Source organism: Haemorhous mexicanus, chromosome 4 (assembly GCF_027477595.1).
Source record: "Haemorhous mexicanus isolate bHaeMex1 chromosome 4, bHaeMex1.pri, whole genome shotgun sequence".
Lineage (NCBI taxonomy): Eukaryota > Metazoa > Chordata > Aves > Passeriformes > Fringillidae > Haemorhous > Haemorhous mexicanus.
In genome coordinates this window covers 54,340,857-54,462,752 of record NC_082344.1, presented here as the reverse complement: position 1 = coordinate 54,462,752, position 121,896 = coordinate 54,340,857, and the positions used below count along the sequence as shown (strand labels likewise).

The 121,896-nt window shown below is 38.7% G+C and overlaps 3 protein-coding genes across 7 annotated transcripts; 1 reads left to right on the top strand and 2 right to left on the bottom strand.

Annotated features, from left to right (window-relative positions):
- Positions 1-514: 514 nt before the first annotated feature.
- On the bottom strand, positions 515-14,732 carry UGDH (UDP-glucose 6-dehydrogenase). The gene is made up of 12 exons (XM_059844971.1): positions 14,574-14,732; positions 13,828-13,996; positions 11,461-11,562; positions 9,917-10,117; positions 9,636-9,833; positions 9,003-9,150; positions 7,586-7,680; positions 6,790-6,920; positions 5,969-6,102; positions 4,781-4,872; positions 4,583-4,693; positions 515-1,788 (listed from the first exon to the last, which is right to left on the bottom strand). The coding sequence occupies exons 2-12, from the start codon at positions 13,987-13,989 to the stop codon at positions 1,678-1,680; spliced, it is 1,485 nt and encodes a 494-aa protein (XP_059700954.1). The 5' UTR covers positions 13,990-13,996; positions 14,574-14,732; the 3' UTR covers positions 515-1,677.
- Positions 14,733-21,086: 6,354 nt separating this feature from the next.
- On the bottom strand, positions 21,087-59,242 carry SMIM14 (small integral membrane protein 14). 3 transcript variants are annotated; one of them, XM_059844968.1, is made up of 5 exons: positions 59,095-59,242; positions 43,957-44,067; positions 32,288-32,336; positions 24,768-24,916; positions 21,087-24,222 (listed from the first exon to the last, which is right to left on the bottom strand). In XM_059844968.1, the coding sequence occupies exons 2-5, from the start codon at positions 44,029-44,031 to the stop codon at positions 24,190-24,192; spliced, it is 306 nt and encodes a 101-aa protein (XP_059700951.1). In that variant the 5' UTR covers positions 44,032-44,067; positions 59,095-59,242; the 3' UTR covers positions 21,087-24,189. The 3 variants fall into 3 exon arrangements, with proteins under 3 accessions (XP_059700951.1, XP_059700952.1, XP_059700953.1); XM_059844969.1 differs by lacking the exon at positions 59,095-59,242 and adding an exon at positions 58,882-59,018; XM_059844970.1 differs by lacking the exon at positions 59,095-59,242 and adding an exon at positions 58,964-58,987.
- Positions 59,243-74,776: 15,534 nt separating this feature from the next.
- Positions 74,777-114,241, top strand: UBE2K (ubiquitin conjugating enzyme E2 K). 3 transcript variants are annotated; one of them, XM_059844965.1, is made up of 7 exons: positions 74,777-75,026; positions 92,237-92,330; positions 97,505-97,563; positions 100,057-100,139; positions 108,973-109,072; positions 112,398-112,526; positions 112,890-114,241. In XM_059844965.1, the coding sequence occupies exons 1-7, from the start codon at positions 74,964-74,966 to the stop codon at positions 112,962-112,964; spliced, it is 603 nt and encodes a 200-aa protein (XP_059700948.1). In that variant the 5' UTR covers positions 74,777-74,963; the 3' UTR covers positions 112,965-114,241. The 3 variants fall into 3 exon arrangements, with proteins under 3 accessions (XP_059700948.1, XP_059700950.1, XP_059700947.1); XM_059844964.1 differs by lacking the exon at positions 74,777-75,026 and adding an exon at positions 87,997-88,196; XM_059844967.1 differs by lacking the exon at positions 92,237-92,330 and having other exon boundaries at positions 74,798-75,026.
- The last annotated feature ends 7,655 nt before the right edge of the window (positions 114,242-121,896 follow it).

The window sequence follows — 121,896 nt, the reverse complement described above, 5'->3', positions numbered from 1 at the left end:
GACATGTGAAAAATCTCGCAGGACAAAAAGCCTCAGGCATATTTGCCCAAAGTGCCAGATGATTGCTGCAGAGTAAGTCCTTGTGTGGAAGCCATTAACATGCAGAACCTGGAAGCATCTGGTTCAAGGACACAGCTATTTCAGTCAGATAACAGTGTCCTGTATTGCTTATCCAAATTGTTATAGAAGTTCCCTCAATCTCCAAGTAACTGTCCTAAAGCTTAAACCGTATCTACATTTCTGTAGGTAAGCAGTTACAGTAATAGCACTCATTACCAAGACTCCGATCTTACCTCCAGTTTAACTACTGATACACCATGTTTGAAGGCACACCAGTCAAACAATTCAGAAGGTATTATTTGACCAGTTGCAGGATAATTCTCTACTATCCCAACACTCTATTATTCAACTAAGATGTCTATATCTTCTAGTCTGAAACCTGTTCATGGTGATCCTTCTCTACCTTCCCCTCCATTTCAAAACCCCATGCAACAAGCCAAACACTGACAAACACTGTCATCTCAAGGATTTTAATAGCACTGGCCAATTGAGAATAATAAAAACACGTAGAAACAAAGTAACAGTAAAGGCAAAAATATCAAGAGAACATTGGAAGTATTCATTCCTGCTAATCAAATGAGGTAGGAAGCTGATTTATGGGGCTGAATTTATTTTTAATAATTTCTTCACAGCAGAGAATAATTTTTTGCAGATTCATTAAAAAGACTGCTTTCAGATGGAGTATGTCATGAAGGAAAAAGATAACTATCAGGTAACATTAAAGCCAATATCTGTTTTCTACTTGGGCTGACATTAAATTAAGGTAATTCTCCTTAAATGCAATGTTCAAACAAGGAGAATGCTCCTCTGCTGAAGACAGGTTGTGTCACTGTAACTTAGGGAATACTTGCCCCAGGAATCTGATTAAATAAAAAAATATGTGGTTGCACATGGAATGTAGGCAAGACAACCAAAGAATGAAAACTGAAGATGTGCCAGTGGATCAGTCTGTAACTGCTGTCCACTGGCACTAATTACATGACTGATGTCTGCAGAACTGCATGGTCTCCCAAAAGATGCAGTTTAGACTGCACCAGTGTCAGTGGGTCCCAACCAGGACTGGGGCATTATTTCTGAAGTCAGTTCTACCTTAGGGCTGGACCTAAACCCTACCAATTTACTTAGAAATGATCTTTTGACTTCAATGCCAGTTAGAGCACGCATTTAACCAGGCAAAGAATCACCCCAAAAGAAAAAAAACTGGTGAGACCAATGTTCCAGTCCATAGATCACAGTTTATATAGACTGATTACAGTCTATAACTGGACTAAGGTAAAATGGTATTCTTTTTTTTTTTCTTTCATATAATTTGAAATATTTAAAGTGCTGTTTAGGAACATTTCTGGAAGCAGAAACCTGCAGTTTGAAGTTTGAAGGTAACTTTTCACTTAAAAGATGATTCATTATTAAAAACAGGTGTGTACCATCTTCAGTAACCAAAAAAAATTGCTATAAAAATAGAGATTTGAAAATAGACTGAATTCACATGTACCAGGTACAATTTCTAGTGTAAAACTGGTTTAGTTTATGAAAAATATATTTCCTTAAAAAAGGCATAGGCTTACAGTATTATCATTAGGAAGATCAAAAAAGTTCCTTCAGTATATCTATTATACATTATACTCTAGGCTTTTTGACAGGTGGATCCTGCAGGCTGAATTTAGGAATTTCACATGAAGAAGCAAAAGGAATTCTTTTGGCTGACACCTTCTTCCCAATTGTTTCAATCTGAAAAAGAAAACACATTTAACAAGTCAATGTAGCAAGCTAGCAATCATGTCAACCTATGAGGAATCTACAAAGAACACATTTTATGAGCATTAGAATAAAACAAGCCACAGAGCACAGTGTGCCCAAGGACAGTTTCTGTGACTGGAGTTGCAAAGAGTTTGTTAAAAACCAAAAACAACTAACCAGCTTTTACAGGTGCCTGCTTTACCTACTTAAAGCTGCATCTTGACAATCTGAACATTAATCTATCTCACCTTCCACAGGACAACAAATACAAATACCATAAAATGTTTCAGAGTATTCATAAAATGGGGCTTCAGACTCCTTTTCCTAAAAATTTATAGTAAGTTAGCCCAGAAAAAGCTTTTTCCCTCCATAATGCAGTAGGCTGTTTTTGAAGCAACACAACTCTGAAAGGCTAAAGGCAGCCAACACAACAAGTGAAAGCCTGTTACACAGCCAACACACTCAAGCCAGGTATGGCAAAATTCAAAGAGCAAGGCAAATTCCTCTAATTTCTAGGTCAGACTAATGTGAATCACTAAGGACAGAGCTTATAGAAGACAAAACACCACCTAGGTAAGACAGTTCAGACACTCAGTAAATAAGCAGAACTGTAGCTTTCCCTTTAAGTAATGCAGGTCAAATGCAAATCTCCAAAAGACAAAATACTTCAACTATTCTATTTTAACAAAATTTTGATGAATATATTCTAGGCAGACATCTGAGTTAATGCTGAAGAGCATTGTTTAAACAGTCAAGAGGTACACTGGTATGTACCAATGTATATGGTACATACGTATGGTATATATGTACCACATTTGCCTTTAACAGCTTCAACTGCCTGGATAAATGGATTTATATAAGCTTATTCACAAACTGTGCACATACTTGTAGCTTAAACATGGAAAAGAATATCCAGAGAGAAATCCTACAGCCATTGTAAGAATAAGCACAGTACTCAGGAGTACAGGGAATGTAAGGTGACTGAAACATGCAGCTGATCTGGCCTGCAGCTTTTGTTCTTATGCTGTCTGACTGAGATGCTTCCATCAGATTATTCTGGGATTTGGTGATTTCAGTATTAGTCAAATTCCATCTATGGAATGGAAGCTGAAAGTACTTCAAGCCCTTCAATCAAGGCTTACTCTGCTTTCCCTGCTTGAGACCTAAGCAGGCTTTTTTTCTCAAATCAGGAATTACTCTGCCTAGAATCAGAGCTTTCCATTCATATTTCCTGAATGAAGCTTTAACTGTGGAAACAGGTTATAATTGAAATGGTAGGTGTGTCTAAAGTTATTTAAATGCTAGTTTGAGAAAAAAATTTAAAACTACTCAAATTCATAGGTTTGGATTGTATACAATGGAATTGCTATTAGCACCAGGCTGTCTAATGCAACAGCTTTTAATAAGGGAAGTTTAAAGATGAGGGCCCTAAAAACTTAAATTTTGGGATTCTCTGTTTAAGACAAAATCCTTTTTATTATTTTATGCAGAAAATATAGGTCAATTGTTAAATGCATTTGCAATGATATTGTGGATGAAAAATCTGGATAACTAATTGCATTCTGGATGGGAAACTCACAAATTAGTTAAAAATTCAACTAGAATTTCATAGAAGAAACACAAAAGTACAGTCACTGATCTATAAAGTCTAAGCCATAGAAGACTTCAGAAGACAAATTCCTAAGAGAAATATCACACAGATTAGAATTTGATCTAGAATTTGCTATTAGCTTAGCAAAACACTTAGCTAAAAAGTTAAGCTTCTGGGTCCTCCCTCTGGTATAAACAAACACTATTGTTTGGATCTTCTGGCTGATCTTAATCAAACACAAAGAACTAAAAGGACTAATCAGTCATCTCCTCCAGTCCCTCATGTAATTCTTGAGCCTTTCACTGACTATCTTCAGATACATCTTTACATTCACTGCTTTCACCTCCAATATCAGCCAGCTTTGTTTTACAGACCTCAGGGAGAAGAGTCCAAAACTTCCCTTAATAGTTTGTTCAAGTGAAGATCTCACTGGCTGATAAACATTTATTACCTGCTTTGTATCTTGTTCAGTGTTCAAGTCTCATGTCTCCAGTAAACCTGCTTATGCCTTTTGTGAGGAGCAAAAATGGTACTTACAGCTTACATTTACTTCTGCAGGAAGTGTGTGTGAGGAGCAAAAATGGTACTTACAGCTTACATTTACTTCTGCAGGAAGTGTGTTTTGCTATCCTGTTACTGTCAATTTCAAAAGCTCTTTTTTTTTTTTGTGATATTAAAATAAGATTCTAAGTAGGGGCTATGGCATAGACTGTAACATACAAATTCAGCCCTTCTGCAAAGGCTGAAGATCTGGAAGAAACAGTGCAGGGGCTGGTTTTGGAGCCAAATATCATGCCAGAATAAATTTAGGCACGAGATTTAGCAGTTTTTCACATTTATCTCCTAACTGTCCATTATTTCCCTGCTGCAAAGAAGGGCAGAGCAGCATTCAGATGTTAGATTTATGGTTGCACCTCATGATCTCAGATGTCTTTTCCAACCTGAACGATTCTAAGGCAGGCTTATAACTGTGGAAAGTTGATGGCATAGCCTCAACTTTAAAAGCACATCAGTCTGTGCAAGTAGTAACATAGTAGAGGAAGACAGTACTAATGAACACTTAAGAACAAACAGGTTTACATTTACATCCTCACCTCTAGAGCTTTTTTCCCTTTGCTACTCAAGTCACTGAAGAAGGAGAGCAATAGGGAAGAGAGCAGAAAGCAACATAAGAAATATCACCCAGATGATTACCTGGAAGCCAATGACTTGTAGCTCGTTGTGAAGATCATCCAGAACTCTCCTACCATCAAAGATAAATGCAGGCTTGAGCATTTTCTTATGAATACGTTCATAATCCAACTCCTGTAAAGAGCAATTAAAGCAGATTTAATAAATAAGTAGCATAACACTCTCTTTTTTCCTTTAGTTTAAATTAAAGATAGCATTTACCTTAAACATGTCCCATTCAGTGCAAATCACAAGGGCATGAGCTCCATCACAGGCTTCATAGGGATCTTTACTGATAGTGACCAAGCGAGACACTGTAACAGAAGGAAAATAGTTTAATTCTGCAGGTCTTTAGCATCAGTCTGGCACATTTCTGGCAAATGAGTCTCCTTCCTTGTCCCACACAAACAAGTGGTTTCAAGTCACTCACCTAGAGGTATTTTCTACCAAGATACTAAGTATTTTGATTTTACTTATTTAAATGAAAGCAGGTCATACCTGGCATCTGAGCAGTCAGAGCACTTAAATGTTTGAAGTCAAGCATTCAATTTTGATGTAAAGAGTCAAGCAAATCTCTAGAATTTGAAGGTACTATGGAGTGCTCAAATGTCAACTCTTACAAAGGTCATGGTCTGTACAACAGTAGCACATCAGTTTCTATTTTACACTCAGTTCACACTAAAGAGACACACGTGGCTCCCCAGGGGCTGCCTGAGCAGCTGCCTAGAAGAATGCCTCCCCTTTCCCTCTAAATTCAAGGGCATGTCTAATAATGAACACTCTTCATTCTTCATCACAGCTCAAGTTGCTCCATTCTCTTCACCTCTAAAAGCCTCAACTATTTTCCCCATCTATCAGCTCCATTCCCCCTCTCCAAAAAGAGAGATCTAAAACAACCAAGGTCCCAAATACCCCTTACGTCTGTAATAGGTGATTATTTTAAAGGCTTCTTGAGTGTAAGGGAACAAAGTAATTTGGAAGTGATATGAGGGAAGGGAGAATGCTCAGTAAAACATTCTGGAATCACATCTTTATTTCTATTTTAGACATGTGAGCAAGAACTAAGATAAAACTTGGGGGACAAAGGAACTGTCAAAACTAGTCTGTCCTGGACATTCTTCTTTCTCTTCAGTTTAATTATTCAGAGATAAAATTCTAGGCATCTATTCAAATGAGTGTTTACTGGAAGAAAATTATACAGTAGTTGAAAATTAGCATTTATCTACAAAAGCTACAGGGAAAGGAAGAAGAATGAGAGTAATCCTCTGAGCTATACAATCATTTAGTAAGTGTAACCAACAGCACAATGATGTCATGCTGAAAATGAATTTATAATAATATTTATACAGACCTGTGTATATTGAGAATAGGGTGGGAAGAGGGGAATAAACTTTATATGAGAATTCTTACCTTGGTTATCTTCTGAGACACCCAGATGTGAGAGATCAAAGATGATTTGTTCCTTAGGTACTTTAGGGTCATAGATATGCAGCTTTGCTCCTTCATCCATTAAATACTTGCTAATGTAGATACTGGATGACTCTCTAGGGAAGAGAATGAATCAGTTAAAGAACCAGCTGGTGTGTTCCAAGTAATGAAATTCTCAACTATCATGATATGCGATGCCAGAGTTTTTATATAATTTTTACATTAAATATCTTAGAGGCAGCCATGCCAGCAGGAAACCTGTAATCTTGATGGACACCAAGGAGAATAAATGAAAAGGTTTGCATCTCTTTTGCTGAACTGTCCAAGAAAGATGAGTCTGATGACTCCTGGTGACCAAAATTATAAAGGCCTAGAGTTTACAAGCTTCCCCCACAAAATGCAGTTGAAGAGTTGCATCAAGTTTGACCTTTAGAGGAGAACAGAATTAACCACTTCAGGAAATCAAGCCAAAACTTTATTTTACAAAGCAACTTAGAAGCAGCTGCAAAAGTGTTTGCATTCTTTTCTGTAGAGAATGGAAAGAGTCTGTCAAAATCTATCATCTTTGCTTGTGCAAGTTAATAAGGACTAGAATTATCTGCAACTTCAGCATGATTCAGGTCTGCTGTAGAGGTCAAGAATCAGTTCTCACCCATTTAAGGAAGACTAATCCTTGTTACAAACCAATGCAGTCACAAGAAATAAAGGGTCCCATATCCAGTCATTAATTCAGTTCAGTGGTGGGCATTAGCTGGGGGGCAGGTGACAGCTGTAGGGAGTCCATGCTGGTGACCTGAGCTTACCTTGTGTCCCCAGTATCCTTTTTGAAAGCAAACCCTAAAATAGCAATCTTCTTGTCAGTGACAGTATTAAACAAGCTGTCAATAATGCGGGAAGCAAATCTTCTTCTCTGATAATCATTCATGTCTATTACCTGAAATTACACAAGCCATGATGGTACAGAGAGGTGCCATTTTAAACTATAAACAGATTCTATTAACAATCAAGCTGAACCACCCACACATAAATTTAATAGAGGTTTAAAAGAGAAGGCTAAGCATTTTTACTCAGTATCATTAGCAGCCCAAAGATAAATTTAGTTAATGTATTAAATTCTGAGATAAATCCTATTTAATGAGCGAATACTAATGTACATATATACATTCCTAACATTAAATGAGAGAACAACAGCAACCATGTTTATTTTGAAAAACAGCAAGATCTACTGAGTTCTTTCAGAACTGTAATAGCAGACCCTGAGGAAAAGATTGAGTTCTGAATTCAAAGTGGACTGACACTAGCTGCAAAAGAAAGACAGAGACACATGCTTGTACTTCACATCTGCTACTGCTGCTAGACAGCTTCACAATCCATTTGGTCCAATCCATTTAATCCACCCCAAAAAAGCTGAAGCACCCACAAGTATCAAATGTCAATGTTAGGCCAAGGGCCCTGAAATGTAAAGGTGATCAGCACTAAGGTATCTGCTCCTTGAAGCTGAAACAAAGTGTGTGTGGACAATGCTTTAAATTTCAGTGCCTGAAAGCTGAGTGCTGAAGAAACACCACCCTTTGAAAAAAATTGGTGAAGAACTTGTACCTGCTGCCAGTAGCGAGCTACCTCAGGTAAATTCAGTGCCTCACAGAGGTACACTAAATTCAAGACATCCTTCTGAAAACAGCTACCTCCAAACCCTGAAAGAGAAAACAGTTATTTTACAAGTGACTAAGGTACCCATCCTAGCCAATCTGTGGAAACAAGTAGTTTTTGGCAATCACTGACATAGTCAGCATTGTAATTTTTCCCAGTATTTCACTGCTAGCAAATGAAAAATTTTAATCTCTTAAAATCCAACTCCTGGACCTACTTAGTCAGCCACAGAAGGCTTAATTATGCTTCAGGTTCCACTGAAATCAGTGGAAGTTTTAACACAGAAACCTGACCTGTATGAGAAAAAGCAACTACAGGCTATTATTAAAAGTAGGTAGACAAGCTCCTGGGCCTGTTCTCCCCCCACCTCAAGACTTGGACTAATATTCTTCAAAAGAGTGTGTTAGGATTAGGTTCCTTCCTCTTGCATCTCCATATGGATATCTAATCACTGCCAAGAATGAAAGATCACCACAGCTGACCAAGGAAGATCTGAGACAGAGAGATCCTTGAAACCAGAACTTTGTTCAGCAAGCAGAGTCCCAGAAACAACACACTGTAGAAGGAGTTATAACAACCTAGTAGCAATTTTTGGTAATGCATCTATTTCTCACTCTTGTATAGACTCTAAGATAGGTTATATATAATAAGGTTATTTTAAAGTCACACTTTCTAGCATGAAACCATACAGAGAGGCTTTAGTCTTGTTCTGAATGTGAAAGTTTGATGCACCAATCACCACTTGATCACATTTTACTCTCTCATAAATCTAATCCAGAAATGACTGTCTATGGCATTTAGTGCCATGGCCCAGTTGACAAGGTGGTGATTGGTCAAAGGTTGGACTCAATCTTGGAGGCCTTTTCCAACTTTTGATCCTATGAATTCATCCTACAAATTAGAAGCTGTCATCACACATTCTGAGCTAGAGGTATTCTCTTCCCCCTCAGGCCACTGGCAGCAACTCCCAAACAAAACTGCAGCAGCTGCAATTGGAAAGACATCTTAGAGAGCACTGTTGGGGCAGTGATGCTTCAGAAAAATTAAGTCACAGCTTTTCTTTCCAGTGTCACAGGCAGGGTAAACCACACACTCTGAACTCTCCAGTTTCAGGCTGCTGGGTCTGGAGCAACCAGAGTTCTACATATTTTACCAGAAAATTTATTTATACCAGTATTCTACAGTAATATTTTCATACATTAAGCACTTCTAATGCTGTAGAAAATTTTACAGAATCAGAGTACTTATTTCAAAACACTACTATTATACTATATATATATACACACACATATATAATAATATATTATATTGCACTGTTAAGCAGAAGCCCAGTGGGGAAAAAGAAAAGAAGATTTTTTTCACTTACCAACACTGGCTTTGAGAAATTTATTTCCAATTCTTTGGTCTGTTCCAATAGCTCTTGCTACTTCTTCAACATCTGCTCCTGTAGCTTCACACAGAGCACTGATTGAGTTAATGCTGCTGATTCTTTGGGCAAGGAAAGCGTTAGCTGCCTGCAAATAAAAAGTATAGTAAAGAACTTCATTTTTCCAGAAACCAAGATGTCCACAGACCAAAGGGAGTTGCTACTGGAAGGATTACTTTAGTATCTATGCAACTCCACTGACATACAAAAGGGTAACCTAATGAGTTTAATATATAGATGCCAGTTAACAGGATTTAAGCAGAACAAGATAATGCTTAACTTGCAGAGTTTGAACCATTTTATGATGGTAATCAGTTGCTGCAGCACTGGAGGCTTGCTCTTACTAATAACTAAGAGCAATAAAAGTGGGAAAATACTTCACAGAAAGCCAGAATCATCCATTAACTAGGTCAGCTGACCAGAAAAGATCAATATCCTTTGACATATGCATTGGGTCCTCCCAACCTCACCCGTCTTTCCTAGCTGCATCACTCAGTGTCACCAAAATTCTGCTTCTGAGCTTTGTCTCACACCCCTTGCTCATTGCAGACCACAGCAGGGAGCAACACTAACCAGTTTAGAAAGTTCTGATGACCATGTATTGGTTGTGATGATCTTTTCTTTGGGCACCCAGTGCTCATAAACAGCACACAGAGCACGGACAGCTTTCTGTCCTTCTGGAGAGTCATCCCCACCGATGAGCACTCGGTCCGGGTTCTTCAGGTCCTTGATGGCCGTTCCTTCGGCAAGGAACTCTGGGTTAGACAGCACCTACACCCACAGCAGAAAAACAACAAGTAAAAGCCAAAAGCAACAGCCAGGCTTTAAATACACAACTCAAAGATTATGTTTACCTGCAAATCCAAGTTAGGCTTAGTATTAGCATCAAATATTCGTCGAATGCTCTCCGCAGCACGTACTGGAACTGTGCTTTTCTCAGTGACAATTTTATAGCCATTTGAATTCTGTACAATTCTTCTAGCACAAGCTTCAATGTATTTCAGATCAGCTGCTCGGCCTTTTCCCATTCCATAGGTCTTTGTTGGTGTATTAACCTAATTACAAATACGTGAAAAGGGAAGAAATGCTACAGGTCAGGACCTCTTGCGTTAAGAGGCAAGGTGAAATTGCTAAGACCGATGGACATTCTCCTTCTCAGAGGAAGGAAAATGCTTCTACCTCACAATTATTGTGGTTACCACATCAGATGAAGAGGTATTAGCTGTCTCAATTACACATTTTGTTTCCCACAGAAAGCTCACTGGTCTCTGTTTAAATAGGATTCAAACAACACCAATTCATAGCAGTTCTGCAGGCTTTGGTGAAACAATCCTTATTCTGGAAACACCAGTAATTTCTACATGATTTTGTCCAGCCACTTTTTGTTACCTATAAAACACTAGGAGTGCAAAGACTCATGTAAGAATCTTGCAACCAGTGAGACAACTACAGCTTAAACTCTGCAATGAAACCTAAGGTTAGGACTGATGAAAATTAATATACTGATGTACACAGAAAAGGCAACATGAGGGAAAACACGTAGTTTAGATTAAGACAGAGGGTCCTTTTCATTACCATTGGAAAGAAGAAATGGCAACATGTAAAACACAACAGCTTGTTTTGAACCAAGGACAGGTGGCAATATATGGGCTGTATTAGTGGCTGTCATCCAACCACACAGCATTCATTTGAGACTTACTGCATGAAGGAAAATACTGTCAGAAAGGGAGCTCCAAACTACAGTGCCCTAACAAAGAGGAGATCTCAAGAAAAAACAACTTTAACAAAAAACTTAACTGTGGCCTACCAAGGCAAACAGTAATCAGTTCTTTTGGATTCTGCATTAGTAACAACCTCTAGATTACAAAAGGTTAATCTTGGACTAAATCCTCTTTCTAGTGGTGTGAATAGCTTTGAAACATTAAAGCCATCCCTGCTTCCATTAATACACTATTTTGAAAAGATCCTAGAAATAGATCATCTTTGTAAGCAAATAACCAGCATACAATTTTGCATATCTGTCTAGGAATATTATCATTGTTATCAAGATCCCACAGGTTTCACCAGTACACTACAATGACAGAGCTGCACTACATTCTGCTCTGACTCCATACACCTAATCAAATTAGACATCAACATTACCATTTTGACTTAGAACCTGTTCATTTTTTAAAAGTGCTACTGGCTATAAGAAAAACAAATAAAAAGCTTACTTAACACTTTTCCAGCACTACACAGAAAGACAAGGAGAAATCTGTGACACAATGACACGACATTGCTAACTGAATCTATATGACAAAACACAGGCAACTTCCTAAAAGAAAAGCAACATAATGATTTGATAAGAAAGGAAAAAAAAAAAAAAAAGATGAACACAACCACCTTCTCCTAAACTTACAGAAATAAATACAAGATCAGCTTCTCTAATGGCATCATCAATACTGGTGGAAAAGAAGAGGTTTTTTCCTCGACAGGATTCTACTACTTCTTGTAACCCTGGCTGAAAAAGAAGCAGAAAAAAAACCAGTTAAGATTAATGCAGTTAGAAGAACAGCAGACTCTATGACCAAACAGAATATAATTTCAGACACAGAAAGATTTTCCTTTTTTCCCCCCTGTCAGTGCAGCATGTTTTCAGCCTGGCAGACATAAAGCTTCTGAAAATTATTTACACAGTAAAAAAAGTTAAACACTTTCTTATTCAAAAGACTTACAATGCTGCCCTGAAACTTTCAGCCACACTGAATCGCTTATTTGCACAGCCAAATTTTAGCTTTCTGTTATTCCCATGCTCAGTTCTACTACCACGAGAAGCAATTTAAGAAATACCTGTAGTGATGTTAAGTAGATTCAAGAAGTCTTACAATATTCCCTAGCCTTTAAACAAAAGAGGTGGTCCCAATTGTCCTTTTCCCTCTCCTGTCCATGATCCCCTCAATATCAGATCTAAAACTGCTTCAGCACAAGATAACACCCCACAAAGTCTTCCACCAAGTAAGCAAGCCCAGATCCAGTGAAAGATAGGCAGCAGAGACACACAGGAAATCAAGACCATTCCATTTAGCAACCACCCCTCTTTGGGCCAGATTAAACTTATCCTGGCACCACTCCTACAGTGTGGGTGAATCACAACAGTCATAATATGATGAAATTCTTTCCAGAGGCACATACAGCCCTGTAACACTTTCCCCTCTCTTAACACCTCCACTCAGACAAGAGAGGCTGGAGGTCACATATAAATGAGCAATCCTCTGTATAGATTTTTAAGAATGGTCTTAAAAAAATTTAACCAAGATATTTTGTTTGAATAGTCAGTCATGCACTTTCACGTGGCAATCATATCTCCAACTCGAGACACTTATCATGACATTACCTACTTAAGTAAACGCCAGAAAAGCCAAGGTTCACTGGATGGAGAGAAGAAAGCAAGCAGAAAAGCCTTCTTATGCAAGACATTTTCACTGCCTCATTTTATATCAAATACCACTTAGAAGAAAACAAAGGTCAGAAGAGGCAAAATAACATCCTACAATCCATTGAATATTCCAACTACCGTTCTTACAATTGGATGTAAATAGAAAGGCAGTCCACTAGACAATTTCTGACACTGAAAAAATCCAACCCAAAAAAACCCCACAAAAACCTCACTGTGCAATGACTCAATTTTACAACTGTCTGAACTAACTCTTGGCAGTTTTTGTACATTCTTTGTAAGCAAAGGACACCATTCCAGGAAACAGATGTTACAAGTTTGGGGTGGGGTTTTTTTAAAAAAAAACCTGCCAAGGCAAATCTAAGTGTTAAGAGAAAACAAAACACTTGCTTTCAAAAACTATATTCATGCCTCACCTACTAATCTAAACATAACACAGTTTCCTTTGAATTTATAGGACAAAGAAGGTCTATTCATCTTGACTTAGTCACAGTATAGCTCTGGTTTTTAGAGGGAAGAAGACTTCTTACAGCAAAAGAGCAACTGTTAGTACCAGTAAGTTCCCTTGTCTTTGGGAGACGAGTGAAGATAAATTTTCACTGCTGTTAAAGAACTCAAATCTATAAAAACTGTATTTCATGAAAGAATAAAGGAAAGGAAAAGAGGCCTATTCTTTTATGATGAAAAAGAGTGGAAAAAACCAAATGCTAAGAGACACAAAATAGAAAAAAGCTTTACATGTCTTCAAATTAAAGTAATTCTGTAATGAAGGAGTGACAGTGTGGTACATTTATTTGTCCTAGTCTTCTTAGGCCTGATTGAAGATTCATGGTACAACTGAATCAGAAACATGACTGTCCCAATCTTTCCACATAGTTAAAGTTGGGCAGCACAGATTGGATTTTGGCAGTATTTAGAATGCAAATAAAGCTTACAGCTCAGTATTAACACATTTATGCTGTGCTACAACCCAGCAGAGAGTATCTGTAATTGAGCAAGAGGACTGTGTTATGACCAAATCAGGTCCCAAAAGAAAGTCATCATGCTTTAGCACAATTCACTATATATATATATATATATATAATTATTTTTTCCTTATTAGGCCCTTCATATAACCATTAATACATATCTGCATCAGCTGCATTAAGTTATTTCAGAAACCTGGTTTAATGAGCAGTAGGGACAAGCAGGTGTTCCAGAATACTCTTTTTGAAGGACATCACTGACATGCAAAGCTTGACAAGCTTCAGAAATAGCCTATAGGATATGCCATGTAGTAATAAGCAAGCAAAGGCAACACTAGCTGGAATAAGAGACAACAGTGATGTTTACCTCGTAGATTGGGAGTGTGTCTGAATTCCAGGCATTGATTCTGGCCTCATTGACATCCACAACAGTAACTTTGATACTGGGGCACATTTGTGCAATAACACTACAGGTTGGCCCACCAACATAACCAGCACCAATGCAGCAAATCTTCTTAATCTCAAACATGATTGCTCTAGGAAGAGGAGAGGGAAACAGAAAATCCGGAGTTAAAAATTAAAATACGGGCCAACAATTCAAGGAAAACAAAGAGCATCAGTGATTTCAGATTTTATTATGCTGCGGCCCACGGGAGCGTTTTCTTACGCCTAATCTCTTGAAATGAACTGCTGCTCCTTCCTCCAAGCCGCGAAGGTTTTGGAGCCTGCCCCTCTCAGGAGCGCCAGCACACACAGACCACCAAAGAAGCGTTTCTGCGGTCGCTTTGAGTCAGGACACCCCGATCACCACCCTGGGGCCCAGGAACTGCTGATGCCGCGGCAGTCCCGGGTTCGAGCAGCGCCCGCCGCTGCAGACAGCGCTCGGCGGGCCCAGGCTGCGGCTCCGGCCGCGCCCTGCCCCTGGAGCCCCTCGGCCGGCAAAGGGAGGCCGCAGCTCCCGCCACCTCCCCGGAGAAGGGCGCGGGCCGAGCCGGCCGCGCTCCCCCTGGGCCGGGCCGACGCCGCGGACTCCATCCCCGGCCCCGCGGCGGGAAGGGCCCCCGGGGCGGCCGCGGAGGGACTCGCGGCCGGGACCGCAGCACGGACACTTACCGCGGGCAGGCAGGCGCGGTCCGGCCCCGGCGCCACGGATCGAGCGGGAGCGCTGCGGCGGGGATGCTCGGAGAGGATGCGCGCCGAGCTCAACGCGACGCTCTGCTGCGAAGGGAGCGGCAGCGGCGGCCGCTATTTAAAGGGCTGCGGCGAGCCCGGGGCGGCTGCTTCATGGCGAGAACGCCGAGCGGAGCCGTCCCGCCTCCTCCTTCCCCCGGGGGCGGAGAACGGCGCCGGCCCGCCCGCCCGCGCTCCCCGCCCGCCCGCGCTCCCCGCCCGCCGCGGGGCCGGCGAATGGCCGCGGGACAGCGCGGGCAGGCCCGGCCCGGCTGAGGGGCCGCAGGGCCCCCGGGCACGGCTGGGAGCTGCGGGGCTGGGGCTCTGAACTGCTCCTGTCTTCTGCCTCAGGGTGTTTTTGTAAGAGAACTTAATTGTGGTGGTTGAATAATTTTTTGTCCTTCAGCTATGGTTACTGAGAAGTAAAGAAGGCGGTGTTCATTCTAGTGTACCGTAGCACCGCCTCAACAAAGTGAAGGGAAACGTGGATAGGTTACAGTAAAGTTCAGTGTTTAAAGTTTAAACTTTTAAAGTCCATTGGTGACTTGCCCAGAAAAAGGGAATAAAACGCGTTTGCACTCTTGTGACCTGGGCACTCCCAGGGACCTCTTGCCTAACAGTATTAAAGGTCTGAGATACTGTTCTTGCCTTTAAACATGGTATGGTGTTAATATACTACATGTGACTTTGGGAGCAGAAAGATTGTGAGAAACCTGATATCTTTTCTTCTCCAGTGCATTTAAGCTCACACTGCCTCTCCTAGAAGCTGGGTGTGGGATTTTGCTCCATCTGCATTTTGACTTAGACTTTAAGCAGATTACAATTTCAATGTTAAGTGTTGCCAGTCTAGGTGGATAATACGTGCGTGTTCTTATCAAAGTGACTGAAGAATTGCCTTGTTCTTACGTGGCATTTTCATCCATAGCTCTTAAAATATATTTTAAAAAGTTGAATTATTATTTCTGTTTTATCCCATTACTACTTTGGAGGATCTGGTCCTTCCCTAGAGGAATCTCTACCTATTTGAGTACATACTGTAATCCCAGGTCCTTTAGAAATGCCTGTAAAATATGTGTGTTTCTACTGAAAGAGCCTACTGAGGTTTGCAGTCAGTGCAGGATCCTGGCACATTCAGCATGGTTAGTCAATGAACCGCCTGGCAAAGGCACAGAGTTCACTGTGTTTATTCTGAAGTAAAAACAAGTCATACCTTTTCCCATTGCTTACTGGCACAGATGTCTCAGTTTTAAACACATCTAGGTTTTGGGTTTTTCTTTTTGTGTTGTTGTTGTTGTTGTTGTTTTTGTTTTTTCCCCAGAGAAACCTAAGCAAAGCAAATAGAAACTCAGTGAGTGACTCAGAAATCAGTCTCACCTAGACCATCCTCTTAGAACCTCCATCTATCTCCTTAGGTCTCAGAATAGCCATGAATGCATACATTTGAACTGCAAGAATGTTATCTGGTCCCTCTGTACCAGCCACAGCCAAAACCACCTCAGGTCCTTTGAGTGGCCTGCTGAGGGCTTTGGTAAGTGTGCTTTGTGCATGCCTGGCACACAAGGAGTGGATTTCCTAGAAACACGCAGGGTACAAGGCCAGGTGTGTGTGAGAAGGACATCCCTCTGCCTGCTGGTGTATGTGTGGGTAGTTAGTAGCTCGCTAGAGTCAGCTAATACCTCCCAATTACTGAGTTTGCTAAGAAGGAGGGCAAGAGCTTCAGAGCCTTCCTTGGCTGGGGGGGTTCAGGCATACTTACCTAAGGAGAGGGCTGTGTCCTGAGGTTTATAAAGAAACACATGGATCTAACACTCCACCTGCATCTATGCTACTTGCCAAGGAGCTTCAAAAGGGATATTTTTTTTGTATCTGGTAATCATGGCCCTTTCCATGGAGGAGAAAGGTCTGGGTTGTTGTCTCTTATTTGAGAGCTGTTTCCAATGTCTGAAGAGCAGGCAATGGACCCCAGTCCCTTTTCTCGAAGTAAAGGACCTTCACTAATAGACAGTCACACCCCTGCCTGATCCTGCATTTCCTCTTGCAAACAGCACAAATTAACCTGAAAGGCTGGACTGCATGATCTTGGAGGGCTTTCCCAGGCTAAATGATTCTGTGAAAGGATGAAGAGGGCTGCTTTTGTTTCCCTATGGCCTGCATTCTGGTGGTAAGGGCACTGCGGGCAGATTAAAAAATGCACGGCTCAAAGGCATTGCAAATAAATGGTGTGAAGTTTGGGTCTCCCCTCTTCTTATAGAAAAAAATGTGAGTTATTGGATGGGATCTTCTTGGTTTTTCCATTGAGGCAGAGCCATCATTTACCAGGATGTAGAATTCTTTGCAACAGCATGCAAGGCAAGAAAGGTTATGTAAGGCTGCTGCAAAGCAGATGAGGCTGGTTCACTGCTGGCCATTTTTTAAAATAAAAGTTGTGAATTCTGCTCTGTTTTTTTGAAGGCTCAGTGTAGACTGTGAATACTTTTGCAGTGCATGATAAGTAAACTAAGTAACAGGCGGAAAGGGATTTCAGGTGTATTTTTTTCTTTAGCATTGGCAATTAACTAGGTCAGGTGAATCCCTCTTCCAGCATACTGGCGAGTGGGTTTGAGGCCTTTCCAGAAACCACTGAGGGAAGAGTGATCTGAATTCCAAAGGTGGGTGGAGGGGCCACTTTTCACCTCCCATGTACAAGCTGTTCCATTATGCAAGGGAAAAATAATGATTTCTGAAGGATTTGGGGGATGAGGGGAAGGAGAGGGAAGACAAAGAGCCAGCGAGTTCATGACTGCATAATCTCCTGGCTGGCATCCTGATGCTGGAGGTGGGAGGAAAAGCCAGCAAAGAACCATTGATAATAAAGACTTGAAACCTGTCTGGTTATTGTTTAATGTCAGACTGATTGCCAACCAGATTTAGCTGATCATTAACTAAGGGCAGGTGAGTTTGTGTAATCTGTTTCTGACATTAACATCTGACACAGATTCAACAGCCACCATTGTCTGTCAAGCCTTTCTTTAACTTTTGACAAAGCACGACTGGGAGGCAACCACACCTGTAACTGGTAAATCCGAGGTGCTCGGCAACAGTCCCAGGCTGAGGCACAAAAGTGCCCTGAAGACCAGTTGGATCAGTATTGAATCCATGCCTTCTATTTTATAATGTGAAGAGGAAGGAGGGAGATGCAGCTAAAGAGATTAATCAGGACATATGGGACTGGACATGCGTGTTGAAAAGGCTCCAACAGCTGCACAAAGCAGCCATACACCGTTTTTGAACACAGGCACACGAGAATCTGAGCACTGCATGTGCTCAGAGCCAACATTGTCTTGCTACAAGAGATATTTTGTGCCTGTGCCTACTTACACTCTCTCCTCATCTCCACCTCTCTGGTTCACCAGAACTATGACATTGCTGAAAAACCTGACAATTTGCCTAAACATCTTATGATTAATCTAATACAGTATTTTCTTTGTTGGTGACAACCAGCCCCTCAAACTGCAATTACTGCCAAAATGTGTTGCAAAGTGCAGTGAACTTCTGGTCAGGTTCAACATGCCTGTTTGCATATGGCTTGGAACATCTGGACAACAACCTCAACAGGTCTCATGTACAATATTGCCGTGTAAATAAAACCCCAAAGCCATGCAGAATTAAAACTTTGGAAAGCTGGAGGAAGGGCACTCTGAGAACTCTAATGAAAATATCTTGTCAAACCCCATTCTTTAAGTAACTGCACAACATTTGTCTCCCAGTACATAACCTTCCTCTAATTACATTATTTAAAGCTCTCAATATACAATTATTCACACTTCCTTCCAGGCATGATTACGTTCGGTGGCCTCTCTGTTGTTTTCTAAGTGCCTCTTTTTTTTCATTCTCTTCTGATGTTTTTCTGGAAACCATACACTTCATGCCAGACATCAAAGCTGCTCCTGCAGAAGCAGTGCTGTGGGCAGCAGCTTTGCTTTTCTGAACATGGGGTACCACCAGGAGAGCCATTTCAGGCTAACAGCCATCTCACCAGAACAGTCAGGAAACATTAAATGCTGAAACTAATGCAACATAGGAGCAGCTGGAGAAGGCACTGCTTTTCATCACTGCCCCACTGGAGAGAAATAGTCCTGCAGCATCCCTTCTTTAAAGGGTTTTACTCAGCTGAGCTGTCCCATTGCCATAACAGTTGTTTGCATAAAATAAGGTGAAGATTTGATCTACCCTCACAGTATAGTGAAAAGCTAATTTGGCTTAATCTCTTCCCCTTACATAGTGAAGCCCAACACAATACAAGAGGGGGGAGTGCCAGAGGCAAGACGCATTTGTAATTCAAATTGCAAGCTAATATTTGATGAAGGGAAGAATGATTATTTGGATTTTCTATTTCAAACAAGACTGCATGAAATCACTAAGAGAGTTGAAGAAACCCAATTTTTATTCATCATGACAAGAAAGCAGATTTTGACACATTACCTGCAGTGTTTGGTGTAGCCAGTCCTGTGGAGGCTTCTTTGGGTTGTTTTCTTGCTAATCATTTTCATTTCATCATTTATCATTTCAAGTTCTGCCCTAAACTGAACACCTTTTTCAAAATTTGCTTTTTATATTGAACCAATGCCTGTGACATTCTGAATGTTGTACAGTGGTGGGGTTTCTCACTGGTCTGCTAAAGGAAACATATTTTCTCATCTCCAGATTTTAAGGACAGTTTTTGCAGCAGAACAAATTAATTTTAAACCAGTTATAAGTCTGAAAACTACATAGTCACAAAAATTATTCCTCTGTTTCATCATTTATAGCTTGGAAGAGTAACAACAAAACCTATAAATGCAAAGGACTGTTTTCTTAAACCTTGTTACATGTGCTCTTTGATTATAAATTACTGCTTTTTTTTTCAGTAAGTATTTTAAAGTAACACTTTCCAAAAAGGCAAGAAGAGTGAAACCTGTATATAGGGTGAATTAATACATATTGCCAAATATTGAAGCACATTTGTTTCAGACACCCCCTCTGGCCAGTGCTCTGACCTGCAGATGTTAAAAAGGTAGTGTGGAAGCCAGATTCTTCTAGCTATTATATTTAACTAAAAAGTGTCTGCTATGGGAGTTGGCAATTTTGATACAAGTCTTCAGTTACTTTTCTTATATGAAAAATAAAATCTTCAGCTGATGTTGCCTGGAAGTTGGTAAGAGTTGTGTTGTTTTACAAGTGAGGATGTGGTTCAGCATGGAATATTCTGCTTCTTCCCCCACACCAAGGTGCAGATCTCTGCAGTGAATAGCACTGTAGGCCACTGGCTGGTACTGGAGAAATAAAGAAAAGGAGAAAAGGATGCAAGTAGTCAATTTTTGCAAGGAATTCACCTAATGGGGTATTTTGCTGCAATGATTTGGTGTATTTTCCCCAAACATCCTAAATAGGGTAATTTTTTTTCAGGCTGTGGGGCAGAGTAATTTCAAATTACTGGTGATCTTGAACAGCTAGGCCTTGTACAGACCTATTCAACAATGTAAATTTAGATTTGTGGCAATTTTCTTTCGGCATCACTTTTCCATATAGGCATCTGCATCCTTGGCAAACGTTTTAGCAAGTTTACTTAAAAGTTTAGCTTTAGTTTCAGGGGTTATTTATAATATCATATTTGAGTAAAAGGGTAAATTTTGATGAGCAGACATTATTGATATTTGTGTAAGATCTTGTACTGTTTAGATTGACTCAAATGCCTAAAACATTTGTTACTTGTTGTTGTTGTTGTTATTATATTATTCTGATTTTGTTTCTGATTCTCTGGTATTTATTGCCACTATCTCTGGATAGCTATACATTATTTTAAACCCTAATGCTCCCCTGGTTCTCCTTTTCTTCCTCAGATTAGCACAGGAATCTTTAACGAGGGATCTGAGTTGCTGTTGAGGCAGTTCTCAGAATTTTGTGCTCTGCTTCCAGAGAAGAGTGCTGCACTTCATGGGAACAGTGAGGAAGCAGCAGGTCTCTACTGCTCCTACGCACTGCCTTGGAGCCATTGCAGCACCTTCCTTCCTCAAAGCAGCTCTGGGTCCAACACTGCCAAGATCTAGAGCTGGAAAACAGATTGCAATCCCAAAGTAGTAGGATTTGATCTAAAACAAAGTAACGCAATCAGCATATTTGTCATTACTTTTCTTCCTGTATTATTTCTAACTTCCTAGGTTGCATAACTACTTCAAAGAGCAAAAGGCAGAGGTATCCATGTTAGTCATCAAAGTATCTTAAACCTTGGAAACTGCTTTTTATTTGTTCTGACTTGCTTGAGATACATACAGTAGACAAGCGTCCATTAGAAAGGTTAAAATTTATGTTTTAGAAGTTACACAGGTGACACACTACTTTTACGGACTCTTATTTTTAGATGATTTCAAATTACCTTAGAAATTGATAGGTTGGTACATCCCTATATCTTATATAAAAACTGAAAGACAAAGACAAAAGTTTACTAATGATTGCTATTTATTTTGTTAAGTCAATAAAAAGTGCATAGTACAAGCCCTTTATCCCAATCCAAGTACTCAGTAAAAGTTACTAGGAAACTGCAAATGGCACAGACGATTTTTTGTTTGGCATAATTCAGATATTTTAAACCACCGATTTACATTAAGTGTATGACATCTTCACTCTTCCTTTTTCAATCATTAATATTACAAGGCTAAGTGATCTGCAGACAGTGCATGAATACATATGATTTCTCATTTCAGAGTATAGTAATTGTGTTAAGCAGACTCTAAAAATACTATTGTTTTAACAAAGTTAAGGTATAATTGTAAATTTCCCTCCATATTTTCCAAGCTGCTTCAACTTGCACCTCTGACTAACCAAGCTTAAAACCATCATTACAGAACTGATCATACCCTGGAGCTTTGCATACCACTAATCTCTTCCCAAAATTTACCATAAACATCTGTAACCATGATACAATTATTTAATCACAAATTACACCACTAAAGGCCAGATTTCTGCCACCCTTACTAAAGCTGCTACTAGTACATTATCTCAGAGTAGTTCCACAAACTTGAGTGCAACTACATGATGAGTAAGGCACTATTTAACACAAATAAGAGTGGCAAAATACAGTCTTATGGTTACTTACTTTTATTTTAATTAAGAGTGCTGATCTGAATTTTATATCTTGGAGAGAGTATCTGAATTTAAAAGCCATACATTTTGATGTGGGATAGTGGCCTAGCTCTTTAGTAAAACATTTTACAATAAAATATTTCCAATGTTCTTTTTCTTTTACATAGAAAATTTAAAATAGCAATTTACATGAGGAAAGCATACATGTATAAAATCACTGGGACAATTAGAGGAATTTCAAGGAAAGACATTTCATTTAAAGGTAAACCACAACATTCCTCTGAACAAAAAGTTCATTTGCCAAGACTCTTAGAGATGGGTGCATGTCGTAAGTTTTATAAATACATAAACAGACATTTAAGTGAGACTGATCCTCAGAAGTGAGGAGCATCTCCTGTAAATCTCACCAACTCCCAACAGGATAAGGAGTAGTGCTCTGAATAGAAGCCTGTTTCAGTTGGCTTTTTAATCAACCAGAAGCTTGTTTTATGCCTCCAATAGTGAAGAATTCTGGCCAAAAATTCTTGGAGAAAAAAGGTCAGTGTGGGAGATTATATAGGTTTCCTTGTGGGTTCAACAAAATGATGCTGTATTATTTATTCTGAACAGCATCCCAAACAAATGTACACGGAAGGCAAAAAGTAAGCACTGGCAGAGTGCTTGTCCCAGTGACATCTTTACACAGTGTTTGTGGCCTGTACATTATTAGACACAATGGGACAAATTCTCTCAGCTTCTTTCCTGCAGTTTCATTGCTTTACATGGCACTGCACTGATGTCACTGAGATCATCTGGCCCAATCTTCTTCTTTTTTCTTTCTTTTTTTTTTTTTAAACATGCTCCTGTGCTTGGGAGCACAGTATTCCATAGAAATTCAAAGGTCAATTACATCAAATTACAGAAGCCCTTCTTCAGGTCTACACTGTACCTTTACAAGGAGGCTTAGCTGGCTCACCCTTTACCCTGAAGAGCAAAACCCTGCATCTGTCAACCATGGGATCTGATGTGAGATTTTTGTTAGAGCCTGTTAATACAAACCTTTTTGAAATTTAACAGTTAGTTCCTTCAGCTCCATAACTAAAGTTTTCATGAAATAAAGGTTTGTAGAGTAAGGCTTAGAATTCCCATATGTCTGTTCTACTGACCTTTAAGGAAAGAAGTTTTATGTTGGTAACATAAAAATGTTCTTTACATTATTCTGATCACTTTTTCAAATTGAACAAGAAAAATATACAGTGTTGCTTTTCTGTACATCATTAAAATGTTCTTAAATTAATGTACATAAAAAAAGTCATTCCCATTTGCCATGATGGGAGATGTGCACAGGTGTGTGCACAGCCACACATACACACACTTAAACATACCACACATACACACATTTATTAGAGGGAAGAGACATGCCGTATGTAGTCACCTGCAAGTTTGTTATTCTACAATTACAACTAGTAGATAAAGATGAAATGTTAAGAATTGCTGATAACACACAGGTGAAAAAACCTGAATAATCCAGTACATGTTGTATACCAAAAGTTGGTAACCATGATAACTTCTTGGTATGATTTCATCCTGTCCAATATCTATTACATCATGGCTAAAAACTTGTTAAGGTACCAATTATGAAAAGACTATGCCAGGACAGAAAATTCTACCAAGTTCTTCTTACTAAATTTCTCTTTTGATAAAGTCTGTAAGTAAACACGCCTGGGCTTAGAGTATGTTTTTTCACAACATCTTGAATAAGACATAAAATTTATTAATGAAAATGGCTGAATTAACTTTTTTGGGGGTATAATCTTTTGTGTAAAGTTCCCAATATATAGATCAAAACTTTGACAGTGGCAATTGTCATGTTCATTTACATGTGCCCACACACAGTATAATTCTAGTGGACAATCCATGCTTTTGCCAGCAACCCTGAAAACTGTGTTAGTGGTCCAAAGACCAGAATAAAAGCTGCTCTGAAACCAGGGCAAATATAAAACAATTTCTATTTTTCAGCACATAACTAAGTACTTCCAACTATAATATAACTCTCAAAAGCATACTGGAGAAGAAATATAAATTAATCTGGTGAAAGGTCAGTAACCTTCCATTCTTATAGGTGAACTGGAATTTTCTTTTTCTTTCAATGCATATCAGAAATCACATCAAAGAAATTAGGATCACTGTAACAGAAAGAGATTAAGTGGAATGTCCACAGTAACAACCAAAAAACCCCTGCAATGCCTTACCATTATTCAAATTACAATCTTATAGGAATTGTAATAATATACAAAGCAAAAATTAACTTTAAATTGAAGTCGCTAAAAGCAGTTCATGAAGATTACTGCTGAGTGATAACTCTGCTCTATATAAATGAGAAAAGAAAACCATATTGAGTGGGGGTTAGGAGTAATCTGGTCACTTCGTTCATTTGGTCGTGCAAGGTTTTAGCTGCTGAACTTTTCCAATACTGAATGCTCTAGTCCACTGGTGGTGCTGGTGGTTCTTGTCCCTTGGGAGAAGAAAGGAGGAAAGGGAAAAAAAAAAAGGCAGGTACAGAATTAGACACAGTGTTTCACAGAGGACAATACAGCAGGAGAAGAACTCAGAAGCGTTACATTGTATTTTCTTTCATGGTTTTACAATATCTCTTAATATAATTAGAGAAGATGAGATCATAAAACTATACTTTTTCCCTGTATTAACTGAGATTTTTCCATGATTCCACATCTCGGACAAAGATCACCCTTATCCAAGTATCATGCTGTAATTTTGTTCACTGACTTCTCTTAAAGCTGTGCTTGACCCCTTTCACCTAAGAAGGCAGGAGGCAGTTTCATCGAGGCACAGACAGTGTCCAGAGGACACTGCACCTGCTCCATCCCACACTTAGCCTTCACGATTCCTTTCACTTTGGTCTAACTCGTTTTAATTTTTAATGGGGTTCCAGGAAAATAAAGTGAAAAAAATGGGAAAAAAATTACTTTGAGACAGTGTGTATTAAACCAAAATAGATTTAAGCTATCACAGAATCTCCCTGCTTGAAGATGCACTTACATTGTGTTGGCTGGTTGGCTTTCCGACTGTATTTGATCCTCTTAGGTTACTAGGTCTCAGTAAGAACAAAACAAGTGCAATCACCACCCAGGCCATCATTATCATGGCAAAGCTGATGCCATTGTCACTGGAGGAGTTTGGTCCTGGCACTACAGACAAGGAAAAGTGAAGTTATAACCGAGTAACATCAGAGTTCTTTTCCCCAAGTGAAACCAAAAATGCAATCTCAGGAAAAAATCCCTGAAATATTTTTTAATAGAGTGTTCTGATTAGTACCTCATTTTGGCTTTGAGACAGTAATACTGTATTTTATCACATTTCTTACCCATCTGAAAAGAGAATAATCTATTTCATAATATTTCACTGGTACTCTTAGAATTATCATGAATATTTTTTAATTCATATTAGCTCCTAGTAACTGGAGATGTTACACACGCTCTTCACATTTAAGAAATTAAATTTGATGCAGAATATATTCATGTAGGAAAAGCCCCATATGTATGTTGGTCTTTGTTTTTTTTTGCCTCAAACAAATAAAACATTAAGACTAAACTGATGAAAGGTTAGGCTCCATTGTTAGGCCCCACACAGAGAACATGCTAATTTTCAGCAAGAAAGGAGCAAATTAATGGTAATCAATTTCTTGAATCTACTCTTAAGTTATTTACTGAGATTTCGTGTGATGATGTTTCAGTGTCAATATGCCAGATCTCCATGACTGATCATCCAGGTCATGTGGTATTTCTGCTAGTAATGTATCTGGCAGGAGGTGAAAAAATGCTGCCGAGATACATTCCAAAGTGAAGCCCAGGAACACAATATAAAAATTTTACACCAAATTTCTATTCAGAATACCTGAAACATCAACACATGGAAATAAATTTAAGTAAATACCTTCAGGCTGGAAATGGCTGGTTGATCTGTTTAGATCAAGAACCTCTTGCAAATACCTGCACATTTTAAAACAACTTTTCTCCTCTAAAACATAACTTCAAGTAATCAAATAGTAACTAATCTTGTCAGCTGAAGTGTAAACCCATGTATAGATAATTACCTATGGTACTCACATTAATCAATTTATTATAGTATCTGAAGGCCTAACATCTTCATTAATGATCTAGATGATCAACCGATACTGAGCAATTAATTCAAAGCTATAATGAATAACCTTCAGAAAGAGAAGAGCTATTCTATTTGATTACTCTAGATGAACATTTTAACATCCAGAACACTCCATAGAGATACTTGTATCTGTCATATTTTCAAGTTGTCTTATGTGGATCACCTGATTATGGAGTCAAGTCTGGATTCAGTATTGGTTGGATTGTTCTTATTTAACGTTTACTTGATAACTTATACCCTGCTGGAATAATTTCCTTGAAGGTTAATGATGATACCACAGAATCACCCTCATAACTGTCATCCTGGGTAGCATTGCTAACAGAGGCTCTTCCATGGAAAGGGTTTGTTCATAACACAGCAGAGGGGCCCTGCAGGGAAGCTTACAGCTATGTCATTCTCCACACTGCTGCTCTGGGAATAAGGCTTCATGAGCTGGGGCTGTTGGACTGATGTTCTTTACTCACATCACATGCACTCAAAAATGTCAAAGAAGAAAAAAACCCATGCATTATAGAAGTTCATCCTTTTCACAGCACAAACACCACCATTATGAGCAAATATGAGCAAATGAAACTGCTTTTGCCTTTTAAATGTCCAAAATATACACATTTCAAAACTCAAGATGTTGCTAATGTAGAGGAATTTTATTATTAGAATTATATGCAATTACAAGTGAGAATTCTTTTGAAAATCTGATTGAATAAAGGGCTTTGTATATGGAGGAGATGGCATAGTGCACAGAATATAAATAAGAAAGCTACGGCCTTTAATTTACTACACTCTTACACAATTGATTTTGAAAGCATATGGAATTGTGAAGGTAAGAGTTTAGACCTTCAGTTTTGTTGACCAAAATGTTATTATTATTATCAGCAGCATATATCAATATTTTAAATTTTGGAAAATCTTTATATATGCAGTCCAGGAGACTAGCATATAATTTGGCATGAAAAGAAAAAATGCTTTATTTTGGGCCTTCCAGACAACATTAATAGCCACTCTGAGACTACCTGCAGCAACAAGTAAGAAGGCCTTAGGTACCTGCTTTGGCAAGTATTTCTGGTAGAAGACTGAAAATTCAGATGACTTGTTAGGATTCCCCATACAATGCAGAGAAATGGATTAGTCCAACTGCCTTCTGGAATTTTGGCTGAACATTGGTGCACTTAGGGTCTGTGGTGGTTAACCAAAAGTTGGGGTAAGCAAATGATGCCAGATCAGGCCCTGCTACAGGTCAGAGAAGGGAGCAGAGGGGACCACAGAGGGAAACCACAGGCGTTCATTGCAAGTCACAGTTTTTTCCAGCCTGTGCTGCAATACAGTTCAGATGGAACCAAACGTGCTGAAACATGTTCTGAACTAAGTTAAGCAAGACAATAGCTGATCTAACTGGCCCTGTACTACCTACTCAAGGCATGCCAGACACTAAAACAGACACAACAATGTTTACACTTTCCAAGGAACTGTTAAACCCACATCTCTCACAAATGACTGTGTGCTTTAATGAGGATGTGAGATATTTCAGAATATGTTACTTTAATCTCTTACAGGGAAGAGGATAAGCAAAATTTCACATAGTTGGGGTTGAATCCACTTTTCAAAGCTTTGCATCACAAATCAAGAGAACAGACAGGAAGCTATTTCAGCTACTGGAAGCAGTTATATGTAGGAGACAACAATCTTGCTACAAAGACCTCCATCCCTGAGATCACAAAATAATCAGATAAAACCAGCTTATGGATAAAAGAACAGTTGAGTGAAGGTGAAACCAAGCAGGATGGAATATATGGTGATGGGCAGGAAAAAAAAAATCTTCTTTTTAAGATTTCACAGTCACAGTTCCTTTATCTGTAACTGATATTTTTTGCAAGTAATTTAGAAGTGATGTTTTGATTCCTTGAAGAATAAAGGTTATCCTCTAAGAGCACCTGTGAATGGTATTTTCTAATATTTTCAGATGGATAGAAGATTGTCCTGGTCTGAGATGAATGTTTCCTTTCACCACCCATTTTGATGGATGGATCTGGTTATTAATCTCCATTGTTCCAGACACACCAACTAGTACAGAATTTAACAGCACATATTCCCATGTCACTGAGAGACATGACACACAGTCTCTAACCTACCTTTCCATGCAACACTGAACCCAGCCCAACGTCTTTATTTTCAGAGTATTTGGTCCCCTGGGTTTGGCATACATATATATCCTCACACTTCTGAATGATGCCTGTGAGCAGTTCTGGCCCTGTGGATTTTTTTTTCTTCTTTTTTTTTTCTCTTTTACAGCATGGCTGAATTATCTCTCTGCAGGAAAAAGCTTTATGAGGAGCTGGTCTGAGATTGTGGGATTAACTCCCATGGGAGTTAGTGACTATGGTGAACCCTATCTGTGGCTCCATGTACAAGATACAGTTTTTGGACTTGCTTTTTCCTACAGAAGTAGAGACTAGGCCACACAAACTAGTCTTCTCCCAGAAAGAAACGGGAAGTAGAAAAAAAAATCCTTTGTGACAGATGTTTGCAGATTCATTTGAGGTTCTAGAAGGCAGTAAAAGCTATTAAAATTATGAGAGTTTTTAATGATTAAAGGTCAACCAATTCCTGATTATGCAACAGAAATCTCAAGAATACAATATTAAAACTACTAAGTGCCCATGTAAAACACCCTTACATGACCTTAGTGCTCTTAAAATGCAGTTTTTCCTTCAGAGTGAGGCTGCACTCTAAAGAAAGGAGAAATTTCATTTGTTTTACTGTAAAAGTGTATTCCATGTGGTGCTTTTTGTCTGCCCTCTCATGGTAGAAATATCTTCTTTTGGAGTACAAACAGATTGACCCTGGTAAAAGCTGTTAAACATCTGCATGCAGGAAGGCAAAAGCATGGTCTCTGACTTATGTCTTCTTTTCATGGTGCTTTAAGCCTTGCTTCTTATGTGAAGGAAAGGCATAAAACTGTATGAAGAGAGGTATTTAGAAATTAATCATCAGGGAAGACAAAGAGCCCATGGGACCTTCAGGAGATAATGCCTGCAAGCTGACACTTTCAAAGGCAGGGATAAGGAACCCAAAGAAAGCCAAGATGGACTTGAGCAGCAGAGGAAGAGAGAAGGGAATTCCCAGAAAAGGGAGGGAAGAGTTGGCAGACATTTCAAGCTGTTAGGTTAGGCTGCTGTGACTGCCCTAGATGAATACAAATCAAGATGAATCACATATACGTATTCATTTGAAATAGCATAAAAATTTGGAAGTAGAGTAGACAACGTTTGAGACAGTCATCTCTGACCACATTACAACGTAGCAGAGCACTGAGAATAGTGCTGGAAATATGAATGTGGTAAATTGAGGTGTCAACGTCTGGGAATTGCTAGAACAGGAAAAACTCCGGCAGTAGCCCCTCATTTCCTTTGACAGGGAAGGCTGACTGTGAAGGGCCATGAGCCATCAGAGCAGATCAGTCCCAGCTGGGATCCTCCCTAGGCTGGATGAATCGCTGATGTTGCAACTGCCACACGTCAGAGAAGTGCCATGCTCCACTTGCTTTAGACAGAATTCAGAAAGGAATTACCGCTCTTATTCCTCATTTCAAGGGAAACTCTAAGATCTTCTGATTTGCTGAGCATTAACAATGCCAACAGAATATTAAATGTGCTGCCTCTTCAAAACTTACAGCCTTTTCTTTTCTGCAAGGCACCCATTGAAATTGAGGGAACAGTCATCAGACTCTGACACATGCTTTAATGCACAGCCGACACTCTGATGGAGAACCAGCAGATGAACAGCCATCGAGCAGAGGGCCCAAATGCTTGTTGAAGTGGTGCTCATATCTTCCTATACCTAAATCCAAAAGCACTGGTCCTGACCCTGGCAGGAAACTCTGCAGGGGAGTCACTATGACATAATGGTGCCAACAAATGCAAGTAAGAATTTATAGATAATAACACAAAAAAGGGAATGAGGGAAACCTGGTACTACTGTTTTGATATGGCTCTAAAAAAACAAACAAAAAAAAGAACCTAAATCAAGGGTTGGAAAAACAAAGCATGCTCAGAAGAATCAACAGAGGGTGTTTCTGAAAATTTCCAGCTGGTAGCAGCAGCACAACACATGATGCTGCTGTGACATTGGCTGAACCCCGGCCCTGACGTCTCCCAAAACAAAACCACATAAATCTCATCAGTTATTCCACAACCTTGCAACTTAAGAATCTGTGTATGACAACACTCCCAGCTGTGCTTCCAGAAGGAAGACCAAATTCTGGGAATGAGCGAGTTGGTGAGAGTGAAACAAACTTGTTCATAGCAAGATTCTGAAACGAGGAATCAAAGGCAACAAGTTCCAGGAAGTGGAGCTGTGGGACCTAGGGAAGAGGAGACCCACCTCAGAAGTAAGCTCATCACTTTATAGCTCATAAAAACAGGATGAAGCAATGGACAGAAGACTGGCCCAGAGTTATTTTAATATGTTTCTGAAAACCTCTGTAGAAGCTCCTCCAGGCTCAATCTGTTTATTTTTGCCTTTGACTCTCAGGATCTTACAGATTGCCACAAGCACAGCATCACAAAAGCATCACAGAACAATATGACAAATATGCAGGCTGTGTCAGTGCATCAGCAGAAAAATACCTTTGCTAGAACTAAATTTAAGCAATATAATAACATAGGAAAAGATTTACTCTGTAATTTTTGCTTTGGTTTTTGAAACAAACCACTGGTTTGGAACAATTGCTGCCAAATTGCTTGCATCTGCACAGTTATTGCAAGAATCTCAGAATGGAAAGCAATTTGTTGCAAACCATTCAAATCTCCACTGTACTATAGCTTGGTAACATTAAAGCTATCCCACAGGCTTTGTGGCCACACATATCAGAAGTTACTCATTTATACAGTCCTTAAAAGCTTCATAAATACTAATGATCCAAGACTCCCAAGTCATGAGTGAGAATGACCTACCATTGCTTGGTTTTGACCGTGGACAAAAGCTCAGAAAGCTCCACACCTTGTCTGTGCCTCCTAATATAGAAAATACTCTGTCTCCCATCATCTGCCTCTTTCCCTCTCCTACATGCCTGTGATTAAAAAAACTACATAGAAGTCTAAGGTGTGGGAGACTAAAAAGTCTGCCCTTGGACAGGTGCATTTGGAAGACACAGACAGTGGATGGCAGACACAGACAGTGAAACTTAACAAAGTCCACAGAGAAAGAGTAAGCCAGCAGCACTGTACAGCACATGTGCACCGCACCATCTTTTCCTCGGGGTTATGTGGGACAGCTCCGTTTTCCCCCTTCAGCCCAGCTTGGCACTGAATCTGGGATTGTTTCACACTGGCAGAGCCCAGTGCAAGTCTGAGCTGCATGGCCATCTCTAAACAGGTTTTACAGGGGAGTGAGGAGGGAGGAACATGAGGGTCAATGAAGCCATGCACTCCCTCCAAGATGCTGGAAACCTTGCCTGCACTGGTCCCTAGACCTATAAAAGATACAGGCACCAGCAGCTCTTGCTTACAAGAACACTGCTCAGGTGCTTGCTGCTCCCTCAAGGCATTACAGCAGTCCTGATGCAAGCTGAGTGAGTTCACACACTCAACTGGAAAAGTGATATAGGAAAAACAGACCCACTTCACTTTTATTTACAAACATTTGACAGCATTCCCTCTAGCTCACGGAAAGTGTCTCTGGGAGGGTCTCAATGCCTTAGGGCATGCTTACATTACTGCAAAACCTCCACACAGCTATGCTTCATTGTCAATTCTGGTAATGTTTGGCTGACCTAGTACCATTCACTGTTAGGGAGAGGTTTTTTGATGCATTTCACAGCAAACTCCAAGGAAGTGTTCACATCAGTCCTCTGCTCCATTAACTACACAGGCGCCAAATCAACAGAGATGCAGACATGGTGGATGTCAGCTTATGAGTCAGAGCCTCCTCCTCCTCACAGTGGAGTAGGGGGGTCACAGTACTGACAGTTCATCACCCAGCCCCAGCTGTAAACACGTGTGTGTGTGTCTGTGCTCAGTATCTAGTCTTCATTGGTTAGGCTGCTCTGAATCCAAGGAGGACAAATAAAGCACTTGGCCAATTTTCCCCTCTCATTCCCCAAATCATCCTATTTGGAGGCTAAAAATAAGATTCAGTAATGCTTGGGGCCTGATTGATGGTTATGCTGGTTTATTGATACTTCCAGGATTCTCATTAATGCTGCTTCTAATGTACAAATGTTCATCACAGGTTCTCAGAAATTACCTCCCCAGCATATCATTTTTATTACTGTAGTATTTGATTTATTGTAATATGTTCCTATAACATTAAATCAACCACTGCATTTTAAAGTACAGTCAGACTGTGTTTTAATTACTGCTGTTCATTTGACTTCCCTGAGCCTGATATAAACAATTACTCACATTCCTGAAGGCATTCTGTGTCTGTGCAGTACGACTGGGATTGTCTCAGCTGAAACAGAGAAAAAGAAAAGCATGACACTTAACAATAAGTCTTGGTCAACTTTTACTGAAATCAGGATTTAATATATTGTCAGAGTAAAGTCAAGAATAACTGATCCTTTACTGGATCACACTTGGCTTATGGTTTGTGAAGAATCCCAGGTATGGAGATAGTTTCTGAACACTATTTACATACTACATTTAAATCACCTGATTACAGTGTGATTGCTTCCAATTCAGCCATTGACTACCTTTCAAAATTCAAGGAAATCTGTAGTGATATAGGAGCTATTATATACAGACATACTCTCTACACCTGCTCATTATAAATCCCAAAAATATCTGTTCTTACTATTATTTAGATCAAATAACATTTGAATAATCTGTGATTACGTCACAATAAATGATCAGACTGTGATAATGTGATAATGGTTATGCACAAAGAAGCTGAATTAATATTTCACATTTAAACTTAGTACTTACTATTCCCACCCACCCCGACCTTTTTTTTTTTAAAGCAGGTTTTAATATGTATTTTACTGGTTTTTCTCTTTACTGACAGGCAAAATTTAAAACATTTTTAGTGACTTTAATGACTATTTGATTTACAGACTAGGTAAGCTTGCCTACTGCAAGAAAAGTCAACACTGGCTAACCTGCAAATCAGTAGAGCTATTTTACAGATGACAGAGCCAAAAAAGGAAGACAAATATCACACTCTTTATTCGGATCAGAGATGTTAAATGGATGGGATTTAATGTGCAGCACTATGGAAATAGATTCTATACTCTGCTTAGGTAAACTACATAGATTATTAGTAAAAGTTTTTAAAAGTACGGAATTGTTACACTGCCTTGGTTAGAAATGACATTTGATTTTTCACAGGTTTTATGATACAGCTGTGTCACTAATCCCAACACTTTTTGTCACAACAGGCTAATCTGTTTATTACCAGTGTAAATATACAAATGTTAAAAAGAGACAAAAAGATGGTGCTCTTTATGTAAGAAATACATGAATTATTTCCACAAAACCCATTTCCTCTTGCATTGGCATAACTGATTTAATGTATGTAGTAATATTATGCAAAACACATCAAGGAAACAGATGAAGAACTGAAAAAGGAAGACATCTAAGAAAGCATAAGCTCCTGCTTTTATCATAAAGATTGTCAATGACTGACAATTTGAAAAAGGAAACAAAGTAACTGGAGATTGATCACATTAATTCTTTCATTAATATATTAAGATCGACTAGCAAATTTACTGAGACTACAAAGAAGTATCTTAGGAAGGAATTTGGAAGGCTGGATTTAACCTTTCAGCTATTTCTATAGTTAAAAACAGCATTGAGGGAAATTCAGGCAGAATACTTCTCTTTCTTACTAAAGGAAAAGATCTATCAAACTATGCATATTTCCTGCCGTTCTAATATAAAAGCTCATTTTATTTTAAAGCTTTGGAAGTAATTTACAATTAGCAATAGTACCCATTTGAAATATTTGAAAGATTACTGAACTGGGAAAATTGGATATTTCTATACACATATTTTAAAGAGCTCAGCAACATAATTATCTTCTGTTTGTATAAGAGTTTAATTCTGAGAGGGGTTTAATTTATAATCCCTACTTAAAACACTGTTTACAGATATTCAACACAGAAGGATGACCAGAATTAAAATGGATAACAGATACATGATCAGAAACATTGTACAAGCATCTCGTTATCCCCCTCTGTCCCCACTATGGCAAGTCCTCATACAGTTTATCTAGTTTTCCTAGATACAGAACACTGCCTGAGGGTGTTCTAGCCACAGCATCAGTTACCTCCCATTCTAAGTGTCACACTCTGTCCAACTTTTTTAAAGCTCTAGGATGGCTCTCTGAGCCATCTGTAACAAATCTGTTTTTAACAGCTCAGCGAGAGGCTGCATATTGTCACTGTGGGATGAAACACAGCAGATCATGAAAAACAGGCAGCAGTAAAAAGAGGTTTTTCTTAATTCACTCAGGTCAACAAGCCCCTTACTGTGTAACCCAATATGAATCTGATTCCTTGTGGTCACTCATTTAGTCAAAAGACAAGAAACTATTCTGGCACACGTATAAAATGCTTATGTAAATTGAATGGCTGGGAAAGGTAATGCCTTTCGCTGAAAGAAGGATGTTCCTTCTCCCAATTAGCTCTCTTTTGACAAGGACACCCTTTAAGGAACACAGCAACTGTTGGGAAAAACTCAATGTGCAACATTTCAGTAGCAAGGCAATTGAAAACAGAGCAATTATCAGGCACTGGAAATAAACAGTCCTTTGTATTAAGATTTTTCTAATCTGATGTGGAAGGGAACTTTGGATGAAAGTTTGTGGAATAATGGTAAAAAGCTGAACCAGACTTCACCTGTTCTCAACAAAGCCCTCAAAAAGACTTCAAATACACTCAATGTTTTTCAGACTGGGAACACTACAGAGCTGACGAGAACAAATTGAACAGAGAAGTAATTCTTCAAATACATTAGCTCCTAGATACTTAAAAACAATATTATTAACAATGATTTTGATTTTATTAATACTTCAGAGACCCTTGTGTGGCTGAAAAGTGTGAATTTAGTGAAAGATTAATAGCTGACTGTCTGATCTAACATCTACTAAAGTCAGCAACAGTCTTTTCATCTTTTTCCATATATTCTAAAATAGTCCCTTAAGAAGAACACAAAAATTAGGCAAGTGAAACATAAGGGCATATTCAACAAAAAAAGAGAGTGAAAATGTTATAAAACAAAATATTTATACTATTAATAAAAAGGATTATATCTGAATTTTAACATTGTCTGTGCAGTTTGCCATTCAAATATAATAAATGGCTTTGTGCACATGAGCATAACAATGAATTACTTTGTTTTTTACTGTCCAAAATGAAGTAAACACAAATTGTAAATAGCATGAAAGCTAGAAGAGAGCTAAAAAGAATAAAAAATGTACAGTTTTAGTACAGTACACACTTGGAAAATTAAAGTAAAAATATTAATTACAAATGTATATTATTTAAAATACAACTGTGAACTTTCATTTCCTCTAAGTATATTAAAAGTCTTGAATTGCCTAAGTTAAAGTAATTTAAACTAATAATCCCCAAACCACAAGAACTCTTGTCAATAGGAATATTTGGTTTCTATGAAACCCCTGATAAGTTCCTGGAAGAGGCAGCAGTGGCAGAATCACAGCAAATCAGTACACATATTGTGAATCTAACTCAACACAATACCAAGAAAAAAGAAGAAACCAAGTTACTACCAGTGGTAAGAGAAAAGGGCTCTTCCTCACTCATTCCCCATGACACTCAAATTTTGCATTGCAAAAACAAAAAGGATATATTTCAAACGGCTCCTAGCTCCACTTTGAAACTGCTCCTCTGTTTTCCTTCTCCAAAATATACAGCTTTTAGCTCCAGTTCACCCTAATACAAGAGTGTTTAGATCCTGCTCCTTTGAGAGAAGGACAGTTTTAACATGCCATCTTGTGGATCAACAGCATCCACCCAACAAGCACACCTGAAACCTGTGTCTTGCTGCTCCTCTTTCAGCAGATGCCATGTTATGGCAGGAGTCTGCACAGCATTTAGTAATGAGAGCCTCCACTTTTTACAATCCCCAGATGTGGACAAAATGTGAACAGCCACAGTAAAGGGATTGCTGTTGGCCTCTGAAAACTCTTTTGGGAAGTCACCATATTAAATGAAGTTTGCTTTGGTTTTTTTTTCAAGTGCACACAAACATGCCACTGTGTGGTGAAAACAGGGTGTGAACTTTCACTGCATTTTAGCTGCTCCACAAAATCCCTGAAGTCCAAGTGAAATAGTAAGCCCAGTTAAAACAGCTTCATCTAGCTAAACAGAGAACTTTTTTTTTCCACCACAGGGACCTCAGCCACTATGACAATTTCAGTCTTCCTTGAAAGAAGTTACGCTGCTTTGCATTGCTCATCACAGATACCGGCTACAGAGAACGAAATGCACACTTTGTCTACCTATATAGTAAATAGTTCTTGCTTCAATTCCTCTGCTTCCTCTTCAGAGGAGTTTAGTGAAACTCTTCAGGTGAATTTTCAGAGTTTGCTATGCCAGAGTTCAACAGTCTCACAATCTCTGGGACTGATCCTGCAATCTCTGCTCAGACAATTTTTTTTTTTTAATTAAAGTCAATAGCATATACCTGAAAAGAGATTGAGGGTTTCTATCCAGTGGGAACTCTTTTTCTTGAGAGTTAAATGTAATATTTAAGAGTTAAAGAAAAAAAGGACAGAGCATACAAATATGAGGAAGATACCAATGATCAGAGAGCTCACTAGTTTATCAGGAGAAATAGCAGCACAATCCCTGTCCAAAAGCAATTTCAACTTCAGAAATGGTGTACTAAAGAGGTAATGAAACAAGAGCAAGAGGACTCACGGCAGAAACAAAGTGCAACCATCAATGCAGTCTAGTGTGAATGGGAGATGAGAGGAAAGTATATTATTAGTATTCTATTTATGTAGGGATAAAATAACTATATTTTAGAATAACTTTTGAGTCCACTCAAAGCAGAAATAAGTCCTCAAAAAAGACAGAAATGAAAAATTAATAAGTTCATGAGACAGGTCAGGGAAAGATGACAGGTCTGTCATCTCCATACAAGAAATGCTGATGGATGAAAGCCCAGAGAAATGTGTGACAGAAATAGATGGAACAGGTACAAATATAAGAGAGCAAAAATAGATAATGGTGGGAATGAAAAGAATAGTTAAGTAGGAATGCAAATAACTAAATTGATACGGTCACTTATTCCATGAATACAAGTAAATTTAAAATGGAATTGTAAAGACTGTTGATAGAAAATTTTACATGATAATGAGGGCAAAGTATCATCCCTTGTGAAAATACTTTTTTGCTATTTAGACCAGCTGGAAGCTCTGCTTTTGCTCTCCAACAATGCCAGAAGATGAGAACACAATGGCATACTCCTGATTGCAATCTCATGCTTCTTGGTAATGAAATCATTGTTAAAGCTTTGTTGGCAGCCACGTCTGTTCTCTCCAAACTACATAAATGATCTAGTAAACAACATGATAAATAAATTGCTATGGTAGGATATGCCAGCCCTGAATACAAGCCAGGCTGCAAATTGAATTGCAGCATTATCTATAAGAGTTCAAATTTAAAGATGCAAAAAATGACACCTACATGCATTAGTCTGCTACAAGCTGGCAAAGAGAAATAAGAGGAAAAGAATGGCATATGAATGGAATTTAATTGTCTCTTAAACTATACTAGCTTCTCTTAGAGGAACAAACAAGGAAAAAGTGAACACTACATTCCCCACTTCTTCATTTTCTATGAGTTGATGCAGAATTTGAATAAATTATCGTTCATACAAGGACAGAATAACAGTATGAAATAAAAATATAGAGCCTGGTCCTGTGAGGTGGCAAGTAATTTTCTCTCCAATTACAAGTGAGAGAGAAGGATGGTTGCTACATTTCAAAATAATATTCCTAGATTACAAACCAACTTTTAAGACCCAGAATCATGACCCAGTAATGACAGGAGGAGAACATTAATTTTCATATTGAAAGAGATGACATTTTATGGAGAAAGACACATCAGAAGTCCCAGGGACCACTACAATCAGGAGCCCTGATCTGGACATGAACACATTCTTCTCCTAATTTTTTTCATTTGTTCTAGGATTGCTGTTTCACCTTGCTGTCATATAGATCTTCTTTGTACACACTTCCTTCACTTTCCCACAATTGCCTGACTTACTGGTACTTAATTTGATAATTTTTCTGACCTATGATATCAACAACACCCTCCTTTTACTGAATGCAAAGCAGAATGAATGGCAGTGAAATGATGATGAAACAGTGATGATCAGGACCATTACAAGGAGCTCACAGCATCTCTGACTGTGTGAAATACTAGACAACAAAAACACGAGCCAGAATATTAAACAGAGGCATCTTAAAATGTGCACAAACAACATACATATCTCCCCAGAGGACATTTGAAAACTTACATCTAAAATGTAAAACCAAAATACGTATAGGATTTTTGACCAAGCAGTTGAGTATCTTCTCCAAAATGATGCATATTAGCAAAAGAAAAGTGTACTCCCACACAGACAGCCCTGAGGAAAAGGCTTAGAACTCAGAGTTCCAAAGGATACAAACTACAGCTTGCGCTAAGTGTTGATTACATGAGGCCTGAGAGAAAAAGCACAATTTTCTCCTTTTTCCTTGAAAGAGATGGCCATAACACATCTCTGGTCATCAGAGTACAGCCATTCACAGTACAGGTTAGATCTATTAATTATTTCTGGAATATCAAGCTGAAAGAATTTACAGTCCATGATTTTTACACTGCTTGCAATACACTATGCATACCTTGAGATGATCATGAGGAGTGACTGAGATTTTTCCTTTTTTTTCCCAAATATATATTGGTTAAGAAGGCACACCTTCAAGCATACTACAAAGCTCAGGAATGGGAAATGTAAAGAATGACAGACATGTTCAGAAAGTCCTGATTCCTAACCCCTTAGAGACTCAAATGGATACCACTTTTCACAGCTTTTTTCTTTTCTAATATGTTTAGAAAATAGTCTCAATTTACACTGTTTGAAGTATAATTAGATTCTAGGTTATGACATGCATTGGCAGTACACCTTCATATTTAAAGGACATTTTAAATTATAAAAATGTATTTGGTATAGCTCTGGTGTGCTTTCAGTAAAAGTCCCCATCAGTAGGGAAAGCCACTTTTGATATTTAAGTTGGGCTTAGCTGTGCTAACATCCTGAGAGCTTTTCAACCATTTGCAGCACATATCTATTTTAGTCATCTGTGTTTATTTTGTGCTGTTTACACAAAGTCTCCTTTAGCCAAGATTTGTGGCTGGATACTATCTCAGACTATGCCAGTTTGAAAATGTAAGACTCTAAAATGGCCTGGTCAAGAGAATTATGTGGAAACTCAACTGACAAAAGAGTTTTTGAACCAATTATGTTCAAATAGTTTGAGAATTTGCAACTTTTTCTATAAAAATCTACTGACAAATCAAAATACAAGAGAGATTAAAATAATTATTTGCTCTGTATCCCTTGAAGTTTTGATATAGCAACATAACTAAGTTACGTTAAGACCATTACTTTGCAATTAGCTACTGTAGGACAAAACACAAGGTTGTAATCCTCACAGTGGTTTGTAAGCAGAACTGTTGGCAGTTTATCAAAATGGGTCATTTTACCTTATAGAATTAGGAATATTTTGGGTTAAAAAACATACCTCTCATTTTTGTAAAAACTAGTATGAGAGAAATCTGAAGCCACTTTTTGTTAATCAAATAATACTGTACCAGAAGGAGACAGAAAAAGGATGTTTACTTGACACAAAGTCATGTGTGTTACTTGCTTGGACATTTCTGGCCACTCTAAGTAGTCATAAGCAGGTTTCAGTCTTATGGAAGATGCTCTATGTAGGATTATTCCTCACCACTACATAAATTGTGTTTTCAGTCCAGTTTTCAAACTTGAACTGACCCTTGGGCCAAGATCAGCCACGCCTACTCAGAGAGCATCAATAGCCGGAGGAGTAACATAAGGGAATCAGATTTTTGTAATACAAAGTAAGTGAAAAAAGGGGAAATAAAAGGTTTAAATACAACATCATTCTCATCTAGCAATCTGCTGTCTTTTGCCAAAACTAAGACAGGAACCATTTCCTCTGGATACAAAGAATGTCCCTCACCATGATTCTTTCAAACAACCATCCCCTTGTCTGACAGATTCTCCCCAATAAAACAACTTGCTGTCATTTGTTAGTCCTAATTCTTGAACTTTGGCTCCTGTGGTCAAAATAAGTTTTGCAGGGGGAGGAGACTGAACCAGAGATAAAGTCATGCAAGCTAACAAACCTGTCATTGTCTTTTGACAATTCTTGTGCATCTGCAGAGGATGGAAAATCTTGTGATATTTTTCTTCTCTGCTTACTTCCTCTTATGGAAGTTCCCAATTAACTGCTATATCCAGAGAGTAAATAGTGAACCCAACATACAATAGCCAAATTGTTATTATGCAACACTACCAAATCATAACAGATGGTGCCATGGGTATTACATACTAGAAATGATATTTTTGAAGTCACAGCCAAAAATTTTAGATTTTTAGTGTTTCCTAGGAATTTTTGGAGATCATAATATCTGCTTATTAGTTACAATGGCCATACTACAGAAACTTACATGTGTGAGTTTTGACAGCAAGAACCCTGAAAAATTCACTTCAGGAAAAAGATAGAACATTCAACATAAAATAATTCAATGCCACTTAAGCACGTATATAAACATTGTAAGAACTTTGTATATGAACAACTCTGCGTTAATCTAATAAGCAGCAAAATATCTTTTAAAATATTATGCATATTAGAGATACACAGTTCACTGACTATAAAACCTTCACGGTATTATGAATTAAGAAGGAAAAAACCCAACAAAACAAAGCCCTGCTTAGTCAAGGAAACTAAAAGACAGATAAATAACCAAGCCACATAACTAAGAGGTGGACTTTTTAATAGCTTTCTTGTTTGTAATTTTCTGTGGTGTTGCTAACAACAGAGAGCAGGAAGAGTTTAAATGACAACAGCTTTTGTTTCTTCATTATATAAGCATTAATTGTACTATGAGAAGAACTGAAGTCTGCATTTCAAATAGAGATTTAAACTACATGCTATATAAAACCTCCAAAGCAATGTATTCAACCACAAATTAAACTCTGAATGCCACATACATTTTATAAGAGTGTTGAAGTAAATATACCAATTAAACTAGAAGTTAAAATTATCATATTGGAAATTAAAACAAGAACTTCAGGTTCTAGGGGCAGACTTCTTGACCTCCTTTGGATTTTGGAATAGCAGTGTCATTCAACTCTCCTGTATAGTTAATGCTAACAAATCCTGTGTATCTGAGTAAGCTAACTCTACACATAATAGTCAAAACTGAATATACTATAATTACTTTATTAGCAGGAGCCTTAATTCTTATCAGTGTTGGTTTAGATAGGTATAAACAAATTAGTCTGTAAAAATAAGTTTACTTAAACAGAAATTTAAAGCATCTATAATCAGTCATGGGGGTTTTGCACAATGTCATTACTGGACTGAAAGACCCTAAAAGTAACATTTTCACACTTGGTAATCTCCTATAATTACATTATAATTCTGTTAAATTTGATTCTTTTAAATCTCATCCCTGAACTTCTGCATTTACAATGCTCAGTCTGGAGACAATTGCAAACACCCTGTTATACAATTTGCTCCAAAATCCCGTCGAGTACTGCCAGCTTTAACACCATTCAAACGTACTCTGGTGTGTTTTATACCTACCTAGGTTAAAAAGAATCAACAATTAAATATACATAGGGAACCATTCTGGGTACACAGCATGTTTGGATATCTTTTTCTCACCCAGACTCTGAACAAATCACTTAGCTTTGTTTATCAAAATGATTTTGAAGTTAGGGTTTCGAGGATCCAAATTTTAGAGGTGGTGTGTGCCCAGTCTCCATTGAGAATTGTGGGGTTCAGCAATTTTGAGAACCAACGTTCACAGCACAGGTTCTTTTTAGCACAAATAGTAAAACTTCTGTTTGCTTATGTCATGTAAGACTGAGTGACAAAACAGCAGCTTAGGCAAACTCTTACTGAAGCATAAAAGTTACAGAGGCAAAAATGGCTTAGCAAGTCTCCTGCTGAGATCATACAACAGGTTATTTGAGGACAGTCTGGCTGCTGACTGAGACTTCTGAGACTTTTCTAGATTCTGCTAAATTATCCTAGCTAGTGATTTGGTCTTATAAATATTTAGGAGCATCTGCTTTGCTTTTTAGAGAGATGAAAACTGGAATTTCCCTTTACTCCTCACAGTTCCAAGTGCTAATTGGTACGATCTTTTTGGAAGGTGGATACTGAGCAATAAACTCCGTTCTTGCAACTACACAGAACACTGTCAGACTGCTCTTGGTGACTGCCCAAGAGCATGCACCTATTATGTGCTCTGTTCACATTCATAACACAAGAACTAGTGTTCTTCCAAATGATCCATTTTTACCCACCTCATACTGCCTGGAGCAGCCCAGGAACAAAACCTCACACACATTTCTGGCATTTCTTCTAGCTTTGGACACAGCTCACTTACATTGTTCATAACTAGAATCCTCCAGCCACAACAAACAGAACTGGCTGACCAGTGCAATTGCCTGTCAGTATCTTCTAGCAAAAACCAAAAACATTAAAAAATACTGAATTTTTTAATTCAGGGGGTGAAAGTTCTGAACTGTCCTAGTTTAGATTTGCATCTGACAAGGCTGAGGAAAAGGGGCAGCAAACATGCACCCTTCTTTCTTCCTCCCAACTTTTGAACTTGGTTCTGAAGTTCTCACGACTTCAGCCAGTGCTCAGAAGCCTCAAGGTTCAGAATCAATTGTGGGATGTGGCACAAACATCACGTAGAGGACAAAAAGAAAATCATTCTTGGGAAAGAACATAGAAGATTTTAAATATGTGCCTCTAACTGGGAAGCATTAGCTAGGATGGCTAGGCCTGATGTAAAAGCTCCACAGAAAGGACAACTATTCTCTACAGAAGCCTCAATTTTCTGCACCTAGGCTTCTGTAGAGAATAGTTGTCTGCAAAACCATACTTAAGAAAGGTGTCAGCAGCACCTTTCCAAAATACTGTTAAGAAACCTCTTGAAGAAGAGCCTGATCCTAGAGAGAATCTTCTTCACACTAACTGCCTTGAACAGTCGATGTACTCAGTAACTTAAAATTATATTAATTTAGGCCCTAAGAAAGACAATGTGATAAAAACAAATATATGAAAATCAATTAGGGGAGTACATCAAACAAAGTTGATGTATACTGTAATCTTAAAAAGAATTTACCAAATAGAGTTGTAATCAAATTCACCTAATTGCTCACAGTTCATAATTGTTAATGTTATTTTAAAAGTATATATACTTTTACTTAGAAAAAAAAAAGCACTTTGTAGATTATTTTTCAATAGACATTGAACTTTGTTCAATACAGAAACAAAGAAACACAGCTATTTTACAGGTTACAGCTACAGCAATGTACATAACTTGCTCAAAGTTGCTCAACCTATCAATGACATGGCAAGAAACAGAACTCAAAACTCAGTCTCACTGAGTTCTCAACTTCAGAAGTTCTAAGAGAGCAGTTTTAAAAATTTAGACATCATTATCTTGCCACATGAGTACGTGCAACTTCATATGTGTGTAACTATCTTGACCACAAAAACTTTGCTGGGTAATGTCCTTGATTTTATGCAGACTGAAAAAAAGCATATAAAAGAAACATTTCAAGAGAAACAGTGACAGTGCTGTCAAAATGCAGCTCTGGGAAAGAAACAAAAAGCTATAATTTGGATTGACTCTTCAGAAGCTCATCAGAAAGTTGGATACACAGATTCTAACTGCATGTGCTACTGAATAAGCAGAATCAAAAGCACCAGTAATTTCAAATCTGCAAGAGCTGAAGTAATGTCTGGATAACCACCCTTCCAAATATCCTCATGTTATCCTTACCAGATTAATCAGTCTTCTCATTGCATGTTCATGTGAGCAAATGCATTCACAGGGATCAAATCCACCTTCTGCCATGGCTCTCTGGATAAACCTGAACTTGTCTGTGAACACCTAAGAGAAGTAAGAATAAAAGGACAATGAACTCTTTTTCAACTGACCTTATTTTCCAGAGACTCACACATCAAGTTTCAGTTCATTTAATGCCAGGGTGAAAAAGCAAAACAAAGCAGGGTAATCCTATTATTCTTTTGGCAGTATGAATGAAGAAGTCGGGTATGTGCAGTTACATTTTGATGTAGCTAAAAACACTGTCTCACACAAATTTTTTTTGCAAGACTGTGTTTCTCCCTTGAGTTTTCTCACATACCAAAATGAAATACATCCTAACAAACAAGAAGCACAAAGACTAAATTCTTGTCTCTCATCTGCACAGTGGGACTCTTAAGTGTACATATACAAACTGAAAGGTCAGGGGAACTTGTACTCCTAAACTCTAATAAACTGCTGGCATTTTCCCTCCAGATCAATGTACAGGAAAATAATCTAAAACTCAGTAAGTTTTTTGCTAAAGGAAATAGTCATCTTTGTTGTATATTGAAAGCAAGTAGCAAGGGTACAAAAGTGAATGTACTTGGAAACACTTTAAAAATGGAGTTATGCACACTAATTTTAGATCAAAGAAGTAGGTTAATCACAGCAGCAATACAGAATGTTCAAAGAAGCTGTAATGGACATGGTAGGAAATCAATTCTAGATTATTCATCTGCTAAAACCACTTATACCAGACATGTCAGGTGTGTTCAAATGTATGTTTACTATTTACCAATAACTTTTCAGTGATTTAATTGAGGGTCAAACCGTGCAGCAGACTGCGAGGCATTTCTACTTTTGGGATTGATTTCTCTCAAATGAAGACTCAGGATATATTAGGTAGTTCTGCAAAACTAAACTTAAGAAATATTTTTCACTTGCCATCATAAAGCTGTATTCAGAATGTGTTAAATGTTGCAAGCACTCAAGCTCTGATGTGACACAACTGGCAAGCTTGCAAAAAAGACAAACACAGCAGTGCAGAGCAGATGCAACCTCTCAATTCCTAAAACAATTACTTTATTAAGGTACTAGCCATTTGATAAGGGTGTGCTGAATCAACAGACGTGTTCTGCAGTCATTGCCTATAAAAACTTACAGCCTCAATCACACATGAGCATTTTAATGTTTCAGTGTCACTAGAAGGAAGAGGAATAACCTATATGTCTGTAAGACATCTTCATTCAACAGAATATAATACTGCTACAGTTCTACCCTCCTGGGGGGAGAAAAAAGCAAATATACATTTCAGAAGTCCTTCCTTTGTTAATGCCTACTATTCTTCTGAATAAATCTTTACCGTGCTGGAGAGAGCCAGAGAGTAAAAGAAACTGAGAGATATCTGTCTTAATTATGAAGTTTGAACATCAATGCCCTTAATCTGTTAGGATCTCCACTTTTTAAAATGAAAACTGAAAAAGTAAAAAAAAGTTGAAGCAACGGAGGAAATTTTTTTTGCCTCTAAGAAAGCATACTCTGGCTATGTAGTAAGAAGATGACTGAGAGATGACTTGATTATGTAGCACTCAAGTACCTTTGAAAAGAAAACCAGGCCCCAGTATGGAATTTTTCAATGAAGAGATAATCAAGAACCAGTAATTGGAAGCTGTAATAAACCAGATTGAAAAGCAAGGCATACATTTTTGCCATCACAGTAACTGATCGGTGCCACACACTGCCCAAGAAGCAGTGGATTTCCCACTACTCACTGCATTCAAGTATGCTTCAGTAAAATACAGGTTACTGAGTAAAGTACAGAAGCACCCAAGTTCAGATATAATGGCCTCCAATACATAGAAGATCAGATGATCTAATAACTCTTTTTAAGAATTTTTGTAAGGCTACCACACTAACTTTCAGGAAATTATTCTAGAACCACATGATACCAATAGAAGAAATTCTTTAACTACACAGTCTCCCTGAATAACATACCACACGAAGCAGAGGAGCATTTCTAAAACAATCTTAGGATAAGGAACAGATAAAAGCACTGATTACTAAACAGTGAAAAATAGCTTATCTGGATATAATGCTGACATCCACAAGAAGGTATTTGAACAAGCAAAGTTGCAAAAAAGTATTTAATTGTAATTTGAAATAATTTAGGGGTTAGTAACACATAATAATGTCACAGAAATTAACAGACAAGTGTTTATCTTATAGAGGACTGCACAAAAACCAAACACCAAGTAAGAGTCACCCCTGATAAAACCAGGCTAACATTCTCTACAAAGCATATAGGAGAAAAAAAAATAAGAGAATAAATGGGAAAAGTCAATCTGTCATACAACATCATCAATTTAAGTGGAGGTGAACTAAAAGGAATTTACCCCAAGGTACCTGTACATGACAAATTACCTCAAGGAGCTAAAGAAAGCACAAGACACATCACCAAGTAAAATGCTATCCAAGCTTTGAACAAAAGATCTCGTAAAGCTTTCCCACCTTCACATGATGCAGAAACAAATCATCCTTTCTTCCCTCCAAGCCTATAACAAACTCTTTCATTGGCAAAGAACCAAAGATTGACCATATATTTTGGGAACAGCACTGGATTTTTCCCCAAAAAAAAGATGCTAAAATTGGGTTCATTTAATATGCTTAAAATCCCGGTAAATAATTCGCCTTTATGCAATTATTTTTTGATGGAACTGAAGAAAACTGAGATTTTATACATGTCTGCACAATTTCAAAGAAGATAGAAACAATCTATACTATGATTTTCACTAGAAAAATGACACTCTTATGTCTATTTCTCTTTAAAATATTCTTGAATTAACTGTTATTTGTAACACACCTCAAATGCATAAAGTACCAAGCTCTGTACCAATCAGATCTTAAGCTTTATTTGCATTTTGTGGCCCTGTCTAGGATTAAGAGACTAGTATTTTTATACACCACAAAGCAGGATTTCTTGGCTCCTTAGGCAGGCTGTTTGTATCAAAATCCTGTTCCAGAATTGCAGCGAGCTTCCTGCCTGCCTCCCGGTACTTGCAATTGTCTGATCTCACGTCAGTAGCTAACTTGTTCTGCTCAGCTCTGACCTCTTTGCTGTGAGTCACACAAGCTCTCCACCTTTTGCAAATACAGTCGTTCTACACACAATCTACCATAGAAAATGGGAGTATGTGCTCTATTCTTTCCCTCCTAACTTAGAGAAAGAAATAAATGCTTGTAGCTTTCCTTTACTTATTTTTTCCAGTATGTTTTTCTGTTTAGCATCACCTGGTTTCCCTTGGAATTGACAGAGCTGGTTTATATCGGCTGGTAGGATCACAGCAATTGGTAAGGCTGTGATGTCAAATACCTGCAAGTCCTCTGTCAGTGTTTTTTACGCAAGTCAAAATTACCATATTTTGGATTGGCCATATTACTGCTAGCACAGCATTTAAATCACATCATTTACGAACAGCTGGAAGACATGGTCAGTAAATATGCCAAAGCTTTCTATGATAACAATTGAGAAGATATCTATTATGGCCTCCAGACTAGCAAACAGATAGAGAGCATATTAAATGAGAAAATCAGTAAACACAAACAAATATGATGTACCATCAGAGAGTCAATATGACCATTCCAGTGTAAAGAGGCCCACAGAGGTAATCATAAACAGAACTGCTGAAATTAAAATACTGTGGTCGGAGTTTGAATTACTACAATTCAGGAGTAAAATGGAGGATGGTCTCTGATGATTTAAGTCAGAAATAAAAGCCCCCCACTACTTTTTGACTTGAGTATCTATTTGAAATTGCAGCCAGTGAAGCCATATGGAAAATATTTCTAGTCTCTCATGATTTAAAAAACAGCATTCTCAGTTATAGTAACTATTGTAAATTATTTCTTTTATTATCTTCCCCACTCCCAGCCCTACAGCTGGGTGTTATATTTTATACATCCTACTATCAAACCCACAATTTTTATGGCTACAATCTGGCTTGGGGGGGGTTGTCCCTAGAGACTGTTCTGTATTTTGAATTATTGCAATGACTATACATTATTTCCCAATTCTGCAACACCACTCCTGAGTAAATAGCATGCAGCTGGTGAGCTCTTGGAGACAGAAATTATACTCTGCCTTGCTCCACTGTAATAATTACAAAACTGGATTCCTTTCTATTGTGAGGGCAAACAAGAATGTTCGTGCATTTTCCATGTGCTAGATGCCCTCCAATGTGATTCTAATACAATGCTGATTAGCAAGATGGTCAAAGGTACACACTGGTCTTCTCTACTCCTTGGTATAAAAGACTGTGTAAAAGTATTTATCACTCCAGTATTTGAAGAAACACTCACTTTATATGATACATAAATCAGAGCAACTACAGATTTATCACGGACTAAACCAGGCATCTTCAGCATCAAAACATTAAGCTCATCAACTCTTTTCTTTCCTGGATCCAGGCACTTAAAATGTAGACTATCACAAATATGATAAATACAATGGCTGAAGATTCCCCTGCTAAGAACTGTTTTCACTGTGTTGCTACTTTCCTGAAGACTGAAGGCAAGAAAGCCTTGGGAGCAAAAATACCTCATAGCACAGCAGGCAAGTAACATAATATTGCCACATTTACTTTAAAGAGAAACAAAATCCTATTCAGATTCTTGCTACTGTTTTTCAGCCAACTGCAATAACTTGGAACACAACCGTCAAATACCTCAAAGAAGCCATCAAGTTCATTTTACTTCTGAGTTCAGTTTGGGAGAAGTGTGGCAGAACAAATGAAAATATGTATCAAACTTAAAATAAAATTAGAGAAAAAATCCCAAATTAACTGCTCTGCCTCTTGCAGGCATTCTGAAAAATTATAAATGGCTAAAATAGCAAAAGCCGTACACAGAGCATGAATGATTCACTGGCCCAAAGATAAAATGCTCATTTTTATCTTACTCAGTCAGAAAGCCTCTCTCTTGTACTCATCCATTATCTACTAAAGTATACAGGTTTCCTTAAAAATTATGTATTCCCTTGCCTTTTCACCTGTATCTAAGCCTACTAGTATCCATGCCTTCTCACAATACCTGACTCTTTTTGCAATTCTTCTATTCACAGCATGCTCCAACTTTGGTTCTTTTGTATAATCTTTTCCACCTCCAAATATTTTCTTCTAGAATCTAAAACATCCTGTACATTGGCCCGATATAACATAAAGTAACACCCTTGCATTCCTGCACATCAAATCCTGTCCCAGAGAAACTACCAGGCACTGGGACTGTGTGACCATAGTACCCATTAACTCAGGGAGTGAAAATTTGCTTCAAGCAGGAAGAGACTGGTGTGATAAGTTCCTCCTAAAACTCCTGATCCCTGCTTTTGTAGGAATCTCTTCTCCTCTCCTTGGCCATTCTGCCCCCCTAGGTACTGTGAGCACTCAAGGGGTAACTGGGACCCCAGCTGACTTGTTACTGGACATTTCAAAATGCCTCTGGGCACAACTGGTTGCTCCAAAATCCGTGTCTAATCCTGCCTCTTCTAGGGAGTGGACCCACTGAACCCTGCCTAGTCATACAGAGCCCAATTCAGCATCTGTTAGTTGTACAGTAAAATAACAGATAAAGGAATATGCAGTAGGGCAACATTGTTTACTAGTGACCAACCAAGTGAAGCCAAAATATTCCAAAACAGTGAATCCCAGAGTAACTCAGAATTTTCTGTATTTGTTATATAATGCATTTTCCTGTTGATTACCATCTTTTGTAGTATTTGTACTTAATGCACATCCCACGCTCCCACAGAATCCTGAGTGTTTTGTTACTCTTCTGATGAACTACCTACATTCAAATCACTAGCCTATCATTTAACTTCCCATTATTTCAGTTGTACAGCTAAACTTCCTAAGTAAGACAGGGCAGGGGATTTTATCCACTGATTTCTGCATCATGTGTTTCTTCAGACTAGATTGCAGCACAGAGGGGGAAAACAATAGGCATGGATTTTGGGGTTTTCTCGTTAATGTGTACATAGGACTGGCTGATTTCAACAGCACATAGCTTTGTAAAATTTCTAGTTCAATTGCTACTACCAGAAATGCAACACATTTCCACTTTTGCCTTGTTCCTCCTCGATACACCAGAGCAGTATCGAGGAGGAACAAGGCAAAAGTGGTAGCAGAGCCATTAAAAAAAGCAAAGGAAAGCAAACTAAACAAAACTACAGGACAGTGTAAGGAAACAAAAGCATTCATAGTTGAATAGGAAAGAAACTTCCCAAAAGGAACTATGAGAATAGAGAGAAAACTAAAGAGAAAAATAAGCAATACTTTGAAATAAAGAAATGCTATTTTGTTTGAAGTTAACGGGGGCATGCTTCTAAGGCAATAGAATCCACAATAAAGACAAAGACACCACACTAAATCAAAAAGCAATCCAGAAGCCAAGGGCCTGGCATAAGTAACCAGTGGAGGTGGTCTTCATTTTTTATAAAAAAGTTTTGAATTGTTGGGGTTATAAAATTAGCAAAAATAAGCTTGAAGTTTTCTAGGAAAACTTCCTTTACAAAGCAACTTCCTCTGTTCAAACAAGTCTAAAAATAACTTCTGCAAAGAAGAATCTTGTATACAAATTGATACTAATTAAAACATTGCAAGGATCTCTTCTCGTCTATTACTGTAATTTAGATAGTTTGAGTAAATATTCCCTCATAGAACTAAAGCCTGAAACATGGTAACATTATATTTGGCTTTTTTATAACGCTGATTTTTAATCCCTTTCATTAATAACCCAAAAGAAGCTCTCTCTCATCTCTTTCACACTTACAGCTGCATTCTGTTTTTACTTTAACAAATACTATGACTCTCATCAGATTTAGTGCACCAGGATCTAGTAGCTCTGCATGACCACAGATCTCTAGAGAACTATTGAAGAGCTTTTTCTACCAGGCCTCCTCCTGGGCATAAAACTGAATTTTCAGGACAAAAAAAAACCAAAAACAACCAACAAAACAAAACAACTGGCTAACTAGGCAGCAAAAGCAAACCAGCCGGATATGGATGTGGGTCCTGCCAGAAGGAGAGCTGCCACAGTAAAGCATGGCTCCAATTACAGCTTTCTTCAACTAAGTGTCCCAGCTCAGATCACCCATTTAGTTTTTCTAGGGAAAAGAGCTGCAATGATTTTTTGATGGCTAATTCCAAAGTGGGTTCCTAGACACAGCAACACTTTCCCAGTATAAAGCAACCATCTCCACTCTCCTTATAATTCCAGGGGGTGGGGGGAGAGCAGCTGGTTTTGTACTTGAAAGCATCAGCATGTCTCCCTGGACTTCCAGCTGTAGCCTAATGAATTGGCAAGTATTTTTTTACAACTTTTCTCAGGATAATTAACAAGATGCAAGATGAGCTCTTCAATGCAGATTCAGCTAAGCCAGTTCCCTTTCTCAAGGAAAAGTCAGGGCTTACCCATACACACAGATGGAGGCAACTGGTGGAGTTCTTGTTGGATTCAACCAAGCTGACTGACACTGGTCAAGTAGGAGCTCAAGGCCCCAGTAGGAGCTCCAGAAGAGAAATGCTCACCCAGCCACATCCTGCTCAAGGCATACTAGTTGGGTAACTTTGCTACTGTCCCACAAATCACCTCGTAAGTAAACAATGAATTTGTTTTCCAGTGTCACTCATCTGGTGTTTCTTAAAGATGCAAACATAATACAAAACAACTTCTTAAAAATAGGACAAAGCCAAAGAAACTAATAAATGCTGAGCCAGCCACTGAAGGATACTACAGTGACATCTGAAATCAGGGAAGGAGCTTTTGAGCAGGGACAGACTTGAAGCTGAGAAGTAACTGGTAAAAGTCTGAGGTATTTTCCTGGTGGTCTTACAGAACTACTAGAGCACTGATACATCCCTTGTCTTCACTGTGTGACCACCACAATATCCTGAGCATTGCCGGGTTGCTAACATTTTCTCCCTGAAGTGGACATTTGGAGTTGCTCTGTGTGGGGCAGAATATTCTTCTGAGCCCATCTGCCAACAACAGTGCTAGCACCTAGAGCAGTGAAGCAGGAATCAGAGCATAAAAACTTCAACTACTTAAAATTATGGTCAAAGCCATTTCATAGCCAAGCATCACCACCCTTCTCAAACTGAAGTATGTGAAAAAGTTCACACCCCTTCAAAGAGTGGCAGATTCGAATAAGAACTGGCAGGAAGCTTACTATTTTTGGGCTGGGCTAACCAAGGTTACAGCTATGCTGAGGTGCATCAGTTCAACACAGAATGGCATATCAGGGAAATTCAGATTATACAGATGCTTCTTTCATCATAGTTAAGTCTGGTCAGTGTCAAGTACAACTCTCAGAGGACAAGAACCCACTCACTGAAACTCCTCACTGTTCCTGTACTGTTTGCCACTTTCTCTTTCATGGTCAGACCCCAGTCTGTCAGGACAAAGATTTCAGGCTTTAAAGGCAATAAGGTGGATGTCAGTGACCAAAACTGAACTCCCTAAGGGAGCTAAATAAGATCTACCAAGATTAAAAAAAGCTATTTACTTATTCCCATGCAGGTGGCTCAACATTTCCTCTGGGCAACACTTGAAAAGCAGCTAATTATGCACATACAGCCATGGACTAAAAACGCAGTCCAGCTATTTTAGAATTCATTTACTGATACTTGATACAGAATGTTATTACCAAACTCCAGCTGTCAGCTTTGGTCATCCTTTTGTTAAAACGATGACATTTTTCTGAAAGAAAGCTCTCAGAATATGAAAGCCAATTAAGAGAAGATGTCAGTGACACAGAGTATTGTCCAAAAATAATACCCTCTTTCTGCTAAGTAAATGCTTCAGCTTCTTCTAGTATAGGAGACAGACAGTGGTCTAGGACAACAAAGTTATTCCTATTGTGCTGAGTAACTAATAACTGGCTATTAATAATTTAATTTCACATGTTAATGCAAAAAGGTGAGCTATCCTCTGTAAAATTACTAACACGTATTTCAACCAGTTTACAGAGCAAACTGGGAGCTCTCTACTGTGGTCTTCAGTAAGGCAAGAACTCTCACTGACTTTCATGCTCCTTCCACTTCAATACTAAGTAGAAAACCTGGGCATATTAGCTCACTCTCCTGCCTTTGGTTAGTGCCACCAGCATTACAGACTGCCTCACTGCTTGCTGACATTCCTCCTCCCATTCCCAAACAAGTGCCAATCTCTCAAATTCAGCACTCTGGCAGCTGTATGAATGATGCACTGCTGCAGGAAGAAACCCATATTAATCCTGAAAACCCTGCTGGCAGCACTTCTGCACCAGCCCTGTGAGGACAACCATGCTGTGCCACGCCAAGCAGGGCCAAAGGCTTGTGCTGCTTTGGAAGGCCAGATTCTGAACAAATGGCTACACAGGGAAGAGGAGCACACCTTCCAGGGGATAGACAGCAGCTGCACAGGAAGAGGAGCACACCTTCCAGGGGATAGACAGCAGCTGCACAGGAAGAGGAGCACATCTACCAGGGGAGAGGCAGCAGCTACACAGAGAAGAGGAGCACACCTTCCAGAGGATAGGCAGCAGCTGCACAGGGAAGAGGAGCATACCTTCCAGGGGATAGGCAGCAGCTGCACAGGGAAGAGCAGCATACCTTCCAGGGGATAGACCTGTTTTTGCAGGGAAGCAAGAATAAATAGTACCCTTGCAGATGGAAAACTGCAGAGGTGAGGATCTCATACTAGCCACCCATGGAAGCAGAACAGGGAACCAGATTTTGCTGTTTATTACCCCACCTGAGAGATGCTTTGGGTTTAACTTTTGGGCTTCATAGTGCAAAAATAAAAATTTACTTTTAAAAGTATTAAAAAAGTATGCTTCCATAAGAAACTATATAACCTATTGTGCTGGTTTTGGCCGTTGAAACACGACTTTGCTCAGTCTGTAAAAGAAACAGGTTACGCTGAGACACACCAGAGCTAACCACGAGTAGCCAGGCAGTTACTGCAGCTCGGGTGGCCAGCAGTAATTCAGTATTTCAAATTATGCTTTTTTAAGAGTTCATCATTCAGAAATTTTTAGACATTTTGCCTCTTTGTAAAATTAAACATGAAAAAAGTCTCTAATTCACTCCTTTACAAAAAATAATTTCAAAATAAATGAAAATGAAACTTTTCCCACCATATTGAGGCAGCAAATGTAGCCCTAAACTATGAGCTATGAAGCTTTTTTATACTAGTATATTAAGGGTACAATTGTTTGCATTAAAAAACACCTTACTAAATACTTAAAACTATAAAAATACACTATTCCATAATGTCCCTCTGATCACATACAAACACAAATTATACTGAAATTCTTTGGAATACTTTCATTATCTTTTTCTCCAGGGATGACATATGTTTCTAATAACTTGCCACTGAGCAAACAGATTTAACAGGGTAGCAGCATGCTGAGAAAGATAGCAGGATTTTCAATTTTCAGATGAAAGAAGCTCTATTCCCTGGCAGCCCTACTCCTAACCCCTTTAGGCCAGATCAAATTTTATCTGAAGCTAGCTGGTGCCTGTCTTCAACTTCAATGGAAGTTGAATCAGTTGGGGTTTTTTTTACATACCTGCAGTCAACAATCTGAAGCTTATCAATTAGAATTTTTTAAATCAGTATTTATACCAGAGGGAATCCATAGCAATTAACAGGATTTCTGGACTTGGTTATTTACATATATTTAGCTAACAGATGACCCAGTTTTTACCAGAGAATATCATCCATCTAACTCAACAGACTCACAGACTAGTTTATATTATCAAAAGTGTTATGCAAATTACACAACACTCCCCTGCACCTACTAGCAACAGATTTTTAAATCCATTATATTAATTTGCACAACGAAAATCTACAGTTCTGTTTCACAAGACCAGGATTAATTTGCAACACACATCTTACCTTTTGCTCTACCATTTTCATACAGAAAATAATGTATTTTTCATTTTTAGACACTTTTGTTCTACATAATAATTTGAAGCTAAACCATCTGACAATCTCCATGGCTCAAAAATGTCTCTTTTATACAAGAAATACAATAATATAATAAGAATATTTCTACATTTCACAGAGCTTTCTGATAAAATGTTTACCTAGTATTTTCAAATACAGATTCTTAATTATGGGTCACATCTGATCAGACTCATATAGATACCAGGGTGAGGAACCTCTAACAACACTGTAATCACTTGCACTGGAATCCTTGTTAAAGTAAGGTTGCTCACACCAGGAAGCTTTCTTTCACACTTGATTTAGTTCAACTGCTTGAAGAGCTAACCCAAACTTTTCTTCACACCTTCATGTAATTTCATTCAGACAGCTGTTATTTTCCCTAAATAACTTTTTAATGTGTGAAAAAAACATAAATTATTTTATCAAGTGTTCTAAAAATATTTCCCTGCTAAAAATAAAGATTTTATGATTAACTAACAGGAAATATATGAACATACAAACAAAAAAGACCAAAGCTCTAATACTAGAGGTCTGTATTTGACAAAGATTCAACAAATAAAGTAAATGAGCATTGCAGCTACTTATATAATGTAAATGGTTGCTGCTACATTTTTGTCCAGCTTTTCTGGTTTTTTTCCTGATTAAAATCTTTTCTTTCTGAGGAGTGCTCAGTGGTTTGGATCTGACATTTGTCTAGAAACTTTATAAAGTAAGAATGAAACTGTATTTAGCTCCAGAAAGCCATGCTTTTTAATGCATGCCAAGCTGCAGAAGAATCAGAAATAATCTTAATGAGAACTTTTATCAAGTGTAATTCTATCTGTTCCCACCCAAATGGGACTAATTTGTTCAATTATCTATAAAAATACCAGTTAGACACTTAAACAAAAGCTTCTGAAGCATATCTGTTCAATTAACAACAATGCAAATGCACAATCACACAATCATGCCAAGGGCTACTCCCCTAAGCATCTTCCAATTTTTCATGAAAAGCCCTATCAATCATCACTAAGGGACCTTCTTCTTGTCCCAGCCTCAGCCAGCACTGTGGAATAGGTGGTGGGAACAGGGAAGAGGATAGGACCATATTTCTTCTCTTACTGCTAGCAGAACAACTGTTCTTTCAGCAAAGTAAGACTAACACAGCTAACACACATTGATCCTTCTCCTATCCCTGACTGTATTCCTTCATAATGAGAAGCTAAGGAGTCTGACTTCAAATGAGGCTCATTGGGAACTAGGGATACTAGATGTTGATGTGTCAAGGAATACAAGCTGAATGAGCTCTTCTGGTAAAATAATTCCCTTTTCTTTTTATCTGTACAAGATTCAGGTCTGTGACAGAGCCTTAGAAAGTTTTCTTAGCTTCCACTGTACTTACAGAGGGTTTGGGAGTACCTAGATTTTCCAAGAAGTATTAGCATTTTGCAGAATCAGCTGCCTCATTAACAACTAGATGGATCAATATGCGTTCATAAATTGAATCTCTAACCTAGAGAGTTAAGACAGAAAGTGTGTTTAACATCAAATAAATATCAGGTATGGAAATGCAAACATGCAGAGTGTGTAACAGCATGCATGCAAAGTAGGCTCACAGGCTCTCTGAGCTGCATCCCAAGCAGAAAATGGCCAGATGACAACAAGTTTTACATGCATATATGCATCTGCCAAAACTTGTTCACATTTGTTGTGATGTGGAACCTGATAAATGTTCAAAACACAGAGAGTAAGAATTTGATACTTGGTATTGTCAGGGCACTCTGATATTTGCCATTCATATGCATTTATAAGAAGAAAAGATCTTGCTACTTTCATTGTACTGGCCCTGTGACGTCTCATGATGTTGTTAGGTGAAATTCTGGTATGACAAACTTCAGCAGAGACAAAATTTGGTCTTTAAGAATGTATGTCAAGTACCCATAATACCTAGGAGGGAAAATTCTAAATGTACAAACCGAGTTTTATTACACATCTCTTATGCAAATAACACTCATACACCACTTATTCTGAAGTTTAAATATATAAAAGTAGGAAATGAGAACTTACTAACAAAACCAGAAGTCAGAAACTAACTTTCTCCAAAACTAAATACCAACTTCTTGAAAGCAGGTAAAATAGTTTAAAAATTATTGAAACACAATGAATTGTTTTAAATAACAATTTAAAACTTCTTTAATAACAAGAAGTTATTAAATACTTCTTTAATAACAATTGTATTATTCTCATTTTTTGCTTGAATAAAAGAATATTGCTCATGTAACTGGGCCATGAAGTTTGGAACTTAATGGACTTGACTGTGGTATATGTAAGGTGTTGCAAAACCATCACAAGGTGCACAATGTAAAGAATATCATAGAACCTTCTCTATTGTATTTATTTCTATAGTCAGAAAAATAGTATCCAACTAGGCTAAAGAAAGATCCACCCAGAGCTACAAAACTGCTCCTACCATTATCATCTTCTTTCTACAGCAGACCAGGGCTTTTGGTCCCCAGTGGGTCAGGGATGTCCCTGCCAGTCCGAGAAGCACGTGCAACAACACAGGGTGGAACTACCGGTAACACAACCAGTATAACTTGGCCGTTACTTAGCTCCTTATACAAAACAATCTTAAATTACTTAAAATACAGAACTCTGTACCACTCTAGAGTTAGGCAAACATTGTAAATCTTGTCTTTTACAATAGGCAAAAAGAACCAAAGATGCTGGACTCACCCACCACAGTGGCAGGGGAAAGACCAGTGGTTAGAAGTGAATTAACTAATGACTGCTAAAATTACAATTAATTTCATTTTGCAAACTGCTTCTACCATTTCAAGCCTCACTGCCAGTGATAGCGTCACTTTTAAAAATCAAAGACTGATTTCTTTCATCTCACTGAGTCACAGGAATTGGATGAAATTATCAAGAATATAGGAAGAAATTAAAAAGTAAAACCGATCTCCCACTCTTCTGATTTTTTTGAACTTATGTCTGCTTTTGGAATGTAACATGAATGAGTAAAGGTGGATAGCACACTAATAGATAAACATTTAAAGACTTCTAATGCATAACCCATTAACACTCACTAAAGATACACACCTTCCCCAGCAGGCACACTAACAATATTAACGTAAAATGCTATTAAGACCCAAATGTTAGATGTCCTTGCCTCTAAAAACAGAAGTTGGTTTTCAAGACTTATCTATCTGCATAGATCTGGATGTTCAGACAGTAGTAAAACACAGTCTACAATCTAAAAGGCAAACCTGAAGACACTTGACTAGGCAAACAGGTGTTTGGTCGGGAAACCAAAGTTTTTGATGTAGGTCTTGCACCACATTCACGCTGGTTAGTCAAAGGCCTCTGAACTGCCGTGGAAGGCAGCGGTTGAGCTGCAGGGCAGAACAGCTGGGGAAACGAGCACAGTGGCAGCAGCAAAGAAATAACCATATCTTTTGCTCTCCAAGGCCAATATACCCCTTCTTCACTGATTCCCTAGGAATCACATATTTGAGCATTCATGAAGAACTCCTGGCAGCAACCCTATCTTTAATAAATTAACAGCACTGTGATACCGTCCTATTCCCGAGATTATCTTTCCCATGACATTGTTTCATCTCTCCCACTTCAGCGGCACCCTGTTAGTAAAGCAGGGAGCAGCCTGGCAGCACACATCCTGGTGTCTGCACGCCACTGCCAGCTTCTTTAAAGAGAGAAACCTAAACCTCTTTGGCTCGAAGTATCAGACTGAGATCCTTTAAGGAAAAATAGAAAATCGACAGAAGAGTGCCACTTCACATTAAAATCCCCAATAACCAGAAAAACCACAATCAGACCAGCCGATAAGAAGACAAGCCGACGTTTCTCTGGTTTGGAAAAGAAGGAAAGCTGCCTGACACCGAGTGGAGAGACTCCGGCTCTCCCGGTGTTTACCTTCCCCGGCACCCGGCGAAGCGCCCGGCGGCGGGGACGTTTCTGCACTTCAACAGGCTTGAAGTTACCCCGCAGCTCTCACCGGGGCTCCGCCGCCACTCCCCGGCCCGCGCCGCGCCCGGCGGACGGAGGGTCGAGCGGGGATGCCCGCGCAAACCCTCGGCCGCCGCCAGCCCGCGCCCTCCCCGGCCCCGCCACGGCGGCCCCGCTCACCGTTCTCCGGCCGCCGTCGCGGAGGGCTGCGGGGCGGGGGCAGGGGCAGGGCGGCCAGGCGGGCAAGGGCGGCCCCGCGGCTCGGCCCCGCGGCTCGGGCCGGCTCACACGTCAGCCCGCGCCACGAGACCCGGATCTGCCGGCTCCTGGCGGCGGCGGCGGGGCCGGGGCGGCGCCGCGCAGTCCCGCCCCCCACACTCCCATCCCTCCGCCCGGCACGGGAGCCTGAGTCCTGCTGAGGGCTGGGGCCGCCGCGTCCTGGGCCGCGATGTCCGGCAGGGCCGGGCTCGGGGGCCGCGGTGGCGCGGCGTGCCGAGCGGCCGCAGTGCCGAACAACGCGGCGGCCTTAAAATAAAGCTCCGGTAGGTCAGCGCGGAGAGGACGCAGGGACAGGTCTGCTGTAGGGCCAGGTGTGCCTGGGGGTCCGCCACAGCCCCCACGGCCAGGGCCCCGCGCCTCCGGCACAAACATGGGTCACTTCGCCCGCTTGGCCCCAGCCATCCCCACCGAAGTACGAGGGAGTTTACAGGCTAGGTTCTCATCTTGACATTTAAAGCCTGTTCAGGAGCTCGTGACTCACGGGCTTCTAAGCAATTAAAGCATCCATCAAAATAGGTATTTAGATGCTGTGAATGAAGTTAGAAGGGAAAATCAGATTGTGGCTTCTCAGTCAGCCACGGAGAGGGAGTGTCATACTCCCAAGACAGAAAGATGGACCACATCCTGTCTTGGAGACACTGATACCATGCAATAATGCAGTGGGGATACAGGGAAGAAAATCTTGTCCTCCAATATTTCCAAGGCTGTCTTACCTCCTCCAAGCCAGGAGACAAGGACAGTACTGCAATTAGAGTGAGAAAGGAGGGTTGGATAGAAGTTGCAAGTGCTCTCAAGTTGGTACCTCTGACCAGTGCCGCATAGTCTCATATGACCCACATATGGCTGTTCTCATTACTATTTGCAGTTGTCATGGGGTTTTTCAAACCTCCTTTCATGGCAACAGCTTTTTTTCTGAAAGTTTTTTCCTAAATTTGGGTGTCTAGCCTATGCTACTTTGCCAAGTCTTGGATGCCCTGCCAGTTGGCAGCCTTGCATGTCCAACCATCACTGGTGCACAGAGCCACCTCTCTCTGAAAGATGCAGGTAGACTAACTCTTCCCGGTTAGGGCTGGCCCTGGACATATCCATTCCACTCTGAGAGTCAGGAGGTAGTCTGCCTTTGTGTAGCAATGCCACACAGTCCTGACTTGCTTCTTCTTTCCCATCTTTTAGTCCTTTCTCTTGTCTTAGCACCCAACTAAGCAGTGGCAATACTGAAAAGGAAGGTAAGGCACTGACACAAAGCCAGGCCACAAGAAAGCTAAACTATGCAGAACTTGTAAGATCTTGTTTACCTCAATCCAGGAAGCTAAGACTTTGGTGAGGCACTAGGGATGCTAAAACTTATCTTTAATTTGGAAGTATGAAACTATATCCCTTCAGTGTTTCCTGGGAGAACAGGTTTCTTTACAGCCTGTTCAGGAGTTTGTGCTGCAACAGGAACCATGAACATTGTCAATATCAAGGTATGCTTGCCTTGAAGTTTGCTTTGACTGTCCTTGGCCAAACACTAAGCTAACCTAGACAATGGTGTCAGAGGGTAGTCAACTGTTAGCTGCATCCTTCCTTCCAGCTCTCCCTCAGCCATTCTCCTAACCCTTCTCCAGGAATAAGCCACCCTTGAAACAAGGAAAGGCAGCTTCTCAATACCATTAACCAGTCTTGCCTGTATCCCACACCTCATACACAGGGCTAGCCATTGTTCTAGAAAATGGGTCTGAGATCCTGAAATTCCCAAACCAGACACAGCTTGCCATTAGTCCTGATTCAAACAAGAGAGGAGAGAAATGCCAACAGCACAATAGCAGAGAGGAGAGTTCTTTCTGCCAAGCTGAGGCAGAAATGCTGAACACTTCTAATTTTCTTGCCAAACAGCTTTTGGACAATGTCAAACAGCAGTTGCTAAAATGATAGCAGGCATATTTGGAGGAACCATTGAAACTGATAAGAGAATCGCAGTGATTCATTCTTGGAGAACTGAATTTGAACAATCCTAGAACTGGAAGGGCAAGACTAAGTGAGCTGGACCAGCAGCATCAGATGTTTTGTCAGAAATAATATGAGCCCGCAAAGAGTCTATATAGGAGAGGCATGAGTTGAGAGTGATGACAACTGAGTGATCTACAAGAAAGCAGTATGCAATGGTGGCAGAGCTAGAGCTCGGATGTCTTCCTCACTTTGAATCAAATGCAGCCTCCTCAGACCTCAGTGCATTAAATCTTTCTGGCTCATTTCTCACATCACCCCATCCAGTTACTTGCATTATATCTGGTAATGTCTTGAAATTGTGCCTTGAAGAGGTGTGCAAGAAGCACTACCCAGCTGGCTAGGCAGCCCCACTGGGTGAGCTAAAAGCTACCCCTCCCTACTCTCATTTCTTCACCCATGTTGCATGCTGCAAAGCTCTGCATATCTGAAAATAGTTTTACTTACCTGCTCTCAGTAAAAAGCTGAGGGTTTTTTCCAGTGTCCTGCATTATTTGCACTGCCTTTTGACAGCAATTGTTTTCCTGATTCTTTTTCGTTGTTCAACATATATGTTTCCATTCCCATATTTGGAAGTATGGGAAGCTGATGGGCCTAATGAAGGATGGATTTGTGAAAGGGTTATCCTCACGTATGAAACTTCAGAGGATGAACTGTCAAGGAAGAAGGGCAGACAACAGAAACCACAGAAAGAAGGGACCAGGAGCAAGAGAAACAATGTATAAGCTTATTGCTTTCAAATCAGCAAGAACATACAGGTAAGCAGAAAGTAGCTGGGTATTTTACATAAAACATTCTGCCAGAGCATCCCTCAGAATTTGGCCCTCCTGGGCCAAATGAACGGGCAAATGAACAAGGCATAGCAGGCACTGATTCTGTCTCAGCTTCCTACTCCCAGACTTCAGCCATCTGGTCCCCCTTACACTCACAAATTTAGTGCACAATACAGCAGTAAAACAAGATCCTGATATGGAGGCTATTTTCAACTCACTCTATGAAGACTCCATTCTGGCAGTCAAACTATGATGAAAACAGTGATGTAGACTACTTTAGGAACAAAGCCATGAGATGCATTCAAAATCAGCTAGTAACACGGATAGAATGGTGAATCTACTGATTTTGGCAAACTAAAAGAATTGTGCTGCCCACTGCCAGGCTAAAACTATGAAGACAACTCTGATTAAAGTAGTTTTGGTAGTAGTCCTACCAAAACCCTTTATAATGGAGGAGGGTGGAAGTTGAGCAAAAGTTACTATACATTCTCTACATCCATAATCTGAAAGTAGTGTGGATTGGGCATTTTTGTAAAGCAACAAGCAGGTGTCACATTCCACATCACAGTGCTAGCTTTCAACTTTTCTACCTCAGTAGGCAATGGTTAAGTAGGAGTTGTGTTGGTGATCTAACTTGCCAAATAATGAATGAGCTTGTTTACAGACACCCAAGAACATTACTCTTCCCATTCTCAAGTTCTTTTACTGCTGATGTTCTTTTCATCTTTGCTGCATAAGTCATGTCACTAGGCATTGTATTGCTGACATCCAGGTACTCTGTGGAGTGGAAATTGTTCATCTGCAATTCATGCAGTTTCATCAGATCTGAAAAATGACCTAGAAATGGGACAAATCTGCCTAATGTAACTCCTTTTCTGTCTGCTCCCTCTTTTCTTGTATGCAGTTCATAATAAGTAGATAATGCTATTCTAAGAAGGAATCTGCAGGAAACTCTGTTGCAAATTTTGATACCAAAGAGCCATTTGGAAGACGTCTGCAAAGTGGTCTGAAAATGGCACCTAGGAAGCAGAAAGGAAAAGATTACTCGTGTAGTATCAAGGTAAGAGAGGCCTTTTGGCAGCAACAGTGGAAATTTTGGAAAAGGAAATCTAATTTTGGAAAAAGAAGCCAAGTCCTTAAAAAAGTTGCCTGCAAGCATTCCTAGAATTCAGCTGGGCTGGCATCTCACAAAGCTCTGGAGAATTGAAAAGCCCGTTGGGACACTAGGCAGCAAGCCTGTGAGTTGGCTGGCACAAAGACTATATTGTGTACTTATGTTAATTTTACCAATATTTGCTCATGTAATCACCACTGAACCAAATGTATACTGCCAGGTTTTCTGTCCATGTGCAGATCTAAACTTAACAAACACTCAACTGAGTGTTTGTTAAGTTTAGATCTGCACATGGATCTAAACTTAACAAACACTGTGAGTTCTGAATTGTCAGAACTCACAGAAAAAATATGGCTCAGTGGAAACAAGAAACTCCAGTGAAATTGTCAAAGGATCTATGGAGGATCGTTGGAGCTCCTGAAGCACACCAACACAGACTTTTGAGATCAATTAGCCACAGTCTAGGGAAAATGACCACAATGGATTGCTGCAATGCTGCCAGACCACAGCAGTGATGTTTTCCCAGTCGTGTTTCCCAGCACAGTGATGTTTTCCAAACTATGAAATGGATAAAGGAAATCTGAAATTAAGGGAATGACAAGGATTATTTTACACTTTACCAGAATAATGACTAGTAATTTAGAGTAACTATGAAATGCAAGCAGGCCAGTTGGGATGCTTACCAGGTCAGGCTTGTAAAAAGCAATTTTAAAATAGAGGATTAAGTCCTCTATTTGAGCCACCAAATTGTTAATGATAACGCTCACTGGTAAAGATATCCTATGTGAATTAGGCTGAAATGGTTCTGTAGTATTAGAATAGTGTGTTGTCAGTAACCACATGAGTTAATAGTCCACTTAATTTCATTGACAATTATCCAATCAGTATTTGAAACATTATTTTGCAATTACTTTGGGCAATCCCCTCTAAAAATGTGGTCTAAGTGAACCAACACTGCTATAACCTTAAAAAATTGTTTTTCCTCTGGAGCAGAAATCATAATAGCAGCTGCTCAACTGTGGTGGCTTTCTTGCAAAGAAAAGATGAGAAACAGAGTGAACTGCTTCATAAGCAACTGTAGTTCACATAAGCTATCTGCAGCCATAAATTTACCAGCAGCTAACGTTTCTATATTCATCTGAAAACTGCTGCCACTTGGGAAAAACACATCTCATGTCACCCTCTATGTTCAGAGCCATTTCAGCATTTAGTCTCAAAATGCCTCTGAACATGAGTCAGAGCCCTCAACTGTTACAGTTCTCACAGACTTGAAATAAAAATGAATCCCCGTTCATTTCCAAGTGAATGCCTAATATAAGAAGCTGTATCTGATAGACAAACCAGAAGCTAAAATGCAAGCAAGCAGATTTGATATTAGCTGCAGAAGTGAGAAGAGAAAATGAAAACAATATCCCAAAGGATTTTTAAAAACACTTTACTACATATAACTAAGAAGCAGCAATGAATTAAATTTTTCTGGTCATGAACTGAAAATTACTCTGATTTGAAATGGATATATGCAGTTTGCAGTTAGTATTAAGCACTTGGTATATGATTGAAATTTAAGACACCATCCATTAAAAAGCCAAGGCATTATTTACTAGTAAAAAAGATATGACAAGAAGAGATGACATTTCATGTGTCACTGAGGAGGTGTATCAAAAGGCATAACTCTGCCAGTCAGCACTTGAAGATCAGTATTCTATCACATAAAATGTGGCAGCATCTCTGTATGGACTACAGAGAACTGAATCACATTGTTGGAAAAAAAATTCTGATCTATTGTCACTGTAAGTGATACTCTGGTTTCTGTAGCACATTCAACCATACTTTTTACGTTGGATATTAGAACATGAGTATTGACAAGTGTACAAGAAATGACTGCTCTCTCAGCTGGGCAAGATCTCTATAGATGTAATGCAAGGGTTTTAACTTGTGCACATTTGCTTTTGAGCAAATTTTTTTGATGATGTGGTATGGTGCAGCTGGATGTTTGCTGTAGGATGTCACACCTTTTGAAGAGGAGCTGTAAACCCTACAAGTAGTTTAGTGGTTTAGAAAGAAAATTCAACTTTACAGAACTTGACAACACTGTCTGGTCAGGAAAAAAGAATTCTTCTGTAGTATACCCTCAGCAACTTTGCTGACAAGCTGAGTGGTGTGAACAACACACTGGATGGAAGGGATGTCATCCTGAGTGACCTTGAGAGACTTGAGAGGTGGATCTGTGTGAACCTCATGAAGTTCAACAAGGCCAAGTACAAGGTCCTGCACATGGGTTAAGGCAACCCCAAGGAAAAATACAGGCTGTGAGGAGAATGGATTGAGAGCAGCCCTGCTGAGAAGGACTTGGAAGTGCTGGTGGATGAGAGGCTGGACATAATCCAGCAATGTGCACTTGCAACCCAGAAAGCCAGTTGTATCCTGGGCTGCATCAAAAGCATGGTCTGTAGGTCAAGGGACACGAGTCATTCCCTCTACTGTGCTCCTGTAAGACCCCACCTGGAGTACTGTATCCAGCTTTGGGTCCTGCAACATAAGAAGGACACAGACCTCTTGGAATGAGTCCGCAGGAGAGCCACAAAGATGATCAGAAGGATGGAGCACCTCTCCTATAAGGAACAGCTGAGAGCTGAGGCTCTGGGAGACTTTATTGTGTCCTTCCAGTGCCTAAAAGAGTACAAGAAGGCTGGAAAGACTTTTAAAAATGGGTTTATTAGGTTGAAATTCTTTACTGTGAGGATGGTGAGGCACTGGAACAGGTTTTCCAGAGAAGCTGTGGCTGCCACATCCCTGGAAGTGCTCAAGGCCAGGTTGAATAAGGCCCTGGTCTAGTAATAAGTAACCTGGTCTAGTGGAAGGTGTCACCCATGGCAGGGGGTTGGAAGTAGGTGATCTTTAAGATACTTTCCAACCCAAACCATTATATAATTCAATTCAACTCACACTTCACAGTTCATAAATTCTTCAAAAACACCACACAGATTGAGGGAAACCTTTTCGGTGTTTAAAAGTATGAATTTACATTTTTGTTGTTTAAACAGGTTCTTGTGGTTACCTTTTGTTAAGCTACTAAGGTAATCATTAGATATAGATGACATCTCTAGAACTGAAGGTAATTACTGAAAAAAAAAAGGATGGGGAAGATTGGAAGCTTGTATTATAGCAGAAGCTTGTATTATAGCAGAAGCCCAACTCCTTTGTAGAGAAAATACTGAGGTAGCCAGTCCTTTCACAATGGTGCCCAGTGACAGGACAAGAACTAAACATAAGAAAATGCTTCTTTTTTCTGATGCTAACTGATCATTGGTAGTGGTTGGCCAGAAGGGCTGTAGGATCTCATATCAATAGAGATATTCAAATGGACATGGTCCTGGCAAGACAACTTGCTCTGGCTGATCCCGCTTTGACAGGAAGGGTGGTCTAGATGATCTCAAGATCATCTTCCAACCTTGACCCAGCTGTGATTCTGTGATACTGTGCCACTCAAGAGGGAACTCAGGAATAGATACACCTGCAAAGCACTTTCACTGCAATTTTGTGACAGTAAAATTATTTGGCATGAGTGATATTAAGATACAGGGATAATATGGCACCCATAAATAAGTCTGCTGGGAGAGTTAATACTTTTTATGTCTGCTCTGTGTTTGGGGAAGGGACCAACAGTGTAATATTTCAATATTCCTAGGACTAATGATGCCTCAAGTTTTAGCTTCTGTATTTTTCAGATTCTATGCTGCTTTAGTGTGTAACTCTGAGCTTCATCTTAAGTGTTAGCAAGTTCTCTTCACAGGGTAGGTAGACAAAACAATCCTTTTCCAGCTTGCCCAAGAACAACTGTAACCAGTTCCAGGCCCAAAAAGTATAAACAAAGGTGGACTGAAGAGAGAAAATAAGGAGGATGGAACTTCATTACCTTAAGCTATAATTGAACAATTAACTCCAATATGCAAATGGACCAGAACTTATAAAAGTGAGAGACCTTGTGACTGTTTTTCCATTTTTGTGACCATTTTGGGTTCATCTTGGGTGTAGTCCTGGCCATGCTCTTTAACTGCCCAAGGTGTATCCATTAAGGCCTTTTAATAAATACCTACATTATTCTTTAACTCTGTCTAGCCTCTGTTCTAGGTGAGCCTTCTCAAGGCATCACTAAGGGTTGGAATCTGCAAAATCAAGAGGCAATCATACAGCATGACTGAATACTTCCCAGTATGACTAAGCCCTGTTTGGGGAAAGAAAGATACAGTCCAGAATACTGCCTTTAAAAGCTCGTTCCAATTCACCATGTGATCTTTTTGCACTGTCAGAAAGATGGAAAAGCTGTAACAGGGAATTTTATGAGATGGATTATTCCTCAATGAAACTGCTATAATTGCTATGCTTTGTTTGAGAAAAATGTTCAAGACAAGAAACTCCTTACATCCAAACTAGATCTTCCACCTAAACAAAGGCATATACTATTATTGAAAATACATACACACAGAATAGTAGGATTTTCTAGATACTGCTGTGTGAAACATTGCATGCCTGGCAGAAATCCACAGGCCAGAGAAATGGCTTGTATCTGCTGTGTTCAGGGAAACTGTACATTACTCAGTACAGGACACTATTTGAGCTTTGTTTGTTTAACCGGACTTTATCCTCAATGTTCTCTAATAAATTGCCAGGTGCAGTGTTCTTGCTAGCCATGTGGACAAACTGAAAACAATCGGTTTAGGAAAACAACAAATCAGATTGTCCTGGCTTCTATTCTTCAATTGATTCTAACCTGTTTCTATGATTTGAAAGCCTATTCAATTAACTTTTTTACAGAACTGTGCTGCAAACACTGACTAGCGATTTAGACTTAAGGCTTTAATTCTAAATTTTTATTCTATTGTAGTAAGATTAATAGAAAAACTTGGTGTTTTTTTCCTAGTACAAAATTGTTCTAGTCTCCAAAATGCAGCTATTTTAGGATGGTATTTACAACAACAGAGCCTGATAAATTACCCATCTGTCAGAGCTGAGCTTTTTCTAGATGATCTCTGACAAACTTCACTACTTTGTAAATTTTTGTTGTAGACAGTCCCAAAAGGCTTCCATCAGTTGAGGATTTGGTGCCCATCATAACAGATTATACAGTAGTTTAGCGAAATGGCCATCATTAGAAGTAACTTCAAATTCTAGATACAATTTTTGGAAAACCTCAGAATCAAATATTGCTTGATCAAGCAATAATAACTGAACTGAAGAGCTCCAGATTGCTTTTTTATTATTGGTCCTACCTTTCAGGATCCCTGAAAAGCCCTGTGCTTTACAAAACAAAGAGACCATTGGAGGAATTCTTAACAATTTTTATGCTAAGTATATTGGAGTATGTTGTCTCTGTGGCTTGGCTTGTAGTAGTTTTCTGATTTTACTGCACATATTCTTTTATTATATTATGGTTATTCACACATCTTTAATGCATATTCTCTTATAGCAGGAAACTTTTTTGAGGTGGGACTACCTCATAAAACTGTTCATAAGACTATTGTCTGCAGGAGCATAATCCATTTCTGCAGCCTGTGTTGATGGCTCTATGTCTCAAGTTATGTACATTAAGAGGAAAGGTGTCCCCTCTCATCCTTTTCTCCTGAGAAGACACAGCAGTGATGCAGATCAGTTTGCAGCATAAACTCCCTGAACAAGTGTTGCCTGTCTGCTCAAAGGAAAATACAGAAAGCCAGGTGGAACCATCCCAGAGACAAAAATTTTATATAAATATAAATATAAATATAAATATAAATATAAATATAAATATAAATATAAATATAAATATAAATATAAATAATATAAATATGCTGGCAGTTGGACCTCTTCATACAGTGAGCTTCCCAGCAGTCAGCTTATCTACACTGTTAGGAATAGGAAAATATTTTAGCAATAAAGACCACTACCAAAGAAAGTAGTGGTCTTTTAAATAAATTTTTCATTTATTCTGGATTCCCATATTCATTCAATTACTGCTTCACAATTTTTTGCTGCTCCAGTTCTAATTCCAAACTCAAATCTCCTAATGAGAGACTCTAACTCAACCCCCCAAACAATCACTTCAAAATATCAATGCCATTTTATCTTCTCTCTTACTTACTTGCTGCATTTAGGCACTTTCCTGGCTACCACTACACTGAACAACAAATTTAAGCTTCTAGCTAAAAGGTCTGATATACTTCAGTCCTGATGACTTTTATAAATGGAGGCTTTACTGAGTCTGGATCTGATTTTAGCCCCTACAGTCATTAAAATAGCAGCAAATGTTATTCAGTCACAAATCCTACCATGAGGAGAAGATAATGTCCACTTGGCCAGGAAAAGCTGTCCAGCTGGCCTTTTAAGGCAATTCTAACTCCCTTTTATACCTTTCTGTGAAAGAAAGATCACAATATTTAATTAAATAAAGTTACACAGATTTGATAACATACTATAAGTTATTACATTAATAGATGATAACACAAAATACTTAAAATGGTATAAATTCTTCACTCAAGGTAGTGAAGTTTTTCGAGTGGACAACAATATACTAACAACATAGCATGGTGACTAAGTTCTTTAGAACATTGGTTAAATCCTCTCTTCCCTTATAAAAATCCTCTCTTCCCGCTAATATTCATAAAACTACTAATAAAGCCATGTTAGGTTGTGAAATCTATTTCTGTATTCACAGCTTACTTTCATTTTGAAAGGATCCTCAGAGAGACTGCTATCTTCTTTTTGTAATAGGAAGAAAGGAGCACACTTTTTAAGAAGTGCTTCTATTTCCCTGTAATCAATTTGTCAGTCTTTGACTGCCAAATTTTCAAGGTAGATGCCTGATCATTAAGAATATTAATCAACTTAGGAGCTCCTGCAAAATTACAAGAAGTATTTCACAGCTGAACCTAATTTTTCCCCCCCTCTTTTTTTTGTTTCTTCATAAAGCCGCAAGAATTGGCCCATGGACCTCAAGGTGTATGTACTGTCAGTTGAAAATCACTCCTCCACAAAAAAGTGGAAACTTAAAACCCCAGTAATTTTGCTAACAGACTCAAAAGCATAGGGTGCTTTTGTATCTAGGTATTCCTACTAGAAGCATCATGTTCAGATATAACATTAATTTAGAAGATATTGGCAGACCAATATCAAATTAATGAAAAGTCCAGGGTGTCCTGTTAATTTCTAATAACAGCCCTCAACAAGTGAAGGACAATAGGGTGTTATTAAGCTACAAAAAAATCTGTTCATTCATTATTTAATGAAAATTTTGCTATGCTCTAGATTGATGTCTGATGCTCCACTAACTCAGATGAATTGCATCATATTAATTCAACCTGAGTGACTTCACATCACTCTAATATTTAGCTAGAACCCTTACTGCCTTTTAATGCATATACATTTCATCTACTAACAACATGAAAAGTATAATTTGGTAAGCACAGACATCTCGAGTGAATACCTCCTCTCTCTTCCTGAACACCGAACAATTTCTTTTCAACTGGTTTTGGTATTTCTGCCTACAGAAGTCCTACCAGTTCTTCATAAATACCTTTACAGGTAAGGCTGGACAAAGGAAAGCTTCCCAACAGAGGGATCCGTCTCAGCCGAGCAAGGCAAACTGCCCTATTCCACCCAGGAGAGGGCACTCTTACACCTGGCCACGCAACCGGACATGGACACCTATAGGAGGAACAGGAAAGTTGACATCTTGAAACTCGGTCAACTTGCACGACCAGTTCGTTATTTTTATGATAACGCTAATCACAGGAAAGTTGAATCATCCAGACGCTGCCACAACAGGAACGCAATATGACAGACAATAAACGTGAGGTCTAAATTTGTTCTTAGTCTCTGAATGTGCTGAATGATATGCAGATAAAAAAGGTAATTTCTGCATTTCTCTGGTAAAAGCTGGGATTATAGAAAGAGAGCTGTAAGTGTACCTTCCGTGGAAAACGAAGGCTAAATTTAAAAATAACCTAGTTATATGAATATTAATTGTTGCCTTTTTAAAAAAATGAAGCACTATTATAAATGAGCATACAAACATTTAAATGCAAAGTGTGTATAATCTAGTACTAACACAGCCTGTAAAGTTAATCCTTATATGGACATCTGAAATAAATAAAATAAGAATTTAAAATGCTACAGGTTCAACCCCTGTTTCTAAAGGGATTGAAATCAATATATATATATCTTGAGACAGCTTTCCTCTCCAATAAGTAATCCTCCAGCAACACAGAGAGAAGATCAAGCCTGACGTTTTTGATTTTTCTAAACTAAAGAAGCTAACATGAAGAGGTGGTAGTTTTGTTATGCAAGACATAAAACAGTAAAGGAGAAATAGAATGCTGCATACTGCAAAATTAATATTTCAAAAATCTCATTTTCCTCTAATTACAGAGGACTATCTCAATAATTCCAAATTTTGTCTGAGTAATTCTACTATAAAAATGTCCTATTGATATGAAAATAAAAAAATTAGGAAAATATGGAAATGAGAAAAAGATCACCAAGAATCTTAACTTGAAGAATAGAAAGCACTTACTACTGTCATAAGCATCTTGGAGCCCCCAGGCAGTGCACTGGGGCTGGGGGCATCCATAGTCTGAGAGAGAAGAGCCATGCACATGTATTGGATGTACAGCAGGTCCATTATTCACAAACTTTGCATGAGCCACAGCCACTTTTCCATGAAAGTGCGGGGGACTCTTTTCTGTATATAGGTTGCATGATAGACAGTACTTCCCACATTACATGGGAAATGACAGTGTTTAGGATGTTTGGTTATCCCAGCATTGGCTAATGAATATTGTTAGCCTTTCCATACTGACAGCTTGGGGTTAGGCCTAACAACCACTGACCCTATCAACCTTCCTCCTGCAATAACCTTACATAGTTTGAACTTCAACTACTCCTTCTCCCACTTCCAGAAGTCTTTCAAAACAATATGCCAATCATAATAAACAATGCATAGATACTCAGAATTGTATCTCTCACTCTATTAGTTGTGATCAACACCATCAGGCAAAAGCATAAACCAATCTGCAGCCAGTTTGTAAAAGCTGCTATTGAAAAAGTTGTTCAGTATGAGACTAAAATGATGACAGGGTCAATGAAAGAACTATCTCCTGAAATCATATATACTATAAATATTTTTAATTCAAAAAATTAGCTATGTTCAATGGACTACAGTTGTAGATATTGTGTATGGATTTTTCTAAGGGCAAAATACTAAAGAGTACTTAATTCAGGGCTTTATTATCAACATATCATAAAATATATTAGGGAGTCAGACATGGAAGTCCCAGAAATCACACAAAGAGTCCATGTTCTCAATTTTTGTCTAAGCATTATCGTTTTTAACAAAGCAAAAATAAAACAACAAACAAACCCAACTTCCCCCAAAAAACCAAACCAAACCCCAAAGCACTATTCAAAGTCTATGGTCCTGTTCTACCCAAACCCCCTATAGAATCTTCTGTAAAATGGTAAACTATAATAATGTATAAAACAGTATAGGAGGTATAAAATGAAACTTCCAGCATGCTGATTATGTAAGGTACTGATTTTTACATAGATTTTGATCCTGGCAAAACTCACCTCTACTTTGTTCTACCACCCAAAAAGCCTTTCTATATCTGTCTTTCAGCAAAGAGAAAATTAACACAGTATTATGGTGAATATGAAACAGTTGTGAGGTAAGTGAAAAATGCCTGCTTAAGTACAAGGGAAAGGAATGGGCTATACCAAGGAAAAGAGATAGAGTAATTAATATTAATTTCATTCTTGCAGTAACAGATCTGACATATGTAATCCAAATGAGTACATGAAAATGAACCTAGGGACAAACCAGACAAAATCATTGCCCTTTACCATGGCTATTACTGGATGTTCACTACCTCTAACATAAAAGCATATTCACATGAACACAAAGGATTTTGAAACTTAATAAAGGTCATGTTTTCTACTCCATTCAGAGCAAAATCTGAATATTGGAAGCTTAGCTTCTTTCTGTGAGCTGTCTGAAAAGACATGAAGAATTTAACCAGGAGATTTTATGTACTACCTTTATTATTTTTGTCTATAGTAGTCATAGTTGCGCAGCACACTACAAACCTAACTTTGATCTAAGAGCCAAAAAAGACTTATCATCCTTTCTCTATTGGTGACAATCAAGGGCACAGAAAAGCCATGGCCTACCTCCTCAAAAGGAATTTAAGACATATCAGTGGAATGCAGATGTCTAAACTATTCTGAAAACGAAGGTCCAAGATCACACTATTTACAAGAAACCAGGCCTACTGCAAAACGGTCCTTTCCATAAATGTATTGAAAACCTCAGCTGAAAAACTGGATTGTATAATACATTTTAAAGTTTTCATATGAAAAAAAATTTGATGAACAGATGCACATGCTGCAACATTTTTACAAAAAAATGAACTTTTCCCGGTCAAACTACATGGGAAGAATAAACACATTAAAAGGACTATATGCATCTGTATATGCTTGACAGATTAAAAGAAAAAAAAAGATTTTTTTGTTGCTTATATTTTCTTTATAGTGTATATAATAGTCAAAATGCTGTGTATACTAATGGAGGTAAATGAACAGCACTTGCAGATAACAGCCCTACCAGAAGTTGACATTTGTTGAGATAAATGTCTGTGTTGTACGTTGACCTGCACTGCACCATTAAAAGGGGGCTCTATAAAATGTTCCTGTAAACCTTAATGTCTTGAAAGCCTCTAGTTCCTGAATAAACAGTTTGAAATCCAACCTCATGTTCTTCTCTTCAAATCTACGCGCTTCGATAACATACCTTATTTTATACACCTCAAGTTAGAAGTTATGGTTGCTGTTTCCCTATTTCAGGTTTCAGAACAGAAGCAGCATCGTGGGTAACCACGTTTGCTTCTGCAATAAAATGTCCATTAGAAACGGCTGACCTTTGCCTTTTACTGTACTTTTAAAACATTGTAGCAGAATCTGTGAAAAGAAGCAGTCCCTTTCACTGTCCCCATTAAGTAACCTGTTTCTGGGCCTGCAAGTTCTCCTGGTCCCGTGTGAGGGGGCACCAGTGTCTCCAGGGGGAGAGGGGAAGAGGACGAGGAGCAGGTCTGGGAGAGAGACGTGTAAGGAGTAACATTTTTCTCTGCCGAGCATAACGGGGAAAAAAATAAACGAGAACCGCTGTTATGGGCCCGGGTGAGGAGCTTCTCAAGTTACGTGAGAGCCCCCTAGTTCTTTTTGCTCGGGGGCTTCACCAGCAGACATACCAGCTGCTCCTTGAGCCAGCTGTTTCCTCAGCAACACCTCAGACATTTCTCCCGCTAACGTGGACCCGGCCCAGCCCTCCCACGGGTGCTCCTTCAGCCGTTCGCCGGCCCGGTGCCTCAGGGCTCACCCCGCTGGCGGTGGAGGGCCGAGCGGGAGCCATGACGACACAACGGCCTCAGCTGTGCCCCGAGGCCCGCCCGCGGCGGGGCTCTGCCTGAGGGGGTGCCTCCTCACGCTCTTGCCACGGGCCCGCCCGGCCCGTGACGGGGCGAGCGGCTCGGGCAGGTGTCTCCCGGGACGGGCGGGTGGGCGGCCGGCGGGGCGAACCCCTGCGCCTCCACAGGTGGGCAGCGCACCCTTCTTTCGGGGTCGGCGGGGAGGAGGCGGCCCAGAGCCCACTCGCCGCAGCCGCCCCACCGGCAGCGTCCAGCCACGGCCCCCTCGGCCCCACCGCCGCCCCGGCCGCGCTCCCGCCGCCCCTCCTGAGGAGCGGCGGCAGCCCTTTCGCGCATGCTCGGCGCGGGCGCCATTTTGGTAGGGCCGGGAGTTCTCCAGCGGAGCGGCGGCGGAGCTCGCTGGGCCCGGCGCGGAGGGGGCGAGGGGTGCCCGCTGCGGAGATGGCCAACATCGCGGTGCAGAGGATCAAGCGGGAGTTCAAGGAGGTGCTGAAGAGCGAAGAGGTCAGAGCCTCTCCCCCCTCCCCTGCGCGTCTGCCACCACCACCCTCCCCCGTGTGAGCGTGGGCAGTAGTGGACGGTGCGGGTGCCCCGCCGGCCTTCGTGGGGACCCCGCACCCCCCTCGGCCCCACCTCCCCGTGCTGGAGGTGGGCCCGTCCCACGGCATCTGGGAGGGGAATGGCGATTCCTGGGGAGACGGGGCCCGCCAGCCGTTGGGAGGAGGAGGAGGGGGCCGCAGGAAGCGCGGTGGCAGGGCCCGAAGAGGCTGGGCGGGCCGGCCCCCGGCCAGGGCTCCCGGCGGTCGGTGCTCGGGAGCGCCGCCAGGCCGGAGGCCACGGAGCGGGGCGGGTGGGGCCGGCTCGGCCTCCGCGGGGACCCCCGGCACGCGCCCTCCCGCGTCCGCCCGCGCGGCACCGGGAGAGCCGGGAGGGATGGATGAAGCGCACTGGGGAGGGTGAGCTGCGGGTACGTGATCCCACACATCCCCTTCAGCTGACCCCGTTGGCTCGCCAGAGCCGGAGGCTGCAGGGTAAGGGTTTAATGTTTGGGGTTTTTTAGCGGTTGCTATTAAACCTCCATTTAGCTTCCCTGCGTACAGAACTTCCTTTATCCCACTGCAGGCTTACTCACCTTCAGAAGGATGCTTTTAAAGCCTCACTCATTTCAGTCATGTTACCTCGTTTCCTGATCAGTATGTTCAGAGGTATGTGGTGGTCAGTAAGAGAGGCTGACTACTTTCAGGGAAGCAGTAAAGAAGTTCTTATCAGTTTGGGGGAATATATAGCAGTGTTTGCAGGGTTGCATCAATACAGCTTTTGCTGTGTCTGTGTCTGAGTTGGTGGACGTCAGCCAGATAGGTTTTAATGGTTGTGTCGTCATTGTTGTCCTACTTGGGATGATGTTGCAGGTTAGATCCTTGTGAAATATTAATGTGAATATGTAACTCTTGAAGTTGATGTTACAGAAATCTGGACATATTCACAGAGAAAAAAAATGAGAGGATAATTTTTGAAAGGTTCTAAGGGCTTAAGGAAAACATATTTAGGGTAGTAGTAGTTGATGTACTTTTAAATTGTGTGCTAACAAAATCGTTGCTATGCATCTTGAACTAGCTCCTAGAAAAATTTAAGGGCCTTGTTTTACAGCTGCCTTTAGAGTCCAGGCTAATTTTGCCAGGCTATTGCACAGCAAATACAGAATTGCATGGAGAGCAAGAGAAATTTCTAGGTGGATACCTTTATACCAATGCTAGGGAATGTAGACCTCATACCCTGTATAACCAGCTGATACTGTGGAAACAAAGAAGTCTATTTGGAAGTGCTTTCTAATGGCTTCAAAACCCTTTCCCTTTGCTTTATGTAGAGAAAAAAAAGGAAGCCTTAACTTACATAGGTTTTGGGGAGGTGAATGGTAAATTTTCTTACGGTAAAGGTTGGATCTAGTGTGCTCATTTTTGTTTGTTTAGTCTTTAGGACACAGTTACAGAATTTTGGAAATGGATATTATTTTAAGATAGCCTTTGAACTGCCTAAAGCTATCCAGAAAAAAAGGTCATAATTCTTAATGAAATTCTGTTAATGGAATTTCAAAATCATAATACAGCAGACTCTTGATATTTCTTTTTCTTCTGCCATTAGCAAGCTACATAAGTGTCATGATATATTAGTAAGTATAAAATTGCTGTTTACAGACTATACTGACTCCTATGTCTTGAATGCAAAATTTCAGCATTACTCAGTGGTTATCAAAGTTACAAGCAAAATTTTTTTGTGAATGTTTGCACATTCTAGGGCTGTCAAACTATGGTGTCATTATCGCTGGGTGTGAAAACATGTGGAATGGGATGATGAATGAAGGTCCAACTAAATACTGCAAATCACAAAACAAAACAAACCAAAAAAAAGGAGTTTTCTTACTATTTACTAAAATTATTATTAAAAGTGGTTTCTTCAAAAAGAAATAAATCTTTTTAATGAATGGCAATGTAAAATTAGTTGTTTAGAAGTTTGTAAGTCCCTCTCTGAAAGCAAAGTGGCTCACATTATCTGTTCTTAAATTATTCCAGATTTAATGTTTTGAACTACTTGAAGAGCAGCACTCCCCCTCCCCTTTTCCTTGTAGATGCAATAGGAGCACAAATGCCTGGGAAGAGGGTAGGCACTCATGGAGAAAAGTACATAGGAAGTTCTCTGTCTTCTTCCACTACTCACCTTTATGCTGAAATAGTGGTGGAACCAGAAATGTTTTTAAAAGGGAGCAGCTAGATGAAAGTTAATTCCTTCTGCATTTGAAGAATGTGTTGGAAGTGCTAAACACACTGTAAAGTGTGTTTATCCTTGCTATGGATAAGGATCTATGAATCCTTGCTACTCAGGACTAAATAGACTTTTCATATGACGTAGCACTTCCTTTTTCCTTGAATGCAATTTCTGGGAAATAGCTAAAATGTGAAATACTACCTTGCTGTCTGGTTTACAAGAAAAAAATGAAGGATCTTCCATATTTCTAAGTTGAGTCTGGGACTTCTTGAGTGTTTTGTAAAAGTATTTAAACTCTTTTCAGACTTGAGGAAAAGTGTTTCTGCTCTGCTTGCTTTATTATTTGTAGTTTTGTTATAAACACACATTACAGATGTTAATGTTAAGAGGTAGGGTATTGTCAATTAAAGAGGGATACCTCTAACTTTGCATCTCCTAATATTTGAATTAAATAGAATAACTAAAGTTTCTTTGTCAGGAGTGCTCTCTAAAGTATGATTTTTAAACTTTAAACTTTGTGTGTGGAGAAAGCTTCACAGTTCTAAGGCGAGGTATTGTGCATCTGTAACAAAGATAAAGTTGTTAAGTTAGTCTAGGTAGTAACTTTACTGGTTAAATATGTGTAGGTAAGGGATCAGATGTTTCACTTTATCTCTCTCCTTGTTCTGTCCTTTTATTAATTTGTTTTTGTGTTGGTTTTATGGGCTGAAATTCTAAAGCTACAAAATGTATGTTGAACAAAAGTATGATGCTGCAGCATGATGGAGAAACCAAGGAAGAGGTGGAAGGAGAATAGTATCCTGCTTTTATTAAGTAGGAGAAAGTTTTAGTAAAGGTTAGCTAGTGTTATTTTTAGATTAAGTTACTGGGTGCTGCATTGGGTAGCCAAATCCTTACCTGCTCTCTCTTTATGAGTAGCTATCTTATGAGAGGGAGAAGTTGCCTGGCATTTAATAATGAATAGAAACATATTGAAAGGTCTTGTGGTCACTTAAAGACTGATGCTGAGACGTGTTGTAATTGATCAGGTATGTTAAACATTACCTGTGACTTGTTTTTTTGTAATTTAATAAAGCGTCAGTGTTTACTTTGAAGAAATTAGCGTATGCTAGCCGTGAAGGATTCAATGTTTAATTGGCCATCCAATTTCTTTTATCATGTGGAAATGTAAGGTGTTTTCTACTAATTGATACCTTTTGCAGTGAAAACTCTAATCTGATACTGAATGGGAAACATAGCTTCCTTCTAGCAAGAAGAGAATTGCTGGTATATCTACCATGAAGTGTTCTTCTCTTACGAATATGAAGAGACATTTATGGCAGATAAATCCAGGTAGAGCTGAGAGTAAATTAAACTCAACTGCAGTTAGGGAGTATGAGTATCTTCATGAACAGATATCTGAAGTAGCAGTGTAAATTTGCAACTTGCTTGAACCCAAAACAGCATTCAAGCAAAGATAGTGGGTTAACAACAAAAACTTCAAGTACTTGATTTCCAAGAAGGAAATGAGTGTTTGTTTGAGAGTCTGCTATGTGTTTCAGTGATTTGCAGGCAAAAGGGAAGGGAAAAATAGCAGTAGTCTGCCATACCTTTCTTACACTTGTAAAGATCTTGTGAGTAGGCCTTTAGTGATCTTGTGATTTATTTCAGTCTATAGCAAAATACAGATAACATCTCTGAAAATGTTTTTACTGTTTGGAAAAGCCATAGATATTTAATCTTCAGGCACCTAAAAACTTCATTACTTTAGTTTGTTTATATTTGGGCAGTCTTGGGTGCTAGATACTGAATCCACTAGTGTGGAAACTCCTGGTTGTAATTGTACTTTAGCATTAGTAGGATTCTTGTTTTTCTTCCTGTTTATCATGTAGAAGCAATGCAGGTCTTTATAAGAATAAAATATCTTTTATTATGGTTCCTGAGCCAGCAACATTTATATTTTAAACAGTATCCATTTTATAGTGATACATGTCCTTAACCTTTGAATTGTAAGAATAGTCACATTGAAGTCACTAGAAGTTTAGTGATTGCAGTGGGATTGTTGGCATTGTTTAATCTCTGGGGGCAGCAAGTACTGTGCAGCTGCTCAATCAGATACCCCACTCCCCACAATGGGCTAGGAAGAATTGGAAAAAGATAAAACTCATGAGTTAAGATAAGAGCAGTTTAATAATTTAAATAAAGTAAGATATAGTAAAAATAATGGAAAGGGAGTTTACAAAAAGAGAGAGAAGAATAAAGCTGGAGGAAGACAAAGGATGCCCGGTGCAATTGCTCACCACCTGTTGATCTGTTCCCAGCCCATCCCAGCAGCAATCAGCAGCTCCCAGCCAATCCCCCCAGTTTCTATACTGAGTGTGACATTCTGTGGGATGGAACATCCCTTTGGCCAGTTGACTCAGCTGTCCTGGCCATGCACCCTCCTGGCTTCCTGTTCCTATGCTTGCTGGCAGAGCATGGGAAACTATAAAGTCCTTGACTTAGAGTAAGCTGTACCCAGCAACATCAGTGTGTTATCAACATTATTCTCAGACTAAATCCAAAATCCAGCCCTGTATCAGCTACTAGGAAAAAAAATTAACTATCTTCCAGCCAAAACCAGGACAAATGTGTGAAAAAAACTCAAGTGTGCTTAGTTGATTAAAAGGCATAAAGGTAAAAAAAGGTGTAACCATAAGAACATTTAAAATGTCATTATTGTATTGGTACCAGTCTCTCAGAAGGCCTGCAAATGATTAAAAAAACTATGTGTGGAGCTTAGGGCTGCTATGCAAAATGGAATATTAGTAGGCTGGAGAAATGAATGTCCTGGCAGGAACCTTTTGAAGCTCAGCTAAGGTAGGTGCCAAGTGCTACACCTGAGAGGAAGTAACTCCATGCATCCATATGTACAGTTGGGAGACTGACTGGAAACAAAGCAGTCTAGCAGGAGAAAAACTTCATGACCTAGTGAAAAGGGAGTTGAACGTGATGGTGGCAAAGAAGTCCAACCACATACTGGATTGCATTAGCAAGAATATAGTCAGTGAATTGTGAGAAGTGATTCTTCATCTCTGTTCTGTGCTTGAGAGAACATGTGCCGTGTTCTGTGTTCAGACACATGCACGAATGAACTGAGCAGAAAATTGGTTAAGGGACTGGAGCACAAGATGTGTGAGAAGACAGTGAAAGAGTTGATGTTGTTGAGAGAACTATTGAGAGGGACGTCTTCCTGTTATCTATAAATACCTGCTGACAGACTCCTGAGAAGAGCCAGACTTGTCTCAGAAGTGCATGGGAATATGGTAAGAGATGGCAGACACAGATGGAACATGGGAAATTCTGACCAGACACTGGGGAAAAAAATTACAATGGTAGTAGTCAAACATTTAAGCAATATGATCAGCAAGCTTGCAGAATCTCTGTGCTTGGAGTTGTTCAAAACTTAACAAATTCTTAAGCAACCTGTTCATATTGGACCTGCGTTGAGCAGGAGGTAGGGACTAGAAGCCACCCAGCTGTCTCTATCTACCTGCATGATTACAAAATCTCTAGTATAACTTTGTTTTTTAATTACTGCTTCTGTTTGTCAAAGAAAACATAAAAGGGTTCCAACTCTGTTGCCACATCTGGTAAAACCTTTTCCTGTAAACAAATAGAAAAATTTTAAAGTAGAGCATTTCATTTTAGTTTAAAAGTTTTCACTATTCTCTGACAAATTGAAGGCTGGGTTTTTCTGGTAGATTCAATGCTATCAGGGTTTTTATATTGAACAAGTTCTGGTTTGGAACCCTGAAAGCAGAACAAATACAAGATTTGTACTACTTCTTTAAGCTTCATTTCTCTGAAATGTGAAGATTATCTTAACTTTAAAATAGTTGTTTGTGAGATCTTTGTCACATTGCCAAAAATAATTTTGTCTGCTGTGATTTTAGCCATGCCTACAGTTTTAGGCAAGACAAGGTTTAGACCTGTTTCCTATAACTGCATAAAAATAATAGTGAAACACCATTACTGTGCATCTTTGGTTTACTTAATCCTATCTGGGTTGCAGTTATATCTTCTAGTTTGTACTGGGAAATAATGGAGAATGGTTCTGTATGTCATCAAATGAGTTTGTCTGTAAGTGGTGAGAAAACTGTTATTCTCACATCTGGGCTGATATTTCAGAATTACTGGGTTTATTTATAGTTAACGCCCCTTACTTGAACCATACAGCTGTTTCTCAAGTTCTGTGAATATAATACCAGTGTACTTTTAGGATCAGTATTATGTAGATGCTAATCAGTATTAGGAATACTACTTAAGTCTGTGATTTAAAATATACAATGTCAGTGATCATTTGACCATACCTATGAGTTTGCCAAGTACTGGTAGTAGGAATATTTGTGCAGAGAAGGCTAGATCTATTGCTTTTTCCTGTGTCACTTGGTGACTCTTTTATGTTATTGTGTATCCAGTTGGGTCCAGATTTCTAGTGAGTGGTCTGCATATCAGTTGGCAGAAACCTAAAGATTTTGGGAGTAAGTGGAAAACAGAAAAACTTAAGTCTGTATTGGAGTCAGACTCATTTGGTTGTTTTTGGTAATGTCATAAAAACCTGAGGAAGGGGAGCAGTCCCGGGTTACTGGAGTGCATTAGTCAGTTTAGGATGTGGGGATAGATTGTAGCTGGTGATGGTACCCTCTGATAACAACCCTCTGAGGACCTAAAGCAGTGCTAAAAATTAGCCAATCCTTTACCATTTCCAGTCTTGCATTCATTCTTCTGTGCTTGTTTCCAGGAGTTCTTTTAATATAAAGGAAGTGTACGAGTCCTAAGGTTAGTTCACTTTATGTAGTATGAGATTTAAATAAGGTTAACATTTTATCATAGTAAATTTGTGTAAGTATAAACTGCAAGAAAGTGCTGGTTAACAGTCCAGTGGTCTTTATTTTGCATTAAGCTAGTGCAAGTGCTTAGAGTGGTTCTTAAATTATTTACCTGTTGAATGGTTTTTAGATTCCTAGATTCCATAATCCTAATAAGGACTGTTGTCATTATTATACTTCATCACTTTTACACTAATAATTGCTGCTGGTATTAAATTGAGAAAATGCTTTAGGTTAAAGTTTATCGTTAAGATGCAGGCTATCTTTTTGTCTTTGACAAGGTAAGTAAAATTGCTGCTATTTAGATATAGAAAAGGAATCAATTTAGTTATTTTATGGCAAAGAGTAGGAATTTTGGCATATAATATTCTATATGGCACTCTAGGGATGTTTCACAGAATCACTGAATATTCTGAGTTGGATGTAGTCCACTTCTGCAGTCTTGACTTATCCAAAATTTTCCTTTGAGATTATATCAGTGTTAATATTTGTAATATTTGAGTTGGGAGCACTTGAATATGCTTGCCCTGAGTATTTAACAAAATAGTATCTGCACCATACATAAACTATCTCTGTGACTAGCAAAAATAACTTTCTTTGAATACCAGATCTGTGTTTGTTAATCTGGTGTATTGCAACAGAATTCTGCTAAAGTAGTGGATTGCTCCTGTCTGTCCTTCAAACTGTCTGCACAGGAGGGAGATACTGTGAATGTCAATGGCTACAGAAGAAGCTTCATTCATTGTTATGCTTTATTGGACACTGTAAAAGTCAGGCCTGCAGTAAAACTCCAGTTTGGCTATGCCAGCATCTGAGAGAGCTGGGCTCATCATGAGTGCCATTCTTCTGCTGGATGGCTAATAAGGGCTGTCCTGTCTACCTTGTCACAAAACACATAGGAAACTAGTTGAAGTTCATTATTTCATAATTTTTATTCATTATTAGCCAGTATGATCAACAGTTGAGATTGGAAAGACTAATGAAAGACTGTAAGTCTAGTTACTTTTTAAAAAAAACAAGTTTAAGGTAACATGCCTTCAGATTCTAAATACATCTATAGAGTGTTTCAGGAAGGGAAGAAGAAACCCAAACCCACAAATACATTAGTCCGTATTTTACTTAAACAGGTATTTTAGCTCAAGCTGAAAATATTTTACTTTTTATTTTTAGCTGAAAAGGAACTGTGAGGTTGTATTTTTGAGTTTTTACTGTGTCAGGATGTGTTAAAGTACCGGAGGCTGTCACGGAATAAGGTAGCATACATGAATGGAAATCGTGGTAGCTGTGTTGTGTTTTCTTCAGAGCCTTCATGGTGTTTAGGTAAGCCCTTCCACTCTGGAATAAAGATGTCCATGTGGGAAGCTAGTACAGTAAAACTGTTCTTGAGCTATTTTCGCTAGTCTTCAAGCTCTGAGACTGTGAATGAATTAGCATAATCAATTTAAAATGAACTGAATCTTGTGATTCCTTTATATGTAGAATTGCTAACCTAAGTAGGGTAGATACATGGAATTTACTGCAGAGTCTGCATCAAATGGTTTTCTATGTTCATAAAATGGCTAATTCAAAGAATGGTTCAAAATGATTATTAAAGCATGCTTTATCTGCAGGGTATTTCAGTTCTACTTCAAAAACAGAACCATGCATAAAAAGATAGGAAAAATGCATCTTTTCTTTCCCACCTTACTTTTCTAAAGGGAGCAGGAGTCCTTTGCACTATGCCCACACTGATGTTGAGTATCTTAGTAGGCTCAGATCATGTTTGGGTAACTCTTGCCCACAAGAGGTCTTGTGGGGTCTGAGGTCTTGCATAGCTCGACACAGCTTGTGCGGGGGCCCTTAGAGGAGTACAGGAGAGTACATGTGCAGTTATGTACTCACCTTTCATGCCTCAGTTTTACCAGTTTAACCACACTGTCCCTCAGTGAGACAAGCAGTGACTGTGTAACTGCGCTTAGGGCTTGTGCCAGAAGAGCTGTGTCAGTTACACCTCTGGTCTCTCTGACTGATGCAATGGTTTAGTCAGAAATAGTTTAGACAGGCACTAGAGCTGAAGTTTCAGAATTCTTTTAACTAGTCCTAAGGCAGTTCCAGGAAGCAGTGTCACATTCTTCTTCCAGACTTATCTCTTCTTCCTGCTTATGTGCTCCTTCTCTTACTTGCAGTGTTCAGTGGTGAATCAAATCAGGGGTTGGGTTAAAATCAAAGAACTGTCTTGCTAATATGTGCTTATTTCAGATGTTTGCTGTGCAGTTGTGTGAATGCTTGCACAAAATCTTGTCCCCTCCTTGACATTAATTCTGTGATCAGAAGGGGAATAGGATCTTGCCCACTGTTAGGCTGGTTTAAGGCACTGTGGAAGTATAGGCTCTTAAGTGTTCTGGTAGAGTGATGTTTTAACAGCTGAACATTAGCAGGAATGGGTATTTATCTACCTTAAATTTAAAAAATTCTACTTAAACTTTGTGGTGCTCCAGGTCTAACTCTTGAAAAATGAAGATGGTTTTAATATTTGAGATGTTTTGTGTTCTGATAGGAAAAGAATATCCCTCAGTGTTGTTCCTGTATATTGTGATAAATATGAAAATTATAGACTGTCTAATCACCAGTAATACAGAATTCACACAGTATTCATACTTGTAGCTCCTTAGATACATTAAAATACAAGTTACTTATTAGTAACATAGTATTTTGATCAGCGAATGAAACAAATAGTATGCAAAAACAATGTCACCATTTTTACTAGCACAAATGTAACCCTAATATATGTTAATATGGAAGAATAAAAGAGAATGCGCAATTTGTGAAATGTGAAGATGCCTGACTGAAATTATTGATAGGTTTAAAGAACATGGGAGCATTTCAAGGAAATGTATTTCTTGGTGTTGACCCTTTCTTATCTAGAAAACTGCTCTTTAATGTGCTTTTGACAGAAGTGTTTCTTCTCTTTGCCCTGCCCCAGCCGCTGGATTGTTTCTCTCTGGTGTTGCTCTGTGCTTTGAAGGTCAGCAGGCGCTTGCTCTAGAATGCAGATGCGATTTGCTGATCTCAGCTGGTAATGCAGCGTGTGTACTTCATAGCACTGTGCTAATTATGTGGTGTTTCTGCTTCTGTTAATAATAACAGGCTCAGGATATGCACTTGATTTTGGCTTTTAAGCTGGAGTGAGTCTGAAGGAATATTTTGGAAGTATTGAACTATTCCCTCTTGCTTTGATAGCTCTTTGAGGGAGTGGGGTGGGATTATAAAACTTTTTTTTTGGTGAGTTGAATTTGCTGTTTTGCTGCATGACAGTGCACTGCACTTTGCTTCCTAGTTGAGCGACACCTCCTCCCTTTTTTGTGTTTTCCCATTTCTTGTGAAAGAGGGAACTGAGTGGATGCAGTGTACTTACTCTGGGGTAGCAAGGTGGTTAAGAAAAGAGTGTTAGCTTGAAAAGAAGGGAGATGAGAGTCTGGTATTGACTTCTTAGCAGCTGAAGACACAAGCCTTTATTAGGAATCTTCCTTTCTGGCATGTCAGTGAAGGAGGGAGACCTGAACCATTTGGACTAAGTTCAGAATGGTATCTTAGCAAAAGAGCATAAGAAAATAACAAGATAAATATTGCAAAGCAAAATTCTTTTGAATATTTATCCACAGATTTGCAAAGAGTTGGTAAATAGGAAAAGAACAATGAACTTGGTTTTTTTTTAAAATTTATTTAAATAATTGTTTTATGGAGTAAATTGCTGCTGAAATATTGGAAATTTTGCAGCAATGAAATTTTTTCAGCAATGAAATATTGCTGCAATTCTGCTCAAAACAAGTTGACTCAGAGTACTTATGGCCTTGTTCAAAAATCATGTTATGGATTTCACTGGGATAGTCAAGTGATCTTTTTTTATAAGTCTGGTGAGATATGTTCATGAGAGATTTTAATGTAGAATAAGACTGTTGTGTTGGAATATGAAATGGTTGGGAGGGTAAAAAGAGTTTAAAAGGCACTAGTAACTTCATAGTATAACAATTTAATTTTGGTAGCATGGCTTCAGAGTAGAGTGGAGGATTTCTCACTTAATTTGGCCTGTTAAATATTGAACTTTGTAATGTCAGTATAAAATGTTTTGATGTTCAAAAGTACCTACTTCACATTTGTTAGTCATGGTTATAATAAAGAAGTAAGTAAATTTTATTATATTTTAGGTAGGTTCAAAAGTGGTTATTGCCAGTTTACCTCATGGATGAATCAATAATTTTAAAATCCTGTTGGAAAGATAAATAAGTAATTTTATTTTGTGTCTGTGACTGGGGAAACAATTAGTGATTGAAAACATTTGGCATATACAAAACCTCCGTCACAAACTTTGTCCTTGGTTGAGAAAATTCCAGAGAAAGTTTTCAAGTTTATTCCTTAATCTTTGCTGAAATTTTTGCATGTATGTTCTTTAAGATTTTTGTCACTTCCTTAAAACTCTTTCTTAATGTGTAAGGGGCTAGTCTTAAAGCCTTGAATGATTACAGAGTTTTAATATGTAGCTGATTTTAATGCAATGTTTATATGCATCATTTATCACATATATGTGTCTTTTCAGGTTAGTTTTTTCTGGTTTAGTTTTGTTTATATATATACATATGCATTTGTTTCCAGAGTTTTCTGAGTTATCTTCTGTGAAACAAAGTAAATTAACAAAAAATAGTAGTACTTGATCCGATATAGAGTATGTATAAATAATTTTATAAGACCAGTAAAATCACAGACTGTAGGTAATTAATTCCTGTATGGAATAGCAGGGTTTTGTGATTTTGTTTGGTTTGGTTTTGTTTGTTCTTTTTGTTGTCATTGTTGGAGGGTTTTCCCCCCCACATATAATGTAATTCAGAAGTAGCCACTAGGTTTTAAATACCAGATCTTAATTCTGTTTAAGGTGATTTTGTGTGTGTTATTTTCTGGTTTTATAAATCCTATTTACCACCTTGACCCTTATACCCAAAGATACTTGAGTGGAATTTGCACATGGTGTCTAAATATATAAGGAGAGACAGACAGACCTAGAACATGCAAATAACAGTTTGACACTACTTTATTGTTTTTAAAATAACATGCTGAAGTTATTAATATTGCCAGTAAACATGATTTTCATTTTTTGTTTGGACACCAATAGTTAAAAACATAGTATGTTTGCTAATGGATGCATTTGTGTTTCTGTAATTTATTATACAGGGATTGAGGTTCTAATGTGAGGATATTATCTTGGGGGAGTAAGTAGAGCTGGTTGGTTCTAGGAAAACTTCACTCAAAACTTTTTTTGTATGTTGCCATCATCCAGTATTAAGTTTATGATGTTTGGTAGCTGTGGCTCACATGGAAATGTGAGGGATTTATTTGGAGTTTGGGTTTGTTTGGGTTTTTTTGCTTCTACTCAAGAGAGTTCAACACATGTCAAGACTGCTGGCCATGTAATTAAAGAAAAATTAATTAGACCCATTCTTTCATTTTTAGTTCAGCCTACCAGTATCTGTCCATGTTTCACCAGCTCTCATAATAGGTGTTTTTGTGCTGATTGCTTGAGATTGACTCTCTGGTAGTCTCCTCATCAAAATAACTGAAGAATTTGGAGGCTTTTTTAGAAGGCATAAAAAGTTCTGATGTAATTATAATTCCTATTTCTAAAAAGTGATTTGCTCTACTTCAGTCTATATGAAGTAGACTTACCCAGGATCAAACTTTGAATATATAATTTTCTTCTGCTTTTAGTAAATATAGTAAATAGTATTTTGTTTGTGAGAAATAAAATTTAGAAGAACAATGTAGTTTTTATTATCTTAATATGCTCTTTTGTGTTGATATGTAATGGTTTTGTCTGTTTATTTTATGTCAAGGAAAACACTGGATTTTTAAGAGTAGAGGTACTGGACTAGTGAAGAGGATAATAGGCCATGAAGAAATGAAAGAGGTTTCTAAAGGCAGGTTGAAGAAGAGAGAAGGAAATGGTATTGAAAGCTCAGGAAAAAGGTTGGATTTCCTGCAGAAAGCAGACAGGCCCTCAGAATGGGCAGGCCCTCCTTATAAAGGCCTGTCTATGGTGAGTAAGGAGAACAGAAGAGCTTGTTATCTGCTGAGAGTAATATTATAGAGTCCAGAGCTGCTCTCTAAAATGATTTTAGTCGAAGTGAAGATACCAGTGGCAGAACTTTCTTGAAATTTTCTGGTGGAGTGGATTGTGTGTTCTTTGCAAGGAAGTTACTAAAACATAAAATTAGACAGTATAATTCTGGAAATTTTAAGGGGAAGCAGGTGAAGACAAAATATTATCAATCAGTGGTTACTGTGATAAATATGCTTAAGTGTCCTCTCTTTGGAAGATGCTCACAGAATGACGCTTCATGAAGGATTGATTCATTTGGGTTTCTTTTTAGAGATAAAGCTTTTAGTAGTGAATAAAAGAGCATAATAATTCTCTTCCCCAACTTGGCTGCATCATACTTTTAGTTTAGTCTCTTACGCTTGGGTTTAGTTTCCACAAGGCAGAATAAAATTGGTTAAGCAGGACTGTAGCATTGCAGAAAGAATCTTAGCAGTTGAGTTGGTCTAAAAGACTACAAATCTTTTGACTAGACCCTAGTGTGAATTAAAAAGAAAAATGGCTATGCATAATCCATCTAGACTATCAAGAAAAAAAGAGGGAATGGCATCATGGATTCCCTTGCATGATGCAAGGGGAAATTGTTGCATCAATTTTCCTTTCTCTCCGTCTTGTGTTCTGTTTCTTTTTGGGGTTTTTTTTGATCAGTCTTGATCAAAATAATTTTCAGGTGTGGTAATAGAAAGTTCTGCTGGTGTTGGACTTGTAGATTTCTAGAAAAGAATTTTACTGATGGATTTCTGGGCACTGCATTGTTACAGAATTCAGCTTTGAAATTATGGAAGTAAATGCTGTGAGTAATGGCATGGCTCATATTTCAGAAATTGCTAGCCCAGTGATTTTGTTCGAAAATTGTTACTGGATCAACGGGAGGTGATGCTGTTTTAAACTTGGTATGGAAGTGTATTGAGGTCTTTGTAGAACTGCTTCTGGAAAATCAGCTTGGGGTGTGAGATCACAAGCTGATTCTTAAATTCTGTGCTAAGGTTATTGGTGTTAGAGAATTTTTGAAGACCACTATTTTTGGTAGAGGTGGAGGTGAGGATTTATTCTGTTAGAACTGCTAAAATTGAGTGATTTTATCCTACATGATCCTCATTAAAGAGAAATGTTGTAGGAAAACACTCCAGATTTAATTTGATTAATAATCACTTTGGTGCTGTTTCTCTAGGGATGAAGGATAAAGCAGTTCTTGTCAAGGTGAAGCTGAGCTGAATCTTGAAAAGTGTCAGAATAACATGAAAAAAGGGATCTTCAGCTATTTGAAGAAAAAATTATTTTGGTATATGGAGGACATGGTAAAATTGAAGCATAAATACAAAATTAAATTAATCCTGCAATAAAACAGTGCAGTATTGCCTGCTGTTTTTCCTTAAGGTGCTGTGCACAGCAAATAAGGGCATGAAGACAGCTACAGCTGTAATAATTGAAGCAGTCATCTCAAAGTGGGGAACCAGGATCACTGACTCTTGAAAGAAACTGATCTTAGTGATAGACTGCGTGTTTGATTGCTTTAAACAAATTTATGGAGTTGGAAAGGATTTGTTGTGAAAAGCAGCTAGTGTGGTACTAATTGAAACTGAATATGAAGGAGAATATCCAGGCTGCTACAAGAGTGTGCAAGAGGTCACTGAAGAAAAGCAGAATGCTAAGTAGAAAATGAAGCAAGCTGCAGTATGGATTAACCATAGATTGTATAATTGAAATTCATCCTGTTTCCTATTAGTACAGTCCTCTAAATGAAAAATTATTTTCAAAGGACAGGAACTCCTCCTGTCAAGGTGGAGCTTGCCAGGTGATGTTGGCATAGGGAGAGCAGAAGAAGCTCAGCTGAGGTTTGAGTGACTGCAGTACCTGCACAGATAGTTATAGTAACTCACCTGTATTGGTTATTTAAAGCAGTCTGCTGCTTTGGGCATGAAGAGTCCATGCACAGGGGCAGTACCTCTGACAAAGCACTGTGCAGTTGCTGGAGAGGACAAAAACTTCTGCAGGAATCCTTGCTGGGAATCTTGTCACTTGATCTGAGCCTCGTGTCATGCTGCCATGAAAAAGACAGATTTCATCTTTCTTAGGTTGTGCTGGTTGTGATGTGTCTTCAGTCAGTGCAACAGAGTGCTCGTGGCACAGATTCCGAGACATTGTCTAAAATTGTTTATGCAGGGCTGGTTAGGTGATCATGGGACATAGTAGAGAACCTTTTCTAAAAAAAATCAGTTTGGTGAGATTAGAATTTCAGCTTGTTTAAAGCAAAATTAAGGCTGGAAAATCAGTGTAAATGCCATATATTTTACAAGAGGAATAAATACTAGATACATGAAAAACTTGTTGAAGCTGGGAAACAATGCTGTCACAAGTGGAGATAAATAGATTGTAGCTTCTAATTGTACTTCAGAAAGCTTTTAAAAATTGTGAGGTGTTGGAACAAGCTGCCAGTTGGAAGCATGAGAGCAAAAAATTAAAAGCGATGTTGGAAAGCTTGCGAGAAGATATGTTACATAAGATCAAGTTTGAATTCAGAGAGGGAATTTTTTACAGTGCTTGGCTGTTGTGGAGAGCTGCAGCTGCTGCCTCGTTTGTGTGAATTGAAGGGATTTCAAGTTCTAAATACAAATGTATGTAACTACAGATGTTAAAAGCTCCCAGTTCACTATTGGATTAATTTAGTGAATTAGGATTTTTTACATGGTGAAACTTTTACTTAATCTTTGATTTTTCTTTATATCTATGAACATCTCTGGTCAGAAGAGCACTCTTCATTTTGGTGGGACTGATTCAATAGAACACTTGCAGGAAAGAAACAAGTAATTTCCCAGCTGTTGTCCAGAGACTTCTGTGTGCTTAATGGTTCATATCACTGATAGATTCAAGAACCAGCTCATGGCACCCATCAGCTTTATATGACTTAATCCTTCTCTAGTAGCTGTCAGCAACCACATTTACTCTGAGGGTGAAAAGAAGCACAGCTGTATTGAACTAGAACTACTTGGAACAATTTTCAAAGAGCTGAAAAGATGCTCACATGTGTTTCCTACAGATTTCCTAATTCCTGTGTTATTTCTTGCAAAAAATAACACAGGAATTAGGAAATCTGTATTGCAGTCAGTGAGCACAGTATGCAGAAGTAGCAGAATGGGAAAACCTGTAATTCCTTACCTTTGAAAACTTGATGGTACATCTTTCTAAAAGGAGATTGTGCTTTGCAACCCTCCAATAAAAGTTACTGGCTGGGAGATTTATGGCTTTCACTAATACTGCTCTCTGGACCTGGAAAGCAAGTTCAATGGAATGAGTAGTTCTGGATGAACGCTTCTGGAGAATCTGTTTCTGGAAAACATATGTTTTCTCCAGTACCAAATTACAGTATTTTTATTTTGTAGAGAAGTTCATATGGGGTGTGAAAATGTTGAGGAGGTGACAATGAAATTCAAATGCATAAAGTAAATTGTATTTTATGCCTAAATATTAAAGATATACATGATCTTAAGACTACAATATTCTGTTTAGATCATTGTAATGTTAAAAATGCTACTCTGTTCGGGAAAGTCTTTTCATGTTCCATTGCAAGTGACAAACATGTCTGTTTTGAAATAAATTGGTCTAAATATGAAAAGAACTGATGTGTAATTTGGTCAATTTAATTTTATAGTTTAGATATATAGAATTAATAGCTGATTTGAAAGATCATGGTCATTTTAAAATATAGTCAACTTCGAAGTACAATTTTAGATATATTGCTGGATTGCTTTTGCATATTGTAGTGATAGCATAAATAGTATTGAAGTTTCTAATGCTTCACAAGTAGTCTGTTTTTAATGAAGTAAAATTTCAACTGGAAGATAGCTATTAACTTTAGGTTACTATATTTTTAAATGTTTACTTCAAAGTACTGTTCTAAAAATTTAAAACAGCATATTTTGGGGAAAATTTGTATGTGAAATGCTTACTTATGATTCTTTGTTTCTCTGTTTATTTTTAAGACGAGCAAAAATCAAATTAAAGTAGATCTTGTAGATGAGAATTTTACAGAATTAAGAGGAGAAATAGCAGGACCTCCGGACACACCATATGAAGGCAAGTAAAGTTTTTGTGTATGCAATCATTGTACATTTCAAGTCATGTGTCTTGAGATGCTTTGTTTGTAAAAATAATTACAGCATAAAATGTAGAGGTACATGTTTTAAAATAGTCTGATTTTTATTTTTTTTAAAATACAGCTTAAAAAACTATTTCAGTTCAGCTTCTGTGTTGCCTGAGAAGAGATCTATTTGGCAGTAGGATAGACTATCCCATATCAAGGTTATTTTACAAATATGAGCTGTGTGGTTTAATTGGTATAATTCTGACTTCTAGTTGTTTGTTTACTGTCTTGACAGTTTGAGCTCCTTAACCATGAAGCATTAAGAAACTTAGCTTCAGACTATACATGTATGTCTGTGATCTAGAGTGATGATCATTCATAAACATTGCATTTCTCCTATCTCAAGCAGAGATGCTGTTGCAGGTTGAATTTGGGATTAATATTTGGGCATCTATGTGTCCCAGTACTTAATTTATACTGACACGGGGGACTCTGTAGTAGAGCTTCGTATCTTTAGCTCTCTTCAAAAATTATACCTTACTGACTTTCTAGTTTATTAAAGCTGGTATTACTAATTATGCATCTCTTACAGTCTGGTAAAAGCAAGGTAACTTCCATAAAGAAGCTTTTGCAGAGGCTAATGTAACATGCTTCTTCAGTACTGTTGGTACTTGTAAACTTTGTGTATAGTATAAATGGAACTGGCAGACATGCCTTCTATTTAAAGTTCTTTCATGATAAGTAAGGATTTTTAAATTTAAAAAAAAAAATTGATAGCTTTAAAACATAGTTTTACTTGACTTTTCCATGCCAGGTATCTACTTTGGTTTGAATTTGTACTTTCAGTAAAAAAGTATCAAGGAGAATGTCTCAGGCAAATTGGTGTTGTGGAATATGAAACAATTTAGCATCTTCTTCAGTTGCTCTAGTTGCTCTATGCCTTTGAGCTAACACTGAGACTTTAGTATTCCCTTGAGACTGGACGCATGCCATTTGTCAATATAAAATAAATTCTCAAAAAATAAATTTTCATCAGGCGGGGAAAATACCTGGAAATTGTTTTGTAGCTATAGGAAGTGTATGCACTCAAAAGCATTACTGACTGCTAATGAAAATCTGGTCCTCACATCTTCCCTAATGGAGGACATCTCTTGTGATTTGCTTTTTGGGACTAGAAGCTGGTGCAGTAGCACTGGATTTGAGAGCAGGGAGAAGTCTTCCCTCTAGCTTTGGGACCCAGGACAGGAAAAGAGTAAAGAAATAGCCGAACAGTGGTTGACATGGAAGAATATTGTGCAGGGGTGGATGTCAGAAGCTGACAAGAAGGGAAATTAGTCTGGAAGAAAGAAAGTAGAAAAGTGAAGCAGCTGTAATGGTGGGGGTGCCCTGCAGAACTTTATTTCCAGAGTTCCACAACAGTCTAGTAAATAATGGTGGTTTTCCCCTCTCCCTCCCTTGTCCCATGTGTCTCCATCTCATCAGCTGCAGATGTATAGTTGACAGATGATAATGTCTGGAAGCAGTTTATTCTGGTTGTAATATGTGCCTTCAATTTAAAAGGAGTACTATGCTGTTCACCTAAAATACAGAATCGTGCTGGTAATCTATTGGGAAGTGAATAATTCTGTTTAGAATTTAGTATAATTGTTGTTTTGTAATGGTATAGTTCATCTTGTAAATCCAAGATTTAGTATTGTAATAACATTTGTATATAGGCAATTGAATACTAGGAAGCATGAATGGTGGTAGAAGGGTGTTGGTTTTGGTGTTTATTTTCCATTCAGAGAGAATTAAACTTTCTTGAGTGAGTTGGTTTGTCAAAGCTTGCCATTTCCCCCCCCCCCCTCCAGGTCAGTATTACCTTGTCTTAGAAAATGGTCCTGTTTTAGAGAATGTATTGAGAGTTACTTGAAATTAAAGATGTAACACTCATGTGTACCACTCATGAGTGTTACATGTGTAACACTTTTGTGTTACAAAACTTAAAAACTGTATAGCAGTACATGTAGAGGGTAAAAAAAAAAATTGACAAAGTCTGCACAACTGGGTTCTATGTGATGCTTAATGATTCAGGTAGGCAAGCATTTCAAAAGCTGGGGACTGTCTGCTCAGATATTCAGCATATCCTGGTAGTGAAAAACAGGAATACATTTAGTGCAGAATTTGTTGATGTGAAATGCATGCCTACTTACATACCTTTGAGTAGATTTAATTATGAGGATATAGTAAATACCCCTTGGTGGGGGGGGTTGAATATATTTTTTATTCTGATTATGGCAGCGATCTCATGGAAGAGTAATGTGATTGTATGCTTACTTTAATCTAAAAGTCATGTGCTTCGAGGAACAAAATGAGAGCTACTGCCTGCCCAATTCTGGTGTTTCCTGACATTAGAATAATTTGCTTTGGAATGTTAATATTTCTGTAATATAGTTATATGCATTTATTCCCTTATATAATTATGAAGGGCATGCCAGTGTGTGTCGTCTTCATTTTATGACTATAGCAGTAATGCATGCTGCATAATTACTGACTGATGTTTTGTCATCTATAATCTGAACAGTGACACAGCAAGAAGTGCTTTATGAAGCCAGTAGTTCTGGTCAGACAGTCCCTGTGATACAGGAGGGAATTCTAGGACCATTGTGAAGTGAAAGAACAGTTATTGACCATAGTTGGTGAGGTATCTGAAACTAAACTGCTGCTGCAAATTTTTTTATAGGTAATGTTGGAGCATTAGTTAAGAATGACTGAGAGGAAGAATGCCATCTATTGACAAAATTTACAGCTTTTATTTTTCTGTTAGTAGTGTCAACTCATATTGATCAGTTATCAGAATATTGCCAGACACAGCTTAATTGAAACATGTTTGCATCCAATGTTAAAATGTGTTTGGAGAGAGGACCTTTGAGAGACTTGATTAGTGGCTGCTGGGTTTTACTTGAATCAAGAGCTTTTCAGTAGATGTGTTGAAGTTTTGTGGGTTTGGATTTTTTGAGGGTTGTTTTTTTTTTTAATTCTGTGTAATATTGTTATTAATTTCAAACCAAGCTTGCATGTGAGCCACTGCAACTGCAAAATTTATAATAGGTTATTTCTTCAAGGGAAATAGCTAAAAATTGCTCTAACTCTTGTGAGACCTGTTCCAGTAGGACTACAGAAGGAATATTATGCCATTACTGTTTAATTCAATTTCAAGCATTAAATAGCCACAAAAAAAGCCATGCATATGCATACTCTTAAAAAAAATTGCAGAAATATTGGCATGCAGAAATTAATATATTCGTAATTTGTATTTTAAATTTAGTATTAAAAAAAATCACAGATTTGTTTAGGTTATGTCTTTAAGCCTGTATTTTTAACCTCAAAGTTTAGTGCAAAACAATACTGTATAAATAATACTACCAGCTCATCAGTCTCTGTTGAAAAATATTGGTGGCTGAATATCCTGTTAGGCAGAAGACTGTAATAGTTTGTGGTAAGCAGGAGAAATGGTAGTACCTAAGGATAGATTTCATATTACCTTACAAAATTATGTGGCAGCAAAATTGTAGAAGGACTGATGAGCGTAGCTGGTTTTTTTTCTTAAAAACAGTTGCTGCTGAATTATGTTTCAGTTTAAAGAAAAGAAAAACCAAACTTCCTTGAACTCTCAATTGCTTTGTGTCTTCCAAACTCTTTCTCCTGTGCTATCCTGTGAGCAGACAAGCAATCAACTTATACATTACTGTTATAATTTTGGATGTATTTGGTCTTTCTTATATAGTATTTTCTGTTAAAATGTCTCAAGTTACTTTGGAGTTAAGTACGAAAAAGAACAGAGGTAGTTAATACTGTAAAATATCAAACTGATGCTAACTAGTTTCAGGTGGAATGTGTTAGACTGAAATACATTTTAAAAGTGAGAACCCTTTGGAGCTGCTAATGTGGTTTTTGGCACAGATCTAAAGATGCCATATACTGTAACTGCTGAGAGTAGTACTTAGAGGCTTTTTTTCCCCTGTGCATCTTGCTGCCAGTATTGTAACTACTTGAGAGCTGGTTCTATATAGCTTGATTTGCAGAGTAAATCACTCTGGAAATCTCAAGTAAAATAGATTGCAAATACTTCAGCTTTAATTCAAGAAATTGTAAAAATTGTAGCATGTTACACTGACAGAGGGAAAAGGTTTCTGAAAGAAGAGCAGCAGGTTGAAGAAAAAAAATTGCAAATAAGGATAAATGCTTTCAATTTTTATAAAAAACAAAACGTCTGATTTTGTGTCTATGTTTTTTTTATGCCCTGTTCTTTTTGTCATTGAACTGCTGCCTTGCAAATGGCCTTCACTGGGCAGCCAGAGAAAGTTTGAGATTGCTCCAGAAGCCATAAGTATTGGTAGTGAACTTGAATGTTAACAGAACTATAATGGAAATAGGATAGGGAATGATACTGTGACAAAGCAATAGAACTGAGAAATGTTTAAAACTGGGCAGTAGAAGGGGGTTCACTCTTCAAGCTCTTATTATCCTTTATTGTATGCCCTGGCCCTTGATATTATATTAATGATACTGTTGTGTCAAAGTGTTTGCAGAGTTGAAACAGAAGTAACTAATTCAGGTGGTAATGTAGCACATAATGGAAGTTAAACACTGGTACCTCCTTTATTATTTTTTTCCCAAAGCATGGGAACTTTTCTGAAAGAGTTACTTGAACGTATTTGAATTCCAAAAAGTTTAAAATACAGGTAATTTAAATTGTGTTACTTGAAGAAAATTTGTCATTAGGTATCAGAAAAGAGTCAGAATAATGTAATATCCCATGTTCAGCCTGAATATTCCTGTGGCCTCTTTTTTCATCTATTTAGGAGATATTTGGTTCATATTTTGGAATATTTTACTAAAAGCATGGAAATGACAAGATTGGAAATGAGAATGTACACAATAAATATTCCTAAGAAATATAGGTACTGGTTTGCACAAGAAAACACAGCTTTTCTAACTGACTTTATTGCATTTATTTATGAAATAGATGAAATCTAAATGAATCTCCTGACTAATATGGCTGGGTAAATTTTAATTAACTTGAAAACTGTCTCATTTAGAAGTGTAAGCTTTAGTGTCATGAAAGACTTCAAGTTTTAGTAATGTTCTATTGGCATCATTTCCAACTTGTTCTTGTCTTTTGCAGGTGGAAGGTATCAGCTAGAGATAAAAATCCCAGAAACATATCCGTTTAATCCTCCTAAGGTACTGCAAACACACATTTTTGGATAATAGAATTTGGCTAACACACAAGTTGGGTTTGAGTATTCTTGTATACTTGTTTGTTTGTTGGGTTTGTTTTTTTTTTTTTTTTTGTTTTTATTGTTGGTTTTGGGTTTGTTTTTTTTTTTTTTTTTTTATTCACTTCTAGACAAGGATTGGAACTGTTACATTTAGGTAGAAACAAAGCAGGATGCAAAACTGTACCCAGTCAGAGGTACACTCTGATTGTTCCTAAAAATACAAACTGGGAGATTTTGGGAGAGATGCTTGGGCCTTTTTATTGACCCTAATGTAATATTTTTCTGACAAGATAAATACAATTTTCAGGTAGTTTTAAATTATGTGTAGAGTACAGCTGTCTTCCCTCCCCCTCAGCATTGTTGAAGAAATGTTGTAATAGGGAGTTATTTGTTCTTTTAATTTCTTTGGCTCCATAAGTTATACTTAAAAGGTTCTTGAATCTAACCTACCAAGTTTCTAGTAATAATTAAATAGAGACTTGTAGTGTTGTGTGCCTTGAAGAACCAACAGAGAAATATAATAGTCTTACTGCTTCTCTGTTGAAGGAATAGATAACATGCATGTGGATGAGAGATGAGCAGTGGCTGTGGTAAAGTCACTCATATTTTTCACAACTTATAGGCCTTTTAACTTTACTACATTTTTCTAGAACTTTAGTTTTGTGATTCCACTCTGAATAATGTTCTCTCCAGCCATGTGCAGCTGTACATTCCTGTGCCCTGATTTAGTCCACTCTTCAGTGGCTTGAATCAGTAGACACCTGAGTTGTCTGACTCCACTTCTTGATTGGTTTTCTGTTTGTCTGAAAGATGTCTTTGAACCAAGAACATGTCCTAGATTCTTATTATTTTCACCCTGATATGTAATACTGGGAAGGAACTGGGGAAGAGGAAGGAGGAGAGAGGTGCCAGTAGCTCATAGGTTCTTTGAATTACTTCCTTAGGGCTGGAGCAAAAGACACAGAAAATCTTAAAGAAATGTCTGTTGGTCTTAAGTTTTTCAATCTGCACAGATTCTGGTGTGAGCTAAAATAAGGAGAGCTGAAACAGGTTGCAGGTGCTGAAAGATCAGTCTGTATATCATGATTTACTTGCTGCTTTAGGGCTTGGTGGTCTCCATTTCCAGGGTTCATAGGCAGCTGTTAGAAACTCAGTGCATTGTAGCATAGTACTGCTTATTCTGGAGTCTTGAATTGGAAGCCTTTTTGCTTGTGTCTGGCCCTGCCTTTCATCTGAAAGATTTCTTCAGCTTGTTCAGTATGTGCTTTGACAGCCATTGTTAGCAGTCATTTGCTGTGAGAAATTATCCAGTATTTACATCGCTTTTTACATTTTCCAAGTGATTTCTAGAGTTGAGGTGGTTAATAAGTGCCTCAGCTGACAAGATAGCTTATTTTTGTCTTGGAAAGCAGAACTGCTCCAGTCTTGCCTATTTAGACACCAGGATTGCACTGATTTTATTGTAGCCCTGTATGTATGATCTTTTGCTGTAGTGCCTGACAGCTAATCTCTTCACTGATTTGCTTGCAGGTCAGGGGCAAAAATCAAAAGATCTGTGCTATACCTAAAATTTTTTTCAGGAGTTTGGGGTGAGGAGGAGATGAGAAACAGATACGTAAAATCTCTAGAAGGCAATTACAGTGCAACCTGAAGAAAATGAAGGGGTAATTTCCAAAGGCATGTATGTCCTTTCTGAGGACAGCTTTGGTCTCCAAGACCTTTAAGAGGAAGTGCTTTCTTGGTGTCTTAAAATACCCGAAAACCCAAACCACCTAAACCTGATTTTAGTAATGCTTTGTAAACATGAGTACACTTTAGTGTAAAAATATGGACATGATTAATGAATGAATGCTGGGACTAAATCCTTCCAATAGCAAAGAAAAATATTAGTAATCTAATTAAGTTTTGGGTTGGTGAGCAGCTTTCTGCATATGAGGTAATGAGACAGGATGGTTATAGACATAGTAGTATCCACTTTCCAACACATCTGTAACCAACAGTTTAGCTCAACAGTGAATGATATCCAGTTTCTATGTTAAGAGTTTAGGACTTTGTGAAATCTAGAAAGCCCACTTTTAGTAGCGTTAGAAGCTTTGAGTCTGTATTGTACCATCTGCTTTGTCAAAACACTTGTATGCTGGAGGATATTTCTAACTAACTTTGTGTGATGCAGGGATGTGAACACATGACATGTGAGAAAGCAGTTAGGAATGAGTTTGGTGAGCTGGAATGGGCAGTAGTCTGTTTTGAGTAAAGCGAGGCTCTAACAAACAGCCTTACAAACTTGAAGCCTCCTGAAATAAGCAGTATCACATCTTAGTTCCATTTGTGGTACTACATTTTCTAAATTAGTATTTCTTCATACTGTTATTTAAAATGGTGGATTTAAAATGTTTACGTAGTATACTGCATTTAATGATTGCTTTTGTTTTTAAAAATTGTCTTGTTTTTTTAGGTGCGGTTTATCACCAAAATATGGCATCCTAACATTAGCTCTGTCACTGGGGCCATTTGTTTGGATATTCTGAAAGATCAATGGTAAGATTACATGGGGGTTTAAATGTGCAAAATCAAGTATAATGGTGTCCTGGATAAGGAGGCATCAGCTCACCTTGCTTTTCACCTTGTGCTTATAATTTGAGATGTCCTTAAAGCACACATTACAGAATAGTATAGTGAGATGCAAATATGCAAATGAAATGATTGGGTGATAATTTTGGAAAGCACAAAGTATTTATTATATACAGAGAATTCTTCCAAAAAAATTTGCACTAGAATTAACATTTCATTGTTGACATTTTGGGTGATTTTATATGAGTTAATTTTTAATTTTAGTTCTTTTCTGTTAACAAATACTACCTATTGCCTTCTTTGATCAGTTAATTTTACTGCAGAAGTTTTAATAGCCAAAATCTGTGGAATGGATTTGTGTCCAAACTAACAGCTGCACTCATTGTTCATTTGTTTTTCAAAGTAATTGATTTCATGTGGTTTGAAGATTGTGTACAACAGTTATGATTATGTATGATAGACATGATACCTAATACAGATGGTTGTTTTCCTCCATATCTGCCCCAAAAGAATAGTACTGTAATTCCCCAGCAGATGATACCAGTATCTCATCCATACAAACTTCAAATGCTTGTGAAGTCAACAACTTTGTCAAGAGTGCTGTTGGCCAAGCAGAGATCAGTTGGGTTTGAAACAGAAACTTTAGAGAATGCTGAAGTCTTGAGGTCTTGCAGGTGACACATCCAGGGTATTAATCTTTTACAGACATACAAGATTGTAGAAGTCATCTGGCACACTATAGTATAAATTACTGAAATGAAATTGTTATGGTCATAAACCGTTGTTTTTCTATCTTTTGGAATGGCATATGTTTTCTTACCATCTCAGAGCACTTGATGTTCTTTCAGGCAATAGAATCTTTCAGTATACATGCTGTGGTACCTGGCAGAGTTTTTCTTATCAGTAAAGCTAGTGCACTTCTGTACCTGCATCTGATTGTCATACCACCCTACAATTTTACTGGAGATTAATGACTCTTCAACTGTGCAAGTACAGTGTCCTGAGAAGCAGATTAATGAATGGGCATGAGGTTGTCTATGAGTATCAAAAGGCAATAAAGACATAAAAAACCCATGAGCTTCAACTTCCTATAAGTACTTTTGGGGTTGTTAGTCAAAACCTTTGATATTTGAGAAGGACAAATAGGAGAGTTGACCTGTGTTCTTATAATCTTTGAGTTATGTCTAGCACAGATAATTTGATCTGTGTCTTATTTCTGTTATTTCTGCTTGATGAAAAAAACCAGATATTAATATCTTCCTCCTTCAAGACATATATGAAATAGGAGTATTGGAACAAGACTTCTACTTCTGTATATTTATACTAGCTGACACAAGAAGCACCAGTATAATGCCAGTTATATAGTTTTGAACTCTTGCTGAAACACTGTCTTCATTTGGAAGCACTAAGGAGAGAATTGCACAGAACCTGCTGGTGATGGAGGGAGATTTCCTGTATACTATTAATCCCTCTTCAAATGATTCTTAATGTAGTGTGATCCCTTCATTTTCTAGTGGTGCTATTTGTAAGTTTTGTTTCTTTCCAAATCATAGAATGGTGTGTGAAAATCACTTGAGCATTGTTGAAGTGTTTGTCAAAGCCTCTAATCCTTTGATAAGAGCAACCTTGTAGCTGTCTCTACTGTTTACTGTTTGAAGCATTTCTGTATCGTGGTAGATAAGACTGGTTTTCTCCTGAGTATTTTCCTAAAACTCCATAAGCAATATGAATGGTTAATATTGTTTAAATAAATTGTTTATTGTTCTTCAATATGTGCAGCTTTAGTTAATTAAGAAATGCCCACAGCATAGACTTATAGAACCATAGAATAGCTTGGGTTGGAGGCGACCTTAAAGATCATGTAGTTCCAACCCTCCTGCCATGGAGAGGAACACCTTCCACTAGATGAGCTTAAATCTGAAGCAGCAACATTCATTATATACGTGCACACAGACAAATGTATGTATAAAGGTATACTTGAGAAAAATTACCCTTGGGTTCAGTGAAATACTTCAGATTTTCTCAGTGGGCAAAGGATTAAACCTTGAGGAGCAGTGAGGGAATTAGCCCAGGCTTCATTGGCTTTCCATGGCAATCCTCAGAGTCTCACAAACTTGAGAGTTTGCTCTTGCTCTGAGAATCATCCCACTCTGGGAAATGCTGGTCACAGCCTGCTGTGGTACATGACAGCTCAATGGGTTTCGGTACCATTGTTCATAGATAGGGTCACAAGATGATTGACTTCATTCATCAGTAAATTTCCATCCTGGCCATAAGGATGAGTTGGTATTTACTGGAATATTCCTTGAAAAGACCAGTAATAAAAGTGCTATTCCACTTGATCTGTTGTTCAGATGAAAGAAGGAACTCAAGGCTATTTAGTGGAAAACAGGAGCTTGCTAGACAACAGAAGTTCTGGGAGCAGGCAGTGTTTTTGATAAGCTCAAGGAAACCTATCTGCCATTAATCCAGCCTGAGGCCTAGCAAGGATTCCTGAGACCATAGCTGGCCTAAGGAGGGAGCCAGGAGGAAGATGTACCACCACACACCACCAAAACTAGGTTTTCTGCTTATCTAGGTTGAAAAGTGGTTTGAATAAAATAACTTCATTAGAAAGCAAACAAACAAACAAAAAAATAAGCAATCCCGACCCCCCAGATTAATATTTTAATATTTAAGTTATTTTGCCAGGGATTCAAAAGTAAATTGGCCAAATGCAATTCTGAAATATACCTGTGGAAGTATTCTAGAAAATATATTAATTCCACAATCTCTCTTGTCAAATCTTTTAGCAACAAGATCTGTTTTTGAAGTGCCACTTCATTGACTTGTAATGCTCTTAACTGAGTAATGCTCATTTTGTTGCTGTGTTTAAATGTAAGTCTCAAATTTCTCTGCATATCTGTTTTTCAGTGAGGTTTGAGAGTTAAAGGACTGGAGAAGTTTGGCCTATGGGCCTTAGCAGGATTTCTGAAAGAGTTAATATGCTGATAAAATACTCATTTATAGATGGTGAATACAAATACAATGATTTAAATGTGTTTGTGTAGTTTTAAAAAGTCTCTTCCCTAACCTCCCATCCTGTGGTAATGATTTGCTGTTCTAATGAGCATAGTTCAGATGATATTCTGCATATTGGCAGCAGATTTTTTCAGTTTACAAAGTAATGTCTTTAAATTCTTTTTAATGAGTTTAATGAAACTCTCTTTCGACATCATCGGCTTGATACTGAAATTCTTTGCAGCTGTGGATTTTCATCATGTTTAGTTTTTTAAGTACCTGTCATGCCAGTTTGTTTGCAAAGCAGCTACTGTTAGCCGCTAGGATTAAAATAGGAGTATGATTTCGGAAAAGGAATACTGTTTATGCTTATCTGATGTAATTTTCATGATGTGGTTTCACTTACTATGGCATATATTTATCTTCTGGGCTAGTACTATCTCAAAGCTTTAATCTTAAATATACAACGTATCCAGTGCAGTTCATTGAAACCTGAGAACTAAATTACTGGAAAGCTGTTCTGCATAAATCCCTTGAGCAGAGATTATTAAGTGAATGTGTCCTAGCTGCATAAATGGCCACAAAAACTCTTGGCTTTAGTAGGTTTGACAGTCAGTAATGAATGATAAGAATATTTTTGTCATAGTGACTACTGGAGGATTTGTGCTTCAGTTTTAGTTGAGATGCAGAAATCATTATAAGAGATAATACAGTTTTAATAGATAAACAAGCAGCAGCCAACTTGTAATCTTCCTGGGTATGGAGTACTGCTGGGTTTTGTTTAGGGTGTTTGAGGAGCACTGAAGCTCCTTAAAGCTTTGAGAAGAATGCAGAGAATGCATGGTTTAACATGGTTTTAGGGAACCCTTCAACAAGCAGGCTGTCTTTCCCCTCTGTGCTATGTCAAAGCTATCCTATTATTCTTTTTGTTTTTATTTTCTCTGATGGGTGCTTGGTCTTGTAGTTGTCCTGTAAATAGTGACTATGCAATGGGCGTCTACTCAAAGGCCTTATTAATTTCGATCCAGATTCCATAAGCTGTTGCGAGGTACCAGAGATTTTCTCTTGGATTAACAAGCTTATTTATTTCACAAATGGAACAAATATTGCAGATTATTTAGAAAAAAGTGTTCCCATAGCCATGTATGGATGACAGAGTGGAGTACCAATCTGCTGGCTGCAGCTGTTCCTGGCATTCTGCTTCGTTACCCTCTTGGAATAATGAGAGAGATTGTTTCCCAGAGTGGAATGTAAAGAACATAAGTAAATACTTCCTAAATGGAGAATTACTTAGCTTTTAAAAATGAAGAAGAAAAATAAAACCTGGCAGTGTTTTGTAATCCTCTTAGGACTCTCTCTGCTCATCAAAAGGTAGAAGAGATTTCTTTCCTCAGGCGTGCTGGGCACAGCTGGCTTGCTGTGCCTTTTAATGTTAACACTATAGTCACCCAAACTAGGGGTGCTCCTTTTTAATGGAAATGCCCTAAGATATTATTAAAAAAAAGGAGGAAGGAAGTGTAAGTGAACAAAATGTGCATCAGCTCTCTTTGTTCTGATTCAATCCACATCTTCCTTGTGGTTTAGCAAATGTAATGCCAATAGAAAGCTGAGCTTTTGGTTTGGATGTCCAGAGTGAAGGCTTTTTGTTTCAGGTTCTCTGAGGGACAGTGCATCCCTGTAGGGGGCTCTCTGCAGCTCACTGGTGCATGATAAGGGCCTCCTCCCATTTTGCAGATTACAAATCTGCATGTTAGCTAAGCAACATTTTGGGATGGGAGTGGAAGTCAAGGGTTATTGTAAGCTTTAGGAGCAAACAGGAACCAGTAATGTCATGGGACAAAGGTGATATAAGGTCATGTGCAAGGCAAATAGGAAGTTTTACCTGCAGAACTCATTATACAAGCTGGCTGCTTGTTGCTAGTGATTGGTCAGGTTTCCATTGAAGTAGTGTACCTGCTTGTTGTACAAGAAGTATGGGAACCATAGGAAAAATCTAGAGTGAAGTAACACGAATGATGGTCTAAGCAAAAACAATGTACAGTGAAAGATTGGAAAGCCATCTCAGTATGCAGAGTATCAAGCATGGTGAAGAATTGAAGTGGATTTTCCAAGAGCCTTCTGAGGCTTCAGCTAAGAACAGATCAGACAGAAGTCTGTCAGGAGCAATGCAAAAACCTTGCTTTTGGCAAGGAGGAGAGAACAAACCTAGAACACAACCATGCAGCTAGCTTGAGTTACTAAAGAGAATTGCTTGAACTCCATGAGCTGTTGCACATATATCCGTACTTAGAAGTAAAATTCAAATGTAAGAAGAGTTGGAAGTACCTAATTTTTTCAGGGTTCTATTCTAGATCAATAAACCTTTGAGGTGCATTGGAAAATTCAGAAGACCTGTATCTTTGCACTGGAAATTAATTTTAAGGAAAATACAACTTTTTTTTTTTTTTTGTTCTTCCCCTGGACATTCTTCTTTGGCTTGTGAAGATGTTGGGGAAGGGGGTGGGTGTGTGTATTGGGATTTTTAGTTTTGTGTCACTATCAGTATAGATTTTTTTTCAGAACTCATGCATTTATGGGAATTGTTTTTGCTTTTTGCTCATGATGAACAAGTCCTGCCTTACTGGTATCTGTAAATATAATTCTAGGCAGTCATCGTCATTCACTGTGTTCTCACAAAAGAAGGTAACAGGAAGAAAGAAGAGCTTTTAAGTTCATGGGAAATCAGAATCTATTTTTAGCTGTTCCTTCAATTTCTTCTGTGAATCTTAATATCTATCTGAAAAATTAAGACTAAGCTATGTAGAAAATAACAAGACATTTTTACTTTCTTTGATCAGGAAAGCTAATTGGTGTTCTAAGGGTAGAAGACTTTAGATGGTTATACAACAGTTACACAAAATATGTCAGTTTTTCTTTACCATTAATCACAAACTCTAATTTCTTATTTTGTTTAATACAACTGAAGCTGTAATGGATTTTCTTTTATGATTTAAGAATACTTCTTTTAATGTTTGTGTCCAGTAAAGACTGTCTTACTATGTATGAGATGGGAAAGCTGTTTTGAGACATGAGACTTGAAACTAAGTTGTAAGGTACATTTTAAAACCTTTTTATTAAGGCTAAACCAATCTTGTCTGAAACGTAGTATTTCAGAGTTTAAATTCTCTGATCATATAGCCATCTGTATATATACATGGACAAGTTGTTGATTTTTATTGTTATTTTGAAATAGGAATGGCAGATGTTCAAGTGTCAGTATGCTTTGTATAAAAATCTACAAAATCTAACAGGTGAACAGGGATTGAAAGGACCTGGCAGTCTTGAAAGCCAGAGACAGCTGGTGTCAATGACACCCTGGTTCTTAGCGATACCCCCGCTCCCCAAAGTATACTTAACACTCCTCTCCTAGAAGGTACAGAGTAAGTGGAAGTACATTGCATGTAAAAGTGGTACAAAAGGCTGTGATCCTTTTTGTCATCTTCTCTACATTTTCAGATGTCTCTAAAGTAGAAAGATTTCTGCAAAGGAAAGGGCAGAACAACTTTTATTTGGAGAAAGTAACTGTAGCATTAGTTATGGTTGATAGATATTTCATGTTGAGTCAGTCTTTAAAACTCTACAGTAAATAACATAATAAAATTACTTAACTGAGAAAAAGACTTCAGGTTTTACAGTGGGTGTGGCAGATGTGGTAGTACCTGAAATTGACTGCATAAAAATAAAAATTATTGCATCCATTTGAGCATAGTATGGCCTGAAAGACTTAGTATTCCTTGACATCTGAGTGCTTCAATAGTAAATATGTTGCATTACATTCCTGTAATGCTAGGAGATAAGACTGTGAATTATGTCATCAGTGTGTACATTAAATAGGTTAATTTCAAGATAGTATAAACCATTAGAGATTACAAGCCCAAGGAAATTATAAGAGCAGAATAGCATTAGGTACATGTAAAGAAAAGAAAATTACTAAGGAATAGGTTCGAAAGAGGAGAATTGTATGTTGTGATGCTGTGATTTGTCAGAATTCAGATTTAAAAGCATAAGGATTTTTTTTAAGATTTAAGTAGACTACGTTCAGCTTAAGGGACTTCAAGCTGGCGTGGCAGTTGGAGTGAGACACAATGTGCTAATTAAAATCTCTGTCATTTGGGATGTTTCTCACTTGCATTTTGATGTAGAACACTGCACTGCGAAAGCTCAGCAATAATTGTCAAGCTAAAAAATAACTTACTGAGAAAAATCTTCCAGAATTACAAACAATTAGGTAAGAATGGCATGTTTGAATGGTTAGTGACACAGCAAGAAAGCATCTAGGAACATAATATTTAGGTGCCACAAATGTACCTCTGATATTTTACCAGCACCTATCCTTTGTTCATTGGTATACACTGCTAGAGTACCTTAATACAGTGACTCAGTACTGGAAAACACATACATTTCTGAAACCTGAGCCTGCAAATGCACTTGCACACTGTCTTCTTTGTAGCTGGACTATCAGGTCAAACTGTTCTCCACCTATTCTAACAAGCCCTTTGCATTTATTTGCAATCTTCTGAAAACAATAAACTGTTTTCTGTTGGCTGAAAATTGAGGTTTGTTTGTAAGAAATTGGATGCCTGTGTTTCACAGCTTTCCTCTGGCATTCATGTGTCATAATCACTGCTTAAATCTAAAATGTCACATCTTCCCCACTCACCTTGCTCCTAGTTCTTAAGCAGAGGAAACAGATTTGTGTATTGGTTTGAACATCTGTCTGTGCCATTGCCATGATGATTTTAAGAATCTAATTAACTGTTCAAATCAGAAATTCTCAACTTTCACAGGGTCTGTGGGGTTCTTACTTGGTTTCCAGTGTGTGCCAACTGAAATGGTAATTCAGAGGTGTTATTTACGATCAAAATCTAATGAAACTGTGTAAATGTTACAACTTTCCAGACTTCCAGTCTGTAATAATTGAATGTGATTACTTTTGAGTAATTGATGTCTCTGAGCATACTGTGTTTTCCCTCACTAAATTATTGAAGTGTCTTATTCTAAATACACTTTGAGATCAAGATAAATGATAAGAACCTAAAATCTTAGAAGTTCCAACTCTGGGACTTTGCTACCTTCAACAGAGTTGTTCCACAGGGGCAAAGAGTAACTTGACAGGACCATTGTGACTACAGAATGTTTTCCTGCTGCCAGCAGTCAGGCTGTAATGAACTATTTTGATCGCACATTCCATAATTAGCCGAACCATTTTATTATTGTGGTAGTAATTAACTATGCAGAGGTTCAATTTAATGGAAAATGTAATGTTAAAACTGGTGCAAAGCGACCTAGTGTATAGAATTCCTTGCCTGTTCGGCATGTTTGAAATGTAGGTCACTGCTCCTGGAGGAAGAGTGCCGGCAGAGGGAGCATCCCCGGCCTGCCGGCCCCTCCCCGCCCCGCATCGGGAGAGAGGTGCTGGTACCAGCAGTGAGGGAGAAGGCACAACCTGCTCTGGCCTTGCTTTCTCTGGGCTTTTTTCCCCAGATGAAATGAATTGCATTGTGGGCATGGTGAAATGTGTAGGTCAAGGTACTTTCCAAAAACTTCAAAAAGCATTGTTAATAGGAAAGTCCACATTTAAAACCTTATTTAAATATATATACAGAAGAGTATTTTAATAACTATAACCTGCAGCAGTTTAAAATTATATTTTTTGGACTTAAAATCTGTACATGAACTCATATCTTCTATGATAGTACAGCCACAAGGGTGAATACAGGTACGAGATATGGTTAAGGATATTTTGAATTTTCAATTTTAGGGCAGCAGCAATGACTCTAAGAACAGTGTTGTTATCACTGCAAGCATTGTTGGCAGCTGCAGAACCAGATGATCCACAAGATGCAGTAGTGGCAAACCAGGTAAGATACTCAGTTGATTGTGATTTTGTAACACTTCTGTCATCTTTACTGACTCAGGTTAGATCCCAGGGCTTACTGAGAGAAAAGATTTTTAACAATTTATCGTAAAATGGCATATTCTAAATGTGAGCTGCTATAGTGTTTTGTGCTCTTTTTGAATTCCAGAGTGAGTATTAGTTACTCTGCAGTGTCCAGGAGGATTTGTCCTTTATTTATATCATCTTGTGAGAAATGTCTGGAGATAACAGCATAGTTAAATGAGTTCCAGTGTAACTGGCCTTTCAAAATCTATAGCTTTCAGTATAAAAAAAGCAATATGCTATCAGTTTTAATTGAATTTTAACTTGGTGGTGTTAATTGGATTTCGCTTGGTACGTAGCTCCTCTTCTGGATTAATATGAATGTTGTTGCGCATTGTATTTGTTTAATGTCAAAATTTTATGAATAATGACTTGGGGATAACTGTTTTCATCTCTGATTGAATTGCTGTCAGTAAAATTTTATAACCAACAAGGTTTGTTACATTTCAGACATTAGTGATAACTTTTAATACCAGAAAAATATCAGTTGGGTTTTGGGACATATGAGGACTTGCATGATTTTGTTTAAAGTGTTGCTGAAGGGTAGAAACAGTCATTCCTCTGGCAGTTCTCAACAAAGTCTCGCGTATGTGTGTGTTTTCCTTTTTACTCTGGGGAGAGAGAAGGGCAGCCTGGCTTCCCCACTGCCTGACAGTAAGGGTGTATTTCAGTTACAGAAGAACAAAGCAAGCTGATGCTGGAAGAACCTTCTATCTCACCTGTATCTTCTCTAAGTCAGAACCCTCCAGGATAGGGTGACAAGGTGTGCACTACTTCCCTTTAAAAGTCAGTGTAAAATGATAGATAAACCTTTTTTTCAAACCTGTCAGGATTCAGGGGGAAGCATGGAGATAGGAGGTAGCCCATTGCACTGCTGGCTGTATGAGATCTGTTTGCTACCACTGTACTCAGTAAGTACAGAAGGTTTGCTTGTGGGATTCTGCACTAAGGCTGCTCTGAATAAATGTCCCTGGACAGTTCTGTCAGGCTGAATTGCTCTGCCCAGGGACAAGTGTTGCAAAGGCCAAAAAGACCACCAGGCATGTCCCAGCGCTGGGTTTTTTCCCAGATGTATGCCCTTGCTGCCACACTCCTTCATTAAAAAACAACTACGTGTCCTTTTCTACAAAGAACAAAAATAGTGTTTCCTGTTCTGGCTTGGTGGTAGAATTCTGTGTGGGAATCATAACAGTAAAAGCACTTGAGCTGGTAAGAGTTTTTCCTCAGGTAAAGAACTCCATGAATCTTTGTAGATTCCAAAGAGCGTTTTCCAGGCTGCCTCTTAGGTGTTTGTGTGGGTGTGTCCAGTGGGACTGTGACATGACTGATATTGGGAGGATTCAGTTTTTTCCTGCAAATACCTGCATGAAAACTATGCTGGGTTTTGGCCTTGAGTTACTTTCGTGTGAATGTAAGTAGAAAGTGATTATAATGGTTTTAAGAGAGATATTGGTAAACAACTGCTTTTTTCATGTGTTTATTTGGTGTTGGGGTCTCTTTTACTTTGTTTGGGGTTAATTGCTTTTTCCAAGACAAAATTCACAAGGAATTAATTATTCTCCACACTTGTGCTATTTTATTAAACTGTATGTTCTCCAGGTAAATGGCAAAAGCTCTTGAGAGAATCCCAGGGAGAATTCCTGTTTGAGTAGGAGCAGTATTTTCAGACACCAGCTGTCTGGTGTATTAGTTGCTCTGGTTGCTGGGTTTTTTTCAGTACAGCAACATGAACTGCCTCAGATTCCTGATACTGAAACATCAGTGAGAGTTGCCGTTAGGCTTTTCTAAATTCAGTGAGAAGCTGGATTATTTACAGATACCTAAGTAAAGTAATTCTATGAATAGAACACTGAAAGCTAGTTCTGAGTAAAATGCAATTATGACTAATTTTTTGCACTTCAGCTAGCTGCTTTCCAGGCTTGGCAGTGTTTTCAAAAATATTTTTTAAAAAGTAATTGGGGAAGATCTCTTAAGAGGAGAAGAAAATAGTACTTCAGGATGCTATTGATGTTTAACTTAATCCTTCTTCTTTTTTAATCATTACACCAAAAGACATTTATTACAGACCACTGTATTTATAACAGTGGTTTATTTCCAACAATAGATTGCTTCCCATGTTTGTTTCAATGCCAATAATGTCACCAGATAATAAATATACAAATTATGACATGTGGATCACATTTATAGGGAGGTGGGCAAGGCGCACAAAGCAGTGTAGTTGTTGTAGGAGAGGCAAAATGAAATGTACAGCATTTTACTGTGCTTTATAGATCTAATTATTATTTTCATGTAATAATGAAATGCCTAAGAATGATAATCAGACATGTTTCTGTTCTTAAAATGTACCTAAATATTTGAAAAATGTATTTTCTAATATCTTGTCTTATTAAAGTGATGATCTAGGGGAAGAGGTTTTTTTAAAGACAAACTTGATATTGCATACAAAAGTTGTTAAAATAGGAAAATCTTTTAACTTTTCTGAGTACAGTTTATGACAGATGACCCACTTTCTTGGCAGCTGAGTTCTTGGCACACGCTAAAAATTCTCTGCAATATGGTCCAGTCTGTTGTTTATTGGAAAACTGGTTAGTGGTGAGATTGGTACAAAATAATATAGTTACATACTGGCATGATTTTTTTTTTTTCTGGTAAGTAATAGCTTTCATGAAGAGTTGCAGGCAGCTCCCTAGCTTTTTGTACTTGCTCACCCATTTTTCAGCCCTTCTGTCATGTGTGTGATCTTCATTCTCAGGAAGAAGCCTAGGAGCAGAGTATTGGCCTGGACTGGAAAATCTGCAGGCCTACTTGCAGTGTGTAAAACCATATAAATTTTTAAGTGGTTAGAGAAGTGCATTAGAGTAGTACACAGTACCATGTTCAGGAGATGTTAACATAGGAATAATTTGTACTCTGTTGCACTGAATCTAAATTCTCAGCAGCTGTGCTAAATATAGCTACTTTATTTTGATCTGTGCAATTGAGAGCAGTACCTGGTTGCACACATCAAATAGTGCATAATTTAACCTGAAGGCAAACTCATTATATCAAATGCTTGCATAGGTTTGCTCTTTGTGTAATCCTCACCTCTAAATTTACTTCAAGAATAGCAGCATGATGAGTATGAAACACTGTGGAAGATATCATAGGAAGAATGATGGGTTGCAGTCTGCCATATTGTCTTGCTGTTTGGTTGGATTGCTGAGTCGATTTAACTTTCTGCTTTTCCCCCTTTCTCTTTTGTGTAGTACAAACAAAATCCAGAAATGTTTAAACAGACAGCTCGGCTTTGGGCACATGTGTATGCTGGAGCACCAGTTTCTAGTCCAGAATACACCAAAAAAATAGAAAACCTCTGTGCTATGGGCTTTGATAGGGTAAGTACAAATAACTTAACTTAAATTTGCCCTGCCCTCACTAAAAATATTTATGTGTATAAATACAGGGAGTCATCAGTATCATGAGAATCTACTAAAGTAGATTCTCTACTTTCATGATGTTGTGTAGGTCCAATTATTCTATTTTGCTAATTAATTTTAAGAATTGGAGTTTTAAAATTCTACATTATGGATAACTCTTGTGGGCTCCCTCTGCCTTTTTGAAACAATTTTTCTATCAGTTATTAGTTGGGATTTAAGAAACGGTAAACTAATGTGTTTTGATTTTCTGTGAACTTTTCACTTCCTGGAGCTGCAGGTTCACACACTGAAAATATTATTGCTTTTGTTTTCTCATTGCAGAATGCAGTAATAGTGGCCTTGTCTTCAAAATCATGGGATGTAGAGACTGCAACAGAATTACTCCTGAGTAACTGAGCCATATAGAGAGAGCTGCTTCTGTAGTCCAGCTTGCCCCTTCTGGAGGAGCATCACCATCTGTTATTCCTAGGATTCTATATAGATTCTCTTTCAAAACTGGCACTCTTGCCTGATGATGCTATCTAGGCACTATTGGAGACTGAAAAAAAAGCGCTCTGTAAATAAAGCTAATTAAACGTCTGTGTAAATTTAAAAAGGGGAAATACTTTAATTTTTTTTTCTTACTAAATATTGTAAAAATTCTTTGAGCTCAGCTAAGATAATGGGGGAAAACAATGCCTACTTTAGTGTTTAGCAGTGTGACAAAGACTAGCAGGAACTTGCTTCAGGATTTTGATTTAGTAATTCAGAAAGCAACATTTTGAGTGTTAGTCATCAAAATTGTTGGTGCCACTCATCACAGTTATCTTACTGTTTTTAACATGGATCCTATGTGCCTGTGGATTGACCTATATTTGCATGCTTGTACTTAATAGACATATTAGGTAGGGTCGCTGAAGAGAGCACCATTGAAATACTCAATTGCTTTTGTAACTTTTCCTGACAGACTTTGAAGACTTACCCAAAGTTCCAAATGGTGACCTATTCAGAACCATTTTCTTTCTAGCTTATTAATTGGGAAACCTGATTCTCCTCTCCTTTACATCATACTGTTGATTATGTTTCATCATCTGTGGGTATTATGTGTGCCATTGCAGTAGTCTAGACTCCCCTTTAAAAATACATATTTTGAATTACCAGTAGTAATTTTCATCCATCATATTTTCTACACAATCATGTAAGGAGTATGCCTCAATACAGCACAAAAAGATGGAGCTGGTTTCATTTCCTTTTTTTTTGTCTTAAATAGCTGTAAATTGTTCTTCAGTACACTCTGGATAATATGATTTCACAGGGTTTGAAGGAGAACACAGCTGATTCTCCAGTGTACTGAGAATGGAAAAAAAAATTTCTTTGAGTACTTGATATGATGCAATCAGCTGTTTTTTGCAGCAGTTTTCTAGCTTTATTTTGGGCTTCAGTTTAAGGATTGCTTACCAGGTACTTTAAAATTCATCCTTGCTTGCATTTTTCTCTGGTTAACACATGGAGGCTGCGTTGGTGTTTTTACTGTACATACTTCAAATGCACATAGAAGTAGAAGTGTGTTCTCAATTTAGCTTTTTTTTTTGATTGATGTTTCTGATAAATGAGAACTGAAATCTTACCTTGGCTTGTACATACAGTCAGTCTTTTTATTTGTATTAAAATGACATTTCATCCTGAGTGCAAAAGCTTGAAAATTATTAGTCTTGCAACTTCAAACACTAGTACATCTATTTAAAGAGAGCTGTAATGTCTTTGTGAATATGATGCTAACTTTTGAGAGTGTATCTGACAAGGAAGTTCAGAGAAATCCTGAGACTGGAAAGTGGGGATTGTGGATAATGGAGTACTGTATCAGTCATCTTTTCTATAACTCTTTTGTTTTGTTCTGGTTAGGTAGTTTGTTTTTTTTTTCTCCTAGGCTGTGGATTAATGGGGTGGGGAGATCTATGCCTGCCTGGGGTTTTTCTAGAGCTGTGAAGTACAAATTGAAATAGTTTTGCACTTCATGGTCTGTTTATAACTCATACTAGATGAAATCAGGAACATGATGGTATCTGTTAAATACCTGGAACATAGTAGCGGAACAAAACCAGACAACAGAGCTGTCAAGACCTGGCTAGTTCTGGGGCGTTCCGTGTACTGCTCTGTCTGATGTGTCCAAACTTAAAACAGGGCACAGACAGTAAATACTTTGAACTCATATCAGTGCAATACTAAATGCATTTGCTTAGTCTTTATACTTACTGCTTTTTAAGGTGTAGTCAGTGATCAGTTTTCTTGGGTTTTCTTGAGTTAGTGTAAATCATTTGCGATGATGCCAAAGGAAATGAGTTGTTTTGACTTTCCTTATATTTATTTATTTTTTTAACAAGAAGCTGCTACTGTTCAGCTGGTTTGCTAAGTGAAAACCAGGGACGGTAGGAAACTGGCAAAATGCTACTTGTGTTAATCTCAAGTTGCTGTCTTTTCTGTTATACAGGCTAAGAACTTCTTGATTACATCAACACCTTTTTTTTTTACCCTGGTGGTAAATATGAATTGCTGACTACTTTCCCTTGTTCTTCGCTGCTATTTATCAAAAGAACTCGGAAATCATTGTCGGGGACATAAAACTTCTCAGTAACGGGCTTCTGAACGTGTCTTTCCATAAGACCAGTCTCCTAAGAACAGCAGGCTTCTCCAACAGTATGTAAAGTGATAAAGGAAGCCAGGGAAAGGGGAGAGGGGGAAAAGAGGTTCTTAGGTGAGCACAGTCACCTCTGAAAGAATGCCCTGTTAAGTTTTACTTCTCTCATGAAGTTACCTCACTTTCTTCTCTACTGCAAAACACTTGTCTTCCCCTTTCCCCATGTATATAAATGTTGGATTCTGGATTTTGCCCTCCATCCGTGTGCTCGGTAGCTTTATGCTAGCTCAGGTGCTGGCAGGAAGCTACTCAAGAAGTGAGCTGGGAAGGAAACATGACCCAGCATTAAGGAGACACCTTTGGTCTGAAGTCCCTCTGAATTTTGACGTGTTACTCCTTTATAAGGAATGTTTTTGTATTCTTGGTAATTATCAGAGTTGAATATAGGGATAATGTACGAGGTTAGTTTAACTGCAGCTGGGGCTGAGCCCTAGGAATTTTGCTGTTAGTGTTCAGCTTATCATTGTGAGACATTGTACATACAAATGGTAGTTCTGTTTTGTGTATCACTGAACATCGCTATATTCAGGGCCCTGTGCATTCACAGACGTGGAGTTGCCGTGCAGCCCGCTCCAGCTGTGGACTCAGGCTGCACGTTGACCACTCCTTGCAACAAGAACATGAAACATGGGTACAGTGGCTAAGTACTAATAAATCATGCATTGTCTTCCTCTATTGTGCCAGAAGATGGCTTGAAACTGTCATTTTGAAGTCTTAATGGCCCCATTTTTCTAAACAAGGTATTGGTAATAACACGGATTACCAGAGCATCCATTGGGTTTCACTGCTGAACATTTTAACATGCATCCAGCAGAGTGGTTTATCCTATCTTGCCCAGTTCCTCCAAGAGCAAAGTACAGCTTTGTTCAGAGGTAGAGAAATGCCCTTTCCTATTGCCAAAAGCTTCCATTTTCCCATGAGTACCAAAAGCCCTGACTGTATTCCACCCCCTTGCCAAATTCACAGCTTCCACCCTTCCCTTCTCTGAACAAACCCTGTTCTCAGTGTGACAAATTGGTGCATTTTGGAGACAAAAAAACCTTAGGAACATATCCTGGAAAGATGCATCATTTAGTGCATTCTACATACTCCAAACTTTTTTTTTACTATTTTGAGAAAAGCTTGCAACAGAGTACATGGGGCCTTGACTATAATTGGTTCGGTAGTATTTATGAGCAATTAGGTACTACTGGTGTATGAATATGTCTTAGTTTTTTTCTAATTATCACTGTATTCAACTGTTTTCCATGTAAATTAGTATTGGAACACTGACATAAGGAATTTAAACATTTTTTTTTGTTGTTGTCTGAAAGGAGGAATTAAATAGCCAGAAAGAATCTTACCTTGTAACACCAAATCTGCATTAGATGGTGTGGGTAACAGAAACGTTTAAACTATGCAAATTTAAGCCTAACAGCTGTGACTCAGACTAGGCACTTCAGAGCTTATGTCATTTGGGAAGGGAGAAGGGGAGTGGGGGGAAATCAAAACACAGATTCAAGTGAGTTCTTGTTTACTGCATTGGTCATGCACTGTGTCGGGAAGTTCCGTTTTTAGTGCAGGGGAAGTCCACTGTGCATGTCCCTTGTTCCCTTCTGAAACATCACCAAAAGCTGGCTTAGACTTGGAGGCTTGCCTGAAGTGGGAAATGTTATTTAGCAAATAAATTGGTTTTACTTAAATGCTGATGAGCAGAGGCAATGAGAAGATGAGGTGTCCTCCCCTACTCTGTTTTGTTGATGGAGCTGATGAGTGGGGACACTGATTTGTGACCAGGTGCTTAGTTTTGTATGGTTTCGATGAGCTGCTGGCTCAACAAGAAATAGCAAAAGTGCATTTCCTCAGCATCTGTTGCATCATGGAACTGAAGCATGAAAGTCAAGATGCTTGAAAGTCAAGCCTCTTCTGGAAGATGAAATAGATATTTTCGGTGTTAGCATCCTCATTTCCCAGGCACAGCTTTCTCCTAGGGCTAGGCAAAGGGGCAATCACTTCTTTCTTGCTAGTTTTCTTATCTGTTCCAAACCTATCCATGAATGATGTAGGTAGCTTTTCCTGCTTGTGGTGTTTGTGTCATCAGCTGATTCATCATCAGACTCACAAGACCAACTGTCGTCAACGCATTTGGCTTCTGGCTTGGTTATTCCAGCTGCAGTGCTCTGTTGGCAGCAACCTGACTTTGGATTTGTTCTCACTGGACAAACCCTTACGAATCATTTGCCCTGTACTGTGCTGTGATGTTTGAGCTGTGCTGTTACCTGCTTTGTAGGCATCAAACTGGCTCTGGGATCGCTCATGGTGCTGAGCCCTTCATCAGTAATGTAAGTTCAGATCACAGCTCGACGGCAGCAGAGGAAATGTACTGTGACAGTGCTGTGCTTGTCTGGCTGCTGCTGCTCTGGTGCAGTGTCTGAAGAAGGCTGCCGTCATAGGAATGCTGATGTCAACTGCTGAAGAGCCCTGCTTTTCACTTACCTTTTCCATCCTCTAGTCTGACTTTTCTAGTAAATAAATATTTACCTATAAGTACTGCAGGAGGTTGGTTCCTGAGCACCAGACTTCCTGTGGAGGCGGAACAGGGGTGGGGAGGCTGGAATGCAGCATCAGTGTTTTTTGTCTTGAAAATAAAAGCTACACAAACACTTTTGTAAACAAATGATTTTTTAAATAAACACACATTTTAAAAGATGTTGATTTTTCACTGGGAATGCTTAACAATAAATGCATGTTTCCCTGAAAACAGTTTTCATTTTATTTCTGGCAATTCATATTGTTCTAAGATTACAGGGTCTACTGCCTCCATGTCAGTAACAAGAGAGAAAGGAATGATCATTTTCATGGTGCACATTAAAAATTTTTGAAGAAGAAAATTGTGTAAATAGAAGTCGTGTAATGGAAGCGTGTGTTATTTCAACCAGGACTGCCTCACGTGATGGGCTGACCATCCTGCACCACCTCTTGCCTCCTTTCAAAGGCTGCATCTGAAGAAACAAAGCCGGTACCACAGAGGAAAAGATCTCTCTGGATTTCCCTGCACCACTTACGTTCCTGTCATCTTTGTACATTTTAAACTGTGTACCTCAAACTGCAGTTGGTTCATGTACAGGGAGGTGACAGCCTGGTGGCTAATGGCACTGCCCTGCCACTCAGCTCTAGAAGAATCTAGGAGGGATGATGACTATGGATTTACTACCAGTACAAACTTCACTTTTTTGGCATTTGTCAACGTTTGTTAAACGGAGTAAAGCAATTAAAAACAGTGACTGCACAGCTGAAGCAACGAGCAGAGAGTTTGCTGTGGAGCTGGTTGTAATACTGTGTTTCAGATCTGCGTCCCAGCCTCAGGTGCACGTTTGTCCCTGGGCAAGTTTTGCAGGTTTCTGGGCAGGCTCTGCCAGCTGGGATAGTGCTGCACTGTTTTATGGTGTAAGATGTTGTTTGGGTTTTCTGTTTAATTTTACTGTCATCAGGAGCTGTGTCGTATTGTGGTACCTCATTCTTTAAGAGGGGTGAGGGAGAGGGAGCACTCCCCAGTCCCTCTCTTGCAGGTCTTAGCCTGACATTAATTCAGAGTTAAAAAAAAGTACAATTTCCCCAGTTCTTGTAGTTAGACACTGACATGAGTAACTGAGAGCTGCTTTATACTGAAATATTTGTGAAATTGTCCAACAGCCTTGTCATTTCTTCCAGCGCCCCAAAACTGGAAGCGAGTTCACAGCTGAAATGGACTGATGGTGCTTGCTAGCTTGACTTGTCCTGTACTTAGTTTTCTGTTTCAGTGGCTGTAATACTGACACATTTGGCTCTCAGACGGGTAACTGATACCTCCAATACAGCAAATCCAGGATTTTAAATTGTTTTTAAGGTCAAGTCTGGATCTGGAGCACCCGTGTCTGATATAATGTCAAATAAATTACATTGCTTCATTTAGTGGCTGCTTTGTGTTGAAATACATTAATTCTTTAGGTGGGTTTATGACAGCCTGGTATAAAAAAAGGGTAATAAGCTGGGCTGGTGAGGAAAATATGGGGGGCAGGGGGAGATGGGAGAGAATCTGTTTAGTAATGATGATACCTGAGCCACCAGACCCCTTTAGCACCCCAAGTCCTCCATCTACAGCTGCCTTTGCTTGCAAATGGTGCAGGGCACAGGCTTGTGGCTCCCTGTGCCTGTAGTGGGTGGCGAGAGGGACAGTGCCGTGGTGTCTTCCCTTTGTCTTTCCCAAAAGCTCTTCTCACAACTGGCAGTTGAAAAACATTGTGATAGTGAATAGTTAAAGCTCCTGCTGACCGTGAGAGGTTTGGGAATTTCCCTGCAGCTGAGCCACATTACTGTACCAGGGCAAACTTCTACCTCCTGCCCAGGTGCAGAGGTGGGTAGGAGGGTGCCTTTCTTGGAGGAACATTTTGCTGGTTGTAGCCTCCTAAAATAGAAGCCAGTTATGCACCAAGCCAGATTTTGGTTCAAAAGCAGAACTGGTTGGTCCCATTTCACACTGCAGTCAGTCATAACAAAGAGCAGGCACTGGAAATCCTGTCACTGCCACAGCTTTAAATTTCCATCAGCACAAGGCTGGAGAACAAACACCAAACACAAAGTGGGTCCCAGGTGTTTCTGGAAGTGGTGGCCATCACATCTTCACCTTGCTGCGAGAAACTGTTGGGTGTGAAGTGGTTTATCTGTGTAGAAAGTGGCTTACAGGATCCAAGGCTGTCAGTGCAAATGGAATGAAAACACTAGATTTTTTTTTTTTTTTTTTTTTTTTTGCTGTTGAAGAGGCAAGAAATGAATCCTGTGTATGAACAACCTGCTGGGATGGGGGCTTGCTCACTCTGCTTGGCATATAATGTTGCCCACTATAGCTTATTCCACATTCCAGTCCTTTAATGGTCTGAAGCACATCAAAAATACTGGGATAAAGTGTTTCCAGGCCATGCTTATCAGGAGAGAGAACTATGTGGAAGAAAACATGTATGAAAAGAAAGAAGAAAACCAAGTAGTTACCAAAAGTTCACTGGGTCAGACAATGCTGAGGTGGAGGGGTAAAAAACAAAACACAAACCAACCCCAAACATTTCTTAAAAAACAGAGGGAAAGCAATTCTTTGTAAAGTTTGTGTGCCATTCTTTTCACCTGTGGATGGTTCTCATCTATGAGGAATTCAGGAAGGGGAGGTGCAGAGTCCTTAACCTGGGGAGGAAAAACCCCGGCACCGGTACAAGCTGGGACAATTGTAAAGCACCTTGGCATGGAAAAACCTGGGGGTTTGGGATCTGGACCAAGCTGAACATGAGCCACCAACCTGTGCTGGTGCCAAACGCAGCAAGCTGTATCCTGGGCTGCACGAGGCAGTGTCAGCAGCAGGCTAGGGAGGTGATCCTGCCTCTGCACAGCCACATCCAGCAGCAATGTCAGGCCCTGCTCCGCTGGGATGGGCTGGAGGGAGCCAGCTGTCCACACAAGAGACTGTGTACTTAGGGGGCCTGGGTCTGGTAGATGGGGCTGAAAAAGAAGCAAAGGGAAGCAAAGGGGCCACATCCTACAAGTGTGAAATGACAAAGCCCTCTTAATACCAAAAAAGGTTAAAAACCCCACCATCAACCCAAAAGAAGAAACAATCTGTTTTGGCTTAAAGGTATGTTTTGGAAAGAAAGCAGGTCAGTGATGCAGAATCAAATGACACTCTGCTATCATCTTGGCCAACTGCTTTGGGCAGCTTCCATAATCACCCTCATGAAAGATTGCATGCCATGGAAATGCTTAGAGCAGGAATCTTGCTCTGCTCCCCTGGCAATGAGTATTCCTGGCACATGGTGCAGCTCCCATGTGGCAGCAGGAAGGGGCTTGGACACAAGTGTCTTCTGGTAAGTGGCCTTCTGGAGGAGAAACTCATTACCATTTCAAGGCTGAAGAGTGACCAAATGAAAAACAGACTTGCGCTCTTGAGCTCTGAGGAAGTTGGCAAATCAGTCATAGTAAATGTAACGGAAGGCCCCTATGTCTGATTGTAGCTCTGGGGATAGAGCTGCCCTCAAAAATGGCCAAACAGCCCCACATACATAGTGGCTGCATGGGAAAATGGTGTGCTGGTCAGACACAACATGCTTGGAGAAAGTGTGTAATTCAGAGATGGTGCGAGGCAGTGGGGAAGAGGTGGTGCCACAGCACTGGCAGGGCCCATCTCCCTCTCTGCAGGCACAAGAAAAGCTCCAGAGAGCAGAAGCCTATGGCCAACCTGGGGGGGTGATGAGTCAAGGGAGTGGGTGCAGTGATAGGTGTTTTGCTGTGACCACTCACCTACAAGGGATGTGATCTCAGGTTGGTATTAATTGGTGGGGAAAAAGTTTGGCCTGGAAATAGAAAATTTTCCAATTTCCATTCATTTCTCCAGAGATGTACCTCTGGCTCTATTTCCTATTTAGGTATTTACACACATTGATACACTCTGAAGGATGATCTCACCAGGAAGGTATCTGTAACTTGGAGAGCCATAGATACCACCACATGTACCTTATGGTCAAACACACCAGGACTGCTGTGAATGCCCCCACGATGTGCAGTCAGTGAGGGTTTGGTCTTTCTACATGCGTGGAAACTAGAAAGGATTAAAAATACACCCTATTTTTGCATGGGGGGATGCTGGATCTCCTGTCA

What these genes read in the sequence shown, in the direction of transcription:
- UGDH (XM_059844971.1), bottom strand. Translation starts at nt 13,989, where the DNA reads ATGTTTGAGATTAAGAAGATTTGCTGCATTGGTGCTGGTTATGTTGGT. An exon ending in TAGCTCGCTACTGGCAGCAG is followed by an intron (nt 6,921 to 7,585) that starts GTACAAGTTCTT and finishes GTGTAATTTCAG; the next exon opens with GTAATAGACATGAATGATTA. An exon ending in TGTCTCAGAAGATAACCAAG is followed by an intron (nt 4,873 to 5,968) that starts GTAAGAATTCTC and finishes CTTCTGTTACAG; the next exon opens with TGTCTCGCTTGGTCACTATC.
- SMIM14 (XM_059844968.1), bottom strand. Translation starts at nt 44,031, where the DNA reads ATGGCAGAAGGTGGATTTGATCCCTGTGAATGCATTTGCTCACATGAA. An exon ending in TGAGAAGACTGATTAATCTG is followed by an intron (nt 32,337 to 43,956) that starts GTAAGGATAACA and finishes TCTCTGTTTCAG; the next exon opens with CTGAGACAATCCCAGTCGTA. An exon ending in AGCCAACCAGCCAACACAAT is followed by an intron (nt 24,223 to 24,767) that starts GTAAGTGCATCT and finishes TCTTCTCCCAAG; the next exon opens with GGACAAGAACCACCAGCACC.
- UBE2K (XM_059844964.1), top strand. Translation starts at nt 88,059, where the DNA reads ATGAAAGAGGTTTCTAAAGGCAGGTTGAAGAAGAGAGAAGGAAATGGT. An exon ending in CTTATAAAGGCCTGTCTATG is followed by an intron (nt 88,197 to 92,236) that starts GTGAGTAAGGAG and finishes TTTATTTTTAAG; the next exon opens with ACGAGCAAAAATCAAATTAA. An exon ending in ATCCGTTTAATCCTCCTAAG is followed by an intron (nt 97,564 to 100,056) that starts GTACTGCAAACA and finishes TTGTTTTTTTAG; the next exon opens with GTGCGGTTTATCACCAAAAT.